At 40.0% G+C, this 144,179-nt stretch overlaps 2 protein-coding genes across 6 annotated transcripts; both read right to left on the reverse strand.

Annotated features, from left to right (window-relative positions):
- Positions 1–60,196: 60,196 nt before the first annotated feature.
- LOC110905213 (neurofilament heavy polypeptide-like) lies at positions 60,197–100,997 on the reverse strand. The gene is made up of 2 exons (XM_022151104.1): positions 100,758–100,997; positions 60,197–60,529 (listed from the first exon to the last, which is right to left on the reverse strand). The coding sequence occupies exons 1-2, from the start codon at positions 100,995–100,997 to the stop codon at positions 60,197–60,199; spliced, it is 573 nt and encodes a 190-aa protein (XP_022006796.1).
- A 37,307-nt stretch (positions 100,998–138,304) lies between these two features.
- Positions 138,305–140,605, reverse strand: LOC110905229. 5 transcript variants are annotated; one of them, XR_002572959.1, is made up of 4 exons: positions 140,048–140,605; positions 139,870–139,968; positions 138,907–138,987; positions 138,305–138,444 (listed from the first exon to the last, which is right to left on the reverse strand). XR_002572959.1 is itself a non-coding variant. In XM_022151111.1 (4 exons), exons 1-4 carry the CDS (start codon positions 140,304–140,306, stop codon positions 138,417–138,419), a joined length of 450 nt encoding a protein of 149 aa, XP_022006803.1. In that variant the 5' UTR covers positions 140,307–140,605; the 3' UTR covers positions 138,305–138,416. The 5 variants fall into 5 exon arrangements, 4 of the variants coding, with proteins under 4 accessions (XP_022006803.1, XP_035838626.1, XP_022006802.1 ...); XM_022151111.1 differs by having other exon boundaries at positions 139,870–139,951; XM_035982733.1 differs by lacking the exon at positions 138,907–138,987 and having other exon boundaries at positions 139,870–139,951.
- Between the last annotated feature and the right edge of the window lie 3,574 nt (positions 140,606–144,179).

The raw sequence follows: 144,179 nt of genomic DNA on the forward strand, positions 1-144,179 counted from the left end.
AATATAGTTGTCGTTAACTTGGCTTGAGACTAACAATGAGTCTGTGAACACTTCAAGCTTCTGAACTTTCATTTCGTTGGCCAGTCTTAAACCAGCGATCAATGCCTCGTATTCAGCCTCGTTATTGGTGGTCTGAAAATTAAAACGAAGGGCATATGTAAATTCTAACCCTTCAGGGTTGATTAGAACTAAACCGGCTCCTGACCCTTCAACGCTTGAAGCCCCATCAGTGAATAATTTCCAGGCTTCATGGTTGGAGGGTTCAGTGGTTGTGGTGTTTACTTCGTCAACTGTTTGGCTTGGGACTTCTACCAGGAAATCAGCCAGAACCTGAGCTTTAATGGCTTTTCGTGGGACATAGGTGATGTTGTGTTCACCTAGTTCCACTACCCATTTTGCTAGCCTTCCAGAGTTTTCAGGTTTTTCAAGCACATTCTTGACAGGTTGGTCAGTGACCACTTGTATAGGATGTGCTTGGAAGTACCTCCTAAGCCTTCTAGCTGTTTGAACCAGAGCTAGGGCAAGTTTTTCGAGGGGAGGGTATTTGGTTTCAGCTAATTTTAGAGTTTTGCTGAAAAAATAAACGGGTACCTGAGCCTTGTCTCTTTCAATGGTGAGGACTGCGCTGATGGCTTCGTCAGGAATTGAAAGGTACACCGATATTACCTCCCCGGTTTCTGGTGCTGCAATATCTGGTAGGGAGGCCAAGTGCTGCTTCATTTGATTGAAAGCTTCTTCAGCTTCATCAGTCCATTTGAAATCCTTCTTGTCTGAGCAGTTCTTGAGCGTTTTGTAGAAGGGCAGAGATCTTTCGGCCAATTTTGAGGTAAAACGCTTCAAGGCTGCAAGCTTCCCATTTAAGCTTTCAACCTCTTTCTTGGTTCTTGGTGGTTTAGCTTCGAGGACAGCTTTTACCTTGTTAGTGTTGGCCTTGATGCTTTGCTTTCCGACGATGTGACCCAAGAATTTTCCTTCCTCAAATCCAAACGAGCATTTCTCCGGATTGAGCTTCATGTTTACCTTTCTGAGGTTCTTGAAAGTTTCTTGAATATCGTCAAGCATTTGGTGTTCCGTCTTGCTTTTAATAACCAAGTCATCAACATATGCCTCCATGTTTTTGCCGATTTGGTTTTCGAAGGCCTTGTCGACGAGTCGTTGATAGGTGGCACCTGCATTTTTGAGGCCAAAAGGCATCTTTTGATAACAAAAGATACCTTTGTCTGTGTGAAAGGCTGTCTTTTCTTCATCCTCCTTCTTCATGAGGATTTGGTGATACCCTTTGTATGCATCAAGAAAGCATTTAAACGAATATCATATGAGGGAATCGACCTTGAGATCAATTTCCGGTAGCGGGTAACAATCTTTGGGACAAGCTTTGTTAAGATCTTTAAAATCTATGCACATTCTCCAAGAGTTGTCGGGTTTCTTGACCATAACCGGGTTTGCAACCCATGATTGGTACTTGACTTCTCGGAGAATGCCGGCCGACACAAGTTTTTCAACTTCTTGGCAAGCTGCCAGGCTTCTTTCGGGTGCCAGGCTTCTTTTCTTTTGGACCACCGGTTTGACATCCGGTGGTATTCTTAACTCGTGCTCGGCAATGTTCCGAGGGATCCCAGTCATATCTTCAGGACACCAAGCGAATACATCACTGTGATGTGTTAGCAGCTTTTCAAGGTATGAAAGGGTCTCCTGGGAAAGGTTTGGGTTGACCCTTATTCGTTGCTCAGGGTATTTAGGGTTTATGACCAACCCTTGCCTGTCTTCCTCACTGTTCGAGCTTTCACCCTCAATTATGTAAGCTTCCTGCGAGGGTTGAAGGGTTGCTATCCCCCTTTCAGTAGGGAATTTGACTGTGCCATGGCCAACAGACACTACCATGTAAAATGCACATTGTCCGGGCCTCCCTATGATTACGTCATAACTTGAGGGGATGTTGATAACCACAAAGGTTAATGATTGGGTTCTCTCTTTCGATCCTTCGCTGAAACGAACATCAAGGGTTAGCTGCCCCAGAGGCTTGAGGGGTATATCGGCGATACCTTTTATGGAGGCTCCGGAAGGTTGAAGCCTTGAACGTTCTTCATTGCTTAAACGGTTGAAGAACTTTTCGAACATGATTTCAGTGGCTGCCCCTGTATCTATGTATGCTTTACATGTTTGCAGTGTTCCCACTGTGGCTTCTACCACAAGGGGACTGGGAAGCGGGTTCTTCTTCGTAGGGGGGAAGCAAACACAGTGAAGCTCCCAAGCTTCCAACCGCTGCCTTTTGTGAGGAACCTTCTCATCAGAGTACACCATATTGACTTCCTTCCCTTTGCTTTCAGCCATCTTGTCTCGAACTCCTTTTACCAAATGGGCGAGTTCTCCTGACTTAACAGCCTCTTCAATTCTCCTTTTTAGTTGGAAGCAATCGTTGGTGTGGTGTCCCTTTTCTTCATGAAACTCGCAGAATTGTGTGGAGTTCTCATTTTTTCTGCTTTTGGGGAGAGGCCTGGGAGGTCTAAAGTTTTGTTGAACTTCTTCTGTTGCCAGGATTTCCTGAGGGGTCTTGGTGAGGGGAGTGAAACTTGTGCCTTTGTCTCTGCTTGGAAGGTTTCGACCTTCAGTCCTTCGTGAGTCTGAACCCTTTAGGCGCCTATCGTAGGAGTTGAAGTTTCCCCTTTTTCTAATCGGGCTATTGCTTCGCCAGCCGGACCCTCTTTTCCTTTGTTCCTTGATGTCTACAGCTTCCTCTCCCCGAATGTGAGCTTCGGCCCTTTCAAGGGCTTCTTCCAGGGTTTTGGGCAGATGTTGAAATCTCGTGTGAGGTACTTAGAGGTTATGGCATTCATAAAGCCAGCCACTCTCATTTTCTCATCTGCCCCTACATAGGTCAGACATTCCTTCTTATATCGTTCAATGAAGGCTCGAAGACTTTCATCATCACGTTGTTTTATCTGGAAGATTACTGTTGCGTCTTTGACATATCGCCTTTGCTGGGAGAAGTTTGCCAGAAAACCCCTGCTGAGATCATCAAAGCTTCGAATGCTTTGAGCAGGTAGGTCGTTGAACCAGATTCTGGCGGATCCAACAAGAGTCTGCATGAACATTAGGCAACATTCAGCGTTTGACCATTTTTCTATTCGAGCTGCACCGGTGAAGATCTGGAGATGGTCCTCGGGATCTTCAGTCCCATCATACGTCCTGATGTGGGTTGGCATCTTGATCTTTGATTGAAAATCATAATCGGCTATCTGCCTTGAGAAGCATGAGAGGTTGCTTGGCTTATAGGGTTTAGCCAAGTCCTCTTCAGGCCTTGTATCCACGTTGTTACTGTTGCCGTGATTCCCCTGAGTGGCTAGCACTTGATTAATGAAGTGTTGCCACGGGAAGTTGGCCATCATCTGGGACATCATATTGGGTATGAGGTTGAAGCCTTGAAGGCTTCCTGGACCACCCGAGCAGTTTATTCCAAGAGGGGTGCTAGTAACAGCACTTCGTGCTAAAGGAAGCACGGACAGATCTTGCTCCCATGTGGTTGTTAAAGAAGCTGGATAGCTTGTCACCGGGGACTGTAGGAGCTGTTCAAGCGTTAGCTCATGTCCCAGAGGAGTACCACTAGTAATTGGTTGGGAAGAGAGGATAGGATGTACCGTAGGATTTGTCATAGTGGACAGATAAGGGTGAGGGTTTGGAGGGTTGCTGGGACCAGCCTCACTTCTTGTGGTAAAAGGAGGTAGGGGTGGCCCGGGAGACAGCGTTGGCTCAGGTTCGTCATAATCTAAACGAATCCTTATACCCTTTTCCCTTTCTTTACTCACATGTTGGTTAAGAAGTGACCTTAACTTGAGGAAATTATTAGCGACCCCCTCGGGGGTAAGTTCAACATGCGCCGGGGTGTCAGATACACCGACATTGGGGGATGGAGCCCCGGATCTGGATGGGGTTGGGGTGTTGAAGGTCAGGAACTCGGGTGTGCTCCCCGGAGTCGAGAAAGGTGTTGTTATAGTCGTATGAGCTTGGCCACTACCCGGGGTGGAAGTGTTAGGGATCTGGTTCACTTCTCCCGGAGATCCACTTTCAGATATGGTGACTTTGAGTGAAGAGAGCTACACTACTAGGTCTTTTTGAGAAGAAATAGCGGCGTAGCCCCACGGTGGGCGCCAACTTGTTGATGCAACAAACACGAGACCAAAGATGGTAGCCGAGTTGGTTAGGCAAAGAGGTTGAAGGGTTCAACCTTGCCTAACGCAGGTCGCGGGGTCCCCCCACGTTTGCAAAACATGGAAGGAGGTTCACTAGTATGTCATTGTTGTTTGCTGAGAGTTCTTTCTCCGAGACGTGCTCGAATCCAGAAGTGAAAGCAAACAGAATGTGTGTGGTGGATGTGATAAGGAGTAACTTGAGAGTGAGCAAGTACTCCACGAATGACCAGAAATGAGGGAATCTCAACTGATCGAAGAATGTCTTTTGGGGTGAATGAGCTGTCTTCTTATAGGGGAAGACATCTCCTCAAATAGTATGTACAAGACTAGTAAAACCTGTTTGCAGTGGAGGGTTTCCCCTTTTGGGGTTGAAGGCTTTTGTCCCCTGGATAATAGCATGTATTGTGCAGACCTGCTTTGCTTTTGCGAGCGTGGGTTGGTGAAGCGAGCTCGGATGTGATTGATTACTGTTCCCTCCTCGCTTTTCTCATTTCACAGCTTTTTAACCATTGAACCGTTTAACCCTTTAAGCACTTACATGTTTAGTCACTTTATTTAGTCTTGGGCTACCCCCGTCATCACACACCATAAGAATAATAAAAATCAAACCAAAGCATAACAAAAACAATGACCATGCAAAACCAGAGTTGTAAACACAAAGCCCTAATGTGGATGAGATATAGTTCAATAGCTTTGATGAAGTGTTGTGCGAGTTTGGTTTAAGAGAGATAATAATAAAAGTGACTGGAGTGTAGATGGGTGATAAACAATTAATTTATGACTAAGGCTTAGGTAATTAACTTTTGAAAACATACGTTGAAAAAGGCAAATCATATTATGTAATTAGATTATCGGTAGTGGTTATGGGATTGGGTGTTTTTTTTTCCCTAATCCAAGCCCAAACACGCTTGACCACCGCTCCTTTGGGCGTTTTTTTCGAAAAAAAACTCAGAGCGTTTAATTTAAAACGCCAAAATTTTGAAAATTTTCATGTTTTGACCGTTGTAAATGGTCGTTAAATGGCAATAATTTTTTTTTTATTTTTAGTCCACTTTTTTTACCTACAATAAAAACCCCACTTTCAATTCCATTTTATAAACTTTTCCCTCTTCTCTTCACTACTTCTTCACATTTTATAAAAAAATATATCATGAATCTCTTCCGACCCCCTTTCGGTGTTTCTTCTAGACCCAGCAACCAAACTTCATATCGCCCGAACACCACCCAACCGCAATCGTCCTACAATTTCCAAGATAAGGACCCGAGTATAACGGCGTACACGCAATTATTAATCATGCCTATGTAATTCTTTTACGGTCCACATGGCTTTGCTTCCATGGGCGGTTCACATGTGGCTCAAGAAGAAACCGAGCCCGACATTGAAACTGTGCCGAAGACACAACCGGAGCCCGTAGCCGAGGTGTCTCAACGTGGTAGTCAGTCCCATAAAAAAGAGACTACCGTTTCACGCACGAAAAGAACCTACCAAGCTTGGTCGAAAGATGAGGAGTACGAAACGAACCTATCAAGCTTAGTCGAAAGATGAGGAGTACGCATTAGCACGGGTGTGGCTCGACATCTCAGAGGATCCCGAAGTTGGTAAGCGTTATTTACCTTTTTAAATAGTATGTATTTTTTAAATAGTATGTATTTTTAAATAGTTTGTATTATATTTTTTTATACTATATTTTTTTAAGATATAAGAATATATTTGTTTTTTTAGGCCAACTATCAAACTTTACCCATTTTTGGAATAAATTCATGAAATATTTTTTAATGCAATGGGTAGAGATGAGTATCGAGATAAAGATTCGATATCAAGCAATTGGACGGATATAAACCATAAATGTCATTCGTTCTAAGAAGTTTTCCAACGCATGAACGATAACTGGGATAGTAGTAAAAATGACGCGAATATATTAACAAGAGCGTTGGAGGAGTTCAACCAAACGAGAGGCGCTTTTACATACTTGAATTGTTGGGAGCTTCTATGCGGAAGTCCTAAATGGACTAACGTACCGAACATGACGTCTAGTAGTAGACGTAAAGCAAAATGGTCCAAAACGTCCTCCGCGGTTGATCCGGAAACACCCACTTCTGATGCTTGAAACGTCGACTTAAACATTAATGTGGACGACGAGGATGAGGAAGTGGAGTTGGCCCCACCGCCTGGTAGAAGAAGTGGGAAAAAATGGGGAAGGGCGGAGTCGTATTCGACGGGTTTAGAAATAAAGTAAGATTTCGAAGAGATGAACCGACGCCTACAAGATATACGAGACCTTGGTCATAGGCATTTGGAGACAATACAAGAAAAAAATGCCGAAATTTTTTTTGTCAAGCTACAAGAATCGAGGCAAATGGAGAAAGAAATAGATTTTTTGTCTAAATCGATCGATCATCTAGAAGGAGACGCGTTGATCCTAGCGCAAATGCGTCGACAACACTTTAGCATTTTGTCGGTTTTTTTAGTAATGTAATTTTTTTATTTAATGAAATATTATCAGTTTGAATTTTAAAAGGAAAACAAAAAAAATAATTCGATAATTATTGGATGGGGCATTATTGAGCATTATACCAGTACACATTTTACACTAATGCCCCATAATGTCCCATTGCGGACTGGGTTGCCATGTGTCGCATCATGCCCAAGGGAGGGGCATTAGTTTCAAACAACTGAGTGTGCTTTGCCCTGGTGTCACACCCCAACCGATGACGGAAACATCGGGGCACGACACTGAGCGCAACAGATTGTCCAGGAGAAATCCATAACAACTAAATTACCAGATATTTAAATATTATGTCCCATACCATACCATAACATACCAAAGTAAATAGTTATTACAGACCAAATATCTCAAGACAAATAACATGTTCCGACAACTCAGATGTAAATTGTTTTTGTTCATTTCTAGACTCCATCCTAGCTCAATTCCATCAAATAGCAAGCATGCATCATAAGCACCTGTCACATACGTTAAATTGAGGTCAATACACATAGTGTAAAGGTGAGCATACAAGTTTAATAATATAATAGAGTTCGAAATCGTTTACGCATAACCAACATGTAACATGTAACAAAGTGAAGGCTAGTAGGTTATCGACAGAGAAATATGCACAGACGTGACTATGAGTTGTAGAATGCGCAACACATATCCCCACTTGGACATATGAAGTAAAGCCCTTAACAACCCTTGTCCATGACAGGTGCTGAGTCCAAACTATAGTACTATCGTTGCTAAGGTGTCAGGCAACAATCACTATGTTAACATAACATACAAGCATTCATCGAATAACACGTAGCATGCAATAATGGTCAGCGTATAAATAGTATTTGTGTTGTGTGTCGATTGTGATTTAGAATAATTAACATATATAACACCCAAAAGTGCGTAAAGCAAAAAGGGTTCGAGTATACTCACAGATTGTGTTTAAGTAAATAAACACTCTCTTGGATTGAAGGGAGCGCTGAGAGATTAGCCTGAATCAGTTAATGATAGCATAAGCGATGAACAACGCGTACAACGGTGAAGAGTGGCTAAGTGTTGAGTGGCAATCCGATCGGATGGCAATCCGATCGGTTGGTCAATCGATCGGATGTCAATCCGTTCGGATGACCATTCGGTCGGATTAACATTCGTTTGAGAAGGATGTGTTTGTGTATGATGGCTTTGAAGTTTTCGTTGTAGCATTTTGAAAACAGAGAAGTATCTCTACCTTTCAGGTCGATCGATTGAACGGTCGTTCGATCGGATAGCGATCCGATCGACGAGACATTTCTAGTGAGACAAGTTCACAGCAGGATGGTCATCCAATCGGATGGTCTTCCGATCAGATAGCAATCCGTTAGAACTGATGACCTTTGAAAATTATGAAAATGTCTAAGTGTTGAAGTTCCAAATATCAATCAATCGGATGGTCGTTCGATCGGATGGCAATCCGATCGAATGACAATCCGTTCGACATTCAGTTTGTTTGAAATTTGAAAATGTTAAGTGTGGAAACTCCAGTGCAATCCGATCGGATTGAAGTTTGATCGGATGGCAATCCGATCGGACGGCCATCCGTTCCAATGAATCTGATCGTCTTGAACTTGATTATTTTGAAAGTTTGCGGTTTGATCGAGACGCTATGACAACGTGCTAAACAACGGGGACTCCATCAGACCCAGGTTACCCGATTGAACGGGAACCACCCCAATCCGATCAGTTAACTGTTCGTGATGGTTGTTCCTGTTTAATCCGAAATCGGTTGTCTCTTTGATAGAAACCAGTTCTCAGACCGTTGCTTCACTAAGAAATGAGTAGAAGTCCTGAATGAGCTCCGATTCTATCGGTTTTGAGTGCATTGAGTGTAAAAGAGTTGAAAGAAAGTTGGAAAAGTATCTTTCAATCCTTTTACCTTTGAAAATGTTTAGATCTATGCGAAAACAATGTTAAATCTTGTGGAAATCCTTCAGATCTGAGTTATTCTTGGTGGAATGAGGTCAATACTTGAAGTTCATAAGAACTCCATGAGGACATCATCCTAGAACACCTCAAATCCGCTGATTTCACGGTTAAAAGTTAAGATTCAAAGGTGAAAATGATGAAGAAGTGTGTGTAGATCATAGAAGTACAAGATTTAGGTTGAAAACTTACAAGAATCGCGAGAAATCGAGAGAAAAGTGGTCTGGAACGCTGGTCGAACGAGAGAGAGCTGTCACATCACTGTTGTGATGTGACAGGGGTATTTATAGGTTGCCAAAAGAGGAAAGTGAACAAGTTTCGGATAGGATCGCTTCGATCGGATAGCCATCCGATCGGATGGTCATCCGATCGGATGACCATTCGATCGAGTGGCCATTCGATCGAGTGGTCCGACGAGTTGAGTTTCGGCGTTCGTTTTGCGTTTCGAGCATTGTGATGTGTTTTTGAGCGAGTATCGATTAGGCGATGTGATAGATTAATAATAATCACACAAATACTATATCTAACATACAATCATCATAAATAACTTGCGTTTAACGTTTGCGATTAAGTTGCAATATTCAGAATCTATCAATCAAGTTGCGAATGCGATTGCGGTGCGATTAGCGAATAAGCGATAAAACATGCGATAAACATCGATTAAACCTCGATTATTAATAGATACTCCACATAATACAACTAAAGCGATTAATTAAAAAGATTCGATTAAAAGTCATTGACGTACAATCAATAGTTAAGCAAGGAGTGACAGATCGCAATTAGCAATCTTTTCTTCCTTTGACTTTGACTTTCGTAACACGGGGTGTTACAGCCTCCCCTACTTAAGGGAATTTTGTCCCGAAATTAGGCTTAAGCCGTAACAAATAACTGCGGGTACTTCGCCTTCATGTCACTTTCGAGTTCCCAGGTGAACTCTGCGCCGCGTTTGCCTTCCCAGCGAACCTTCACAATGGGAATGCGTGAGCACCTGAGCTTCTTGGTTTCTCGGTCCATGATCTCGACAGGCTTCTCCATGAAGTGTAATGTTTCGTCCACTTGTAGATCCTCAAGTGGAACTTGTAAATCTTGCTCGGCTAGGCACTTTCTGAGGTTCGATACATGGAAAGTTGGGTGGATGTTGCTAAGTTCCTCTGGTAGTTCGAGTCTGTAGGCCACTTTTCCGATCCTTTTCAGAATCTTAAAGGGTCTAACATATCGAGGCGCGAGCTTTCCTTTCTTGCCGAATCGGATCACACCTTTCCAGGTGATACCTTTAGGAGTACTCGCCAACGTCAAATTCAAGAGGCTTGCGGCGTCTATCGGCGTAACTTTTCTGAAGACTCCAAGCTTTCAGCAGATTGTTTTGAATCTGGAGAATCTTATCAGTCATTTCTTGTAGTAGCTCAGGACCGGTTAGTTGCGCATCTCCGATCTCATGCCACACAATCGGCGATCGACATTTTCTTCCGTATAATGCCTCAAATGGTGCCATTTGTATGCTAGAATGATAACTGTTATTGTACGAGAATTCGACCAAAGGTAAGTGCGCGTCCCAATTACCACGAATCATTCTTTCAGTCTGACCGTCGGTTTGGGGATGGAAAGCGGTACTTAGATTAAGCGTAGTATCGAGAGCAGATTGAAACGCTTCCCAAAGACGCGAGGTAAACCGACCATCGCGGTCAGAGATGATGTCACGAGGCGTCCCATATCGACAGATGATCTCGTCGGTGTAGATTCGGGCTGATTTTTCCACCTTAAAGTCTTCTCGTATCGGCAAGAAATGAGCAGATTTAGTCAAACGGTCAACGATAACCAAGATGCTATCGTGACCTGAGGTTGTACAGGGGAGTTTCGTTATAAAGTCCATGGCTATGCTTTCCCATTTCCACATCGGGATCTCAGGTTTCTCAAGCAAGCTAGAGGGTCTTTGTTGCTCGGCCTTGACTTTAAAGCAAGTCTGGCACTTTGAAACGTAGATTGCGATATCCTTCTTCATTCCAGGCCACCAGTACCTTAGACGAAGGTCATGATACATCTTGTCGGCGCCAGGATGAATGGAATATCGAGACTTTTCTGGGCTTCGTCCAGTAGAATTTGACTTAAGTTAGTGCGTTTGGGAATCCAAATGCGGTCCAAATAATGGAATATCCCATTCGATTTATTCACTAACTGTTCGCCATTATGGTGAATCCTTTCCTTCTTCAAGGTGTGTTCGGTAAAGCAAGCATGCTGAGCGTCACGGATAAGAGTCTCGAGATGGTGCTGGGCGTGAATATTACGAACGCTATGCAAATAGCTTCGTCTGCTGAGGGCGTCAGCAACGACATTTGCTTTGCCAGGATGATAACAGATCTCACAATCATAATCGTTGAGAAGTTCTACCCATCGGCGTTGGCGCATATTAAGTTCTTTTTGGCTGAGGATGTGTTGCAGGCTCTTATGATCTGTGAAGATCGTACAATTGGTACCATAAAGGTAGTGTCACCAAATTTTCAACGCAAAAACAACTGCGCCTAGCTCGAGGTCGTGGGTTGTATAGTTCTTCTCGTGAATCTTGAGCTGACGAGATGCGTAAGCGATAACCTTGTCTCGTTGCATGAGAACACAACCAATACCAAGGTTCGAGGCATCGCAATGGACAACGAAGTCATCATTTCCATCGGGCAAAGCGAGAACGGGAGCATTGCAGAGCATATGCTTGAGAGTTTGAAATTCAACGCAAAAACAACTGCGCCTAGCTCGAGGTGGTGGGTTGTATAGTTCTTCTCGTGAATCTTGAGCTGACGAGATGCGTAAGCGATAACCTTGTCTCGTTGCATGAGAACACAACCAAGACCAAGGTTCGAGGCATCGCAATAGACAACGAAGTCATCGTTTCCGTCGGGTAAAGCGAGAACGGGAGCATTGCAGAGCATATGCTTGAGAGTTTGAAAGGTAGTCTCTTGTTCGGTTCCCCAAACAAAAGGCTTGTCTTTATGCGTCAAAGAAGTAAGCGGGACAACGATTTTCGAGAAGTCAGCGATGAATCGACGGTAATAGCCCGCCAATCCGAGGAATGAACGAACATCGGATGGTGATTTTGGAGTAACCCAACTCTTAACAGCTTCGGTCTCCGCGGGGTCGACGTGAATACCTTGAATATTGATGTGACCGAGGAATTGAACCTCCTCTAGCCAGAATTCACACTTGGAGAACATGGCATACAGTCGATTCCCCTGGAGTAGCTCGAGAACCAAACGTAGGTGCTGCGCGTGTTCGGTTTTCGACTTCGAATAGATTAGGATATCATCGATGAACACGATGACGAAGCAATCAATAAATGGTTTGCACACACGGTTCATCAAATCCATGAAAACCGCAGGTGCATTGGTTAAACCAAAGGGCGTTACGACGAATTCATAATGGCCATAGCGGGTTCGGAATGTGGTTTTCGGTATATCATCCTCCTGAATGCGTAACTGGTGATAGCCTGAGCGTAAATCAATCTTCGAGAAACATGTAGCACCTTGCAGTTGATCAAACAAATCATCAATTCGGGGCAGGGGATAGCGATTCTTGATTGTCAGCTTATTCAACTCCCTATAGTCGATGCACATCCGGAACGACCCATCCTTCTTCTTGATGAAAAAGACTGGTGCGCCCCAAGGAGAGGTGCTAGGGCGAATGAAGCCTTTTTCAAGTAATTCCTGGAGTTGACTTGAGAGTTCGTGCATTTCGGACGGAGTGAGGCGATAAGGGGATTTAGCAACATGATTAGCTCCAGGAATGAGGTTAATACGAAAATCAATATCACGACTTGGGGGTAAGCTAGGTAAATCATCAGGAAAGACATTAGGGAAATCACGAACTACAGGCACCTTATCAATTGCCTTAACTTCCTTTTTCTTCGCTACTACAATGTGTGCTAAGAAAGCTTGGTATTTCTTGCGGAGATACTTGCTAGCCTGGACACACGACATGAGTTGGAGTTTCTTCGACGCGACTTCACCATAGACACACAGTAGATCACCATTCGCGAGCGAGAAACGAATCATCTTATCGAAACAGACAACTTCAGCATATTTTCACGAAGAAAATCCATGCCTACTAGGATATCGAAACTACCAAGCTGCATCGGAATGAGATCGATAGGAAAGATGTGATTGTTGAGTTCGAGAGTACAATCACGAAGAACAGAATTGACGGTGACGGTTCTTCTAGTGGCAACTTCAACATCGAACGTCGAGGGGAGATGGGCGCGCTTACTATTAAGGAGCTTTTCGAATTCTAGCGACACAAAACAGTTATCGGCTCCAGTATCAAATAAACACGAAGCATATATACCATTCACAAGGAACGTACCATTAACCACATTGTTATCTACTTGGCAGACGTTGATGTTGAAAGTACGTCCGCGGGCTGCTAGCTGCTGCTGCTGCTGCTGCTGCTGTTGCTGGGGCTGCTGCTGTTGTGGCTCTTGCTTCACCACTCGATTGGGGCACATGTTTTTGAAGTGGTTGGGATCACCACACCCAAAGCAAGCTCTAGCGTGGATCGCGAGTGCAGGAGCCACTTGTTGGCCTTGAGGAACAGGAAGTAGAGTTTGTTGGGCAGGAGCTTGACGTGGACCTGTACGGCAGTTGGCGGTGAAATGGTCGTACATATTGCAGTGCACACAGTATCTGCAAGCGATTCCCACTGGATGGTGATAAATACAAGTAGGGCAAGCCGGGTGAGGACCAGTGTATGCACGCTTAGCCAGCGGTGCATGGGTGACTGGTGCCGCTACTTGGCGGTGTTGAGGCTGCAGTTGACCTGGTACTTCTTGGAGTGGAGCGGCAGCTGTAACAGCACAATTCTTGCTGCTGTTGTTGTTGTTGTTGTTGTTGTTGTTCTTCCTCTTGCGGCGGGAGGACTTCAAAGATTGCGTTGCGGCGGCGGTTTCAGCGGTTGGAACAACAGTAACTTGATGGAGATTCTTGGAGTCTTTATCCCAGTAACCAGCCTTGACTCGCTTATCGTTGATCTCAACAACGAGTAAGAAGGTTTCCTCAATGGTTGTCGTCTTCGCAGCTTGAACGAAATCAGCCACGCAATCCGGAAGAGCACGGATATACTTCTTGATAGTGATCTCGGGGGTAGTAACTTGGCCTGGACAAATTATGCTTAGCTACTTAAAGCGAGCAGTTAAACCAGCGTTGTCGCCTTCTGATGAAACAATGGTTAACCGGGCAGGGTTAACTCACTGGTCTCGTCAAGAAGGGTTAATCCCTTCCTCTCAAGGATCGCTGGCTGGATCGCCTGCTGGTTGATCTCCTGCACAAGGAAAATAAACCATGACTCGTAACAAGGAGGATGGGGTGGGGGGTGCTCCTTGTTACCACTCTCCGGCGTGAGAATCAGTAGTCTGCTTGGGAAGCAAAGTATGATAGTAGTAATAGTGAGAGAGTTGTGAAGAGATACCTCAAACCTGGTTTGGGGTTGGTATTTATAGCCGAGGAGTGAAGGAGGAGGTGGACGGATAGACTGACGATATGCTGCACCTTTGCAGGTGTGTCAGACATGTCGGTTATGGAGGTGTAGCCACGTTATTCTGTCGCTTACGTAGACCTGACAGGAGACTGTCATTGGTGCTACTTGCTCTGTGGTGTCAGTCCCACTTGCTGAGTACACAGGATGCGGTGCGGGCCGCATCACTGCTTGCGGTAACACTTGATGTTCCCGCGTCTCATGCTTGTGATCAAGAAATACGCGAGATGCGGTGCCAAGCCGCATCGTCGTCTATGGTGACTGTTGCTGTTATCCAGCTCCCTTGTATTGATAGAAGTGTTCGCTGGATACGGTGCTAGGCCGCATCGCTGTGAATACTCCCGTTTTCATACACCGGATGCGGTGCCATGCCGCATCACTATACCGTTCTCATATTCCAGGTAAGTCCTCCTCCATCATTGGGCAGAGTGGATTCAACCGCTGTGTTCGCGCGTTCCCGCACGGACACAGGTAAGTTGTTAGCTAGTGGGGGTTTTGATAAGGGTAATGGTCACTCGCGGTCGTGCTGACACGAGATCTGGGACCATACCCCTTCAAGTCCCTCCAGTCTAGTGTTGCTGCCATATGCAAGTTGCATGTGGGAGGAGTACTGGACAATGGTGCCTAGAAGGTAGTTTGGGTGTCTGGAGAAGATTCTAGGCCATGTGGATGGTCTTTGTTCTTCGTAAATCAAGCTGGAGTTCGGGAAGAGTCACGTGACGTCTCTTCCGTACCGGTGAAAAAGTTTCGTCTGATGCGAAATTCTCAGCCTCGGGTTTGATATGGTAGCATAGGCTACCTGTGTTTGGTCTCATCAGGGTTGGGTGCCACCTGTTGGTGTGTCGAACCAACCTTTGAGATCTTACTGGAGGTGTCCACAAACTTCGAACCAACCTCTGAGATGGTGGTTGAAGATTTATACAAACTTCGAACCAACCTTTGAGGTGGTGAATGAAGAAGAGAGTGGTCGTCCGGAGTAATTGGACATGTAATGATGATCCCTTTTGTGGGGTGTTCATGTTCTTCCAATTAGCTCTCAAGTAACCGCACGTCCTTTGCGGTTACCTCGTTGCTTGGCATTCTTGGCCATGTTTGGCTGAACAATGTTTGATACTTGCGTCATTGTTGGCCGTGTTTGGTCGAACAATTTGAATATGGATAATAGTCAAATAAACATGGTCATAGGCATGGTTATACCCACCATTGTTTATTTTATCCGTCTTACAAGTAGGTTAACAAAGTCATAAGCAGAATTGTTACCGCTGTTCGGTCGCTTGTTGTTTGACGAGATCTCTTTATGTGAGTGGGAATCTCGTTCGCATCTGTTCTTTAGCCAATCCCCTTCACGCTCCAATGCCGAGGAGCTTTCCTTGAAGTAGCTTCGTTCATCTGTGTGATGACTTAGATGTGGCTCTTCCATAGCAACCATTTGCGGAGTATGGGTGTGTCCGCAGTGACTCATGAGTGTCTGCGGTTTTGTAACCTGTAACATTTGTGCTTGTAATCATTGTGAACAATTCAATTATCAATAAAACAATGTTATTTTATCCCAATGTTTGTTTGGTTGTGTTTTACATTTTTCATGTTTTGACTTTTGTTTAATTTCAAACTCTACATCGCTTTCTGGAGAATTATACGCAAACTAGTGCGTAAACGTACTCAGTTTAATGCGACAAATACTCCGTAACATCAACATATACTCAACATACCTTAAATAACCTTTACATAACTTAGAAATAAGTTTTGAAGGCTTTGGTATGGCAAAAACAAGTTAATTCGCTTACAGGGACTAAAATTGACAAACTGCGAAATTATGCCAATTTGAACTGTAACGAACATTTCGGAACATGTCCATAAGTTAAACATACCATAAATATCCTTTACATAGCTTAGAAATAGGCTTTGAGGGGTTTGGTATGCTAAAACAAACTTTTGGATCATTCAGGGACTAAAAGTGTCAAAAAGTGCACAAGTTTGCACTTTCGCGCATAACTTACGTTCTGAATACATCCGGACATCCAAAAATTTATGTAAGAATCCTTATATTATGCCTTAGTGTTTGGCATGAGAAAAATCCATTCGTCGCGTCATTTAGATCATGTTTCGCGCTTATGCGCATTCCGTCGTAATTAAGCGAACATCGCGATCGTACGGCCAAACAAACCAACATCCGGAACATTTTTGAGCATGTTTCATGTCCACAATGTTTAGGCATCATTTTAGGGCCTTAAAGTTGGCTTTACGGGCCTTAGAAGTGTCGGAAATGGCTTAAATACGCAACAGGGACCAAAACTGCCAAAACTGAAACTTGTTGTCTTACCAGCATCTCCAGGCGGCCCGCATTAGTTTTGTGCACATCCTGAAGCGGGCCGCATGGCACCTTCAGTAACAGAATTTTTGTTTTTTCTTGCAACTTGGCCTTTCAAACCCACCAAAGGGCAATGCCCTTTCACCCAATCAAGAGCCAAGGGCCATTTTCAGTCACCATAACAATTTGACAAGTGTACGCTTAAGATCGTGGCACGAAAATCAAGAAACGATCCTAACGGCTCCACTTTTCCTATAAATACCCCCCCTTGTTGCTAAAAACTCACACAATCTGATCAAAATGCTCTAAGTTGATGCCATTGCTTCATACCTGAGCTCTTTGATCTAGATAAGCATTCGGGGACCCTCCGTAAGTCTTCTTTCGTTCTTTTATTCGCTTTTCGAGTCCGAAAGTCAACGTTTTGTTGACTTTCTGCATTGACCAGCCTATGGTCAACACGAAGTTCTTGGAACTTCATAACGTGAGCGTGATCACGATGGTTATAGTCCGTAGTGACTATACCTACTGATTACCACGTTATCTAGGCTCAGTGACGAGTCGTAGTTTCGGCCAAAATGTGCATTCTTGCATATTTTGTAACCAAACTACTCGTGAGCATCAAAGCCGTTTGTTTTGATGCCAATCCTGTTTTCTAAACTTAGTTAAGCATGTTCTAACATGCTTAGCTCGTCACTTTTAGTTTAGTATTTATATAGGGTCGTAATGTAAGCGATCTAAACCATCGCTTATACTTTCGAACCCGACCCATTTGGTCGATAATTAGGATCCGACCAAACACATTAGGTGACCATAGCTATAACCTTCCGAGGTTATACCTTGTGGTCGCTATGTTAGGCGTTCCGAACGCGTTCTACGCGAACGACGCGTTAGGGTAGCATAAGCTACCTAAACGGGTCATGATGGGCCGTAAGCACTTAGGTTAAGTTTCATTTTAGTATGTATCTTTGTTAAACCATATTACACGAGTCTCCATACTCGTTTGGTTTACGAACCCGCATACTATCCGTTCCTCCGATTTTTGGTCCGGTATATTAACATAGCTACCTATTAGGTGCCATTTGATATCCCGTGATCTTTAGGATTATCTGGTTATTATACAAGAACTACAAAGCAATCTCAGGTGAGTACATAGAACCCCATCTTTTACATGTTTTCGAGGAGTCAATGTGAGTACATTGAACCCCTCTTTTACTGTTTTCTAAACTGTTTTGGGGTGAAACACATGTGCTTATCTGTTACATTCATGCTTTCCATGTTTTCACATCATATGCCTGCTATGTTGTTAGTACATTATAGTACACGATTTCATTACATTTCATGCTATGTATGCCCATTGTGTGCGTACTTAGTACATTGATTTACATTACATTCCTGTTGCATATGTTTACTCAGCATATGGACACATTGATTTACATGAACATTTCTGTTGCATATGTTTACTCAGCATATGGACACATTGATTTACATGAACATTTCTGTTGCATATGTTTACTCAGCATATGGACACATTGATTTACATGAACATTTCTGCTTCGTATGTTTACTTAGCATAATTAGTACAATTGTTTACATCACATGCCTTCATTTTGCTATGACATTTGGTTTGTTTAACATGGGACAATGCATTCATTAACATTGATCACACCGTTCGTTAGTAGGTAGTGGTACCATAGGAATTGACAACTCCCGTTCCTGAAATCCTGGGTTTGATAGGATTGTAAGGAATGACCGAATTCGATATACATAACTTAGATAAACCATTAATTTGTTTAAGGGTTTATCGCCACAGTCTCAAGGCTTGGATGTATGCATATTTCACAATACCGCATAAATGTTAATATCAATAGAGCATGCATTTTTCCACAGAACATAACGTTGATTTAAACCACGTTTTACTTCAACGACTTGTTTTGTGCATTTCACATATGGTTTAAGTTGATACATTTCGCTTACCGTACATGATACATTTTGGGATACACATTACATGATTTACATTGAACATAAACACGTTAACATTGACATACACATTTGGTGGTTTACATTGAACATAAACATTTGACATGGTTTACACAATAACACTTGACAATTGAGTTATACAAGAACAATCGTACATGGTGGATGGTTTGGGTAAATGGTTTGAGTAACGTGGAGTATGTAATATGATGCAAGCATGGTGGATACGCCGCTGGTACTTCCTATATATAAATGTTTGTATAATATTACATATCTTAGCGTTATCTAAATCATTTCAGTTTAGACATATAACATTTATACAAATAACATACTTTTCATAAAACATTGTCTTACAAAACAATTTATCTTATTCAACTCATTTTACTAGGTTATTCATTTAACCTTACGTTTATCTATACATATCATCTGATATTATCGTTTTTCAAATGGCATCAAAGCGAGACAAATTACAAGGTTCATGACTGACTGTTATTAGACATTTCTTTAAAACTCAAGTCATGAATCCCACTTTCACAAAACCTATGTATCTCACAGGCATTTTTATGCTGACGTACCTACTTTCACATGTGTTTTCAGGAGCTGTTCCATAAGATGTTGATCACGATACTAGGGCGGACCTGTGCCTTAGAGACTAAAAGTGAAGATAGAACTAGTATAACTATGTTTTGAATTCTGTACTTCCTTTTAAGACAATGTAACACTCGTGTTTGATAAATAAAAATGTAACTTTAATTTCCATGGTTGTATAACAATTAATTCTATCCACAACACTCCCCGACGTTTTCCGCCGCGGTTGCATGTTATACGCGGTCGGGGTGTGACAGAAGAGTTGGTATCAGAGCCATTGGTTATAGGGAATTTGGTTATTAGTAATGTTTTGACCTAGACTATAACTTTCTAGGACCCTAACACAAGTTATCTTGTGTTTAGATTTTAAAACATGCACATCACCTATCCTTAGGTGATAACCACAACGAGAATTTCGTTTCCGAATCCGCTTTGAAAATTAATCATCTGTTCTAGGATGATTGATTACTAGGTTTTGAACCCTCTGTTATAAGGTTTTGAACCCCTTTGGATTCTCAAAAATCTCGTCAAGGTTTTGGGGCTTTAATAATGTGAACACGTGCGAACTGGAAGGGTGAATGCCTGTACCCTGAGTTTTCTGTCTAAGGCTAGAGTGTTCGTACAAATCCACATAATCGGACCAGTCACTCTTACCTGGGAACTCTTGGGTGAGTGTTCACTTATAGGCGAACATGTCTTCGCGATACATTATTTTTGACCCATTTACTTTGACTAGACATTTCATGTCGCTTGTTTGCTTTGCGATGCATAACCGCCATCTTTGCTTTTGTTGATTTTGCTTCATCTCATTCTCTTCATCCAATCATCTCACTCGTTTCATTTCATGTTTTTCTCTTCTAGAATGCCTCCTCGACGCGACAACCAGATAGCTACTGCCGAGCTGGCAGAAATTATTACGCAGCAGATGGCTGCTCAATTTCCAAATCTCTTTGCTCAATGGAACCAGGCCAACAACAACAACAATGGTACATGCAAATACAAGGATTTTAACTCGGCTAAGCCACTCAAGTTTAGTGGTTCTGAGGGAGCAACTGGGCTTCTTCAGTGGTTCGAGAGCATCGAGAACACTTTCCGTCATGTGCAGTGTCCTGACAATCGCAAGGTCGAGTTTTCTTCGAGTGTGTTTCAGAAGAGGGCTCTTACGTGGTGGAACGGGGTTATGAGAGATCAAGGTGCAGAAGTTGCTCTAGCTCAGACATGGGCTGAACTGAGAGCTTTTATGATGAGGGAGTTTTGTCCTCGTCATGAACAACGAGCGTTGGAGAAAGAATTTGATGTTTTGAAGCAAGATAGTGGCGAGCACAGGGCTTATACTGATAGGTTTGAGGAGTTGAGTCTGCTTTGCCCGAATATGGTTACCCCACTCGATAAGGCTATCGAAAGGTACATCGACGGCCTGCCTGACTCGGTACAAGACATCCTTACTGGTAGCAACCCTACCACACTCCGTCAGGCGATCGAGTTAACAGCGACGTTGACTGAGTCGCAGATTCGAAAGAATAAATTACACAGGAAGGGTGACAAGGGCAAGAAGCAGTCGGCTGACAAGGAAGATAGCAAGAAAGGTCAAAACAAGAACGGAAAGGAGTCTGGTTCATCGAAAAGGGGAAAGAAGCGTAAGGCTTCCCAGAACTATGCTGTCACTGCCCAAGCTAACCAGGCAGCTCCCAACCAAGCCGCGCAGCCTCCAGCAAAGAAACCCTATTCAGGAAGTGCACCTTTGTGCAATCGATGCAACAGTCACCATCAGCCGCAATATCAGTGCCGTTTCTGTACCAATTGTGGGAAGTCAGTTCATCTTGCCGATGTTTGTCGGTTTGCTCAAAATCGCGCAGTTCAGAACCCTGCTCAACAAGTTGCTCAACAACAGGGTCAAGCTGCACGACCAAACTACCCACCAGGTGCTTGTTATAACTGTGGGGATCTGACCCACTACAGAAATCGGTGTCCAAGACTAGCCAACCAGAACCAGAATGCAAACCAAAATCAGGCTCAGGCTCGAGGTCGAGTCTTCAACATGAATGCACAAGAAGCACAAGCAGACAACGAAGTGGTGAACGGTACGTTCTTTATTAATAATCAGCCAGCATCTGTTCTTTTTGATTCGGGTGCCGACAAGAGTTTTGTGTCATTGTCTTTTGAGACAATGCTTCGCGTGTCTAGAACAAAACTAAGTAAACCTTTGACAGTAGAGGTTGCCAGTGGTGAACCCGTTGTTCTTAATTTTGTTCTACGCAACTGCCAGTTGAACCTTAACGACCATATTTTTCCTATTGACCTCACGCCAATGCAACTTGGAAGCTTCGATGTTATAGTGGGAATGGATTGGTTATCCAAGCAAGAAGATTGTTCGTGTACTGCTGTCGACAGGCGAGATCCTACAGGTTCGTGGTGAGAAGCCTGCTGGTGGTCTCAAACTCATGTCTTGTTTTAAAGCACGGAAGTATCTACGGAAGCAATATGTGGCTTTCTTAACACATGTTACAGCAGATAAAGGCAAGGGTAAGTCTATTTCAGATATTCCCGTCGTTCGGGATTATTCTGAAGTTTTCCCTGAAGAGTTACCTGGTCTACCTCCAACACGCCAAGTCGAGTTCCGTATTGATCTCGTACCTGGTGCAGATCCCATTGCCAGAGCTCCATACCGTCTTGCACCGTCTGAGATGCAAGAATTATCTAAACAGCTTCAGGAGCTCTCCGACAAAGGTTTTATCCGTCCTAGCTTTTCACCTTGGGGTGCTCCCGTTCTTTTTGTAAAAAAGAAGGATGGATCTTTTAGGATGTGTATCGATTATCGTGAGCTTAACAAACTCACCATCAAGAATCGATATCCCCTACCTCGCATTGATGATCTCTTCGATCAATTGCAAGGCGCTTCTTATTTTTCAAAGATTGATCTACGATCTGGATATCATCAGCTTCGTGTGCATGAAGAAGACATTCCCAAGACAGCGTTCCGTACTCGTTATGGGCATTATGAGTTCACAGTCATGCCATTCGGTTTGACTAATGCTCCTGCTGTTTTCATGGACTTGATGAATAGGGTCTGCAAGCCTTATTTAGATAAGTTCATCATCGTTTTTATTGATGACATCTTGATATATTCTAAGACGCGAGCCGACCATGAGCAACATCTCCGTCTCACTTTGGAACTCCTAAAGAAAGAGCAACTTTTCGCCAAATTCTCCAAGTGTGAATTTTGGCTTAAAGAGGTTCAATTCTTAGGACATATTGTCAACGAACAAGGTATTCATGTAGATCCCTCCAAGATCAGTGCGATTAAGGATTGGGATACGCCTACTACTCCTACTGAAGTTCGTTCTTTTCTTGGTCTAGCGGGTTATTACCGCCGCTTCATTGAAAATTTCTCGAAGATTGCAGTTCCTCTAACTGCTCTAACTCAGAAGAACAAACCCTTTGATTGGGGATTCAAACAAGAGGAAGCGTTTCTGACTTTGAAACAAAAGCTTTGCGACGCGCCTGTCCTAACATTGCCTGAGGGCAATGATGATTTCGTCGTTTATTGCGACGCATCTAAATTAGGTCTTGGCTGCGTCCTGATGCAAAGAAACAAAGTCATAGCATACGCATCAAGACAGTTGAAGATACATGAGAAGAACTACACCACTCATGATCTTGAGTTGGGTGCAGTTGTCTTCGCTCTTAAAATCTGGAGACACTATTTGTACGATACAAAATGTGTGGTTTTCACAGACCACAAAAGTCTTCAACATATCTTCAATCAGAAAGAGCTCAACATGAGGCAACGACGTTGGGTTGAACTTCTAAACGACTACGACTGCGAAATTCGCTACCATCCTGGTAAGGCGAATGTCGTAGCCGATGCATTGAGTCGCAAGGAACGTACTAAGCTTCATTGTGTACGTGTCCAATCTGTTATTCAAATCGATATCCAAGCCCATATTTCTCAGGCTCAACAAGCTTGTGTTTCACAAGGTTTGATGGATAAGGAATTTCCTTATCACATAACACCTTCTCTTGAACTGAAGGACAATGGATCGTATTACTTCATGGACCGTTTGTGGGTCCCAAGCCAAGATAATCTTCGTACCTTGCTTATGGATGAAGCCCATAAGTCTCGTTATTCTATTCATCCTGGCTCAGATAAGATGTATAAGGATCTTCGTATTCAGTATTGGTGGCCTGGTATGAAGAAAGACATTGCCTTATATGTATTAAAATGCCTTACTTGTCTTAAGGTTAAGGCTGAACATCAGCGTCCTTCTGGTTTATTGGAGCAACCAGAGATCCTAGTTTGGAAATGGGAAAACATTACCATGGATCTCATTACTAAACTTCCGCGCACAAAGAAAGGTCATGATGCCATATGGGTAGTTGTCGATCGTCTTACTAAATCAGCGCATTTCTTGCCAATCCGTGAGGATTTTTCGGATGACAAACTTGCTCAAATCTACGTGGATGAAATTGTAGCTCGACATGGTGTTCCTTTAACATCATTTCTGACAGAGATGCTCGTTTCACTTCTCATTTTTGGAGAACCATGCAATCTGCTATGGGGTCCCAACTTAATCTGAGCACAACTTATCATCCGCAAACGGATGGTCAATCTGAAAGAACAATCCAGACACTGGAGGATATGCTTAGAGCTTGTGTGATCGATTTTGGTGGTAGTTGGGATTCGCATCTTCCATTGATTGAATTCTCCTACAACAACAGTTATCACTCCAGCATTAACATGGCACCTTTCGAGGCTCTCTATGGTCGAAAATGTTGTTCACCAGTCTGCTGGAATGAGATCGGCGAGGCTCAACTTACTGGACCTGCCCTCATTTGAGAGACAATAGATAAGGTAAAGAATGTTCGTGATAACCTTCAGACAGCTAGAAGCCGTCAAAAGAGTTACGCGGACCTAAAACGCAAGCCCTTGGATTTTCAAGTCGGTGATCGTGTATTACTTAAGGTCTCACCTTGGAAAGGTGTGATCAGATTTGGAAAGAAAGGAAAACTTGCACCTAGATACGTTGGACCATTCAAGATCATCGAAAGAATCGGTAAGGTAGCCTACAGACTTGAGTTACCTCCTGAACTTGGAAATGTTCATCCAACCTTTCACGTGTCCAATCTCAAGAGGTGTTTAGCTGATGAGAACCTCCACATACCGCTTGACGAAATTCGTGTTGATAAAACTCTGAAATTTGTTGAGAAACCGGTAGAAATCATGGAACATGAAGTCAGGTGGCTTAAACGCAAGCGCATTCCTTTGGTCAAGGTTCGCTGGGAATCTAAACGTGGACCCGAGTTTACTTGGTAACGTGAAGATCAAATGAAGGCGAAATATCCGCATCTTTTTCCACGAGTTTCCTCTAAATAAATTTCGGGACGAAATTTCCACAAGTAGGGGAGACTGTAACATTTGTGCTTGTAATCATTGTGAACAGTTCAATTATCAATAAAACAATGTTATTTTATCCCAATGTTTGTTTGGTTGTGTTTTACATTTTTCATGTTTTGACTTTTGTTTAATTTCAAACTCTACATCGCTTTCTGGAGAATTATACGCAAACTAGTGCGTAAACGTACTCAGTTTAATGCGACAAATACTCCAGAACATCAACATATACTCAACATACCTTAAATAACCTTTACATAACTTAGAAATAAGTTTTGAAGGCTTTGGTATGGCAAAAACAAGTTAATTCGCTTACAGGGATTAAAATTGACAAACTGCGAAAGTATGCCAATTTGAACTGTAACGAACATTCCGGAACATGTCCATAAGTTAAACATACCATAAATATCCTTTACATAGCTTAGAAATAGGCTTTGAGGGGTTTGGTATGCTAAAACAAACTTTTGGATCATTCAGGGACTAAAAGTGTCAAAAAGTGCACAAGTTTGCACTCTCGCGCATAACTTACGTTCTGAATACATCCGGACATCCAAAAATTTATGTAAGCATCCTTATATTATGCCTTAGTGTTTGGCATGAGAAAAATCTATTCGTCGCGTCATTTAGATCATTTTTCGCGCTTATGCGCATTCCGTCGTAATTAAGCGAACATCGCGATCGTACGGCCAAACGAACCAACATCCGGAACATTTTTGAGCATGTTTCATGTCCACAATGTTTAGGCATCATTTTAGGGCCTTAAAGTTGGCTTTACGGGCCTTAGAAGTGTCGGAAATGGCTTAAATACGCAACAGGGACCAAAACTGCCAAAACTGAAACTTGTTGTCTGACCAGCACCTCCAGGCGGCCCGCATTAGTTTTGTGCACATCCTGAAGCGGGCCGCATGGCACCTTCAGTAACAAAATTTTTGTTTTTTCTTGCAACTTGGCCTTTCAAACCCACCAAAGGGCAATGCCCTTTCACCCAATCAAGAGCCAAGGGCCATTTTCAGTCACCATAACAATTTGACAAGTGTACGCTTAAGATCGTGGCACGAAAATCAAGAAACGATCCTAACGGCTCCACTTTTCCTATAAATACCCCCCCCCCTTGTTGCTAAAAACTCACACAATCTGACCAAAATGCTCTAAGTTGATGCCATTGCTTCATACCTGAGCTCTTTGATCTAGATTAGCATTCGGGGACCCTCCGTAAGTCTTCTTTCGTTCTTTTATACGCTTTTCGAGTCACTAAGAAAGTCAACGTTTTGTTGACTTTCTGCATTGACCAGTCTATGGTCAACACGAAGTTCTTGGAACTTCATAACGTGAGCGTGATCACGATGGTTATAGTCCGTAGTGACTATACCTACTGATTACCACGTTATCTAGGCTCAGTGACGAGTCGTAGTTTCGGCCAAAATGTGCATTCTTGCATATTTTGTAACCAAACTACTCGTGAGCATCAAAGCCGTTTGTTTTGATGCCAAACCTGTTTTCTAAACTTAGTTAAGCATGTTCTAACATGCTTAGCTCGTCACTTTTAGTTTAGTATTTATATAGGGTCGTAAGGTAAGCGATCTAAACCATCGCTTATACTTTCGAACCCGACCCATTTGGTCAATAATTAGGATCCAACCAAACACATTAGGTGACCATAGCTATAACCTTCCGAGGTTATACCTTGTGGTCGCTATGTTAGGCGTTCCGAACGCGTTCTACGCGAACGACGCGTTAAGGTAGCATAAGCTACCTAAACGGGTCGTGATGGGCCGTAAGCACTTAGGTTAAGTTTCATTTTAGTATGTAGGCTTTGTTAAACCATATTACACGAGTCTCCATACTCGTTTGGTTTACGAACCCGCATACTATCCGTTCCTCCGATTTTTGGTCCGGTATATTAACATAGCTACCTATTAGGTGCCATTTGATATCCCGTGATCTTTAGCATTATCTGGTTATTATACAAGAACTACAAAGCAATCTCAGGTGAGTACATAGAACCCCATCTTTTACATGTTTTCGAGGAGTCAATGTGAGTACATTGGACCCCTCTTTTACTGTTTTCTAAACTGTTTTGGGGTGAAACACATGTGCCTATCTGTTACATTCATGCTTTCCATGTTTTCACATCATATGCCTGCTATGTTGTTAGTACATTATAGTACACGATTTCATTATATTTCATGCTATGTATGCCCATTGTGTGCGTACTTAGTACATTGATTTACATTACATTCCTGTTGCATATGTTTACTCAGCATATGGACACATTGATTTACATGAACATTTCTGTTGCATATGTTTACTCAGCATATGGACACATTGATTTACATGAACATTTCTGTTTCATATGTTTACTCAGCATATGGACACATTGATTTACATGAACATTTCTGCTTCGTATGTTTACTTAGCATAATTAGTACAATTGTTTACATCACATGCCTTCATTTTGTTATGACATTTGGTTTGTTTAACATGGGACAATGCATTCATTAACATTGATCACACCGTTCGTTAGTAGGTAGTGGTACCATAGGAATTGACAACTCCCGTTCCTGAAATCCTGGGTTTGATAGGATTGTAAGGAATGACCGAATTCGATATACATAACTTAGATAAACCATTAATTTGTTTAAGGGTTTATCGCCACAGTCTCAAGGCTTGGATGTATGCATATTTCACAATACCGCATAAATGTTAATATCAATAGAGCATGCATTTTTCCACAGAACATAACGTTGATTTAAACCACGTTTTACTTCAACGACTTGTTTTGTGCATTTCACATATGGTTTAAGTTGATACATTTCGCTTACCGTACATGATACATTTTGGGATACACATTACATGATTTACATTGAACATAAACACGTTAACATTGACATACACATTTGGTGGTTTACATTGAACATAGACATTTGACATGGTTTACACAATAACACTTGACAATTGAGTTATACAAGAACAATCGTACATGGTGGATGGTTTGGGTAAATGGTTTGAGTAACGTGGAGTATGTAATATGATGCAAGCATGGTGGATACGCCGCTGGTACTTCCTATATATAAATGTTTGTATAATATTACATATCTTAGCGTTATCTAAATCATTTCAGTTTAGACATATAACATTTATACAAATAACATACTTTTCATAAAACATTGTCTTACAAAACAATTTATCTTATTCAACTCATTTTACTAGGTTATTCATTTAACCTTACGTTTATCTATACATATCATCTGATATTATCGTTTTTCAAATGGCATCAAAGCGAGACAAATTACAAGGTTCATGACTGACTGTTATTAGACATTTCTTTAAAACTCAAGTCATGAATCCCACTTTCACAAAACCTATGTATCTCACAGGCATTTTTATGCTGACGTACCTACTTTCACATGTGTTTTCAGGAGCTGTTCCATAAGATGTTGATCACGATACTAGGGCGGACCTGTGCCTTAGAGACTAAAAGTGAAGATAGAACTAGTATAACTATGTTTTGAATTCTGTACTTCCTTTTAAGACAATGTAACACTCGTGTTTGATAAGTAAAAATGTAACTTTAATTTCCATGGTTGTATAACAATTAATTCTGTCCACAACACTCCCCGACGTTTTCCGCCGCGGTTGCATGTTTTACGCGGTCGGGGTGTGACATAACCGCATACTCGCTTGAAACGAGTGTGTTGCTCGGATATGGCTCTTTAAGGATCAGGAGTCAGGGTTGCTGATGTGCGTTCACGTACATTCCCCTCCTTTTTGTTGAAGAAGCTTTTTACGCACCCTCTGTGGTTGTGAACCGGACAGGAGGGATTTGAAGCTTGAAGAGAATGAAGGCAATGCGGTTTACCTATTCCTGAGATGCGGTTCAGTCCATAGAACAACGCTGATTCTGAGCATTTGACATACCTGTACGGGCTCGTGTGTGTCATCTCCGCATATTCCACGTGTGCTCATGGGTATGTGCGGATATATTTTATACCCCCGTATATAATGTAGGGATATATATTTTTTGGCTATTTTGAGGGGTATGTAAAAAACGACATGCGGTATGGGTTATGGTGCGGTATACCAGAGAAACCGCATGCCGCATGCGGTATACCAGAGAAACCGGGATGCTGGCTTTAAAGCTGGTTACAACCGCTGCATCAGCCATATAAACATCTTGTCTAAAGGCGGGTATACCGATGAACGGACTGGGTTCAAGGATGTGAACACCGAAGCGCGTCTCGATGAGGCCCTTGCATCATTTTATGACATGTCTATCTCTTCTGTTAAGAAGCTTGATGAATGCTTAGAGGCGGAAGACTATGTAGACCGCTTGCGGATGTTATATGCTGATGCGGAAGAGTCAGAAGAGGAAAATACTGCTGGTGACGGCCAAGGTGGCGCGGGTACCAGTGGTACAAAATAGGACTAGGTTGGATTGCGTGCCCCGTTTTGTTTTCCTCTTTGTACATGTTAGAACTTTATGTAAATCCATTGTGCACCACGTGGGTGCATGAATTTTTTGAATATAAAGTTTAACTGTTGCTCAATTTGTACAAGTGTTTTTACTTCTTGCATGTTTGAACTTTTCTGAGTTAATGTTATTGTAAATAACAATAAGTCGAGTTTGCCATTTGCATATCTAGGTGGTATGCAAGTATGAAGAACTCTACCGGCTTTGAAGCGCGGTTGAGGATACTCTATACCTTTGTCGTATGAGTATTAGTCAATTCCAGTGTTTATCCCGTTAGGGTTTAGGAATTGTGGAGGTTTTGTAAAAACCGTAAGTGTGCATCCAGCCGGATAGACACTTTATGTTTTGCCTTTGCTGGCCTACTACAATATTTGTGTGTTATCACCACTTTGTGTGGGTATCCCGAATGAAGATTTTGCCAATCTGTTTTTGCAAATACCGCAAAGTGGAACACGCATTTGTAGTAGTAGTAGTAATAAACAATATTGAATTAAATTGTTCATTTATTTATTTACAAATGGCCTGCGGCCCGAAAGGTTACGTGGAAAATGTAAAAACATGGCTTACATGTAACAACGCTGAAGTTGTTGTGCATTCCATGTGCGTGCGATAGGTTCGCCCTCTAGTGTTTGTAATTTATACGCGCCTTTGCCCAAGACCTCTTTGATGAGGTAGGGTCCTTCCCACTTGGGGGCAAGTTTTCCTGGGCGTTCAGCGTTAGATGCTTCGTTGTCGCGGAGGACGTAGTCTCCTTGGTTGAAAGTACAAACGCGGACGCGTGAGTTGTAGTACTTTTCAAGTTTGGATTTGTACTTGGCCTCGTTGATGGCACCGTTTTCACGCCTTTCTTCCAAGAGGTCCAAGTCAATCTGGCGTTCCTCATTGTTGGATATTTTGTTGATAGCCACCATTCGAGGTGAAGGAAGACCAACTTCTGTGGGGATCACCGCTTCTGAGCCATAGACTAGGCTGAAGGGTGTCTCACCGTTGCTCGTCTTTGGGATTGTTCTGTGTGCCCATAAGATACTTGGGAGTTCATCGACCCAGCCACGCCTGGCTGTTCCCAACCTTGCTTTGATGCCTTCGACTAGACTTTTATTGATACTCTCCACTTGGCCATTCCCTTGCGGGTGTGCCACGGAGGAGAATATGTGTTCAATATGTAGTTCTTCTAGCCATTTTTGAAATTCGTCAGCAGCAAAGTTGGTGCCATTATCGGTAACGATGCACATTAGTAGACCGAAACTGCAGATGATGTGTTCCCAAATGAATTTCCATGTTATCATATCAGTGGTTGAGGCAAGTGGTTTTGCCTCTACCCATTTTGTGAAGTAATTGACCGCTACTATGATAAATTTGACTGCCCCTGGGGCGTCTGGGAAAGGTTCGACCACGTCGATTGCCCATTTTTGAAAGGGCCATGCGGTGGTGACCGGGATCAAGTTATTCTTGGGGCGCAAGGTCTTGGGGGCATGCCGCTGGCAATTAATACACTTACGCAATTCTTTGACGGCATCCAGGTGAATGCCAGGCCAGTAATACCCAACATTCATGATTTTAGCCACTACCATGCGTGGCCCTACGTGTATGCCACACATTCCCTCGTGTATCTCTCTGATGAGGTATGAGGCATCTTGGGGGTCGACGCAGCGTAGGAGTGGGCCCAGGTATGATTTACGGTATAGGATACCGTCTCCCATTTGATTATGGCACGCTTTGTATTGTAACTTACGTGCCTCTGACTTGCTTTCGGGAGTCACACCTGATTGCAAGTATGCAATGATTGGTGTCATCCAGGATGTTGTAACGTATTGGCGATGACATTGACTTGGCGCAGGGGTACCGAGGGATTCTGCAGAATTTCAATGCGTATCTCCTTTGCCAAGTGCTGGAAGCTGGTGGATGCAAGTTTTGACAGTGCATCCGCGGATTTATTTTCACTTCTGTTGATATGACGGATATTGAAGGAAGTGAATTTTGATTTTAGTTGCAAGGCTTGCTCGAGGTAGAGGATCATGATATCCCCTTTTGCGGTATAGTCACCGCGCACCTGCCCTGCAACTAATAAGGAGTCGACGTGTGCTTCCAGATGTTGTACGCCGAGCTTGACTGCTAGACGTAGCCCTGCCAATAGAGCCTCATACTCTGCCTCGTTATTTGTGCTTTTGAAATCAAGGCGGATTGCATAGGTAAGCTCTTGGCCATCGGGGCTGACGAGTCGCAGACCTGCGCCCGCACCTTCTTCGTTGGACGCACCATCGGTAAAAAGTGCCCATATTTCTGAAGAAGGTGGTGGTGATGCAGGGTTTTGTTCTTCCTCGCATTCTTGGATGCGATTTGCCGGTACCTCGACGACAAAATCTGCTAGGACCTGGCCCTTAATTGCGGGGCGCGGCTTGTAGTTTAGCGTGAGTGCACCCATCTCAATTGCCCATTTTGCTAACCTCCCAGAGATGTCAGGTTTGGATAGGATCAGGCCGATCCTGTAGTTGGTTAATACCGTGATGACATGATTTGCGAAGTAGCATCGCAACCGTCTTGATGCGTGTACTAGTGCTAGTACCAACTTTTCCATTATTGAATATCTTGTCTCTGGGTCGTTGAGCATCTTGCTGATGTAGTAGATGGGTGTTTGAACTCCCTCCCGCTCTACTATTAGTACCGCACCTACCGCATTGTCTGCTGCAGGTAGGTATAATATAAGTGGTTCACCTTTGCGTGGTGCGGTTAGAGTTGGGAGTTGTATCAAACACTCTTTCATTTCCCGGAAAGCATTTTCAGCCTCTGCGGTCCACTGGAAGTGTTCTTTCTTTAGACAGTGCCACAGGGTCTTGATGAAAGGATACGACTTAGTTGCATGGTTAGCTAAGAATCTGTTTAGTGCGGCTAGCCTGCTGGCTAGTCGTTGCATCTCTTTCATCGTTGAAGGCGATGGCATGCGCTCGATCGCCTGAACTTTCTATGGGTTTACCTTGAATCCATCTTTCGTTACGATGAATGCAAGGAACTTGCCTTCTTCCATTCCAAACGAGCATTTCCCTGGATTGAGCTTTATATTGACGCTTCGCAGAGTTTGGAATGTTCTTTCGATATCGGTGAGCATGGTATCCTCCTCCATGCTCATGACGACTAGGTCGTCCATGTAGATTTCAACACTTTAGCTGATTTGCCCGCGGAAAGTGTCGTTCATCAGTTTTTGATAGGTTGCGCCCGCGTTGCGCAATCCAAACGACATTTTTGTATAGCAGTAATTTCCCGTAGGGGTGCGGAATGCCGTTTTGTCTTCATCCTCGATTGCCATCTGTACCTGGTGGTAGCCTTTGTAACAATCAAGGAAGCACTTCCATCGAAACGGTGCGAGGTTATCGACCTTTTCGTCGATTTCCGGAAGTGCGTAACAATCCTTGGGACAGGCTTTGTTGAGGTCTTTATAATCGACGCACATGCGCCAGCCCCCGGATGGTTTCTCTACCATGACTGGAGGTATGAGGTAAAACCATAAAGTTCACCTCTTCTGTTCGTGTGTGCCTCCCGTTGGTGAGGCGCACAGGAAAAGTAATTTGGCCTAGGGGAAAGACAGTTTCCCCTGCGAACCCGGCCAACGGGTAATCCACTGCTTGCAACCGATCTTTGTCCTCCTGATCGAATTGGTTGAAGAATTGCTAATAAATGATATCAGAAGTACTGCCCGGGTCGATGAATAGACGCTCGGTGCAGTAATGAGCCAGTTGGCCTGTAATAACGACGGCGCGGCTGTCGCGCGGGCCGCCTCGGACTTTTGGAAAGACGACTTGCTCGTCTTTCCAGTCATTGTCCGGTCTTCTCGCCGCCTTGCGCGGCCTTTTTTTTGCCTCCGTTGATCATATGGGTTGAGGCCACATACATGGTCCTCTTCCCTGAGGAGGTGCCCTCGCCATGGGGGGTGATGCGTTTGGTGGCTTTTTGCCCACCGGGCAACAAGTGCTGCAGTTTCCCCTCTTTTAGGGCTCGCTCAATCTCCAGTCGGAGACTGATGCAGTTGTTTGTTGTGTGGCCCGAGTCCTTGTGATACTCACAGTAGAGAGTGAGATCTTGATTTTTCTTGGACTTCATTGGTTGGGCCGGTCGCAGGTACTGCGCGTCCGTAAGAAGGACTTCGCTTGGCGACCCAGTGATCTCGGCCCAGTTGCGGTCCCGAGATTCTTTCTTTGACGCCCGGTTATCCCGTTGGGCGTTAATTGTTGCCCTTGCGTCAAACTGGTTGGTACGCGGGAAATAGGGTTTGGAATCGCTGCCGCGATTCCCTGCGTCCCGGTTGCGCTTATTGTTGCGCTTGGGATCGTAGCGGGAGGTTTGACCTTCCGCATGGGGCTGTGCCTTTGCGAGGTGCGGTTTAAGGGACCGCTGAGTCTGGGCGTATGTCTTGACCGCAGTCATGACATCTTCCCATTTCTTCGGCAAGCCGTCTTTGCCGGAGATAGTCATAACCATCTGTTCATCTTTGACGGCTTTGATGAAGTGGTTACGTGCCATTTGGTCAGCCACGTCGCCTATCTCCAGGCATTCTTTATTGTATCGGACGACGAATGCTCCGAGAGATTCATCGTCCCTGCGCCAGATATTCATGACGTCCATTGAATCACGTTCGTGACGTCGCTGCTGGCTGAAATGTGCGAGGAATTTTGCATGTAATTCCTCAAATGAGGCCAGTGATCCTACTGGCAAAGAATCGAACCAAGCCCTGGCCAGACCCGTCAGGGTCTGGGGGAAAAAATGACACCAGGTGGGTTCGTCCCACCTGCCGTTGCACCCTGCGCCCATGAAAATGTTCATGTGATCGTCCGGGTCGGACGAACCGCTGTATTTCGCAATGTTGAATGGGAATTTTGTGGTGGTGACATGGGCGTGGGCGATTCTTGGGGCGAATTTAGAGTTTTCGGCCGCGGCTCTTGGCCTGTAGGGTTGGTTCTCGGGGCGCTTTGCAGCGTGGAGGTATGTATTCCGGTGACATGGGCGCGGGCGATTCTTTGTCATTCGTCGTTAATTCGATGGATGTTTAAGTATCGCACTTTGTCATTTATCGTGAGGGTTTAATCTCATGAATTGTCGTAAATGCTGTATTAGTTACTAACCCAGTTCGTGTGCATTGTTATTTAATTTAATTTAAACAGGCTAATCAGTAGATTAAACTCCGCCCGCATAAATCTGCAATGTGAGTCATTCACTTTTTATCAATTATGATTTACAAAACTCCAAACTATTTTCAAAGTTATAATTACAGGGATTAAGTCTTTGTAGTCTTCATTACAGCCGGTATGTGGGGTATTGTATTCATTACTTGTTAATCCATCACCATTGGACAACGAGATAGCCAAGGGGTGATATGACCATTGTCACAGACACCATTGGACAACGAGATAGCCAATGGGTGGTCGAGTGACAAATACCGTGGGTATATGGTTGACATGTAGAAACATTGTAATCGCTCTTAATACTGTAAATTATAACAAAAGTGTCGTTTTAAACAAAATGAATGATTCACTCAGTATTTCCTCGCTGACAAAACCTTTTTCAAACATGTTTCAGGTGATCTGTTGTGATCCAGGAAAAGTGCCGTGAAGCACTACAAGCTTAAGGAAGTGGCTCAATATAAATAAATAAAGAAACATGTTTTGTAAAATAAAGATTTCCCAGTGAAATCACTTTATTGTAAATTACAGGGTTTTATCCCTAAATTATGTAATAAAATAAACGAACATTTTTAGGATTAAAAGATCCTGTATTAAAGACTTCCGCTGTCGCCTAAATTAATTACCACGGGGTTCCTGTCCCGCGGCTCTGGACCGGGTCAAACCGGGGCTAGGGCCGTGACAGGAAAAGGTGGTATCAGAGCCACTGATTTAAGCAAATTAAGTATTCAGCAAAATACTTAATTCTACTGATTGCTATTCTGTGATTATGTGTTTTATTAACTGACTATTTGTTAGTTACAGTATGGGTAAACAAAGACTTTCGGCTATCTATCATAAATTAGATACTTCACCTAAAGAAAAAGGAACTTCCTCAAAATTCCCAGCAAATATGGATGAAGGAATATTTGTCCGTAAAGCACAGTTTGAATAACCACTATCTCCCAGTAAAAGAAGTTTGATTATTAGGAAAAGTCAGGAAAAAGGAAAGAAATCCCAACCAAAGAAAGTGAGGTTTAATCCGGAAGCCCAGGAAATAGGCAATAATCCACCTTGGGAAGACAAATTAGATGAAAAATGGGCAGATCTTTATATGTTAGCAACGGTAGCAGTAAATACCAACCTTTAAAACTATCAGGACCCTGAACCAGTATTAGCACCTATATTACCTACAAACCAGAAGCTCTAAAAGAAAGTTATTCCGTAAATAAATAAATTACGATAAACCCTAGTGTGTTTCAAATTTCAGTTGTCCTTTGTATTAAATTGATCATACGGTATGTAATAAAACTTGAATGTTTATTTATGTAACTTTATAAAATTTTAACTTAGCATTTTTGTGCATTTTGCATATATGCTAAACAGCATGAATGAGTTGTCTGAAGCCCTTCAGAATCTCAATCTCTATCCTGTACCAATAGAAGTTTCCAACGACTTCACTGGTTACATTGCTGATTTGGAGGAACCTATGGAATTTCAAGCTCCACCTCCGGAGAAAGCAAAGCCTAAGAAAAGAAGAAGATATGTAGGATGGAGGAAAGTGCGCAGGAGGAAACCAGCAACTAGGAAGATTCCTAAAATAGAAAATCCTATGGATAAAGGAAAAGGGATCGAGATCGAAGAGAGTTCTAGGCCAGCAGGGATAGAAATCAGGGAAAATTCTACGCAAATGGGAATAGAAATCGGGGAAAGTTCTAAGCAAACTGAAGACTTTCCATTTCAGGTGGAATTAGATCATCTACTAGCAAGCTGTGATGTCATTAGACCTATCACCAACAATCTCTACCCTTATCCTGCCGAAACCTAACTTCCAATGAATTTGGAACCAACTATTCCAGACCCTCTGATCCATACCTGACCTTTAGCAGAAATGGACGAGTGGTGGACTAACGACTGGCAGTTTCTAAAACTTATTAATAATCCTTATGACTTTTTCCCTCGGTTCGACCCAGAACCTATACCAAACCTACCGATGAGTAATGAGAACCTAGCCGAACTCCGCCATTTTGGCGAAGAGCTGATAGGTACAGGGAATAGGATCCGGGAAATGAGAGAACAAATCTCTTGGAAATACGATGAGAGGGAACGTCGCTACTAAATTGCCAGTTGACAAAGGAATAGTGGGGTTGGGAGGTTATGTTTGTATAATAACAGTAGTAATAAAAATATAACTCTGTAAAATAGTTCAGGAATAAAACCTTGTAAGATAAATAGTGTGTACGGATGCCTAATATAATCTATAAAAAAATGGAAGTCGAGAAATCGACAATTTTGACTATATATGTGTGTTGTAAAAGTTTGTGTGATTATGTGTAATTGATTTGTATATTTGATTATTGATTATTTGACACTAATAATTTACACCTATAATAATTACCAGATGGAAAACACTGGTAATGAACCAGTTAATGAAGTGAATCAATCTGAGCAAAATCAGGAAAATCAATTTATGACTAGGCAAGATATCGAGAATATCGTTGCTCAAGGGATAGCCAATGCTATTCCAGCAATTCTGGCTGCTGCCCAGAAGCCTGCTGAACCTCAACAAATCATTCCTGGTAAACGTACTCAAGAAGATAACTTCAGTAATAGCGTAAACGGAGGCTGCAATCATGATAATCAAAACAATGATCCACGGCAGGCCCCACTTCTTAAGAAAATGAAAGCTGCAACGCCTGGTTGCACTTACAAAGAATTTCTTGCTTGTAAACCCGCAGAATTTGCAGGCAATGAAGGGGCGACTGCGACACTGCGTTGGTTGGAGAAAACCAAAGTAGTACTTATGATAAGTAAATGTGCCGAAGAAGATAAGGTCATGTATGCGTCGCATCTTTTTAAAGAAGGGGCGCTAGAATGGTGGAATACGGTACTGCAAGCCAAAGGAAGAAATATGGCTTATGCCATGAATTGGGAAGAATTTAAGCAGTTAATGGAAAGAAAATTCTGTCCCGAGTATGAAAAGGAACAAATGGCAAATAAGTTCCCGAGCCATCGTATGGTGGGTGTAGATTGTCGAGGATATACTTCAATATTCATCGAATATGCGAGAGTGGTACCAACCCTGGCTTCGCCAGAACCGGTGCTTATTTCCCGTTATATTTGGGGGTTAATTGGCGAAATCCGTAATATCGTTAAAGCTGCGAGACCTCGCACTATAGACGATGCGGTAGAATTAGCTAACACCCTAACTGATGAACTGGTACGTACAAGAGAAGAAAACCGGAAGAAGGATTTGGCTCAGAAAATTACCCAAGGATTTCGTATGGGTAATAATAACAAGTTCAAGAAGAGGGGAATCGGGTAATCTTCCACTCCGCCTTTCTGCAGGAATTGCAGAAAGAAACATTTTGGAAAATGCAATGAAACCTGTAACTTCTGCAAAGCTATAGGACATCGTGAAGAAGAATGTAGAAAGAAAACCATAATCTGCTACAACTGTGGAGAAATTGGGCATTTCAGACCTGAATGCCCCAAACTAGTCAAACCAACAGATAACAAAGCTAAGACGGCCGACGGAACTACTAAAAAGAATACACGAGCATTCTAGCTGACCACTCAAGAAGCAGAACTCATCCCAGATGTGATAGCTGGTATGTTCTTAGTTCACGACGTGTTTGCAAAAGTATTATTCGACTCTGGTGCAAACCAAAGTTTTATTAATACTTCATTCTGCCAAGCTCTTAATTTACCGTTAACCACCCTTAGGCAAATTTTTACAGTCGAAACGGCAGATGGAAATTCTGTTAACATAGATAAAGTTTTGCGAAAAGGAAAGATAGAACTATTAGGACATAAATTTTCTGCAAACCTGTTACCTATGAAGTTAGCCGGATTCGATGCAGTGTTAGGAATGGATTGGTTAATAGCCAATCATGCTAGAATTCTCTGTGATAAAATTGTTGATGCATTTATTGTCTATCGCCTTCGTCAATCCGAGTCGTAGTGAAAAGCCGGAAGGAATCAAGCGCATAATGTCATATTTAGTTAGAAATGGCAAGGTGGCAAACTTGTAATTAGTGTGAACTTTCATTAAATAGCCTTGACCATATAAATAGGGGATTATGTCACTAGTTTATAAAGATTTTGATAGAAGATTAGGAGAAGACTTGGAGAGAAGACTTTCTAGAGAGAGAAAGTTGTGTATTTGTGATTCTTGTACTGTACACGTCAAATTTAGCAATGGAATCACGTTAAGTAGTACGTTATTGTGTGTTCGGTCACGTACGTTCACGGATTCCGCACGTGAAACGTTCGTTACACAATCGAACGGTCCCAAAACCGGTCCTACAATTGGTATCAGAGCTAGGAGCTCGATTGCAAGATCAAACACATCATTTTCGTACCAGATTTGAGCCGATTCAGATCCGATTTCTCCTATTTCTTCATCTTCTACCTACTTTTCACGTTTTTTCATCGTTTTTCATCAAATTGAACAGGTAAATACGGTCCGTTTCGTCTGATTTTTGGATATGTTGTGCGTATAGACCCGATCTACAACCCTACCAAGTTTCAGCTCGAAACTCAAAGCCGTTTTGGAGAAATCGCAGTTCTTCGGTCCGAAATTCGCGTCAAAATTCAGCTCTGGTTCGCTTTTTTGGTAAGAAGTGTGGATCGCTTTTTGGTATTGTGGTTGGATCGCTCATGTGACAAGATTTAGGATCGCTCATAGGGCTTATTTGGTTTTAGCTTGGTTCGCTCAAAATTACATGTATGAACCGCTTTTTTGGTAATACTGTGGTTCACTCAAAGGGTAAGAAAGTTGATTCGCTGATAAGTCACATCCAGGCTCGCTTTTAAGTCAATACTGTGGACCGCTCATAAATGTCACATGTTGGTTCGCGTATTAGTCATCTTCTTCACATAATGTTCTGATCATTACAGGTTGTTGTCTGCTGCATAAAAAGGAGACTACAAAACCCAATCAGCATCTTGTGCCGCCCCATGTACACCGCCAAACATTAAAGGCACTGTCCACTTTAATAGCGGCCCAATCCCACGTTTTTCTACACTGACCCATATATAGTTCCACCGCCCAAGTTTTTGACAGTTCATTAAAATCAAAAAGCACTGCCCAATCACCTTTATACTTCACCGCCCAAATTACCCAACCATTAAACCCACTTGCACCACCCAAGACCCAATAGTTATCCAAGCACCGACCCACTTAGATATCAGCCCAATTATTGATTAGTGTAGTGGACTGGAGGTGCCGCCATTTGAAGGTAAACACGTGTCGGGTTTGTTTTTGCGAAAAATGGCAAAGGTGTTTGATGAACAGGAGAACTATTATTTCGAAAGATTTAATGATTGGCATCACGGATTTCTAGATGAGGGTTATAGAAAAGTGAGCAAAGATGGATGGGCAAAAAGGTTTAAATATTTTGTGTGTCTGAAAGACGAAACGTTGGATGATCTTAAAGACCGATATAGTGTTTTACTGAATTATCTGAAAGATCATGAGATATATCCATCAGATGTTGAAAAATTGGAGAAATTTGCAGATGCATTACCGATTGAATGGGGTGAATGTTTGAAGAATTTAAGGGAGAACTCAAATTTTTCAAAACTACCTCTAAATCAATTCATCAGCAAACTTAAAGCTCATGAACTTGAAGTTAGAAAGAAAAAGAAAGATTTGATCAAGGTTTTGGAGTATAATGTGCTAGATCTAAGTTCAGATGTGATTGAAGAGATGCACAAAAGAGTTACTAAATGTATCAGGACAAAACATGTGCTGAAATACGATTTCAAACGAGGTTGTTATATTGATAATAATGGAAATCCTTTTGATTTCGTTAAAATGTTCTGTGCAGGTACATTTATAGCGACAGCAGAAGAAACTTCAAAAGCTGAAGATTCAGTGAAGAATGAAACAGTGTGCTCTAAGTGTGACAACTTTAAGACTGGCAATGACAAACTCGTGAAAGACATGGCAAGTTTGGCATCTGAAGTCAAAAAGTTGAAAGACGAGAAGCACGTTGCTGAAAATCAGATTCTTATTCTGAAAGAAAATTGTGAGAAGTTGAAAGCTGAAAATGACAAACTGTTGGTTGGTTTTAACAGTTTGACTTTGAAAAATCAAGAATTTGAAGGGCAAATGAAAATTCTTGAAGATGGGAGAAATGTGTTCAGTAAAAACAACATTGAAAAACAGAAAATGATAAATTCCCATCTTCAGAAGATTGTCGAACTTGAAAAAGAAGGTGAAAGCGCTCAAAAGAAAATCAAAGAGTTGGTAAAAGAGCTTGAAAACAAACAGAAATCTTCAGAAGATTTAGATTTCTGGATTAAGCTTGAAAACAAGAATCTGAAAGCGAATGAATCAAAATTTCAGGAACAGATAAAAGTTTTGATGAATGAAAAATCTGTTCTTGAAAATTTGAAGAATGATAATGAAAAAACTATCAAGTCTCATTTTGGGAGAATATCTCAACTTGAAAGTGAAGCTGAGAATTCAAGGAACAAAATTGAAGAACTTGAAAAGAAATTGATAGGTTTTGTGACTAAATCTGACAGTTTGAATTTTCCCTGTCCAAAACCAATCAATTCAGTTCCGATAAGTGAAAAGGCTACAAACTTTGACAAAGTCAAAGTCGAAGATTGTGATGAGAAAACTGATGAGGAAAATGAGAAATTTTATTCAGCAGATGAGTCTGAGACAGAGTCTGAGCTGAAATTAAGAAAAAGAAAACGATTTCAAAATTAAGAGGAAAATTTCAGAAAACTGTTTTGCACTCGACTGAAAAGGGAGAATGCTCTAAGCAAAAACCTGTGAAGAAGATTGTAGAACAGAAACAAAAATTTAAAAATGAAGAAAAAAACTCATCAGTACGATCATCCAATCAAAAGGAAAAATTACAAAAAGTAGAAAATGAAAATTCAAAAATTGTTGGTTGCAGGACAGACCACAGTACTTCAAAGCCAAATCCAACAATCAAGAGGAGAAAGGAATATCACCAAGCCAAATAGTGCTTTGATCTGAGCGTTTGGTATGAAGATGGTGATTGGTACGATAACAGAATGTGTTACAAATGTGGTTATCAAGGACACATTGCTGTTAACTGCCAGAGACAGAGATTTGAGACAAGAAGATGCTATAATTGTCAAATCAAAGGACACATTGCCAGAGATTGCCCAAGGAAATCAAGTGAAAGATTGAGGGTTAATTCTCAGAAAATGGCAAAGAAAATACCAGTCGTTGTCAAGCCCAAAGAATTGAAAGCTTCGGGTCAAAACGTTAAAGAACAGAAGGTCAAAGAATCTAAAGTTCAAGAAACAAAAGTGAAGCTTTCTCAGGGGCAGAAAGACCGACTGAGGAAAAAGAGAAAGAAAGCGAGAGAATATCTCGAAAAGATTTTGTCCTCGGGTTCACCCGACAGCTCGAAGAAGAGTTCTGATGAATCAACTTCCTCGGCTGCAAAGTCAAGCAAGATGAATTCTTCAGATACAAATCTGAGGACTAAAGAGGATAAGAAGAAGAAGAAAGTGAAGTTTTCACTTCCTGGCGATGAATCTGTTTCTTCAAAAACAAAGGAGCCACATGTCGGTGATGAATCTGACTCATTAAAGTCAGACAAGCCACATTCAGGCAATGATTCTGGTATGGTAAAACCAGAAGAGCCATGTGTTGAGGTAAAGGTCGAGAATTCTAATTTAACAATGGATGAGAAAAATTTTCCACCATTGTTGAATAAGAATTCAAAATCACCCAAGGCTGGTCAGGCTTGGGTGAAACTTTTCAAATAGAAAAACCTGACTTGCCGGAGTTCCCAGGTTGGTAAGCGTGGAACATGAATCGGCATCTTTTAAATCGGTGTTTGAAGGTTTTTGCAGGAATTGCCGGAGCTCCCAGGTTGGTAAGCGTGGAGCATGAATCGGCATCTTTCTTGACTTTTATTCGGTAACGTCAATCATGCAAACTGTAAAGAGGTTTGGTTGTGTTTGTGAATGTTTTACAAGTGGTACAGAGGATTCTGAACTGCATATGGTAAATCAAGGACATTAACTTGTACTTGGATTTTCCTACTTTTGTGTAGAAAACAAGATGATGAAGTAACCCCGTACCTAAACTGTTTGGTAAACAAACTAAGTTTTCCGGAAAAGCCATTTTGATTAAAACAAACTTAAGTGTTTTGAAATCACAATGGGAAAATAGTTTGTTGTGAGGGGGAGTTCTGATTGTTTATGCCAGGTGGATAGAGAATTGAAATGATTCTCATCAGGTTGTCAAGTTTGTACAGTTTGTTTCAAATTTTCCCAGAAAATCAAAATTGAAACATATTTTGATTTTAGGGGGAGAAAAATTTTAAAAAAAATTAGAAAATTTGAAAATGTCAAAAACATTAAAAATTTAAAAATGAGTTTTGTTGTGAAAAAGAGGAAATGATTGTAAATCAGTGGACTATCACAACATGCTAAAGAAATGTAATGTAAAATGTGATAAAGGGTCTCACTGATGATGTGACGATAGGTTTTTGTACATTTAGTAGATTTATTCGGGATATAAACCTAAAATTTCAAACTTATGAAATTCGTGGGGAACACTACTTGGATATATAGGTAACCCCTGAAATCTCGTTTGAAAGGTCTCGTATTCTGATATACTAGGTGTTTATACTCTATGATGTCTGGGGTATTATTCTGGGACTTCTGCTGAACGGTAGTTCTGACCTAGTCCTTGGCTAATACTTTTCGGAAAATGCTTGAAACATAGCATAAAGCCCTCAGCTGATTAGACAATAAAATTGATAATCATCTGTTGTAGCTGAAAAGATCCTCTAAAGGGGACACACTGCTAAGTCGAAGCTGATATCTCTCTGCTGAACGGAAGTTCTGACCTGAGATCCCTCAGTTCTCGCATCTTTCCCCTAATTTATGTACAGACATCATTGTAGTGTTCATACCTGTAAGACTGAATATTGGGATTCTGGATACGGGAGTATATTCAAGAGGTGGGACACATGAATTGAACTAAGTTCATAAAATACCTAAATAGTATCCTGAATAGATTGAAAATTGTATGAAAATTTAAGAGGACAATTATATCGTCAATCTACGTGAATCGTTTAGAACTTAAAACGATTAAAAGCTTAACGGTGCTTGTGTTATGTCTCAAAAACTGATATGATCCTCTTGCACAAACTCACAAAAATATGTTTGTTTTGCATTTAAATTTCTGTCTTTGCAATTATGTTTCATATTTTCAAAAATCCAAAAAGATTTTCGACAACTGATGGTGAAGAGCTGATTTTCAAAATCTCAAAGGCTAAACTTGATGAACATACAGGTTGGTTAAGACATTTGAAATGTTTAAAATGATTCATTAATTTTTTTTAATTTGAATCAGAAATTGGAATGTTTCAAATTTTGAAAGGTTTAAATGTGAAAATTCTCAAATGATTTGTTGATTCATTAAGTTGAATCACAACTTTATTTGTTTGTGATAGAGTGTTTGAGATATATGCAGATGATGCAGATGATGAGCTGAACAGAGAGAAGTCAGGAGATAATTTCTATGGTGGTAACAAATCCCAGATGTCTATCCTAGCAGGGTGATAGGGGAAGTCTGATGAAAGTTATAGCCAAAGAAAGAAAGATCCAGGCAGAATTTCTGAAGAAGACCAAGCTATATCCGAGAATGTCATGTTGAAGACTCTCACTGAAGATTCCGTCAACATTCAATCTGTTGATACGCAAAGCCAGGTGTCGATCCCAAAAGCACGGAAGCTTGACGCAAGGGGGAGCCTGAAGAATCTGAAGAAAGAGAACAACGGAAGCTGAAGACAGATCCACCGGGATTCTGTTTGAGCTAGAGTAGTTGAAGACTCTCACTAAAGATTCCGTCAACATCCAAGGGGGAGTTTGTTAGTGCAGTTGTCTGTCGACTACATCTTTGTTCGAGTTTTAGAGAGAGAGAAAGTCAAGTCGCTACGAGTTTCACTACGAGATTGACTACGGCAATATCCAAGGGGGAGATTGTTGATGCATTTATTGTCTATCGCCTTCGTCAATCCGAGTCGTAGTGAAAAGCCGGAAGGAATCAAGAGCATAATGTCATATTTAGTTAGAAATGGCAAGGTGGCAAACTTGTAATTAGTGTGAACTTTCATTAAATAGCCTTGACCATATAAATAGGGGATTATGTCACTAGTTTATAAAGATTTTGATAGAAGATTAGGAGAAGACTTGGAGAGAAGACTTTCTAGAGAGAGAAAGTAGAGAGAGAAAGTTGTGTATTTGTGATTCTTGTACTGTACACGTCAAATTTAGCAATGGAATCACGTTAAGTAGTACGTTATTGTGTGTTCGGTCACGTACGTTCACGGATTCCGCACGTGAAACGTTCGTTACGCAATCGAACGGTCTCAAAACCGGTCCTACAAAAATTCCGTAGAAATTCGTACCCCCACAGGAGAAGTAATTTTAATCACAGGAGATAAACCTCAAAAGCCACTGAAATTTATTTCAGTAATGAAGTTGGTCAGTTATTCAAGAAAACAAGGAATGGTGTATATGATTTCTGTAATCATTAACACTAAGAATAAGGAACTTCAGAAAATCCCAGTAGTCTCAGAATATCCTGAGGTATTCCCAGAAGAACTACCAGGATTACCACCTGATAGGGAAGTAGAATTTAGAATTCATCTAATTCCTGGAACTACACCAATAGCCAAAGCACCTTACCGGCTAGCACCTACTGATATGCTAGAATTGAAAAAGCAGTTAGATGAATTACTAAGCAAAGGATTTATACAACCTAGTTCATCCCCTTGGGGAGCACCAGTGTTGTTTGTGAAAAAGAAAGTTGGATCGATGAGAATGTGTATCGATTATAGGGAACTGAATAAGGTTACAATTAAGAATCGATACCCATTACCTAGGATTGACGATCTTTTTGATCAACTCCAGGGAGCTAGGTATTTTTCTAAGATAGACTTACGCTCCAGATACCATCAGTTGAAAGTACAAGAGGAAGACATACCTAAAACTGCTTTCAGAACTAGGTATGGTCATTATGAGTTTACAGTCATGCCCTTTGGACTAACAAATGCACCTGCAGCATTCATGGACATGATGAATCGGATTTGTAAACCGTACTTGGATAAATTCGTAATTGTCTTCATCGACGATATACTTATTTATTCCAAAAGTCAGGAAGAAGATTGTGAGCACCTGCATGCACTCTTAACTTTGTTAAGGAAGGAAAAGCTTTACGCCAAATTCTCGAAGTGTGAATTCTGGCTGCAAGAAGTGCAATTCTTAGGACATATGGTAAATCACGAAGGTATTCACGTAGATCCTTCTAAAATAGAAGCAATTACCAAATGGAAGGTTCTGGAAACAGCCTTGGAAATTAGAAGCTTTCTAGGCGTAGCTGGATACTATAGACGATTTATTAAGGATTTTTCTAAGATAGCTGTACCTTTGTCTAAACTGACTTGTAAAGCAGTTAAGTTTGAATGGGGACCTAGACAAGAAGAAGCTTTTAAGATATTAAAGCAAGGATTGACAAATGCTCCAATTGTAGCTTTGCCGGAAGGAACTGAAGATTTTGAAGTATACTGTGATGCTTCAAAATTAGGATTTGGATGTGTGTTGATGCAACGCAAAAGGGTAATAGTGTGTGCCTCCAAGCAATTGAAGAAGCACGAGGAAAATTATACGACTCATGATTTAGAATTAGGAGCTATAATTTTTTCCCTTAAGATTTGGAGACATTATCTGTATGGAAGTAAGTTTACTGTTTATACAGATCATAAAAGTTTAAGGTACATATTTGGGCAAAAAGAATTGAACATGAGGCAAAGAAGATGGATGGAAATCCTAAGTGATTACGACTGTGATATTCAATATCACGAAGGAAAAGCAAATGTAGTCGCAGATGCTCTAAGTCATAAGTATCCTGAAAAGCAAAAGCGAGTCCGTGCTCTTAGATTAAATCTGCAATTTGATTTAATGGAACAATTGAAGAAAGTTCAAGAAACAGCAATCGAAGACGATGCTGAAGGAATGAAAGGACGAATAAAAGAATTAGAGCAAGGAACTGATGGAATTTGGAGATTCCACAAGAAAAGAATTTGGGTACCTAAGCCAGGAGATTTAAGGAATAAGATTCTAGAAGAAGCCCATAAATCTAGGTATACCATGCACCCAGGTAACAATAAGATGTACCAAGATTTAAGAAATAATTTTTGGTGGATAGGAATGAAAAAGGATATAGCTGAATATGTATCCAAGTGTCTTACTTGTTCACAAGTAAAAGCAGAACATTAGAAACCTTTGGGACTACTACAACCGTTAGAGATGCCGGTATGGAAATCGGAACTCATAACAATGGATTTTGTTACTAAGTTACCTAAAACCAGAAAAGGTAATGATGCCATTTGGGTAATTGTGGATCGATTAACCAAATCAGCTCATTTTCTACCCATGAAAGAAATCTTTAGCATGGAAAGGTTAGCGAAGTTGTATGTAGACGAAGTAGTATCCTTACATGGAATTCCGCTCTCCATTGTATCGGATAGGGATAGTCGTTTCACTTTTCATTTCTGGACAAGTTTCCAGGAAGCAATGGGAACCATATTAAATTTAAGTACTGCATATCATCCTCAAACAGACGGACAAAGTGAAAGGACGATACAAACCCTGGAAGACATGCTCCGAGCATGTGTAATTGATTTTGGTGGTAATTGGGATAACCACTTACCCTTAATTGAATTCTCCTATAACAATCATTATCATTCAAGCATTGAAGCTGCCCCATTTGAAGCACTATATGGACGTAAGTGTAGAACTCCAGTTTGTTGGGCAGAAATAGGAGAAAGTCAATTATCAGGTCCTGAAATTGTGCAAGAAACCACCGACAAGATAACACAAATCAAGGAAAGACTGAAAACGGCTTGAGATCGTCAGAAAAGCTATGCAGACAATCGCCGCAAGCCGTTAGAGTTTCAAGTCAGAGACAAGGTACTTTTGAAAGTTTCTCCTTGGAAAGGAGTAGTACGATTCGGTAAGAAAGGAAAACTGAGTCCAAGGTACATAGGACCATTTCTAGTAATCCAACGAATAGGACCAGTTGCTTATCGTTTACTACTAGCAGAAGAATTAGCGGGAGTACATGATGTATTTCATGTATCCAACCTCAAGAAATGTCTATCGGACGAATCCCTGATAGTACCTCTTCAAGATATTGAGGTAAATGAAAAGCTGAAATTTGTAGAGAAACCACTACAGATATAAGATAGAAAGATTAAGTTTCTCAAGCACAAACGACTAGTATTAGTCAAAGTCAAGTGGGATTCAAAGAGAGGGCCTGAATACACTTGGGAGCTAGAATCAGAAATGAAGCGGAAATATCCTCATCTATTCCAGTAAATCTCGAGGACGAGATTTTTATTAAGGTGGGGAGGATGTAACAACTCTCACTAAAATTATTACTTAGTATGTTAATTGTCCAATTAGGAAACCCTAATTGAGAAACCCAAGTAATTATGCATAAACCCTAAAATTTTCAGAACAATCGGAATCAGGATCAGGGCCCCTAAAACTCAGGGGGGGGGGGGGGTAAACCCTAGCTGACGATTATCTTCATAATTTACTGTAGAAAGTAAATTTCGTCGAATTATGACTCACTAAGGCTATGTTGGACACGAACCTACCCTACCCTAAAACTTGACCCATCGCGCCACGCGAAGGAGACAAGTCTCCCTGTCGCGCCACGCGAGGAAGTCAATTTTCAAGTATAAATAGGGGGGTTGGCACTTGAATGTTGGTGTTAGTTCGACGTCCAAATTCCAAATATACGCTGAGATAGAGTCCAATTACTATAAACACACACGAATCACTAAACGCTGCCGCGATAAACAGGGTAATAATTGGATCGCTATTACGATTCAACGTCCGATCGATTGAAACTATCTAGCGAATGTTTAAGTGCTGCTCAGTTTGGGTTTATACTTTGTCATTCGTCATTAATTCGATGGATGTTTAAGTATCGCACTTTGTCATTTGTTGTGAGGGTTTAATCTCGTGAATTGTCGTAAATGTTGTATTAGTTACTAACCCAGTTCGTGTGCATTGTTATTTAATTTAGGTTAAACAGGCTAATCAGTAGATTAAACTCCGCCCGCATAAATCTGCAATGTGAGTCATTCTCTTTTTATCAATTATGCTTTACAAAACTCCAAACTTTTTTCAAAGTTATAATTATTGGGATTAAGTCTTTGTAGTCTTCATTACAGCCGGTATGTGTGGTTTTGTATACATTACTTGTCAATCCATCACCATTGGACAACGAGATAGCCAAGGGGTGATATGACCATAGTCACAGACACCATTGGACAACAAGATAGCCAATGGGTGGTCGAGTGACAAATACCGTGGGTATATGGTTGACATGTAGAAACATTGTAATCACTCTTAATACTGTAAATTATAACAAAAGTATCGTTTTAAACAAAATGAATGATTTACTCAGTATTTCCCCGCTGACAAAACCTTTTTCAAACATGTTTCAGGTGATCTGTTGTGATCCAGGAAAAGTGCCGTGAAGCACTACAAGCTTAAGGAAGTGGCTCAATATAAATAAATAAAGAAACATGTTTTGTAAAATATAGATTTCCCAGTGAAATCACTTTATTGTAAATTACAGGGTTTTATCCCTAAATTATGTAATAAAATAAACGGGCATTTTTAGCATTAAAAGATCATGTATTAAAGACTTCCGTTGTCGCCTAAATTAATTACCACGGGGTTCCTGTCCCGCGGCTCTGGACCGGGTCAAACCGGGGCTAGGGCCGTGAGACCTTCCTTTTGTTTGATGTTCCAAAACTCATCCGCCAACTTTTGAAGCTCGTGGGGAGGGCATAACTCTTTCATCCTGATGTCCTTCAACTCGTCCCACGTAAGCCCGTAAGCTGCATCATTTCCACGCTTGTTTCTCTCAGCAGTCCACCAGTCCAAAGCCCTGGACCGGAAAATGCCGGTGGCGTTAACAATGCGGAGATTACCAGGACAGTTGCTTTGGCGTAGGGTGACTTCAATAGAATCAAACCATTGAAACATGGTAGTAGGTCCATCTTCTCCGGTGAATTCTTTGGGTCCGCAAGCTTTGAACCGCTTGAAGCTAAAAGCAGACTTAGGAGCATAAGTCCTGGACTCTTCAGAAGACTTGCTAGCGTTTTCATTCAGCTCGCTAACAATTTGCGGGATAACTTTCGCCATCTGCTTAGCGACGAGGGCGGCGATACGTTTGTCATCATGATTGCGGTGAGCAGAACGGGAGTGAAACGATCCAAATGACGACATTGTCTGCAACAGACATCGCCATAGGACATAGACATAAATTTCGATTAGCCCTAGTGTAGACTCTCACTCAGCTCTAAACTACTACACATAAAGCTCAGGAATATGTTCAATCACGTAAGAACATAATTACATAGACACGTAACCACATAAGCACATAATTCACAGAAACCATGCGGCCCCACTATATTTTCCACGTATCCACCAACATATATAGCACGTATTCACCTATTATTCAAAGTTCGCGCGTTCGAGAATAGCCATTGCGAATAGCGAGTACACAGCGAGTAGCATATCATAAGCGAGTATCATAACAAGTGATTACCCACAAGTAGTAGCGATTTGTTAGCGAGTTGAGATAGATGTGCAGTGCGAGTTGTGTGTGTCGATCAAAGCGAAAAGGGAGAAGCGTATACATCACCAAAAATCGAAACACATAAACAGGTAAAATCACATAAAACACATAAAATTCCACATAAAAACGACAAATATCAGAGTCAGCAGTTGCGGGGTCAGAATCAGAACACATAAAATCTGCGATTGCGAGTTTGAAATCGAAAATAGATTGTCTAAGGATTAATAGACGTTGACTACCCAAAGTGATTCGACTATTCTCAGGGACTATAAGTATACGTTTTGGCCTAATAGAGTGTGCTCTATCACCGACACATGGTGAATGGCACGCATCCTTTCGGTTACTTACGCCACTCGAGTTGTTGGAATCCATCAAGACTTTGGTGAGAGTTTTGTAAAACCAAAATAGAGAGTGGAACGAGTCATCAAGGTTCGGGTTTCGCCCCTAACTTAGCGACTACATTCCTGTGTGTGTGATAGAATCACGAGATTTTGAGAGAAAAATCTGCGTCGAAATACGGATTTCACTACTGATTCAACGCAAATTCTCTTGTTTATAGTAAAATGCGGGTCGAACAAGCGATCTGATCAAGAGTTTGCAGTTTTCACACCTAATCTCGATCTAATCACTCGCTCATTTTCGAAAATAGTGTAGCGCGACTACCTTAGAAAAGGTAGTGTGATGGTATAGCATAACGGCGAGATGATCGAGTAATGCCAATACGCTCGTGCGGAACCCCTAACGGGTTTGCACAAGGCGATCTGTTGGTACTTAGACTATAGACTAGGTCGTTTCTAAGACATCGACCCGGACTAGGCCGAGTCTTGCCTAACTCCCTATAGTTATGGCTCTGATACCAATCTGTCACACCCCAACCGATGACGGAAACCTCTGGGCGCGACACTGAGCGAAACAGATTGTCCAGGATAAATCCATAACAACTAAATTACCAGATATTTAAATATTATGTCCCATACCATAACATACCAAAGTAAATAGTTATTACATACCAAATATCTCAAGACAAATAACATGTTCCGACAACTCAGTTTTAAATTGTTTTTGTTGGTTTCTAGACTCCATCCTAGCTCAATTCCATCAAATAGCAAGCAAGCATCCTAAGAACCTGTCACATACGTTAAAATAGAGGTCAATACACATAGTGTAAAGGTGAGCATACAAGTTTAATAATATAACAGAGTTCGAAATTGTTTATGCATAACCAGCATGTAACATGTAACAAAGTGAAGGCTAGTAGGTTATCGACAGAGAAATATGCACAGACATGGCTAGTAGGTTATCGACAGAGAAATATGCACACACATATCCCCACTAGGACATATGAAGTAAAGCCCTTAACAACCACTGTCCACGACAGGTGCTGAGTCCAAATTATAGTACTATCGTTGCTAAGGTGTCAGGCAACAATCACTATGTTAACATAACATACAAGCATTCATCAAATAACACGTAGCATGCAATAATCGTATAAATAGAGTTTGCGTTGTGTGTCGATTGTGATTTAGAATAAGTAACGTATGTAACACCCAAAAGTGCATAAAGCAAAAATGGTTCGAGTATACTCACAGTCTCTCTTGGATTGAAGGGATCGCTGAGAGATTAGCCTGAATCAGTTAACGATAGCATAAGAGATGAACGACACATAAAACGGTGAAGAGTGGCTAAGTGTCGAGTGGTAATCCGATCGGATGGCAATCCGATCGGTTGGTCATACGATCGGATGTCAATCCGTTCGGATGGTCATCCGATTAGATAGCCATTCAGTCGGATTGACATTCGTTTGAGAAGGATGTGTTTGTGTATGATGGCTTTGAAGTTTTCATTGTAGCATTTTGAAAACAGAGAAGTATCTCTACCTTTCAGGTCAATCGATCGAACGGTCGTTCAATCGGATAGCGATCTGATCGGCAAGACATTTCTAGTGAGAACAAGTTCACAGCAGGATGGTCATCCAATCGGATGGTCTTCCGATCGGATAGCAATCCGTTAGAACTGATGACCTTTGAAAATTATGAAAATGTCTAAGTGTTGAAGTTCCAAATGTCAATCGATCGGATGGTCATTCGGTCGGATGGCAATCCGATCGAACGATAATCCGTTCGACATTCAGTTTGTTTGAAATTTGAAAATGTTAAGTGTGGAAACTCAAGTGCTATCCGATCAGATTGCAGTTCGATCGGATGGAAATCCAATCGGACGACAATCCATCCCAACGAATCTGATAGTCCTGAACTTGATTGTTTTGAAAGTTTGCGGTTTGATCGAGACGGTATGACAACGTGCTAAACAACGGGGACTCCATCAGACCCAGGTTACCCGATTGAACGGGAACCACCCCAATCCGATTAGTTAACTGTTCGTGATGGTTGTTCCTGTTTAATCCGAAATCGGTTATCTCTTTGATAGAAACCAGTTCTCAGACCGGTGCTTCACTACGAAATGAGTAGATGTCCTGAATGAGCTCCGATTCTATCGGTTTTGAGTGCAATGAGTGTAAAAGAGTTGAAAAAAAGTTGGAATAGTATCTTTCAATCCTTTTACCGTTGAAAATGTTTAGATCTATGCGAAAACAATGTTAAATCTTGTGGAAATCCTTCAGATCTGAGTTATCCTTGGTGGAATGAGGTCAAAACTTGAAGTTCATAAGAACTCCATGATGACATCATCCTAGAACACCTCAAATCTGCTGATTTCACAGTTAAAAGTTAAGATTCAAAGGTGAAAATGATGAAGAAGTGTGTGTAGATCATAGAAGTACAAGATTTAAGTTGAAAACTTAGAAGAATCGTGAGAATTCGAGAGAAAAGTGGTCTGGAACGCTGGTCGAACGAGAGAGAGCTGTCACATCACTATTGTGATGTGACAGGGGGTATTTATAGCTTGCCAAAAGAGGAAAGTGCACAATTGTCAGATAGGATCACTTCGATCGGATAGCCATCCGATTGGATGGTCATCAGATCGGATGACCATTCGATCGACTGGTCCGGCGAGTTGAGTTTCGGCGTTCGTTTTGCGTTTTGAGCGTTGCGATGCGTTTTTGAGCGAGTATCGATTAGGCGATCTGATATATTAATAATAATCACACAAATACTATATCTAACATACAATCATCATAAATTACTTGCGTTTAGCGTTTGCGATTAAGTTGCGTTGCGATAGAGTTACGGTTGCGCTTCGATTATTCACCACCAAACATAAAGTAAACATGAACAAGTAACACATAAGTAACACACACACATAAAAAATATTCAGAATCTATCAATCAAGTTGCGAACACGATTGCGGTGCGATTAGCGAATAAGCGATAAAACATGCAATAAACATCGATTAAACCTCGATTATTAACAGATAATCCACATAATACAACTAAAGCAAATAAATAAAAAGATTCGATTACAAGTCACTGACGTACAATTAATAGTTAATCAAGGAGTGACAGATCGCAATTAGCAATCTTTTCTTCCTTTGACTTCGACTTTGACTTTCGTAACACGGGGTATTACACCTAGTCAGGTCGACACTGTTGACAAGGCCATCGCGAAGTACATTTAATGCCTTCCCCCCTTCGATGATGAACCTCGTCGAATCTGTCTCACCCAAGACTCTTGAAGATACATACTGTTTAGCCACCAACTCATCCACAACTGCGTTCTTCATGGAACCTTCGATAAGGGTTCATCAAAGAGTGCTCACCAAGGCACCACCGATACCTTCATTGTACCAGCACCAAGCAAGCCATCCTCAAAGAACAGCAAAAAAGGCAAGAAGCGGAAGGCTTCAAGCTAGAACTGTGCGGTAGTCACTCCACAAATCCCTCATCCACTCCAACAAGTTGCTTCAACCAACCTTGAGCCAACCATGAAAGCTTACACTGGGACTCATCACAAGTGTAATACATGTTTATACCATCATCCCTTCCACACACCTTGCCGCCTATTGCAATAGATTCAGTCATTTTGCCAACCAGTGCCGAAGTGGCCCAAAGCCACAACGTAATTAAACCCAAGCCATCACTGCAAACCAAACCCTACCCAAAACCAACCTCAGCCTCAAGCCAACACAGGCCGAGCAAGTTTCAAGTGTGGCGATCCCAATCATCTCACCAATGTCTGTCTTCAGCGCAACAACAACAACAACCAGCAGCAACAGCCTCAACAAGCGCGTGGTAGAGCCTTCTATAACACCACAACCGTAAGATACAACAAACCGCGGTGGTAACGTCGGGGAGTCACGTTACAGAAATTATTTCACAACATATGGTATATAAGGCTTTGTTTTATTGAATTAATAAATTACATTGTCTTGGAACAAAAATAAATAAAATACAACAATTGTCCTTAAGTTTTAAGGTAAACTAAGGCCCGAGTCCATCCTACGTGTAATACACGTTCAACATCATCACACATTAGCACCTGAAACATATGTGAAATTAACATCAGCATGGAAAGCCGGTGAGTAACATAGGTTTTGTGAGTCAAATTCATGGCTTTGTATTTATTATTGTAATACCTCGTCCGACTATGAGAGTCAATGAGTGAAAACCTTGTATCCAAACTTGTATTAAAATATTTGGTATTGCAATATGTTTAACCAACTATAAAAGTTGGTATGAGTTATAAACCTTGTAGCTATGAATCTTGACAAAAGAGTTTCTTTTGTTAACTGTATAAGAAAAACGATTTAAAAGAAATCTTTGTATGGTTTATATCTTTAATTGAAAATCGCTCGTGACTTGTCCAAAACCATTTGTCCTTGTTTATAGTGATTTGGATAATGCTACAATAGGTAACACAATAAGAGCATTTATATATAGGAAGTACCAGCGGCGTATCCACTAAGCACTTATCATATTGCACTCGCCTTGTTATCTAAATCACTTACTATGTATAAACCAATCGTCCGTGTCATAAACCAATCGTCCTTGTCATAAACCATTTGTCCGTGTTATAAACCAATCGTCTTTGTTTTAATTGTGTAAACTGTGGTCGTTTTGGTGAATAAATTCAAGCCTGTGTTGACTCGTCTCGACTAATAGACCACCAAAGGGTCTATTAAAATATTCGACTAACAAACCACCAACGGGTTTGTGAAAATACAGTTTCTGTTGTTCCTCAAACTTCCCCACAAACCCAGGGAAATCTGGTAATGGGATTGTCAGTCCGATTGTACCATAACATACTACTGGTCGGCTTGGCCAAAATTAATGAATGTCATTCGTGTCATGGATAACGCACCAACAAGTTTTCCACATTATTAAAAACATGTTGTTATATATAAACCATAAGCTTTGTTTTGAAAACTTGAAAATGATTTAGCACATATGAATCACCAAAACATTTGAAAAACATAGAAGAGGGGACTATGTACTCACTCGGATTGCGTATATATCTTGTGTAAACAAAGCTCAAGTGTTCAAGTGGTTCCTAATGTATCGGATAACTATATGTTAGTGTATTGAGACTTTAAACGGGAGATCGGATAGAATGAGGTTTATAACCAAACGAGTGAAGGATCTCGTGTAGTATGGTTCATAATACCTTACATTCTGATTGGAAAGGGTTCCTAAATGTTTTGACCCGTTACGACTTGTTAAAGTGGTTTAAGTCACGTTAACGGGTCGTAAGCGTAACTGTGGGTTCGGATGGTTAAATAAGTCCTATGAAGAATCTGGTATGTCAAAACAAGTTAATAATGTTGTGCGATCAGTTTAGATGTCAAAACAATGGTCTTATATGCTTAAAACTATTTTATGCGCCAAAAGGGCATTTTCGTAATTTAAAGGTACATATAATCGACTCGTCATATGACTAACCAAACGACATGACCATAAGGTATAACCTCAGAGGGTAATTTCCTATATTACTATGGTCATAAAAATGCGCTTGGTCGAATCCTAAGATTGACCAAACGGGTCAGATTCGAAAGTCAAAGCGGTAGTCAAACTGCTCGACTTTCGACTAAGGAAAATTATAAACTAGAAATGACTAGTTAGACATGTTAGAACATGTCTAATAATGTTATAAAACTGATTTGGGGTCAAAATTTAAGTTTTAATATCCGAAAACACTTTCGTCGTAAAATACACTTTTATACATTTTTTACTTTTATTTCGTAAAAGTTTGACTCGTCTTTTCGCCTACTAAACGTGGTGATCAGAAGGTGCAATCTCAAGGGATTAATACCTTTGTGATTACAATCACGTTGCAAAGTTCAATTTGAACTTTGACTTGACCAAAAAGGTTAGAACCGAAAGTCAAAAAAGTCATTTTGTTTAACTTTTGGCTCATAAATAGCCAAAATAATGAAATAGACTAGGAGAGAACACTTACTTGTGCTCTAGGAATGATAGAACTTCAGTAGCAGGCTTCCAATTGTTGGAAACAAGCTCCAAAAGAATAGAGGAAGAAGATAGAAATGAGCAAGTTGGAATGAACAAAGGACCTTGCTATTTATAGTGATCTTGAGCTCATCAATTCAAGCCAAGTGTCCCTCCAGGTGTTATGACATGCTTAGTGTCCTCCCAGGTGTCCAAACGAGAAGAAAAGTGGAAAATTTGTGAGCTTGGAGGCTAAGGAATGAGCAGGTTGCTGCTAAGTGGTTTCTGCTATGCTGGGTGTCCCTTACGGACCGTAAGGATGGGGTCTTACGGTCCGTAAGACCCTTAGAAGCACAAAAGTTTTCTTTGTTGGCAGTTTTGGCCCTAGACTTGTATTATCGCGTTTTTATCATTTTTAACCCATTTAACTTAATATTTAGGATATATAAAGGTGTTAAGGCATGTGTAACTTGGATTTTGTTCTTGAAATGTCGTGAATATCATTTCGCTCGATCGTACGATTACGTATTTCGTAAATAAAATATAACATTTTATTATACATGAAAATGATCGAAATCATACAATGTTTGAAAAATAGCAAATGTCAAAGTATCCCCTACTTTCAGAGATTTCGTCCCGAAATTTAATTTGAGGAAACATGTGAGAAAAGATGTGGGTATTTCGCTTTCATTTGATCCTCTCGTTCCCTGGTAAACTTTGGGCCACGTTTGGATTCCCAACGAACTTTAACAATTGGTATCCGTTTGTGCTTGAGTTTCTTGCTTCACGGTCCAATATCTCCATAGGTTTCTCGACAAAGTGCATAGTGTCATCAATGCAAATTTCGTCAAGAGGGATGTGGAGGTTTTCATCGGCTAAACACTTTTTCAAGTTGGACATGTGGAAAGTTGGGTGAACGTTCCCAAGTTCAGAAGGTAGATCAAGTTTGTAGGCCACCTTTCTTATCCTTTCAATGATCTTAAAAGGTCCCACATATCAAGGTGCAAGTTTTCCTTTCTTCACAAATCTAACCACACCTTTCCAAGGGGATACCTTGAGAAGGACGCGATCACCAACTTGGAATTCCAAAGGCTTGCGTCGTTTGTCAGCATAACTCTTTTGACGACTTCTAGCTGTCAAAAGGTTATCGCGGATCTTTTTTACTTTGTCTGTTGTGTCTAGAATAAGTTCAGGCCCGGTGAGTTTAGCTGCACCAACTTCATTCCAACAGACAGGTGAACGACATTTTCGACCATAGAGTGCCTCGAAACGAGCCATGTTAATGCTAGAGTGATAACTGTTGTTGTAGGAGAATTCGGTCAAAGGTAGATGCGAATCCCAGCTATAACCAAAGTCGATCACATAAGCTCTAAGCATATCCTCAAGTGTTTGGATTGTCTTTTCAGTTTTTCCATCCGTTTGAGGATGATATGCAATGTTCAAATTGAGTTTGGTTCCCATAGCTGATTGCATGGTCTTCCAAAAATGAGATGAGAAGCGAGCATCATGATCTGATATGATGTTCAAAGGAACACCATGACGAGATACAATCTCATCAAAATAGTTCTTAACAAGCTTGTCAGCAGATAAATCCTCACGAATCGGCAAAAAGTGTGCTGACTTTGTTAGACGATCAATGACTACCCAAATGGCATCATGACCTCTTGAAGCGCATGGTAGTTGAGTGATGAGATCCATAGCAATGTTCTCCCACTTCCATATTGCAATCCTTGGTTGTTCAAGCAAACCAGAAGGACGTTGATGTTCTGCCGTGACTTTAAGACAAGTTAGGCATTTGGACACGTACAAGGCTATGTCCGTCTTCATATCCGGCCACCAATACTGGGTACGAAGATCCATGTACATTTTGTCTGCTCCAAGATGAATAGAGTAACAAGTCTTATGTGCTTCGTCCAACAACAAGGTGCGGAGATTGTCTAGGTTTAGAACCCACAAATGGTTCAAGAAATAGAGTAGCTCATCATCTTTTGTTTTACGCTGAAGCACAAGATTATGTGGCAGTTCATTTTTCAACAAGCCTTAGTTTACACAAGTACATTGATCTTGGAAAATTCATGTTTGGATGTCAGATCGAAATCAAACACAATGAAGCTTGACATGTTCTTTACGACTAAGTGCATCGGCTACGACATTCGCCTTACAAGGATTGTAGCGAATCTCACAGTCGTATCGTTTAGAAGTTCGACCCAACGTCGTTGCCTCATTTTAGTTCCTTTTGATTTAGAATATGTTGGAGACTTTTGTGGTCTTTGAAAACTACACCATTTGTACCATAAAGTTAGTGCCTCCAAATTTTGAGAGCAAAAACTATAGCACCTAACTCAAGATCATGAGTTGTGTAGTTCTTTTCATGGATTTTCAATTATCTTAATGCATAGGCTATGACTTTGTCTCTTTGCATGAGAACACAGGTAAGGCCATAATGAAATCGTCGTTGCCATCGGGTAAGGATAGAATTGGAGCATCTCAAAGCTTTTGTTTCAAGGTTTGGAAAGCTTGTTCTTGTTTGGGTCCCCACTCAAAAGGTTTATTCTTTTGAGTCAAAGCAGTGAGGGGAACTTCAGTCTTGAAGAAGTTCGTGATGAAACGACGGTAATAGCCAGCGAGACCAAGAAATGAACGAACTTCTGTAGGAGTAGGAGACTCTAGTCCTTAATCGCACTGAGTTTAGAAGGATCGACATGTATACCTTGTTCGTTGACGATGTGACCCAAGAATTGAAATTCTTTAAGCCAAAATTCACACTTGAAGAATTTGGTATAAAGTTGTTCCTTCTTTAGAAGTTCCATCGTTAGACGAAGATGATGTCCGTGGTCAGCTCGGGATTTTGAATAAATCAAAATGTCGTCGATGAAAACAATGACGAACTTGTCTAAATGAGGTTTACAAACCCTATTCATTAAGTCCATGAAGACAGCAGGAGCATTAGTCAAGCTAAAAGGCATGATAGTGAACTCGTAATGATCGTATCGAATGCGAAAAGCAGTTTTAGGAATATCTTCCTCGAGTACATAAAGTTGATGAAATCCAAAATGGAGATCAATCTTTGAGAAACATGTAGCACCTTGTAGTTGATCAAAAAGATCATCAATACGAGGTAGGGGATATTGACTTTTAATCGTGAGTTTGTTGAGCTCACGATAATCGATGCTCATGCAGAAGGATCCGTCCTTTTTCACGAATAGGACAAGATCACCCCAAGGTGAAAAGCTCGGACGAATGAAAACTTTGTCCAACAGTTCTTGAAGATGTTTCGACAATTCTTGCATCTCAGACGGTGCAAGACGGTAAGGGGATTTGGCAATCGGGTTGGCACCAGGTACAAGTTCTATGCGAAACTCGACTTGGCTACTAGGGTAAGCCATGTAGTTCTTCAGGAAACACCTCAGGATAATATCAAACGATGGGGATGTCTTGAATGCTCTTACTCATGCCTTTCTCCTCTACGATATGTGCCAAAAAGGCTACATAATTCTTTCGTAGGTATTTTTGGGCTTGGGTACAAGTCATGAGTTTTAGACTACTAGATGGTTTCTCTCCGCGGACTTCAAAGATTTCACCAGACGACAGAGGCACACGAACGATCTTATCAAAACAGATCACTTTAGCATGGTGTTTGGTTAACCAGTCCATTCCTACTATGACGTCAAAACTCCCAAGTTGCATTGGCGTGAGGTTAATGGGAAAAAGATGGCTATTGAGGTTCAATTAGCTACAAACTTGAGTTTTGGTGATGGAGGACGCTTAGGTGGTGAAGGTGGATGTGTAGGAAACCATTGTGGTGTTGGAGGTGGTTGGGTTGTTGGTGGTGTGGTGAAAATGATCATGGCAAAGGTTTGACAAACATCTGCTGAAACAACTAGTGTCTCAGCAGCTGTTTGGCTAACATCTGCTAATACATTTGTTGTATCAGCATCTGTTGGGTGAGCTGGTGATGAGGGTGTTGAAGCTTTCTTTTGTGGTGGTTGTTATGGAGAAGGTTTAGCTTTAGGTTTAGCAGAGGATACAGTTTTTGTAGGAGTAGCAGTGGTTTTAGGAGGGATGGCAATTGGTTTTCTGACTTTTCTAGTAGACTTTCTTCTTTTTGAAGTACCAATATCTTCCTTTTTTCCTCTGCTCTGCCTGTTCTTGCTTTATCAAATTTGAAGGGCTTTGCTTTCCTTTGTATCTTGCTTATTATGTTTTTCCAAAACAATTTCTTCAGCCATCTTATTAAGGGTCTCATCAATCCCTTTTTCTTTTCTGGCCTCTAATGTTTTAACAGAAGTTTTTGGTTGAGCAGACTCTGACTTTTGTTGCACCTTTGGTTTTGGTTTTGCTTTTGAATCAGGCTGCAATCTTCTCAGTGAATATTTTTCCCTCTTTTTGGCATCATCATCATCATCTTGAATGATTGTTGTAGGGGCTGAGCCAGTAATTTTGACCAGATGTTCCTTAATGGCCTTAATGTCTGCTTGTGTATCTTGTACCTAGCATCAACCATATTTCTTATAAGTTCTATATGAGTGTTGTGGTTGATTTCAACCAAATTCCTTTGAGCTTGAAGGATGGGTTGCACAGAATTCCACAACTCAATGGCAATTTGCTGAGTGCTAGGTTAACATTTAGAAAGCTCCATCATCTTCTTCATCATTTCTTTCTTGTCAGCAACAGATGTTTCCATTGAAGTCATTCTATCTGTCAATTCTTTATATCTTAATTCATCACCTAATTTAATAGGATCATCTGAATTCCTACCTATGGTAGTTGTATTTGTTCTGATAATAGGAGAAGACTCCAAATCATCATAAAGCCCCTTTTTTCTTGGTTCTGGGGACTTCCCACTGGAACAGAAGTTATAGTTGTAGCCCAACAGTGGTTTCCTTCAAGGGAATCTTAAGTATGTAACCACTGTAACCGATTAATTCAACAGTTTTAGTGGCTGCTCCACTTGAACTACCACCAAGAGTTTCGTGAAACTCAAGGGGTGTAACCTACTCAAATGTTTGTGGGATAGCAGATTGAAGTTGTTCAGACATAGTCATTTGTTGAGGTATACTCTCATTAATGTGTGAGTGAGGGGGTTGTTTTGAGTATGAATTCCAATTGCTTCAAACATAAGTATTATTGTTGGTGGGGAGAGGGTTGTGGTGTAGAAAGCGACATTGCCCTGGGAGAGGGGCTTTTAAGCATATTTTCAAATAAAAGGTCTGTTTCATGATGTGGTGTCCCTGTGCTTACAACATGATCCTTTTGTGAGGATTCATGATGTAACACCCCGTGTTTTCAAAAGTCAAAGTCAAAGTCAAAATTGACTTCTTTGACTGTAATTAGTCTATTTTCATGTTTTACTTTAGTTGTATTATGTGGAGTAAGTGATATCATTCAAAGTAATCGAATGTCTAATCAACGCGAACTGCTTAACGACCTTGAATAGCAGGAAGTAAAAATGCGATAAAGTCAATTAACCAGTAATCAAGCTAATCAAATCATCATCGAACTCGAAACTCGAATTTTGCGACCTTGGTGTTATTATACATGTGTGTGTGCCTTATGTGTTACTTGTGCGTGTTTACTTTATGTTATGTGTGTGGTGATCAATCGAATCGAATCGAAACTCGAAACTCAATCGAACTCAATCAAAATCGAAGTATGATAATTAGTGGAGAAGGGATATTGCAAGATATAGACGCTTGTATGTAGATATAGTAGTTAGGATTAAAAGTAATTTGAATAGGAAACTCTATCGCATTCGTATCATCTTCAATCGGAATCGAAACATTAGAAATCGTCGCACCAAACGCTCGAAACAGGCTATTGATCGATCAGGCTTCCAGCCGATCGAACAGCCTAGCCGATCGGACGGACTGTCCGATCGAACAGGCTGTCCGATCGGGGTGCCTGGCCGATCGGCCAGCCCTTTCCTCTTTGGGAAGCCTATAAATAGCCCTGTCATTGTCACTCTTTCCACTTTTGGAAACTCTCTGACCGACCAGCTCGTGTTCTTCACTATTTCTCAGATTTCTCTCAATCCCGGTAAGATTTCATCCTAAATCTTGTACTTTCTTGATCTATGCACACTCCTACACCTTTCTATCTTTCAAATCTTGATTTCTAACCGTGAAATCATCAAGATCTAAGTGTTCTAGGATGATGTCATCATGGTGTTCTTGAAGAACTTCATGTTTTGGCTTCAATCCACCAAGAATCACTTGGATCAAGCCGATTTCCACATAAACAAACACGGATCTATCATAGATCTGAACATTTACACGGTGCGAAGGATTGAATGAAGGATTTTCCAACTTTCTTTCAACCCTTTTACACTCAATGCCTTCAAACCGGTAGAAACGAAGCTTGAGCCAACTCAGTGATCGTTCTAATAGTTGTGTGGTTCAAGATTCGGATTCTATCTACGAGGTTCGCCGATTTCGGGTTAAACTTTAAGCCCCGTTCCAAACCGTTCACCGGCCGGACTTGGGTGATTCCTGTCCAAGCGGGGGAAACAAGTAAGAACAAAGGTTCCATGGTTCAGCTCGTTGTGAAAATACCTCGATATAACGTCAAACAAGCAGAACAACCAAGTGTTAGACGAACAGGCCGACCAGGTCAGGATGCTGACCGAACGGACATGTTGTTTGAACGAACAACCCAACCGATCAGACATGCTAGCCGAACGACCCGGCCAGCCGATCGGCTAGCATATGGCCCCACACTTTAACAATTTCATGAAGTCTAGTATTGAACGAAGTGCTGTTCGATCGAACATGCTGTTCGATTTGAATTACTCTTCGGATCATGAGATACTATGCTTCAACACTTAATCGATTTCCAGATCGTTCGACGTATTGGAATGCCACCCGATCGAACATGCTGTCCGATCAGGTGACATCCTAATGAGAACTTATTACTGAAGTACCTAACCGATCGGTTAAGCCGACTGATCGAACGACCTGTTCGATCGATCGACCTGAAAGGTAAGGATACTTCAATGATTTCAAATACTGCAACAAAAACTTCAAAAGTTTAAACCATCATACACAAGCACATCCTACTCAAAGGAAGAAATAATCCACTCGAACAGCCCAACCGATCGAGCCTACCGGCCGACCGAACAGGCTGTCCGAATGGATTGTCAAACCGAATAGAACTTACAAACTGTCACACCCCGACCACGTATAACAACAAAACGTGGCGGAAACGTCGGGGAGTGTTGTAACAGAATCATTGTTTCATAACACATGGAAATTGAAATGTTGTTTTATTGATTAAAAGAAATTACAATGTCTTAACAACAAATAAGCATAACATAATTAACTAGTCTTGCGTCTTTTAATGTCACTAAGGCCCAAGTCCGCCTATGTGTATCTTGATCAATCCTATGCATCATCTTCTGAAACACATGTGAAAATATGTACGTCAGCATAAAAATGCCAGCGAGTACATAGGTTTTATTGATTTAGGATTCATGAGTTATAAGTTTAGAAAAAGTTGTTTAAACAAAAGTCAGTCATGATCCTTGTAAAATGTTTTGTTTCATAAATCATTTGAAAAACTATGATAGATATGTATATTTAAAAGAATAATGTAAGGTTAAATGAACAACCAAGTAAAATGAGTTTGTATAAAACAAACTGTTTTGAAAAACAAGTCTTGTGAAAAATATGTTATTTGTGTAAAATGTATAAGTCCAAATTGAATGAATTAAATAACGCTACGACATGTAATATAATACAAGCACTTATATATAGGAAGTACCAGCGGCGTATCCACCATGCTTGTATCACATTACACACGTCTCGTTACTTAAATCACTTACCCAAACAAACCACCAATGTAAATTGCCCATGTCTAAACCAATTGTCAAATGTCTTTGTGAAAACCATGTCAAAATGTTTATGTCAAAATGTAGTCTATGAAATGTGTATACCAACATCAAAATGTCTATGTCAAATGTCAATCAAGTAATGTGTAAACATAATGTCATGTATGGCAAGTGAAATATATGTCAACTAAACCATAGGTAAAAATGCACAAACAATGTACTAAGTATGCAACAAATGGACATACATAACATGTGATGTAGAGTGTACTAAGTATGATGAACATACATAGCATGAAAAGGTAATGTAAAGCAATGTACTAAGTATGCACACAATGGGCATACATAGCAAAAACATAATGAAATCATGTACTAATAGTGTACTAGTGAACATAGCAAGTATATGATATGAAAACATGAAAACACGAAAGTGACAAGTAGGCACATGTGTTTCACCCCAAAATGTTTGAAAAACAGTAAAAGAGGGGACTATGTACTCACTTGAGGATGCTTAGAAGTCTTGAACAACAACCAAGCAAAGCTAGAGGGATCACGGAATCAAACGGCACCCTATATAGATAACTACATAAATAACCGGACCTAATCGGGAGATTGGATAGTATGAGGTTTCGTAAACCAAATGAGTATTGGAACTCATATGATATGGTTTAACAAGGCCCACATACTAAAATGAAACCTAACCTAAGTGCTTACGACCCATTACCACCCGTTTAGGTAGCTTATAATACTTTAACGCGTCGTTCGCGTAAAACGCGTTCGGAACGCCTAACTAGTCCTACGACAAGTAATATATGCCTTAACATGTCTAATATTATTTTCTAATCAGTTTAGATGTCAAAATTTAGGTTACATATGCTTAAAATGAATTTATGCGTAAAAAGGGTATTTTGGTGATTTTCCTAAGGCATATAAACTACCTATCACACGATTAATTAAACCTAGGTGACCATAAGATATAACCTCGGAAGGTTATTCCCTATGCTACTATGGTCACTAAACATGTTTGGTCGGATCCTAATGATCGACCAAACGGGTCGTGTTCGAAAGTCTAAGCGGGTGTTTAGTCCGCTTGACTTACGACTCTACACAAGACTAAACTAAAAAGTGACGAGTTACACATGCTAGAACATGTTTAGTTAAGTTAGAAAACAGGTTTGGTATCAAAACAAACGGTTTTGATACCCTAGAGTAGTTTGGTTACAAAATACGCGAGAAAACGCATTTTGGCCGAAACTACGACTCGTCACTGAGCCTAGATAACGTGGTAATCAGTAGGTATAGTCACCAGGGACTATAACCATCGTGATTACGCTCACGTTATGAAGTTCAAACGAACTTCGCATTGACCATAAACTGGTCAAAGCAGAAAGTCAAATGCAGTTTGACTTTAACGATAAAAACGAATGAAAAGAACGAAAGAATACCCACAGAAGGTTCCCGCAAGCTCTTGATCCGATTTACCCTCAGGTATGAAGTGTTCACTCAAACTTAGAGGGCCAAAATCAGATCAAGTGTGCTTTGGGAGTGGAATAGGTTGGGTATTTATAGGGAAACTAGAGCCGTTAGGATCGTTTATCGGGAAACGAGCTTTAATCTTGGCCCTCCACTTGGGCAAATGGTTTTGCAATACAAGGGGTAGACAAAAACCATCAAAATCCAGCCCATAGTATTGAAAATGTTACATAAAAACCCATGAAAAACAAGCTGGTTGCTGAAAATTGCTTTGCTGAAAAATGGGCACTTTCGCGCCATTTTTTGGCAAAAGTTTCATTTTTGGCAGAACATGTCCCTGCATGCTATAAAGTTGATTTTTGACATGTTTAAGCCCCGTTAACCTTATTTCAAGGCTCTAAATGAAGTTAAAGTATAGGGAACTCAAAACATGCTCAAAAATATTCCGGATGTCGGTTCGTTTGGTCGTACGATCGCGATGTTCGCTTAATTACGACGGAATACGCATAAGTGCGAAAAACGATTCAAATTGCGCGATGAATGGATTTTTCTCATTCCAAACACTAAAATAAAATATTTTAATGCTTACATAAATTTTTGGATGTCCGGATGTATTCAGGATGTAAGTTATGCGCGAAAATGCAAACCTATGCACTTTTTGACGCTTTTAGTCTCTGAATGAGCATAAAGTTTATTTTAGCACACCGAACCCCTCAAAGCCTATTTCTAAGCTATGTAAAGGATATTTAGGGTGTGTTTAACTTATTCCGGAGGGTCTGTTACAGTACGAATTGACATACTTTCGCAGTTTGTCGAATTTAGTCCCTGTAAGCGAATAAACTTGATTTCGGCATACCAAACCATCCAAAAGTTATTTCTAAGTTATGTAAGGGTTATTTAAGGTATGTTAAGCCTATGTCACTATTCCAGAGTGTTTGTTGCATTAAACTAGTTATATTTACGCACCAGATCGTGTATAACCTTCAAGAAAGCGATTTAAAGCTCAAAATCGAACAAGAATTAATATGTGCAAACGATACACATATTTATACAAATCCCAAGTATGAAACGCAATATTTCATTGATTTGGTATTTGTTTGATGGTTGAAGTGACACAAGTGTCACAGTCTCCCCTACTTCAGGAAATTTCGTCTCGAAATTTATTTAGAGGAAACTTGTGAGGGCTTGAAACTTGAAGTTGAAAAGACCAAACGAGTAATCCTGTGGTGATTTAACTAGACTTCAATAGAGTCCCTTTAACTAGGTCACCAAAGGATCTTTTTAACTAGATCAACGAACAATCTCTTGAACTAGACCACCCGAGGGCCTCTTTAACTATATCAACACATGATATCTTTAACTAGATTGCCGAACCAATCTCTTTAACTAGATCAACAAATGATCTCTTTAATTAGACCACCAGAGGGCCTCTTTAACTATATCAACACATGATATCTTTAACTAGATTGCCGAACCAATCTCTTTAACTAGATCAATGAATGATCTCTTTAACTAGATCAATGAATGATCTCTTTAACTAGATCAATGAATGATCTCTTTAACTAGACCACCAGAGGGCCACTTTAACTATATCAACGCATGATATCTTTAACTAGATTGTCGAACTAATCTCTTTAACTAGATCAACGAATGATCTCTTTAACTAGACCACCAGAGGGCCTCTTTAACTATATCAACGCATGATATCTTTAACTAAACTACCCAAGAGGAATCTTTAACTACATCAACACATGATGTCTTTAAACTTTGGAATAGTACTTTACAATCCAAGGGTTTTAACTATAACGTTGAAGCCCATTAAGGATTTAAGGTAGTACCTTTAGATATCCTACTATGAATCCCTTATACGAAGATATGGAAGATTCTACGAGGATTTGGATAACAAAAATTTGGATCACAAAAACATAAAAGGGAGAACATAAGCACATAATCACATAATTGATTAATTTGACTTTTAAGTTGTTATCTTTGGACACGGATACTTAAAGCACACCAGGAATCAAATCCGTGGATTTCATTTGACACTTTAATCATTTTCAAGAATCTATCTATGAAGATAGAAAAATCTTAATAGGAATTCGGCTTTGTCCTTATTGAATTGTAATGTACGTATTGCATCATACAAAGAATTCAATTAAGGACTACGATGAATGATATCCATCCACAAGGATCTAATTATGAGGATAGAAAGATCCTACATGGATTTTGGAGTTTGTGTAACGAGAGGTGTTTCGACACCTTTCACTAGGCGTGCTTACGTCGATACACAAGGTAGAAAGTTCATGAGGTTGAGGCACTAGATATGCCAAGGCGACATATGAAGAAGAAATTGAAGATTGAGCAACAGCAGGATTTGTAACAGCTTTGCTTTAGATTGCAAAGTGGCACATGTTAACCAAATGTCCCCATCGTCCACCGTGGGTACATTTGAAACAGGGTATTTGATTCGGATGATGACGATGGCATTGATTGCACCAATGAGCAGTTCCCTTATACGGCTTTATCCCTGAGGCGAGTCATGGTGATAGCTAAATCAACGGTCCTCTGGAGTACGACGCCTATTTGCTGGGTAGTTGCAGCACTTGGTTCGTGTCACACCCCGGCCGCGGTAAAACAACGAAAGCCACGGCGGAAACGCCGGGGAGGTGAGTAGCGACAGAATTATTGTTTCAACAACCATGGCCAATAAAGTTTTGTATTATTACAATTAAAGTTACATTGTCTTTGAGTTCAACTAAAACTACATAGTAACTGTCTTTTAAGTCACTAAGGCCTGAGTCCGCCTAAATGTAGCACAAACACCCTAATGCATTAGCACCTGAAACACATGTAAAAATAGGTACGTCAGCATAAAAATGCCTGTGAGATACATAGGTTTTGTTTATGCAGATTCATGACTTGTTTTTGAAAGAAGTGTTTAAGTAAAATGATGTCATGAATCTTGTAAAATGTTTTTCTTTGTAAAACCATGTGAAAATCAATGAAAATCAAATGATGATGAAATGATATTTCATGGTTAAATGAATAACCAAGTGAAAATGAATTTGGATAAAATGTGTACTTTGTAAAACATTGTCTTGTTCTTGTATAAAATGTTTCATATCTTGCCCAAGTGATTTATATAACGCAACAATGTATAATACAATAAAAGCACTTATATATAGGAAGTACCAGCGGCGTATCCACCATGCTTTTATCATATAACACATAGCCCCGTTACATAAGTCACTTATCATTAACCAACCAAAATGTCTTGTTCCATGTCAAAATGTGTATGTGTAAACCGTGTACAATGTCATGTGTATCATGTATAACCAATGAAATGCATAGCAAGAAGGAAATCATCTACTTAACTATGTAATGCTGTCTAATGTGAAAACAAATGTCATGTATGGTGAATAACTAGAAGTTACTCAACCCCATAGAAAATGTACAAAACATGTTTTTGAATAAACCTAAGTTTAAATCAAATATTATGCTTTGCAGAAAAACAATGCTTTATGATTACAAACATTTATGCAGTAATGTTAATCGCATACATTCAAGCCTTGCGACTGTGGCGACAAACCTTTAAACAAATTAAAGGTTCATCTAAAGTTATGTAGTCGGATATTCCCAACTTCCAAACAAACCTAGGAAGTCGGAAACGGGAGTTGTCAATTCCTATGGTACCATTACATAAGTCCGAGCGGCGTGATCAATGTTAATGAATGTATTATTGTCCCGATTTAACATACCAAATGTCATAACCAATGTAGCATGTGAAAACCATGTACTAGGAATGCTAAGTAAACATGCCTAGTAGAAATGTTCATGTAAAACAATGTGCTAGCATGTTAAGTAAACATACATAGCAGAAATGTCATGTAAAACAATGTGTTCCATGTGCTAAGTAAACATATGCAACAAATGTGTAACAAATCAATGTGCTAGCATGCTTGACATACGTAGCAAAACACAATTGATAGCATGTACTATAAGTGTACTAGGTGAAACTAGCATGTTTATGTCATAAAAGCATGAAATGCACGAAAGTAACACGTATGTACATGTGTATCACCCCAAAATATTTGAAAACGGTAAAAGAGGGGAACTATGTACTCACTTGGGATTGCTAATTAGTCTTGTGAATAAGACCAATTTAAGCTCCAAGTATCACAGAATCAACCGGCACCTAGTATAGGTAACTATGTTAATAAATCGGCTCTTAAATCGGGAGATAGGATAGAATGAGGTTCTATAAATCAAATGAGTAATTGAACTCATATGGTATTATTTAATAGGCCCTACATTCTGATTGGAAAGCCTACCTAAGTGCTTTTGACCCGTTTTGACCCATTACGGTGACATAAGTCACTATAATGCGTCGTTAGCGTAAAACTATGCCCGGATGGTTAACTATGTGCTATGCCAAGTCTTACATGCCCAATTATCCCTAAATATGTTGCTAAATCAGATTACATGTCAAAATTATGTTCACATAGTCAAAATACGGATTTATGCTTCAAAAGGGCATTTTGGTCATTTCCTATGGGCATACAAGCTAACAAGCATATGACAAACCAATCCTATGTGATCATAAGGTATAACCTCAGAGGTTATTCCCTATGTAAATATGATCACTAAGTGTGCTTGGTCGGATCCTAAAGATCGACCAAACGGGTCGGGTTCGGAAGTGTAAGCGGTTGTTTAGACCGCTTAACTTACGACCCTAAACAAGCACAAACTAATAGTGTCGAGTTAGACATGTCAAAACATGTCTAACCTACTGATGTGGTATCAAAACAAAGTGTTTTGATACCCTAAAGTAGTTCCGAGGCAAAATGTGTGCTAAAACGCATTTTGACCGAAACTTTGACTCGACACTACAACTAGCTAACGTGGTAATCAGCGGCTATAATCACGAAGGATTATAACTATCGTGATTACAATCACGTTTCAAAGTTCAATTGAACTTTGACTTGACTAATTGATGGTCAAAACCGAAAGTCAAACTGTTGGCCAAACGTTTGACTTTCTGCACTACATAAGGAAAAAGCCATAAAAAGAATGAAAGAATGCTCACTAAGGGTCCTTGCTATCTTTTCTACAAGAAGATAAAGTCCCAAATGCTTGAGAGAGAGCTCCAAAGCAGATGTGAAGAGAGAAAAGAAGGAATGAGCAAAGAAATGAGTGAAAGGCCTTGCTATTTATAGTTGAAGCAAGATCATGAGATCATTCCATGTGTTTTTATTGGTCATTAAGCATGAAATCCAAGCCTTACACTTGTTACAAGCAGAAGAGAAGTCTTGGAGAAGAGATAACTTGCTCCCCAAAACATAAAAATTGCAAACAAGGGCCTGATTTTACAAAACAGCAGCTAATTTCATGTTTCTGGTCGCTGGGCATGCTTTACGGTCCGCAAGGGGACCCTTACGGTCCTTATGGACCTTGCTGCAGATCAGCAAGTTTCCCAAAATGACAGATTTGGCCCCTGAGCTTGTTTCAACGTGTATTGGCACTTCTAACACCCGTCAAGCCCATTTTTAAGCTTCATAATGAAGTTAAAGCATAGGGAACATGAAACATGCTCAAAAATATGCCGGATGTTGGTTCGTTTGGCCGTATGGTTGCGTTGTTCGGCTAATTACGACGAAAATCGTAACAAGCGCGAAAATGATCCAAATTGCGAAACGAATGAAATTTTTGCATGCCGATCACTAAAATAAAAATATTTTAGTGTGTACAAAAATTTTGGATGTCCAGAAGTGGTCAGAACGTAAGATATGCGCGAAATGCAAACCTACGCCGTTTTTGACACTTTTAGTCCCTGTAAGATCATGTAAGCATGTTTTCGCACACCGAACCTATCAAAGCTTATTTCTAAGCCATGTTTAGGTTATATATGGTATGTTTAACTTATGATCAAGTTCCAGACTGTACGTTGTCTTACGAAACAGCAGACTTTTGCAAGTTGATGCAAATAGTCCCTGAGAGTGAATAAACTTGTTTTTGCCATACCAAAGCCTTTAAAACTTATTTCTAAGTTATATAAAGGTCATTTAAGGTTTGTTAAGTTTATGATGATGTTCCGGAGTGTTTGTCGCATTTTACTGATCGTGTTATCAGTTCGCGTATAACTTTTCAGAAAGCGATATAGAGTTCAAAATCGATCAAAAATCAACATGGGCACAAAACCAAACATAAATGACAAACATTGGAATCAAAACACACTGTTTTATTAATATTTTATTGTTCAGAGTTTGTAAAATGATATCACAAGCACAGATGTCACAGTCTCCCCTACTTCAGGAAATTTCGTCCCGAAATTTATTTAGAGGAAACTTGTGAGAATAGATGCGGATATTTCGCTTTCATCTGATCTTCACGTTCCCAAGTAAATTCTGGGCCACGTTTAGATTCCCAGCGAACTTTGACCAATTTAATCCGTTTGCCCTTCAACTGCTTAAATGAACGGTCCACTATCTCCACAGGTTTCTCAACGAAGTGCATCGTGTTATCAACACGAATTTCATCAAGTGGTATATGGAGATTCTCATCAGCTAAACACTTTCTGAGATTGGACACGTGGAATGTTGGATGAACATTTCCAAGTTCAGGAGGTAGCTCTAATCTGTAGGCTACTTTTCCGACTCTTTCAACGATCTTGAATGGTCCAACATAGCGTGGTACAAGTTTTCCTTTCTTCCCAAATCTAATCACACCTTTCCAAGGGGATACCTTGAGTAGGACGTGATCACCAACTTGGAATTCCAAGGGCTTGCGTCGTCGATCCGCGTAACATTTCTGACGGCTTCTAGCTGTCTGAAGGTTTTCACGAATCTTCTTGACCTTATCTGTAGTCTCTAGAATGAGTTCAGGTCCAGTAAGCTGAGCTTCACCTATCTCATTCCAGCAGACCGGTGAACGACATTTTCAACCGTATAAAGCTTCGAAAGGAGCCATATTGATGCTAGAGTGATAACTATTGTTGTAGAAGAATTCGATCAATGGTAGATGCGAATCCCAACTACCACCAAAATCAATCACACAAGCTCTAAGCATATCCTCCAGTGTCTGGATTGTTCTTTCAGATTGACCATCTGTCTGCGGATGGTACGCTGAGCTCAAATGAAGTTGAGTACCCATGGCAGATTGCATGGTTCTCCAAAAACGAGACGAGAATCGAGCATCTCGGTCAGATATAATGTTCAAAGGAACACCATGTCGAGATACAATCTCATCAACATAGATTTTGGCCAACTTGTCAGCAGATAAATCCTCACGGATCGGTAAGAAATGTGCTGACTTTGTTAAACGATCAACAAAAACCCAAATGGCGTCATGACCTTTCTTAGTGCGCGGTAACTTGGTAATGAGATCCATAGAAATGTTTTCCCATTTCCAAACCGGAATCTCTGGTTGCTCCAAAAGTCAAGAGGGATGTTGGCGTTCTGCCTTAACCTTGAGACAAGTAAGGCATTTGGAAACATATAAGGCAATGTCTCTCTTCATACCCGGCCACCAGTACTGGGTTCGAAGATCCTTATACATTTTGTCTGCACCAGGATGAATTGAATAACGAGACTTGTGAGCTTCATCCATAAGCAAGGTGCGAAGATTGTCTATGCTTGGGACCCACAAACGTCCCATGTAGTAGAAAATCCCAAAATCTCTTAGTTCAAGCTCAGGATTTGTATGACACGGTAATTCTTTACCCATCAAGTCTTGTGCAACACAAGTATGTTGAGCCTGAATTATGCGAGATTGAATATCAGATCGAACCTGAACACAGTGAAGCTTGACACGTTCCTTACGACTCAATGCGTCAGCCACGACATTCGCCTTACCAGGATGGTAGCGAATTTCGCAATCGTAGTCGTTTAGAAGTTCAACCCAACGTCGTTGCCTCATGTTTAGTTCTTTCTGATTGAAGATGTGCTGAAGACTCTTGTGGTCAGTAAACACTACACACTTTGTACCATAAAGGTAGTGTCTCCAGATTTTGAGAGCAAAGACTACTGCACCTAACTCAAGATCATGAGTTGTGTAGTTCTTCTCGTGCACTTTCAGCTGTCTTGATGCATAGGCTATAACTTTGTTTCTTTGCATAAGAACACAGCCTAGGCCTAAGTTGGATGCATCATAGTACACGACAAAGTCGTCGTTACCCTCGGGCAAAGATAGAATAGGTGCATCACAAAGTTTCTGTTTCAAGGTCTGGAAAGCTTCTTCCTATTTGGATCCCCACTCAAAAGGTTTACCTTTCTGAGTTAAAGCAGTGAGAGGAACCGCAATCTTGGAGAAGTTTTCAATGAAACGGCGGTAATAACCCGCCAGACCAAGAAATGAACGAACCTCGGTAGGAGTAGTAGGTGTATCCCAATCCTTAATCGCACTGATTTTGGCGGGATCTACATGAATACCTTGTTCGTTGACGATGTGCCCTAAAAATTGAACTTCCTTAAGCCAGAATTCGCACTTGGAGAATTTGGCGAAAAGTTGTTCTTTCTTTAGAAGCTCCATTGTAAGACGAAGATGTTGCTCATGATCAGCTCGAGTCTTAGAATAGATCAAGATATCATCAATAAAGACGATGATGAACTTGTCCAAGTAAGGCTTGCAAACCCTATTCATCAAGTCCATGAAAACAGCAGGAGCATTTGTTAAACCGAAGGGCATAACAGTGAACTCATAATGACCGTAACGCGTACGAAAAGCTGTCTTGGAAATATCTTCTTCAAGAACTCGAAGTTGATGATACCCAGAACGTAGATCAATCTTCGAAAAGCAAGTAGCACCCTGTAGCTGATCAAAGAGATCATCAATGCGAGGTAAGGGATATCGATTCTTGATGGTAAGCTTGTTCAGCTCACGATAATCGATACACATCCTAAAAGATCCATCTTTCTTTTTCACAAATAGGACAGGAGCGCCCCAAGGGGAAAAGCTTGGACGGATGAATCCTTTGTCAGATAGCTCCTGAAGCTGCTTAGATAACTCTTGCATCTCAGACGGTGCAAGACGATAAGGTGACTTAGCAATGGGATTTGCGCCAGGTACAAGATCGATGCGAAACTCAACTTGGCGCACAGGGGGTAAACCAGGTAATTCTTCAGGAAATACCTCTGGATAATCCCGAACAACAGGGATATCTTGGATTGTCTTACCCTTGCCTTTATCCTCTACGACATGTGCTAAGAAAGCAACGTATTTCTTGCGTAGATATTTGTGGGCTTGGGTACAAGACATGAGTTTAACGGGTTTCTCCCCATGAACTTCTAAGATCTCACCGGTCGAAAGCGGTATACGGACCAACTTCTCAAAACATACCACCTCAGCATGGTACTTCGATAACCAATCCATTCCTACTATAACATCGAAGCTCCCGAGTTGCATCGGTGTGAGATCGATAGGGAAAAGATGGTTATTGAGATTCAACTGGCAATTTCGAAGAACAGAGTCGAGTACAACGGGTTCACCATTAGCTACTTCTACTGTCAAGGGCTTTCCTAGTTTCGTTCTAGTCATCGCAAGCAAAGGCTCAAATGCTAAGGACACAAAACTCTTATCGGCACCCGAATCAAATAGAACAGAAGCAGGATGGTTGTTAACAAGGAACGTACCGTTCACCACTTCGTTATCTGCGCGAGCCTCATTGGCATTCAGATTGAAAGCTCTACCACGAGCCGGTGCCTGATTTGCGTTTGCCAACCTCGGGCAATTGTTCCTGTAGTGGTTCAGATCCCCACAGTTGAAACATGAACCAGGCGGAAAGTTAGGTCGTGCAGGATTCTGAGCAGGGTTTTGTGCATGGTTTTGAGCAGGCTGATTCTGATTAGGAGCAAAACGGCAGGTGTTGGCAAGATGACCAGACTTGCCACAATTCGTGCAGATACGGCATTGCATATGTGGCTAGTGGTGGCTGTTACATCTATTGCACAGGGGTGCATTACCAGCATACTGCCTCTTGGCAGCAGGTTGTGCAACCTGATTCTGCGTTGCCTGATTAGGAGCAGCCTGATTTGTCTGAGCGGTAACAGCAAAGTTCTTGGAAGCCTTACGCTTCCTCGATTTCTTAGAAGACTCAGCAGCCTTCTTGCCCTTGTTATCCTTGGTACTATCAGACTATTTCTACTTTTTGTCACCTTTTCTGTGGAGCTTACCCTTCTTGATCTGCGATTCAGTAAGGGTAGCAGCTAGCTCAATGGCCTGTCGGACGGTAGTAGGGTAACTGCCAGTGACAATATCCTGAACAGGATCTGGCAAACCGTCTATGTACTTCTCAATAGCCTTATCCAAAAGCGTGACCATTGTTGGACAGAGCAAGCTTAACTCCTCATATCTGTCAGTGTAAGCCCGGTGTTCACCACTGACTTGCTTCAGATCTTTGAACTCATCTTCGAGTGCCCTCTGCTCGTGTCGAGGACAGATTTCTCTCATCATGAGAGTCCTGAGTTCCTCCCAAGTCTGACCCAAAGCAACATCAGCACCTCAGTCTCTCATTACCCCATTCCACCAGGTAAGGGCCCTCTTTTGAAACACACTCGAAGCAAACTCGACCTTACGGTTGTTCGAACACTGAACATGGCGAAATGTGCTCTCAAGACTCTCAAACCACTGGAGAAGCCCTGTTGCTCCTTCAGTACCACTAAACTTGAGCGGTTTAGCCGAGTTAAACTGTTTAAAGTTGCACGGAGTAGGTGCATTAACATTGTTATTGGTGGCTTGGTTTATTTGAGTTATGAGACCAGGTAGCATAGCAGCCATCTGCTGTGCTATAATAGTTGCCAGTTCGGCATCAGGTTGAGGAACATTACGTCGAGGAGGCATTCTAAAAGAGGAAACATGAGAGAAAACGAGTGAGATGATGTGATGAAAATGAGATGACAATAAAATCGACAAAAAGCAAGGAAGGTGGTCATTTGCTTGTTACCACAAAGCAAACAAACAACACATAGTGACAAATCAAAGTAAATGAGTCATAATAATGTATCGCGAAGACATGCTTGCCTATAAGTGAACACTCACCCCAAGAGTTCCCAGGTAAGAGTGACTGGTCCGATACTGCGGATTTGTACGAACACTCTAGCCTTAGACAGAAAACTCAGGGTACAGGCATTCACTCTTGCAGTTTGCACGTGTTCACATTATTTAGACCCAAAACTTTGACGAGATTTTGAAAAATTGGAAGGCACAAGGCCAAAAAGAAATCATCTAAGGATAGATGATTGATCTCAAAATCATTTTGGAAATTGTGTTCAAGTTTTGGTAATCACCTAAGGATAGGTGACGTGTAATGTTTTAAAATCTAAACACAAGTAAACTTGTGTTAGGGTTCTAGAAAGTTATAGTCTAGGTCAAAGCATTGCTAATAACCTAATTCCCTATAACCATTGGCTCTGATACCAACTCTTCTGTCACACCCCGGCCGCGGTAAAACAACGAAAGCCACGGCGGAAACGCCGGGGAGGTGAGTAGCGACAGAATTATTGTTTCAACAACCATGGCCAATAAAGTTTTGTATTATTACAATTAAAGTTACATTGTCTTTGAGTTCAACTAAAACTACATAATATGTCAAAATGTGTTATTACAATTAAAGTTACATTGTCTTTGTAAAACCATGTGAAAATCAATGAAAATCAAATGATGATGAAATGATATTTCATGGTTAAATGAATAACCAAGTGAAAATGAATTTGGATAAAATGTGTACTTTGTAAAACATTGTCTTGTTCTTGTATAAAATGTTTCATGTCTTGCCCAAGTGATTTATATAACGCAACAATGTATAATACAATAAAAGCACTTATATATAGGAAGTACCAGCGGCGTATCCACCATCCTTTTATCATATAACACAGAGCCCCGTTACATAAGTCACTTATCAATAACCAACCAAAATGTCTTGTTCCATGTCAAAATGTGTATGTTTAAACCGTGTACAATGTCATGTGTATCATGTATAACCAATGAAATGCATAGCAAGTAGGAAATCATCTACTTAACTATGTAATGCTGTCTAATGTGAAAACAAATGTCATGTATGGTGAATAACTAGAAGTTACTCAACCCCATAGAAAATGTACAAAACATGTTTTTGAATAAACCTAAGTTTAAATCAAATATTATGCTTTGCAGAAAAACAATGCTTTATGATTACAAACATTTATTCAGTAATGTTAATCGTATACATTCAAGCCTTGCGACTGTGGCGACAAACCTTTAAACAAATTAAAGGTTCATCTAAAGTTATGTAGTCGGATTCTGTCATTCCCAACTTCCAAACAAACCTAGGAAGTCGGAAACGGGAGTTGTCAATTCCTATGGTACCATTACATAAGTCCGAGTGGCGTGATCAATGTTAATGAATGTATTATTGTCCCGATTTAACATACCAAATGTCATAACCAATGTAGCATGTGAAAACCATGTACTAGGAATGCTAAGTAAACATGCCTAGTAGAAATGTTCATGTAAAACAATGTGCTAGCATGTTAAGTAAACATACATAGCAGAAATGTCATGTAAAACAATGTGTTCCATATGCTAAGTAAACATATGCAACAAATATGTAACAAATCAATGTGCTAGCATGCTTGACATACGTAGCAAAACACAATTGAAAGCATGTACTATAAGTGTACTAGGTGAAACTAGCATGTTTATGTCATAAAAGCATGAAATGCACGAAAGTAACACGTATGTACATGTGTATCACCCCAAAATATTTGAAAACGGTAAAAGAGGGGAACTATGTACTCACTTGGGATTGCTAATTAGTCTTGTGAATAAGACCAATTTAAGCTCCAAGTATCACAGAATCAACCGGCACCTAGTATAGGTAACTATGTTAATAAATCGGCTCCTAAATCGGGAGATAGGATAGAATGAGGTTCTATAAATCAAATGAGTAATTGAACTCATATGGTATGATTTAATAGGCCCTACATTCTGATTGGAAAGCCTACCTAAGTGCTTTTGACCCGTTTTGACCCATTACGGTGACATAAGTCACTATAATGCGTCGTTAGCGTAAAACTATGCCCGGATGGTTAACTATGTGCTATGCCAAGTCTTACATGCCCAATTATCCCTAAATATGTTGCTAGATCAGATTACATGTCAAAATTATGTTCACATAGTCAAAATACGGATTTATGCTTCAAAAGGGCATTTTGGTCATTTCCTATGGGCATACAAGCTAACAAGCATATAACTAACCAATCCTATGTGATCATAAGGTATAACCTCAGAGGTTATTCCCTATGTAACTATGATCACTAAATGTGCTTGGTCGGATCCTAAAGATCGACCAAACGGGTCGGGTTCGGAAGTGTAAGCGGTTGTTTAGACCGCTTAACTTACGACCCTAAACAAGCACAAACTAATAGTGTCGAGTTAGACATGTCAAAACATGTCTAACCTACTGATGTGGTATCAAAACAAAGTGTTTTGATACCCTAAAGTAGTTCCGAGGCAAAATGCGTGCTAAAAGGCATTTTGACCGAAACTTTGACTCGACACTACAACTAGCTAACGTGGTAATCAGCGGCTATAATCACGAAGGATTATAACTATCGTGATTACAATCACGTTTCAAAGTTCAATTGAACTTTGACTTGACCAATTGATGGTCAAAACCGAAAGTCAAACTGTTGGCCAAACGTTTGACTTTCTGCACTACATAAGGAAAAAGCCATAAAAAGAATGAAAGAATGCTCACTAAGGGTCCTTGCTATCTTTTCTACAAGAAGACAAAGTCCCAAATGCTTGAGAGAGAGCTCCAAAGCAGATGTGAAGAGAGAAAAGAAGGAATGAGCAAAGAAATGAGTGAAAGGCCTTGCTATTTATAGTTGAAGCAAGATCATGAGATCATTCCATGTGTTTTTCTTGGTCATTAAGCATGAAATCCAAGCCTTACACTTGTTACAAGCAGAAGAGAAGCCTTGGAGAAGAGATAACTTGCTCCCCAAAACATAAAAATTGCAAACAAGGGCCTGATTTTACAAAACAGCAGCTAATTTCATGTTTCTGGTCACTGGGCATGCTTTACGGTCCGCAAGGGGACCCTTACGGTCCGTAAGGACCTTGCTGCAGATCAGCAAGTTTCCCAAAATGACAGATTTGGCCCCTGAGCTTGTTTCAACGCGTATTGGCACTTCTAACACCCGTCAAGCCCATTTTTAAGCTTCATAATGAAGTTAAAGCATAGGGAACATGAAACATACTCAAAAATATGCCGGATGTTGGTTTGTTTGGCCGTATGGTTGCGTTGTTCGGCTAATTACGACGGAAATCGTAACGAGCGCGAAAATGATCCAAATTGCGAAACGAATGAAATTTTTGCATGCCGATCACTAAAATAAAAATATTTTAGTGTGTAAAAAAATTTTGGATGTCCAGAAGTGGTCAGAACGTAAGATATGCGCGAAAATGCAAAACTTACGCCGTTTTTGACGCTTTTAGTCCCTGTAAGATCATGTAAGCATGTTTTCGCACACCGAACCTATCAAAGCTTATTTCTAAGCCATGTTTAGGTTATATATGGTATGTTTAACTTATGATCAAGTTCCAGACTGTATGTTGTCATACGTAACGACAGACCTTTGCAAGTTGACGCAAATAGTCCCTGAGAGTGAATAAACTTGTTTTTGCCATACCAAAGCCTTTAAAACTTATTTCTAAGTTATGTAAAGGTCATTTAAGGTATGTTAAGTTTATGATGATGTTCCGGAGTGTTTATCGCGTTTTACTGATCGTGTTAACGCATCAGTTCGCGTATAACTTTCCAGAAAGCGATATAGAGTTCAAAATCGATGAAAAATCAACATGGCACAAAACCAAACATAAATGACAAACATTGGAATCAAAACACACTGTTTTATTAATATTGTATTGTTCAGAGTTTGTAAAATGATATCACAAGCACAGATGTCACAGTTCGGACATTTGAGTGTTGTTGCGATAAAGAGGCATCTTGAAGACAATGGAAGGCATATGAGGAAACAAGCGAAAGATAGTCAAAAGGAAATGACAACGCATGAAGGTTGTGACCATTTGTTTGTTACCAAAGGCAAACAAATGAGACGGTGACTAATCATAGTAAGCGGGTCAATATAATGTATCGTGAAGACATGCTCGCCTATAAGTGGACACTCACCCCAAGAGTTCCCAGGTAAGAGTGACTGGTCTGATACTGCGGATTTGTACGAACACTCTAGCCTTAGATAGAAGACCCAGGGTACAGGCACCCACCCTTCCAGTTTGCACGTGTTCACATTAATGAGACCTAAACTTTGACGAGATCTTGAAAACTTTGAAGGTTCAAGACCTTATAATAAATCATCCTAGAACAGATGATTAGTTTTCAAAGCAGATTCAAAATTTATGTTCTTGTTGTGGTTGTCACCTAAGGATTAGTGACGGTATTGTTTTAAGATCTAAACACAAGATAACTTGTGTTAGGGTCCTACGAAGGTTATAGACTAGGTCAAAGCATTACTAATAACCTAATTCATAACCATGAGCTCTGATACCAACTTTTCTGTCACACCCCGACCAGGTAAAACAACAAAACGTGGCGGAAACGTCGGGGAGTGTTGTAACAGAATCATTGTTTCATAACACATGGAAATTGAAATGTTGTTTTATTGATTAAAAGAAATTACAATGTATTAACAACAAATAAGCATAACATAATTAATTAGTCTTGCGTCTTTTAATGTCACTAAGGCCCAAGTCCGCCTATGTGTATCTTGATCAATCCTATGCATCATCTCCTGAAACACATGTGAAAATAGGTACGTCAGCATAAAAATGTCGGCGAGTACATAGGTTTTATTGATTTAGGATTCATGACTTATAAGTTTAGAAAAAAGTTGTTTAAACAATAGTCAGTCATGATCCTTGTAAAATGTTTTGTTTCATAAATCATTTGAAAAGCGATGATAGATATGTATATTTAAACGAATAATGTAAGGTTAAATGAATAACCAAGTAAAATGAGTTTGTATAAAACAAACTGGTTTGAAAAACAAGCCTTGTGAAAAATATGTTATTTGTGTAAAATGTATAAGTCCAAATTGAATGAATTAAATAACGCTACGACATGTAATATAATACAAGCACTTATATATAGGAAGTACCAGCGGCGTATCCACCATGCTTGTATCACATTACACACGTCTCGTTACATAAATCACTTACCCAAACAAACCACCAATGTAAATTGCCCATGTCTAAACCAATTGTCAAATGTCTTTGTGAAAACCATGTCAAAATGTTTATGTCAAAATGTAGTCTATGAAATGTGTATACCAATATCAAAATGTCTATGTCAAATGTCAATCAAGTAATGTGTAAACATAATGTCATGTATGGCAAGTGAAATATATGTCAACTAAACCATAGGTAAAAATGCACAAACAATGTACTAAGTATGCGACAAATGGACATACATAGCATGTGATGTAAAGTGTACTAAGTATGATGAACATACATAGCATGAAAAGGTAATGTAAAGCAATGTACTAAGTATGCACACAATGGGCATACATAGCAAAAACATAATGAAATCATGTACTAATAGTGTACTAGTGAACATAGCAAGTATATGATATGAAAACATGAAAACACGAAAGTAACAAGTAGGCACATGTGTTTCACCCCCAAAATGTTTGAAAAACAGTAAAAGAGGGGACTATGTACTCACTTGAGGGTGCTTAGAAGTCTTGAACAACAACCAAGCAAAGCTAGAGGGATCACGGAATCAAACGGCACCCTATATAGATAACTACATAAATAACCGGACCTAATCGGAAGATTGGATAGTATGATATTTCGTAAACCAAATGAGTATTGGAACTCATATGATATGGTTTAACAAGGCCCACATACTAAAATGAAACCTAACCTAAGTGCTTACGACCCATTACGACCCGTTTAGGTAGCTTATGCTACTTTAACGCGTCGCTAGCGTAAAACGCGTTCGGAACGCCTAACTAGTCCTATGACAAGTAATATATGCTTTAACATGTCTAATATTATTGTCTAATCAGTTTAGATGTCAAAATTTAGGTTACATATGCTTAAAATGAATTTATGCGTAAAAAAGGTATTTTGCTAATTTTCCTAAGGCATATAAACTACATATCATACGATTAATTAAACCTAGGTGACCATAAGGTATAACCTCGGAAGGTTATTCCCTACGCTACTATGGTCACTAAACATGTTTGGTCGGATCCTAATGATCGACCAAACAGGTCGTGTTCGAAAGTCTAAGCGGGTGTTTAGTCCGCTTGACTTACGACTCTACACAAGCACTAAACTAAAAAGTGACAAGCTAAACATGCTAGAACATGTTTAGTTAAGTTAGAAAACAGGTTTGGTATCAAAACAAACGGTTTTGATACCCTAGAGTAGTTTGGTTACAAAATACGCGAGAAAACGCATTTTGGCCGAAACTACGACTCGTCACTGAGCCTAGATAACGTGGTAATCAGTAGGTATAGTCACTAGGGACTATAACCATCGTGATTACGCTCACGTAATGAAGTTCAAACGAACTTCGCATTGACCATAAACTGGTCAAAGCAGAAAGTCAAATGCAGTTTGACTTTAAAGATAAAAACGGATGAAAAGAACGAAAGAATACTCACAGAAGGTCCCCGCAAGCTCTTGATCCGATTTACCCTCAGGTATGAAGTGTTCACTCAAACTTAGAGGGCCAAAATCAGATCAAGTGTGCTTTGGGAGTGGAATGGGGTTGGGTATTTACAGGGAAACTAGAGCCGTTAAGATCGTTTATCGGGAAACGAGCTTTTATCTTGGCCCTCCACTTGGGCAAATGGTTTTGCAATACAAGGGGTAGACAAAAACCATCAAAATCCAGCCCATAGTATTGAAAATGTTACATAAAAACCCCTGAAAAACGAGCTGGTTGCTGAAAATTGCTTTGCTGAAAAATAGGCACTTTCGCGCCATGCGAGAGGAGCACATGGTGCTTTCGCGTGGCATGGGGGAGCCTGTTTTTGGCAAAAGTTTAATTTTTGGTAGAACAGGTCCCTGCATGCTATAAAGTTGATTTTTGACATGTTTAAGCCCCGTTAACCTTATTTCAAGGCTCTAAATGAAGTTAAACTATAGATAACTCAAAGCATGCTCAAAAATATTCCGGATGTCGCTTCATTTGGTCGTACGATCGCGATGTTCGCTTAATTACGACGGAATGCGCATAAGTGCGAAAAACGATCCAAATTGCGCGATGAATGGATTTTTCTCATGCCAAACACTAAAATAAAATATTTTAATGGTTACATAAATTTTTGGATGTCCGGATGTATTCAGGATGTAAGTTATGCGCGAAAATGCAAACTTATGCACTTTTTGACGCTTTTAGTCCCTAAGTGAGCATAAAGTTTATTTTAGCACACCGAACCCCTCAAAGCCTATTTCTAAGCTATTTAAAGGATATTTAGGGTGTGTGTGACAACTCGACCTTTCGGTTTTAAATGCACGTTGACTTTGACCCTTGACTTTGACTGTTTGACTTGTTGACCTGTAACTGTACATGTTATGTTTAATGAAACGTGATACGATTGTGCACTTATGCGATTTGTTGTTGTTGTATATATATATAACATGGATTGATATAAAACACTTAGACTTATTCACCATCAAACCAACTCGACGAATCACAGTTGTGATGCGCCAATAATGACTCGACGAAACACAAGTGTGTTTCGCCAAACCTAACCTCGACGAAATAGATTAGATTCGCCGAGCCCGGATTCGCCAAAGCCCAACTTTGGCCCAAACCTTTACGCGTGATGATATATTAATTAGGTTATGTACGGGGGAGCGGTTAATAAAAAGAAAAACTCTAAAAACCCTAGAGCCTCCTCATCCATACGACGGCAACTTTGTGACTGCGAAACCCTCAAGAACCATCGTGGTTAGTGCCTATTATTATTATCCGATTATGTGTTAGAACGATTATTTGAATAATATTCCTGCATGTCGGCTACTGTGTTTTCTTTTGGTCCAATAACATCTCGTAATTGTCATTGATATTAGTTGTCGTTGGTGCTGATTTTTGGTTGTTGGCAATTATCGGCGGCAAATGTTACCGATATTATTTTTACACTGACTTGTCATTCTTGCATTGTTATATGAATTAAAAATTTAAGGGGATGTATGATTGTCAAACCCACTAACCTATTTGGTCCAATAAAATCTTGAGATGATAAATAATGGTCGGCCTCTGTGCATTGAACTACATGAAATTATGGAGAAATTCACACAAAATGACGGCTAGTAAAGTACCTAGGCTACAAGATCATTTGTCAGTTGGTTGCAAAGGGGTCATGTGGCTTTGGGCGGCCAAGGGCTCCTATTGGTGGGATAGGGCGGCTAAAAAGGGTGTATTGGTTACTTTATTGGCCCAATAAGGCTAGGGAACCGAATTGGGTGGGTGTCGGCTAACCTTTCACGTGAGCACCTCTAAGTCATTTGACTTATATAATTTTCGGTCCTATAGCATTTGGCGGTGGTTGCTTATGTCGGCCACTTGAGTCTTGTGTCATGATTATTTAGTAACACAGTTTTGGCTTTGACGAAACAAAAGGGTGATTCGCCAAAGGGGATCTTGACGAAACAGAAAGTGTTTCGCCAAGGATGTTTTACGAAAGAGAAAATGTGATTCGCCAAGGATGTTAACGAAATAGAAATTTGATTAGTCAAAGGGTTGTTGACGAAACACAAATGTGTTTCGTTAACCTGTGTTTCGCCAAAAATCCTTGTTTCGCCAACTTAGTTATTTTTGCACAGTAACATGATTTAACCCTGTTAAAAGTTAACGGGATTATTTAACTGCCGTTAAGTGTTGTACATAACTTATGTGATAACGACTACATGCTGGTACTTGTATGATTACCTATACGTGCTCAACTTGGATATAAACTGATTGTGTATACGTGCATACTCTAGGACGTGACTGATTTATTTGAGCACATACTTAGCATACCGAGCAAACCCAAGGTGAGTTCACACCTTTACTAAGGCATGGGATTCCCAAGGGCTTGGGAATGGGATTGAAGGAATAAGATTGAATAGATTCGTACTGACACTAATACTAGACTACCAAACCACTGTCCTCGGTTGTGCAGGACACACACTTATGCTATTCACTGTCCTCGGTTGTGCAGGACACATACTTACAATCTACGTAGACTTATACTTACTACTATCCTCGGTTGTGAAGGATACGCACGTAAAACCTACGCGCATTTATACTTACTACTATCCTCGGTTGTGAAGGATACACACGTAAAACCTACGTGTACTTATACTTACTCCTATCCTCGGTTGTGAAGGATACTTATGGTCACGAGTAGTCTAGTGGTTATTCAACATGGGAAGCCCCCACCAATAGAACGTGCTAACGGCCCAGTAGAGCCACCTGTTACATACGAACTTACTATTACGCATTTACTTTCTGTGAACTCGCTCAACTAGTTGTTGATCCTCTGTTACATGCCTTGCAGGTCGTTAGGTATATGGAGCTTGCACATGGAGGAACGGGTCGTTGTGGGCTTGGATCGTGATTATCTTATTAAACACTTATGACATTTCGTACTTAATTATGTTGGGTTTTGATTATACGCTTCCGCTAAACAATGATATCTTAATTATGTTTGGAAACACCTTTCATGGGAATTTGGTTTGGTTTATATTGCAATTACTTTTGCTTTATACAATGTTCTATATGATTGGTGGCTGGATCCTGGTCAGTCACGCTCCCAAGCGGTGATACTCCGCAGGTGGATTTTGGGGGTGTGACAGATTGGTATCAGAGCCATTGGTTATAGAGAACTTGGTTTTAATATGGGAAAACGTTTTTATTAAAACCAGACTATAACCAGAACAGTGCTCTCAACGATCCACAACGACGCTTCGCTCCACGTGCAAGACTCAACATCCTAGGTAATAAGGTTTATGTTTATTGCCTACATGCTAGAATTTGCATAGAACTTTGCTCGTAGTATGCTTACATTACTTTGCTCACTACTTGTTATTGCTTAAGAACACCTATGTGCTTACACTCTTCTGTCATCGCACTATTCGCGAACCTCTCTCACCTATGTTGCTTTTGATGTGAAGATCAATGGCCGGACGTATTAACATGACTCAAGCCCAGCTAGAGGCTCTCGTTCAAGCTCAAGTTGCTGCGGCACTTGCAGCTGCTCAAGCAGGTAGTATACCCTGCAGTATAGACACACACTAGGATCTTTAGATCCTACATTAATTCTCATATTTAACTTTGTCCTATTCGTACACAATAGGTCAACACGCGCAGCAGCCTGTCTGCACTTTCAAGAACTTCATGGATTGTCGCCCTAGCACGTTCAGTGGCACTGAAGGAGCGGTTGGACTCCTCCACTGGTTTGAAAAGCTCGAGTCCGTGTTCGAGATGTGGGAATGCCCTGAGGCTCGCAGGGTTAAGTATGCCACTGGTACTTTGGAAGGGATCGCGTTGACTTGGTGGAACGCGCAGGTGCAGATCCTAGGGTTGGCAGCTGCTAACGCCACCCCTTGGAATGACTTCAAGGAACTGATCAAAAGGGAATACTGCACTCGGGAAGACATTCACAAGCTGGAGGATGAGTTTTATCATTTGAAGATGACTGGGTCAGAAATCGAGGCTTATACCAAGAGGTCGAACGAGTTGGCTGTGCTGTGTCCAACCATGGTGGACCCTCCATACAAGCGTATTGAGTTGTATCTTAAGGGTTTGGCGCCAGAAATCCAGAGCCACGTAACATCGGCTAATCTTGACAACATTCAGGCTATTCAGCCCCTCGCTCACCGCATCACAGATCAGGCAGTGGATCAGAACAGACTGCCAAAGCGTATCAGCGCTACTGCTACCGCTACTGCTTCTACTACACTTGCTACTCCCAGTGAAAGCAAGAGAAAATGGGATGGGGATTCTAGCAAGGGGTCAGTTTCAGTGCAGTCTCAAGCTCAGCAACGAAAGACAGACAGTTACCAGAGTCCCAGTCAGCACTCCTCAGGCAGCCACAGACAGGGAGGATATCGAGGAAACCTCCCGAAGTGTAACACCTGCAACAAGCACCACAGTGGCCAGTGTAATAAGGGTCGCTGTCAAAGATGCCTCAAGATGGGCCACGAGGCCAAAGATTGTAGAAGCCCTCGACCTGCGAACCAGAATCAGCAGCAGCCCCAAGCACAGCAGAATCAGCAGCAGGGCAACAAGGGGTGTTTTCATTGCGGAGCAGAGGGTCACTTCAAAAGGCACTGCCCTCAGCTGAATAGGAACCAGAACAACAACAACAACCATAACAACAATCAGGGAAATGGCAACAACAACAACAACGGAGGGAACAACAATGGCAATGAAGCAAGGGGCCGTGTGTTTGTGTTGGGGCAGGGTGATGCCAGAAATGATCCCAACGTCGTTATGGGTAAGTTTCTTCTCGACGATATCTATGTTACTGTCTTATTTGATTCGGGTGCTGATACATGTTATATGTCCCTGAAAATGAGTAAATTGTTAAAACGTACACCAACACCCCTAAACGCCAAGCACGTCGTAGAACTAGCCAATGGTAAAAGTGTAGAAGTCGCGCATGTAGTCAAGGGTTGTAATATTGTTCTAGCGGGTCAGACCTTCTCGATTGATCTTATACCCATAGTTTTGGGTAGTTTCGACGTCGTCATCGGTATGGATTGGTTATCCCAACATCACGCAGAGATTTTATGCAAGGAAAAGGTCATTCGTATTCCTCGCCCTAGTCAGGAACCTCTCGAAGTTCAAGGCGACAAGAGTGGTGCCGTGGTTGGCATCATCTCCTTCCTAAAGGCGCAGAAATGTTTACGTAAGGGGCACACAGCCATTTTGGCTCTTGTTACTGATGCATCAGCAAAGGAAAAGAAGCTGGAAGATATTCCAGTTGTACGTGACTTCCCTCAGGTGTTTCCTGAAGATTTACCTGGTTTACCGCCTCATCGCCAAGTCGAGTTTCAGATTGAGTTAGCTCCTGGAGCAGCACCAATAGCCCGCGCACCGTATCGTTTAGCTCCAACCGAACTGGAAGAACTGTCTAAACAGCTACAAGAGCTCTTGGAAAAGGGCTTCATTCGTCCAAGCTCATCGCCTTGGGGAGCTCCAGTGTTATTTGTGAAAAAGAAAGACGGTACGTTCAGAATGTGCATCGACTACCGTGAACTCAATAAGGTGACGGTGAAGAACCGTTATCCTCTTCCGCGCATTGACGACTTATTCGACCAGTTGCAAGGGTCGTGTTATTACTCCAAGATAGACTTGAGGTCAGGTTATCATCAGCTGACAGTCCGGGATGAGGACGTCTCCAAGACGGCATTCAGAACTCGCTACGGTCACTACGAGTTTCTAGTCATGCCATTCGGGCTTACGAACGCGCATGCAGTTTTCATGGATCTTATGAACAGGGTGTGCAAACCATATCTTGACAAGTTCGTCATTGTTTTCATCGACGACATTCTGATCTACTCCAAGAGTCAGGAGGAGCACGAGCAGCACTTACGTCTTATCTTGGAACTTCTTCGAAAGGAACAACTGTACGCGAAGTTTTCTAAATGCGACTTCTGGCTTCGTGAAGTCCACTTTCTAGGCCATGTGGTGAACAGGGATGGGATTCATGTCGATCCATCCAAGATAGATTCGATCAGGAACTGGCCTGCACCGCGCACACCGACGGAAATACGCCAATTCTTGGGTTTGGCGGGGTATTACAGACGGTTCATTAAAGACTTTTCGAAGATCGCGCAGCCGCTTACTATGTTGACTCAGAAAGGTGTTACCTACCGTTGGGGAGATTCCCAGGATTCGGCTTTCCAGTAGTTAAAGGATAGGCTTTGCAGTGCACCTATTCTCTCATTGCCAGAGGGCACCGACGATTTCGTGGTCTATTGTGACGCATCGATACAGGGGCTTGGTTGTGTATTAATGCAGCATGATAAAGTCATTGCCTACGCTTCGCGGCAACTCAAGATTCATGAACGAAACTACACGACGCACGATTTAGAGCTGGGAGCTGTTGTTTTCGCGCTTAAGATATGGCGACACTACCTGTACGGTACCAGGTGCACGATTTACACCGATCATAGGAGTCTCGAGCATATCCTTAAGCAAAAGGATTTGAACATGTGTCAACGGAGATGGGTTGAACTACTGAACGACTACGAATGCGCCATCAAGTATCATCCAGGCAAGGCCAATGTTGTGGCCGACGCCCTCAGTCGAAAGGACACCCTACCTAAGCGCGTGCGAGCGCTACAGCTTACTATTCAGTCCAATCTTCCTGCACAGATACGAGCTGCTCAGTTAGAAGCTTTAAAACCCGAGAATGTCATGGCTGAAGCCTTACGCGGCTCAAGGCAACGCATGGAACAAAAGGAAGACGGCGCCTACTATGTAACGGGGCGTATTTGGGTCCCACTTTATGGCGGTCTACGAGAGCTTGTGATGGACGAAGCGCACAAGTCTCGCTACTCGGTACACCCAGGGGCAGATAAAATGTACCACGACATCAAAACAACATACTGGTGGCCAAGTATGAAAGCCCACATCGCCACCTATGTTGGCAAGTGCTTGACCTGTGCAAGGGTCAAAGTGGAATATCAGAAACCAGCAGGCCTACTTCAACAACCCAGAATACCACAATGGAAATGGGAAGAAATTTCCATGGATTTCGTTACGGGCTTACCTAGATCTCAGCGTGGGAACGATACGATATGGGTGATCGTGGATCGACTCACCAAGTCTGCACACTTCCTAGCTATAAAGGAAACGGATAAGTTCTCCACTCTCACAGACATCTATCTTAAAGAAGTTGTTTCAAGGCACGGGGTGCCTATCTCCATCATTTCGGATCGCGATGCACGATTCACGTCAGAGCTATGGCAAGCGATGCACAAATCCTTCGGCTCACGATTAGACATGAGCACAGCATATCATCCTCAGACGGATGGGCAGTCTGAGCGAACGATCCAAACTCTAGAAGACATGCTCCGAGCATGTGTTATCGATTTCGGCAACGGCTGGGAAAAGCACCTCCCTTTGGTGGAGTTCTCATACAATAACAGTTATCACACCAGCATCCAAGCCGCTCCATTCGAGGCATTGTACGGGCGTAAATGCCGGTCACCTCTCTGTTGGGCAGAGGTGGGGGATAGTCAGATTACGGGTCCAGAGATTGTAGTGGACGCCACAGAAAAGATTGCACAGATACGACAACGCATGGCGGCAGCACGCGACCGTCAGAAAGCATACGCGGATAAGCGTAAGAAACCGTTGGAATTTCAGGTCGGGGACCGGGTTTTACTTAAAGTCTCACCCTGGAAGGGTGTAGTACGTTTTGGCAAACGGGGTAAACTAAATCCACGATATGTCGGACCATTCGAGATTATAGAAAGAATAGGCCCAGTAGCCAACCTACCAGCTGAACTCGGGGCAGTTCACAATGTCTTTCACGTGTCGAATCTAAAGAAATGCCTGTCAGATGAGACCCTTATCATTCCTTTCAAAGAACTCACTATCGACGAGCGGTTGCAGTTCGTCGAGGAACCTGTTGAAATTACGGACCGGGATGTGAAGGTCCTCAAACACAAGAGAATCCCTCTTGTTCGAGTTCGTTGGAACTCCCGACGTGGCCCAGAGTACACCTGGGAACGCGAAGATCAAATGAAAGAAAAGTATCCCCAGTTATTCGGAACCAATACAACCACTGCTGAGGCTGAAGCTACTACCACGGAATTTCGGGACGAAATTCCAGATCAACGGGGGGAGGATGTGACACCCCAGGAAAACCAGTGAACGATGCAACCTATCTAGCTTCCTCAGTAGGTACGTACCAAATTTCGGGACGAAATTTCTTTTAAGTTGGGGATAATGTGACAACTCGACCTTTCGGTTTTAAATGCACGTTGACTTTGACCCTTGACTTTGACTGTTTGACTTGTTGACCTGTAACTGTACATGTTATGTTTAATGAAACGTGATACGATTGTGCACTTATGCGATTTGTTGTTGTTGTATATATATATATAACATGGATTGATATAAAACACTTAGACTTATTCACCATCAAACCAACTCGACGAATCACAGTTGTGATGCGCCAATAATGACTCGACGAAACACAAGTGTGTTTCGCCAAACCTAACCTCGACGAAATAGATTAGATTCGCCGAGCCCGGATTCGCCAAAGCCCAACTTTGGCCCAAACCTTTACGCGTGATGATATATTAATTAGGTTATGTACGGGGGAGCGGTTAATAAAAAGAAAAACTCTAAAAACCCTAGAGCCTCCTCATCCATACGACGGCAACTTTGTGACTGCGAAACCCTCAAGAACCATCGTGGTTAGTGCCTATTATTATTATCCGATTATGTGTTAGAACGATTATTTGAATAATATTCCTGCATGTCGGCTACTGTGTTTTCTTTTGGTCCAATAACATCTCGTAATTGTCATTGATATTAGTTGTCGTTGGTGCTGATTTTTGGTTGTTGGCAATTATCGGCGGCAAATGTTACCGATATTATTTTTACACTGACTTGTCATTCTTGCATTGTTATATGAATTAAAAATTTAAGGGGATGTATGATTGTCAAACCCACTAACCTATTTGGTCCAATAAAATCTTGAGATGATAAATAATGGTCGGCCTCTGTGCATTGAACTACATGAAATTATGGAGAAATTCACACAAAATGACGGCTAGTAAAGTACCTAGGCTACAAGATCATTTGTCAGTAGGTTGCAAAGGGGTCATGTGGCTTTGGGCGGCCAAGGGCTCCTATTGGTGGGATAGGGCGGCTAAAAAGGGTGTATTGGTTACTTTATTGGCCCAATAAGGCTAGGGAACCGAATTGGGTGGGTGTCGGCTAACCTTTCACGTGAGCACCTCTAAGTCATTTGACTTATATAATTTTCGGTCCTATAGCATTTGGCGGTGGTTGCTTATGTCGGCCACTTGAGTCTTGTGTCATGATTATTTAGTAACACAGTTTTGGCTTTGACGAAACAAAAGGGTGATTCGCCAAAGGGGATCTTGACGAAACAGAAAGTGTTTCGCCAAGGATGTTTTACGAAAGAGAAAATGTGATTCGCCAAGGATGTTAACGAAATAGAAATTTGATTAGTCAAAGGGTTGTTGACGAAACACAATGTGTTTCGTCAACCTGTGTTTCGCCAAAAATCCTTGTTTCGCCAACTTAGTTATTTTTGCACAGTAATATGATTTAACCCTGTTAAAAGTTAACGGGATTATTTAACTGCCGTTAAGTGTTGTACATAACTTATGTGATAACGACTACATGCTGGTACTTGTATGATTACCTATACGTGCTCAACTTGGATATAAACTGATTGTGTATACGTGCATACTCTAGGACGTGACTGATTTATTTGAGCACATACTTAGCATACCGAGCAAACCCAAGGTGAGTTCACACCCTTACTAAGGCATGGGATTCCCAAGGGCTTGGGAATGGGATTGAAGGAATAAGATTGAATAGATTCGTACTGACACTAATACTAGACTACCAAACCACTGTCCTCGGTTGTGCAGGACACACACTTATGCTATTCACTGTCCTCGGTTGTGCAGGACACATACTTACAATCTACGTAGACTTATACTTACTACTATCCTCGGTTGTGAAGGATACGCACGTAAAACCTACGCGCATTTATACTTACTACTATCCTCGGTTGTGAAGGATACACACGTAAAACCTACGTGTACTTATACTTACTCCTATCCTCGGTTGTGAAGGATACTTATGGTCACGAGTAGTCTAGTGGTTATTCAACATGGGAAGCCCCCACCAATAGAACGTGCTAACGGCCCAGTAGAGCCACCTGTTACATACGAACTTACTATTACGCATTTACTTTCTGTGAACTCGCTCAACTAGTTGTTGATCCTCTGTTACATGCCTTGCAGGTCGTTAGGTATATGGAGCTTGCACATGGAGGAACGGGTCGTTGTGGGCTTGGATCGTGATTATCTTATTAAACACTTATGACATTTCGTACTTAATTATGTTGGGTTTTGATTATACGCTTCCGCTAAACAATGATATCTTTATTATGTTTGGAAACACCTTTCATGGGGATTTGGTTTGGTTTATATTGCAATTACTTTTGCTTTATACAATGTTCTATATGATTGGTGGCTGGATCCTGGTCAGTCACGCTCCCAAGCGGTGATACTCCGCAGGTGGATTTTGGGGGTGTGACAGTGTGCTTAACTTATGATCATGTTCCGGAGGGCCTGTTACAGTACGAATTGACATACTTTCGCAGTTTGTCGAATTTAGTCCCTGTAAGCGAATAAACTTGATTTCGGCACACCAAACCACCCAAAACTTATTTCTAAGTTATGTAAGGGTTATTTAAGGTATGTTAAGCCTATGTCACTGTTCCGTAGTGTTTGTTGCATTAAACTGGTTATATTTACGCACCAGATCGCGTATAACCTTCCAGCAAGGGATTTAAAGCCCGAAATCGAACAAGAATTAATATGTGCAAACGATACACATATTTATACAAATCCCAAGTATGAAACACAATATTTCATTGATTTGGTATTTGTTTGATGGTTGAAGTGACACAGGGTCACTACCACTACTACCCCACTGCAAGCCGTACCGGCTCAGCAGCAGTTGCACCACCAACCAGCAACGACTACTCAAGCACCGCCAGCAAAGCGTGCGTACACAGGTCCCCACCCGCTCTGCCCGACATGCTCATATCACCATCCGGTGGGTCTCGCCTGTCGTTTCTGCGCTCATTGTAATCTCTACGGTCACTTCACCGCGAATTGTCGCTATGGTCCCCGCAACACCGCAGCTCTTGCCGTCGCTCATCAAGCTCTACTCCCAGCCCCACAAGGCCAACTAGCAGCTTAAGCGCCCACGATCAATGCTCGAGTCTGCTTCACGTGTGGTGATCCTAACCACTTTGCAGACATGTGCCCGAACCGGGTTGTGAAGCAAGAGCCCCAGCAGCAACAGCGGCAGCAGCCTCAGCAGCAGCAGCAAGCAGCCCGTGCCCGAACCTTCAACATCAATGCTCACCAAGCTCAGGCTGACAACAACGTGGTTAATGGTACGTTCCTTGTGAATGGTATTTATGCATCGTGTTTGTTTGATACTGGAGCCGATAACTGCTTTGTGTCGTTTGAATTCGAGAAGCTTCTTAGTCGTAAGCGCTCTTATCTCCCCTCGTCATTCAAAGTCGAAGTCGCTACTGGAAGAACTGTCGCTGTTAACTCTGTTCTCCGTGATTGTACTCTCGAGCTCAACAATCACATCTTCCCAATCGACCTTATTCCGATGCAACTCGGAAGCTTCGACGTCATAGTAGGCATGGACTTTCTTCGCGAAAACCATGCTGAAGTTGTGTGCTTTGATAAAATGATTCGATTTTCGCTCGCGAATGGTGATCTGCTATGCGTGTATGGTGAAACAGCTTCGAAAGGTCTCAAGCTCATGTCATGTGTCCAAGCTAGCAAGTATCTCCGCAAGGAATACAGAGCTTTCTTGGCTAACATTGTAGTAGCGGAGAAGGAAAAGAAAAAGAAGGCCGAAGTCAAGGACGTCCCAGTGGTCCGTGAATTTCCTCAGGTATTCCCTGATGATCTTCCTGGACTACCGCCAAGTCGTGATATCGACTTTCGTATTGACCTCATTCCTGGAGCTAACCCTGTTGCCAAAGCCCCTTATCGACTCGCTCCATCCGAAATGCGGGAACTCTCGAACCAACTCCAGGAATTGCTTGAAAAAGGCTTTATTCGCCCGAGCACTTCTCCTTGGGGTGCACCGGTCCTTTTCGTTAAAAAGAAGGTTGGGTCGTTCAGGATGTGCATCGACTATCGGGAGTTGAATAAGTTAACCATCAAGAACCGATACCCTCTACCTCGGATCAATGACTTATTTGATCAGCTGCAAGGTGCTACGTGTTTCTCGAAGATCGATCTACGTTCAGGCTATCATCAATTGCGGATTCAAGAGGAAGATATACCTAAAACCGCTTTTCGCACTCGATACGACCACTATGAGTTCGTTGTTATACCTTTTGGTTTAACCAACGCACCCGCGGTTTTCATGGATCTGATGAATCGCGTGTGTAAGCCATTTCTAGACCGCTTCGTCATCGTATTCATCGACGATGTCTTGATCTATTCCAAGTCGAAAGCCGAATACGCGCAACATCTACGTTTGGTTTTCGAGCTACTCCAGGGAAATCAACTCTATGCCAAGTTCTCCAAGTGCGAATTCTAGCTAGAGGAGGTTCAATTTCTGGGTCACATTGTAAATAGCCAAGGTATTCATGTCGATCCCGCGAAGATTGAAGCAGTTAAGAGTTGGATTACGCCTAAGAACCCGTCTGAGGTCCGTTCTTTTCTCAGACTAGCGGGCTATTATCGGCCATTATCGAAGGATTCTCTAAAATCGTTGTGCCGCTTACCGCTCTTACCCATAAAGACAAGTCTTTTGTTTGGGGAACCGAACAAGAGTCCGCTTTCCAAACCCTCAAGCATATGCTTTGCAATGCTCCTGTTCTCACCTTGCCCGACGGAAACAACGATTTCATTGTCTATTGTGATGCTTCCAGCCTTGGCCTTGGTTGCGTTCTCATGCAACGGGATAAGATTATAGCTTACGCATCTCATCAGCTCAAAATCCACGAGAAGAACTACACAACCCATGACCTCGAGCTAGGCGCGGTTGTCTTTGCATTGAAGATTTGGCGACACTACCTGTATGGTACCAAGTGTACGATCTTCACTGATCACAGGAGTTTACAACACATCTTTAATCAAAGGGAACTTAATATGCGTCAACGCCGATGGGTAGAACTTCTTAACGATTACGACTGTGAGATTCGTTATCACCCAGGCAAAGCAAATGTTGTTGCCGACGCGCTCAACAGACGGAGTTATTTGCTCAGTATTCGCAATACCCAGGCCCAACACGATCTCGGAACCCTCATCCGCGAAGCCCAACATGCTTGCTTTAACGAGCGCACTTTGAAGAAAGAGAGGATCTATCACGATGGAGCTCAGCTAGTAAGCAAATCGAATGGGATCTTCTATTATCTAGACCGAATTTGGATCCCTAAGCGGACCGATTTGCGAAAGATTCTAATGAATGAAACCCATAAATCCCGATATTCTATTCATCCTGGTGCCGATAAAATGTATCAGGACCTTCGCTACAAGTACTGGTGGCCGGGCATGAAACGGGATATCGCTCTCTATGTTGGAAGTTGTCTGACTTGTGCAAGAGTTAAGGCTGAACACCAAAGACCTTCTGGCTTACTCGAACAACCGCCGATTCCTATATGGAAGTGGGAGAGTATAGCTATAGATTTCATAACCAAACTTCCGCCCACGCCATCAGGTCACAACAGCATTCGGGTCATAGTTGATCGTCTGACCAAATCAGCCCACTTCTTGCCAATACGGGAAGACTACAAGGTAGAACGATTAGCCCGAATCTACACCGACGAGATCATTTGTAATCATGGTATGCCTCGCGACATCATTTCTGACCGTGATGCTCGGTTTACCTCGCGATTGTGGGAAACGTTTCAAGCAGCTCTTGGTACGCCGCTTAACTTAAGTACCGCATTCCATCCTCAAACCGACTGACAGACTGAGAGAACGATCCATACTCTTGAAGACATGCTCCGTGCGTGTGTCATAGACTTCAGTGGTAATTAGAATAAATACCTGTCACTAGTCGAATTCTCGTACAACAACAGTTATCATGCCAGCATCCAAATGTCACCATTCAAGGCTTTATATGGAAGAAGATGTCGATCGCCGATTGTATGGCACGAGATCAGTCATTCGCAACTAACCGGTCCCGAGTTACTACAAGAAACGACTGACAAAGTCCTCCAAATTCGAGACAACTTGTTGAAATCTCGAAGTAGACAGAAAAGTTATGCCGATAGAAGACGCAAGCCCCTTGAATTTGACGTTGGCGACTAAGTACTCCTAAGGGTATCACCTTGGAAGGGCGTGGTCAGATTCGGCAAGAAAGGGAAACTAGTGCCTCGATATGTTGGACCTTTTAAGATTCTGGAAAGGATCGGAAAAGTCTCCTACAGACTCGAACTACCGGAGGAACTTAGTAACGTCCACCCGACTTTCCACGTGTCAAACCTCCGAAAATTCCAAGCTGAGCATGACTTAATTATACCTCTCGACGATCTTCAAGTAAACGAAACGCGACACTTCGTGGAAAAGCCTGTCGAAATCATGGATCACCAAACCAAGCAACTCAGACGCTTGCGCATCCCTTTCGTGAAAGTCCGATAGGAAGGCAAACGAGGCGCAGAGTTCACTTGGGAACTCGAAAGCGACATGAAGGCCAAGTACCCGCAGCTGTTTAAATGAAGATCTAAAGTGAGAAATTGGTAAAGTAATTCACGGTGCTCTGCAGCTCTCAGCCTAATTTCGGGACGAAATTCCCTAAACAAGGGGAGGCTGTAACACCCCGTGTTTTCAAAAGTCAAAGTCAAAGTCAAGATTAACTTCTTTGACTGTAATTAGTCTATTTTCATGTTTTACTTTAGTTGTATTATGTGGAGTGAGTGATATTAATCAAAGTAATCGAATGTCTAATCAACGCGAACCGCGTAACGACCTTGAATAGCAGGAAGTAACAATGCGATAAAGTCAATTTAACCAGTAATCAAGCTAATCAAATCATCATCAAACTCGAAACTCGAATTATGCGACCTTGGTGTTATTATACATGTGCGTGCCTTATGTGTTACTTGTGTGTGTTTACTTTATGTTATGTGTGTGGTGATCAATCGAATCGAAGCGAAACTCGAAACTCAATTGAACTTAATCGAAATCGAAGTATGATAATTAGTGGAGAATGGATAGTGCAAGATATAGACGCTTGTATGTAGATATAGTAGTTGGGATTAAAAGTAATTTGAATAGGAAACTCTATCGTATTCGTATCATCTTCAATCGAAATCGAAACATCAGAAATCGTCGCACCAAACGCTCAAAACAGGCTGTTGATCGATCAGACTTCTAGCCGATCGAACAACCTAGCCGATCGGACGGACTGTCCGATCGAACAGGCTGTCCAATCGGGGTGCCTGGCCGATCGGCCAGCCCTTTCCTCTTTGGGAAGCCTATAAATAGCCCTGTCATTGTCACTCTTTTCACTTTTGGAAACTCTTTGACCGACTAGCTCGTGTTCTTCACTATTTCTCAGATTTCTCTCAATCCCGGTAAGATTTCATCCTAAATCTTGTACTTTCTTGATCTATGCACACTCCTACACCTTTCTATCTTTCAAATCTTGATTTCTAACCGTGAAATCATCAAGATCTAAGTGTTCTAGGATGATGTCATCATGGTGTTCTTGAAGAACTTCATGTTTTGGCTTCAATCCACCAAGAATCACTTGGATCTAGCCGATTTCCACATAAACGAACATGGATCTATCATAGATCTGAACATTTACACGGTGCGAAGGATTGAATGAAGGATTTTCCAACTATCTTTCAACCCTTTTACACTCAACGCCTTCAAACCGGTAGAAACGAAGCTTAAGCCAACTCACTGATCGTTCTAATAGTTGTGTGGTTCAAGATTTGGATTCTATCTACGAGGTTCACCAATTTCGGGTTAAACTTTAAGCCCCGTTCCAAACCGTTCATCGGCCGGACTTAGGTGATTCCTGTTCGAGCGGGGGAAACAAGTAAGAACAAAGGTTCCATGGTTCAGCTCCTTGTCAAAATACCTCGATATAACGTTAAACAAACAGAACAGCCAAGTGTTAGACGAACAGGCCGACCAGGTCAGGATGCTGACCGAACGGACAGGCTGTTCGAACGAACAGCCCAACCGATCGGATATGCCAGCCGAACGACCAGACCAGCCTATCAGCTAGCATATGGCCCCACACTTTAACAATTTCATGAAGTCTAGTATTGAATGAAATGTTGTTCGATCGAACATGTTGTTCGATTTGAATTACTCTTCGGATCATGAGATACTATGCTTCAACACTTAATCGATTTCTAGATCGTTCGATGTATTGGAATGCCACCCGATCGAACATGCTGTCCGATCAGGTGACATCCTACTGAGAACTTATTACTGAAGTACCTAACCGATCAGTTAAGCCGACCGATCGAACGACCCGTTCGATCGATTGACCTGAAAGGTAAGGATACTTCAATGATTTCAAATACTGCAACAAAAACTTCAAAAGTTCAAACCATTATACACAAGCACATCCTACTCAAAGGAAGAAACAATCCACTCGAACAGCCCAACCAATCGAGCCTACCGGCCGACCGAACAGGCCGTCCGATCGAACCTACCGTCCGATCAAACAGGCTGTTCGACCCATCAACACTTGTTTCCATGTTACGCGACACTCATCGTTATGCTATCGAACTATTCAGGCTAACCCTACTCTCAAGCGCTCCCTTCAATCCATCAATCGTTGTGAGTATACTCGAACCCTTTTTGCTTTAGCACTTTTGGGTGTTACATACGTTACTTATCTAAATCACAATCGAACACACTACTCAATTACTTTAACGCTAACCGTTTTGCATGTATTACGTGACTAAATGAATGCTTGTTGTTATGTTTACACGTGGAATGTTGTCTACCTGCCTTAACGACGTAGTATTATAGTTTGGACTCAGCACCCGTTCACACGGGGGTTGTTAAGGACAATTACTTGCATGGATTACGGTGGTAATCATGTATTGCGAACTGTCTCGGACAGTCAACCCGCAGTCATTGGTATCGATAGATCCATGTCGATAATTAACATGCTTCGTTTTCCTCTGTGTACGTGCTGGTTATGCGTAAACTATTTCGAACTCTATATACTATATCGAACTTGTATGCTCACCTTTACATTATATGTATTGACTTTATTTTAACGTATGTGACAGGTGTTTAAGATGCTTAGCTGCTAGGAAGGCGAAGCTAGAAAGTTGTCTGTAGTTCTTGCAGGACGAGTCTCTAGACATAGACAAACAATATTTATATTTTATTTGAATCTGAGTTGTCGGAACATAATACTTGTCTGGTTGTTATCTGTAATAATTTGTTTTATTATTTGGGATACGGTATGGGACGTATCATTTAAACTAAATAGTAATGATAGTTGTTGTGGAAACTTCTGGGCAATCTGTTTCGCTCAGTGCCATGCCCCGATGATTCCGCCATCGGTTGGGGTGTGACACATGAGGGGTTTGGATGGGTTGAGATCTTTCCAACTACTGTGAGGAATTAGCAGTAGTGGTTTCAAGTGACATTTGTGTTGTCACTGGGTTAACCTCTGGGATCTCATCTTCTAGAGGACCCGCTTTATTTTGTTTGGTTTTGGTGGGTTTTTTGGATGTGGCAGGTTTCTTTTTGGATTTGGCTAGTGTAGGTTTCACAACACCGGCCGTGGTGTCATGATCAACAGGAGCAGTAGGTTCAGCAACAGAGGTTTGAGCAGCAGATCTGGACTCATCTAAAATAGGATCATCCTCCTTTGCTAGTGTTTTGGAAACCATTGACTCTTTGTCCATAAGGCGAGTAAAAGTTTCACGAGTAAGACTATTTATTTGGAAAGCTACACCTTGTTGAAAATCTTTTTGAGAAACATGTTTTTGTAGGTAATAACTTAATAGTCTTGAGTACATTAAAAAATATTATTAGCCCCTTTTTGAACATTTTCACGTTTGTGACCAAGTCAGAAAACAGTGCTTGGGAATAGTTGAAATCAGATTTTGTTAATATTGCATATCCCAAGTACTGGATTTTTAAAGGTATTTCATTAAAAGCAGTGGTCTTGGCAGAAAGACAAACGAGTAAGGTATGGAAAAATAATTTCATTTCAGCAGGGAATTTTGGTTTAAAAATGGTGACCCCTGTTAATTGACCATCATACCCTCTCTCAATGAATTCTGTATGAAGTTCTTGATTTTCAAAAGAGGTCTTACCTGCCTGATCATTCAATCCAAACGTTGTTGATATGGAAGATGGGGAAATTTGAACAAGGGTTCCCCCGAATTTGTAAGTGATAGCATAGGGCACTTTCTTTTGTGATTCTATTTCAGCATTGGCCCAAAAATCTCGGAGTGTGTCTGGATAGATTGGAGCATTGGCAGTAAGAATTGCTTTGTATTTTGATGACGTGAGAACGTCAATTATTGAGTGAAAGGAAGTATTTTTGTTTGTTTTCTCAAAAATGGGAAGATAGTTGTGGGGATGTTTGATTGTTAGAGCCATGATCGGAGAAGAAATTAGAGTGGGGTCTGAATTTTGAAGAAGAAGATGGAAACCGCTTTTGTGAATTTTGAATTCGAGACAACAGTAAAGCTCTGTTTAGGGATAAAACAGGGTTTTTATAAAGTGAAAAAGTGAATGCTGTCGTGGTAGCAGTTACAAAGAGCTGATGGATAACATCGGTCCATGTGGCCACCTTTGTTGGGATAATGGATGACAGTTGTTCGGAAACCACTGTTGGGCAACAATAGTGGCTGATTTTAGTCTGTCAGTGGATAGACATCACTGGTTGAGACAAACAGCTGTTTGATCAACAGTGGTCATAAGCAGTGGTAAAAGGAAAACAGAGGATACCTTTCAGTAGTGGATGAATTGTTAGCCAAACAGAGGTTTGAAAAACGGTGGTTATGGACAGACTTTTAAGGATTTATGAAAATTTTTCAATCAAAGCTATTTTAAGGATGAATTTTTTATTTTCTGAAAACATTTTAATGCCTTCTATTTATGTAAAACAAAGTTTTGCCTTTCCATCCATGTTTAGCATGCCACTTCTAGAGATCAAGCTTTCAAAGGTAGATGTGTCTAAAGCTTTTGTGAACACATCTACCAGCTGATCCTTAGTTGGAACATAATGCAGAGAAATCAAACCTTTTTCATAGCTATCCCTCACAAAGTGATGTCTCATGTCAATGTGTTTGGTGGTTGAATAGGAGACTGGATTTTTAATGATGTTTTCAGCTGCTTCACTATCTAACATTAGAGGAGTCTTTAGAGCAGTTACACCAAAATCCAGTAGTTGATTTTGAAACAACAAAAGTTGGGCTGTACAGCTTGCAGCAACAATGTATTCAGCTTTAGCAGTGGATGTGGAAACAACTGCTTGCTTTTTGCTTTGCCAACATACTAAGCAACTGCCTAGATGTAGTTAGGTACAATAGAGACCCAATCATGATTCTATACAATGTTTGATCAACCAAGTCATCTTTTTTATCTATAGTGACCAGCTTTGTAGTTTCCATAGATGTACTGCATGGTTTACATTCATTCATCTTTGTTAAAAGTTCCTTTACATATTTGCTTTGATGAATGAATGTTTCATTTTGCAGCTGTTTAACTTGGAGACCAAGAAAGCACTGAAGTTCACCCATGGCACTCATCTCAAACTCAGCTGTCATGAGTTTTCAAAATTCCTCACACATGGAGGTACATGTGGGTCCAAAGATGATGTCATCAACATAAATGTGGACAATCATCAAATCTTTTCCTTCCCATTTTAAAAACAGTGTTTTGTTATTTACCTCTTGTAAACCTATGGAAATAAGAAAAGTGGAAAGAGTTTCATACCAGGCTCTAGGTGTTTATTTTATGCCATACAGAGCTCTGTTGAGCTTGTTGACATGATCAGGATAAATGGCATCTTCAAAACCAGGAGGTTGGCACACATATACCTCTTCCTGAATCTTACCATACAGGAATGAACATTTGATATCCATTTGGTACACCTTGATGTTGTGGTTGACAGCAAAGGATGGGAACAATCTGATGGCTTCAAGTCTTGCTATAGGAGCAAATGTTTCATCATAATCTATGTCTTCTTCTTGTCTAAAACCTTGAACCAAAATCCTGGCTTTGTTTTTGACAATAATGCCCCTTTCATCAGTTTTGGTTTTAAAGACCCATTTTGTGCCAATTGGACATACATCCTTTGGCAATGGTACAAGTTCCCATACTTGTTGTCTCTTGAACTGCTGGAGCTCTTCTTGCATGGCTTCTACCCAACTATTGTCTTTCAGTCCCTCTTGGTACTTGTTAGGTTGAATGAGTGATAGAAAGCCAGCAAAAAGATAGATTTTTTAGGATTGACTTCTTGTGAGAACCCCTTCGCTGATGTTGCCAATAACTTGATCTGGCGGATGAGATTTAAGGAAGATTAGATCCCCCTTGTATGGAACAATGGCATTGAGAGGTGAAGGCTGCAGATGTGAATCATCTGAGCTAACATCTGTTGGCAATTTTGAAGAACCAACATCTGTTGGAGATGGAGGTAGAGGAATATGAGGAATGGATGTGAAACTGTGTTGACTTTTATCCACATTTGATGGACTTTTGTCAATAGAGGTTGGACTTGATGAAGTGGTAGAGGTTTGATCAATAACTGTTGTTGTAGTATTGGCAGAGTTTTGGCAGTTGTTTTGAACATCTGCTTCTTTGGTGATGGAAGTGACTTTGTATTGTGGAATCACAATGTCAATTGCATGATCTTGAGGGAAAGATTGTGGTGTACCTGCAGGGTTAGTCTTGACAGACACATCTTCAAATGTAAATTTATCAGGTCAAATAGTTCAGTAGGATTTGCTGAGATTTTTAACGAAGAAAGTTCATTGAACTTTACATTCAAGGTCTCTTCCACACACCTAGTCCTTGTGTTAAACATTTGTAGGCCTTGGCAGTTGTTGAGTATCCCAGAAATAACCACAATCTACTTTGGCTGCAAATTCTGAAATGAGTCTTTTAAGCTTAGAATAAAGCATGGGTAACCAAAGATTTTCAAGTATGAGATCAGTGGTTTGATCTTGAACAGAGTTTCATAGGAAATCTTTTGATGCCCGAGGTTGATTAAAACTGTGTTCTGGACATAGCAAGCAGTGTTTACAGCCTCTACCCAAAAGGTTAAGGGTAAACCTGAGTCTGCAAGCATTGTTCTGGCAGCTTCAATCATTGTTCTGTTTTTCCTTTCAACCACCCCATTTTGTTATGGTGTTCTTGGAATAATGTACTGCCTTACAATTCCTTTTGACACACAGAATGCTTCCAACTCCTTGTTTCTAAACTCTGTTCCATTGTTACTGCTAAAGATTTTTACTGGCCAATCAAATTGCTTTTCAACTTGTTTCATAAAGTACTGCAAAATACCTGCAGTCTCATCTTGGGAGTGCAAAAAGTAAGTCCATGTAAACCTTGAAAAATCATCAACAATAACAAGACAATATCTTTTCCTTTTTAAACTCATGATTTTACAGGGCCAATATAACAACCCTCCTAAATTTTCCGACACCCTAAAAATATTTAAAATATCCCAATACGTCCTAAAATACACCCCGTATACGAAATCAGGCCCCAAATACCTTTATTTTTATTAAAATTAATTAAAAACAAAATTTAATGGATCGTCGCGGGGCGCGCCAGATACCCCAAGTTCCGTCGCGGGCCGCGAGCGCCTGGCTACGAGGCAAAGCTCGGTGCCGACACGTGGCACAACCGTGTCAAGTCTAGTATCCGAGTCAGCCAAGCTAGGGCCTACCCTTGTCACACCCCCAAAATCCACCCGCGGAGTACCACCGCTTGGAGGCGTGACATGACCAGGATCAAGCCATCAATCATATCAAACATAGCATTTAATAATAATAGTAGATACGACTGATGTCCAAAACCAAACGTTGTATATGTAGCGGAAGCATTAAATGTAAAACCCAAAACATAAGTATCAATGTGTGAATGTAAAAGCGTTTAATAAGCATTCACGTGTTCTTGTCCACAACGACCCGCTTCTCCTCTGGTGCAAGCTCCAAGTATACCTAAGGTCCTGCAAGGCATGCAGCAAATAATCAACAAACTAGTTGAGCGAGTTCACAGAAAGTAAGTTCATAACATAGTGCATAAGTTTAGCTAGTGGGGGCTTCCCATACTAGTGTGTACTAAAGGCGGGGGCTTCCCAAACCTTGTGTTTATATTGCCGGTGGGGGCTTCCCACGTTTATCCTTACTAATGAGGGCTTCTCATTAGTGGTACTTACTAGACTAACATCCAACCATGTGTTCTTCTTTACCGAGAACAGGAATACGTACTAGGTCACGTAGGCTTTACGTGACGTGCCCTTCCCCGAGGACAGTGGTACGTGTGGGGGCTACGTAGGTTTTACGCAGCGTGTCCTTCCGACCCGGAAGACAGTAGAAGGTATTGGGTTACGTAGGCTTTACGTAACGTGTCCTCCCGACCCGGGAGACAAATGGCAATATACTGGGTTACGTAGGCTTTACGTAACGTGTCCTGACTATCCTGAGGACGATGGTCTATAGTCTAGTGTTTGGGTAAGTACGAGTAATCATTCCATATCCAACATATCCAACCCAATTCCCAACCCGGGAATCCCATGCCTTGGCTGTGTGAACTCACCTTGGTTTGCTCGGCAGATACACAAAGAGTACAGGTAAGCTAGTAAATGGTCAACCACGTCCTATCATGGTTATAATACAAGTCAGGTTTGACTAAGGTAATACACGTGTGCATCACATATGTTAACACGTTACTATCACGTATGCATGTAAACAAGTAAGAGCATAGCATTAACATTCATGTGCGATCCAATGTCTAAGCCCGAAAGTCAATCAACCCAAATATCATTCAACCAATTCATATAACGGCCCAATCTAAACAGTCCAGATTCTCAATCGGCCCTAATAGTAAACGCATACAAGTCCACAAATCCAATCATTGGGCCCAACTGATTGAGCCCGTGACAGTGAAGGCCCAAACAGTGTACGTGCATTAACTAGTCTCGAGTCGCAACCGGCGATCTCGAGTCGCAACCGGGGATTACGAGTCGCAACAGCTGGTTACGAGTCGCAATGGTGATCTCGGCTCATCATGGTCTGGTTACGAGTCGCGATATGACTCGCAACCGTGGTTGCGGTTCGTGCTGTTGCTGGTGTGAGGTTTCGAGTCGCAATTGGTGATACCGAGTCGCAACCGTGTGTGTGTAACTGGTTTCCACAATTCTAGTCAATTAAACTCCGTGATTTCAGCTAACACCTTGGACAGTTTCGCAATTCCGATCAATCAACAGTTAATTCAGATTTCATGCATATTCATAACAATCCAAGAACATCGAACCAGCAAATAAATCAGTAATTGTGCATATGAACCATATCTTATAACATTCAATTAGATTAATCCTTGAAATATAACTACCCCGTAGCCTATCAATTCTAATACCCGAAACAATATATGATAGCCGATTACTAGATCATGCATTCAAGAAACTTATAAACATTTATCAAAACCTTATCAACAAACCACGACCCGAATCACAGCACATAACCATGGATTAATCAACATCATACAATTCCGATTTCGTGACTATAAAACCGATTAACAAGAGTATTATCATCACACATCATCAACAACTATCCGAATGAACATGAAATCATGTATAAACAACATGCTACCTAACAATACAAACCACAATCACACTAACCGGATTGGAGAAGGAACAAGGATGATCCAAGTAGGGAAAGATCTTTGCCGTCGGGTCCTAAGCAAGCCGAGAGAGAGATAGAGAGCAAGTAGGGTTTCTTGTTGTGATAGTGTTTTGTAACAAAATGAGAGGAACAAGTCCCTAAGGGTGTTTGTTTGCGTGAAAAGGGAGTGGGCCGAGCCCAACTCGGTTATCTAATGGGGTCCGATTTCAAAGTGTGGCCCAAATGGGCTTGTGTGACCGGTTAGCCTTATGCGATCGGGTTTTAGTGTGTGGTTTGGGCTCGTGCAACACATAACATACATACACACATAATGCACATAAACATAACATACCAAGTATTCATTCAATTAATAACGTTCTCGTAAACACGTATCGTTACAGAAAGTAAGTCTAAGGTTCGAGTTGTCACATTATCCCCAACTAATTGGAAATTTCGTCCCGAAATTTGGTATGCACTCACTGAGGAAGCTAGGTAAACTGTATTGTTCACTGATTTTCCTGGGTTGTCACAACCCTAGCTGGCATCGCAGGCCGCGAAGCCCTCCCTGGTTTTCGTCGCGGGGCGCGACAGGGTCGGCGAACAGCCCTATATAAGAAGGCCCTCAGCCTTCAGTTTACGTCGCTCATTTCCCACAATTCTCTCTTAATTTCTATATAGTATAAGCTATACTCGGGCATTATACCCTACTAATTAGCGAAGCCCTGCCTCGTTGTAAGTATCATAACCCCCGATTACGTATTAGATACGCTGCCCGATTGATCCAGGGTTCCGTAACGGCTGTCGAGGTTCTGCCCGACGTAGTCGTTGGAATGCCGTCTCGGGGAGGGTATTACTAATGTAAATATTGTGTTATTATTATACTAACGCATGTGAATTGTGTAATTAATAGATAATCACTAGGAAATCCTAAAGGAAAACCCTAAGACAGCAATATGAGTAATCCTCCTTTTTGCAAACTGTTTTTACAAAACCTCAAATGTTTGATATTATATTAAACAGTGATTGAGTATTTGTATTCTACAATTATCGTCGGTATGTTGGGGTTTTGTATACAAAATTTGTTACTACATTGTGAGTAGTAACATGACCACAAGTCGGGTTGACAGTACCGTGGGTGGTAATTAAAGTAGATGGAAACAAATGTAATTGCGCGACCGCCCTCAATACTGTAAAACGGTTTTACCTGTCGTGATTGAACTGGGATTCACTCACCAGTATTTCCCACTGACAAAATGTTTTTTAAACGCGTTTCAGGTAACAAAATGTGAAAGCCAAATAGAAGCCAGCTGGACAGCACTGAAGGCTTGAAAAAGTGGCTATAAAGTTACCTAAAATAAAGAGATGTTTTATTTAAATAAAATAGGATTTATCCCTATAAAAATGTGTGTACTTGAAACTTGGGATTTTCCCGTGTGTTTAATATTATAAAAGTGTGGTATTTTACTCAAATAAAATATTTCCTAACTACGGTCCTGATGTAAATTCCGCTGCTAAATTGATAAACACCGATACCACTGAAACTGGCCACGGCCGCCCGTTCCCAGGTAATTAGGGGACGGGGGTTGCGACAGAAGGTGGTATCAGAGCTAAGCCACTGATTCAGCCACAAAAGTGTTCCGCTGACACCAAGATATTATTCAAAATGTTAGGAAATTTTCTACGGAACTACGTACATATCTGTATTTTATTGTTGTGTGTTATTTGACTATTTGTTAGTTTACAGTATGAGCGACCAAGGACCTTCAGATGCTTACCGTTAGTTGTCCAGCTCACCTAGGGACGAAGGCACCTCTTCACAGTCTACCCTCTCAAGGTATTCAGCTGACAATGAAGATGGGATATTCGTGTTCAAGGCCCAATCTGAAGAACCATTCCATCCTAAGAAAAGAGGATGGTTTCAGCAGAGGAGCGCATGAACGTAGGAAAAGGATGAAAAATTTACAACAACAGTGTGCTTTAGCAGCCGTTAAGAGAGAAACAGATGCTCATACGCAAGATATGCTCAATAGGAGTCTAGCAAACTTTCATATTTTAGCAACTACAGCTGCAGACCCTAATTTAGAGCAACTCATAGCACCCCAACCATTACCACTGTTTCCAACACAACCAATGGAAATTGAAGTCATCTCAGAAAATCAAATCCCAATGCCTGATTTTGACCCCACTGAGATACCTAGAGTACCAGCACCCAGTCCCTTAGACCCAGACTACGACCCGTGGTTTGACGACCATAGGGATTACCAACAACGCTACCTAATACCAGAGGAACCCATGCCAAACCTATCAGCTTACCCAGACTTGGACCCTTGTTCGGATTGAACCCTACTAAAGGAACAGATAATGAAAGCCAAAACCGGTTCACAACAGAGGATTATTCATAAGGATTATCTAGCATCTGATAGACTTCAAAGTACTGCTCAATAGAACAACTGCTACTAAAGAACTGATGAAGTTTAAAGGCTGAAGCTCAATCCACTGACGGAATCCAAGCACTGCTGAAGAGTTAAAGCACTGCCCATTCAAGGTCTGATCACCCTTTTAAGAAAGCACTGATGCTCAATCATCAGTGGTTAATTACAATAGTGGAATGAAGAATCAGTGTTTATACATCAGTGTTTAGAATGTAATTAGTTTCTGTATGGTCAGTTGTTATAGAACAGTAGATAAAGTTTGTTAGTTTGTTAGATGTCGCTTTCATGGTGACGTCAGCTAAGATGCTTCAGTGGTTTGGTTTGCCTATAAATGTAACAGTACCCTGTACTGTTACATTTGATTGACTGAGTGGGTTCTTCTCCTCTAGTCCAATCCTTTCATCTTGTGCAATCAACCTTGGAGCATCAGGCTGAGGGGGAGTTTAGTTTGCAAGCATGCTCTGTAAATCTTTTGTTTTATATTGTAATCATTCGACTCAATGAAAAGCATGTGTTTATCAAAACTATCTTCTTCCTGAATTGTGCTTACAAAGTTTGTGTCCATTTCCGCTGCACATAAAGTCTAAGTTATGCAAACACGCATAAATATGAGCGCCTCAGATTTTAACAATTGGTATCAGAGCTTGGACAGTCAAATTCGATCTAACAGTCAATTTGACATAACAGTTCAGCTCAAACAATTCATTGATACTAAGGTTGATTGTAATTTTTGAAAAACAGAGTAACGAGAAATCATGCTCAAAGTGATTATTCAAAAACTCTGTAAAACAACCAAGATGTCATAAGACACACAAACTTCACATAAATAAGTGAAATCATGCATAAAACACCTATAGTGCTCAGATCTGAAAATATGTCTGAGAACTATGGTACAATTATTTCCTTTACAAAATTGATATCAAGTGTTAATATGAAGTTTGTGTTGTTTCCATCATGTTTGATACTAAAGTATGAACCTCTGGTAAACAAAACCTAGTTTCGTAAAAACACTAGTGTTTTTGTTAACATGAAAAGGAGGGAAATTAAAACTTTAGTTATTGAATCCTATGTGTTGAAACAACTGGTTGAGAATCCTGTTAAAAAGGATCAAATCAACTCTGATTAAGAGCACATCGAGAAAATCAGATGTAAAACAGACTAAATCATATGTAATGTGAGATTTGACAAAAGCATATGCAAAAATGTCTAAGTCTCTCCAAACATTGCTGTAAAATGATTCTGGTCTGAGTACATCTCCAATAAAAACCTCCCAGTAAGTATTTTAGTATTTATAAATGGGAAGGGTAAAAAGGGAAGAAGAAAAATAACAAAACTCAAAAAGTGTATTTATCTCAAAAACTTTTGATGTCAAAAGAAAGGAGTATAAATATAAAACACTTAAGAGTCCAAAGTAGGATAAACAATGGTCATCAAGCAATTATGTGCATTCATTGATTCAGGGAAGTTCAGGGACAATAGTATCACCAATGATGAAATTGATAAGAGGACTAGACAAATATTTCAGAATCCTCACATGTCTCCACTTTTTTGCAATCGATTAACAAGGAAATGGTTACACAAAATAGTCATTTCAAATCATTGACCATTTTCCTAAAACTTGAGAATGATGTGACTATGAGTTTTAATTGGCAAATATACCAGAACTCTTTTTTGATGTTGTTTTCAGAATAACCTTTAATTAATTTTTCCTGTAAAGGTTCTTCTCAATAAGACAGGATATATTATTCTTCATTTTTTTAATAATATATTTTGTACTTTTACTTGTTTTTGATAGTAAAAGTATCATTCTCCTGTCAGGATATAGAAGCTCTATTTTTTTTGGTGATAATATCCTTAAAAACAGATCAAAAGGAAAAGGTACTAGTGCCAAGATCATATCAACCTCAAGTTTGTTTTATCACAGATCAAAAATTGATTGCTAAAAGATAAACCACTGAGATACTCATGTTCTAATTCACATAATTAGACACAAAATGAGTAGCCTTAGTAAAAAGGTCTTCATCATCTGGGATACTAAACCACTGTCAGGTATTTATAAAAGCTTCAAAACTTGTAATAAACATGTGGCAAAACCTCGAACACAAATTCCTGAAAAACTGCTGACAAATTAAACTTAATAATTTGCATCTAAAATGTATTTTGTTAAGTATAGCATTTCTGCAGATGTTCAACAGATGATGGATATGATATTGTGTTTACACAAGACAAAATCAATCCCCTTACCTGAACAAGCAGATGCTTAAAAATTTTGTCAAAAAGGTTCAATCAAAGTTGTACTAACAGTTGCTGATGTAATAGTCTTTCAAAACCTCTCCATTTCCCTACCACTATTGTGCTCAAACATCTGCTTCCTAAATACTGTCCACTGCTAAAGGTCAACCCCTGTTCTATCATTTTCCTGATAAGCACTGTTGTTTAAAATCAGTGTTATATCCACTGATGTACTATCCACTGATAGTAAAAATCACCCACTGTTTCATTTGTTACCGTTGTAACTACTGATGGTTGCTTCATCAGTGGCTCTCAAAACAACTATCCTCCATTACTCTTCCTTTTATCAGGGCTTGGCACGTGGTAAGTTTTTAGCCGTCAGATCATTGTAACCGCTGTCAAATCAGCATTTACTTTTTCCCTGAATAAAACCCTGATCAAAACCCCAAACAGGGTTTTACACTGTCGAATTGAATTCCAAAATTCTCTTCTCAAAGCAGTTTCCAACCTTCCATCTCAAATCATTCTTCATTCTTCTTCAAAAATGACGAAATCAAAATCAAAATCATCCTCATCTTCCAAAAAGGTCTCTCAAAAGCCGCTAAACCCATTGAAATCCCATACAAATCCCCTCACAACTACTTGGGTTTACTCATAAAACCCACTACCACCAACACCTTTGATTCCATCATCGACACCTTATCTGCATCAAAGTACAAAACTTTACTAATAGCAGATGCTCCCATTTACCAACAAACCCAGAGAGAGTTCTGGAAAAATGATACCCTTGAGAAACAAGGAGACATCGTCATAGCCATCAACTCCTCTATACAGGGTAAAGCGATTCAAATTACTCCACAATCAATCTCAGAAGTCTTTAAGCTTGATGATCAGAAAGGTAAAACCTCTTTCTCTAAAAGCGAGTTGAAAACTGATTTTTTGGGAAGGGAGTATGCAGAACAACCAAAAAGAGATACCTTACAAAAATGTTATTTCCCTTCTGCACCTAGGTTTTTATTTCACACTCTTTTGATGTGTGTTTCAAATAAAACAACTGCGTTTAACGAAATACCATTAAAGATTCAATGCCTGGGATATGTTATTTATACAATGAAGATTTTAACTATTCTCGGGAGATCTTTAATGACTTGGTAAAAAATGTTGACAGCAAATCATTTTTGCTCTTTCCAAGGTTTCTAAGCTACTATTTTAAACAAAAAATTGGAAACGAAAATGAAAATTTGCTAAAACAAGGTGTTTATTTTCGAATAAATGGTTTAACACCTGAAACATTCTCTAGAATGTTAGCACCAACAAAAACAAAAGCAGAGGTGCCTGAGCAGAATTTAGCAGCTACCACTGCTCCTCAGACATCTGCTGTTGAGCCCACTGCTCCAGGTGATCATAGCGGCACAAACACTGCTTTGAAACCCACACCTGACATTACCAAAAAGACCAAAAAGAAATCTTACAAAAAGCCCTCCAAACCCAAATCAAAGGCATCTCTGGAAGATGAGATCCCAGAGCCACTGCCAGTGACAACACAAATGTCACCAATAACCACTGCTGCTACTTCCTCACAGCAGATGGAAGAAAGATCTCCACCATTGCCTCAAACTCCTCCTGCATCCTCATAAAAGGATCAGGTTGTAAACACAGGGACCCCACAATATGAAGCTCTGGATTTAATTGGATCCATCTTCCTAAGTCCTAATCCCAAGGATATGTCTCTTTTAACACTGTTATTGTAACACCTCGAAAATTCATGTCCAATAACGTATTGACACGTGTCATAAGCTTTGAACGTGTGAAAGGATACTTTAGAGGGACGAAAGTTGACAAACAAGGAACCTACATGCGTAAAAAGATTCAGAATGTGAACAATGGGTAAATATACTCTAAAATAGCCCTACAAGATGCTTATACCTTCAAACGAATAAATCATGATTCATACGGAGCTAAAAATGAAAGAAAGTGAGGAATTACAAACTACAAGGGTTAAATGTGTCAACATTTGAAAAGTATACCTCTGAGTGACCTTTTAGTAAACCCAAAGTTTTGTAATGATTAATTATACTCACGAGAATGTGTGATAAAAATTTCACAAAGTTTCATTATCGTATGAGAAAGTTATGATAAAATTCGTATGCGAGGGGTTAAAAGCGTCAACATTGAATTTTAAGACCTTATGGGTGATCTCAAAGTTAGTCAAGGACTTAACAAAGTTTGTATAAGTCTTAAAGCCCTTAGAAATCAAGTTAGAGGGCTGAAAATGCAAAATTGGGACTTAAAACCACGTAACAAAGGACCAGGGACCAAAAATGCAAAGTTTGAAACTTGTTTGGCTGGTTACCCACTTGCTAGCGTAGCGCGAGCACCTACCCCTTTTGTCGTAGCGCTACGCGAGGACCTTAGCTGGGCAGAAATCATGTACACCTGCAAGTTCAGCAGGTTAAACCGAGTTAGAAGCCTTGTATTCAATCCTATGGACTTGTTTGATGGTTTTTCAAGCTTAGGGACACTTGTAAATGATCAAGGAACATATATAGGCTTTGGTGGATTGATCTTGTGAGTTCTAAAGTCCTATATAAGAGTATGCTTGTTGCAACATTTGACACCCACTTGAAACTCTCACAACTTCAATTCTGAGGATTTCTGGAGCTCAAGTCCCCTTCTTAGTGATCATTAATCGTGCTTAGGACCTTTGTAAGTGTCCTTAACCTTCTTTAATTCAGTTTTGCTTAGTGTATTAGCATTTAGTCAAACCGTCGTAATTATGGTTTGACTTCGTCATTAATCTTAATTGCTCCAGTCAAATTTCATTTTGAAAGTACCTATGAGTTGGTAATTATGTGGGCATTAAACCCTTAAAAGGTCACCCTCTGATTCCCACTCTAATTAGGTCAATTGTTGAGTCAAACTTGATTATAAAAAGTCAACAGAAAGCTAAATTTCAAATAAATGCATAATTAGCAATGTAGAAGCTATGCAACCTGTTTTGACATTAATATAACTTGGTAATTAATGTAAGAACATGTCTAAACATGTTCAACTCGACAATTTTCAGTTTAGGCTCGGTTCGGGACCGAAAGTCGCATAGTTTGACTTATGCTTTGACTTTCAGTTCTGACCCATTTGAGCATGATTTAGGAATGCCTTAGAGCCTTAATAGGACCAAGTTACCTATAAGTATAACCCTCTGAGATTATACAACTTGGTTCATTAGTTATCCGATTCATATGCATGATTCCGTTAAATGCTTAAATGTTGACTATTATGCCCATATGACCTTAAATCATGAATTTTGAAAATGTAAAAGAGTAGAAATCTTAGGTACTGATTTATAAACTCGTACCTAGAATTTGACATCAGTTTGAGGTCTAGATTAAGAGTTACGCTCAATAGCGTAATTAGAAAGCTTTTTAGTAATTAAATGGCGTAATTAGCATATAGCCTATCTAAACCCAATTTTTGATACCAAACTTTTTACCCACTGATATAAAATAATTTTTTGGGATTTTTGGAGATTTTTATTTATTTTTAGGCTGATCAAACCTAGAGTTCTAAGCTTATTTCGGTAATTGTCGGTTTTACCCCTTTTAAGCTATAAAATGAGTTTTACCAAACCTTTTGATACCAAACCTTTTTCTACTGATCTAATATGATAAATAGAATATTTTAAACCTTCTGGAATAGTAAAAATATCAGCTTTCCTTTAAGAACCCGGAAATAGCTCAAAATCGCCATTTTAAACGTTTTTAAGCGTTTTAAACGCATAGTATGTATTAAAACCATATTAGATATATAAGACTTGATACCTACTGATGTTTTAAGTAAATTTCTATACTTTATCAGTAAGTAAAATTTTTGAAGTCAGATTTCCAGTTTTGACCTTTAAACCTTAGGTGAAATTACCAAAATGCCCTTAAGATGTATAGTTTTGTTTTTAGTGATAAATGTCACATATAAGTTATACCCTACTGATATAACTTAGTAAATTAAGTATTTTCACTAATTACATCAGACCCGAAACTCAGAATTATATTTAAACTCTTTTACAACCTTTTAAATGACAAAAATACCCTTTCGAGGCGTAATTTGAGTTTAAAATCATTTTGGGCATAATGGAAGACATCCTACTGATGTCACAACATATTTGAAGCATATTAACTTATGGAACATGTTCATGACTCTTATGGTTACCGGTTACACATGTTTTTCGTTCGGATCGGTCTATGTAACTAGTTTGCATATATTAGCCGAAACGGGTCAAACCATATCGTTTTTGTCTCAAAATCCAGAATGTGTTTAAGTTACCCATATTAAACAAGCATACAAGCTTGTCGGGTCAAAACCACATTCTAAACCGGTCTTCGCTTTATCATGCGTTATGGACCGTGCCTTCCTTTTGAAAACTAACCGGTCTAAGTCTAAACTTAAATAAAGACCCGTTAGGATTTTAATAGGTTATTAAAAACCTTCGTTCCAGATTAGGAGCCCAGTAAAAGCTACAAGCACTTGCTGTATTTGATTTATACATTGCTCAGGTAAATACTCTTAACTTATTTTCCCTATACGGGCTTGGGATACGGCACTATAAAAGTACCGCTTGGTCGGGTGTATGTAGTCATTTAAATCGTATTGTGATTGATTTATTTACATAACCTGTTTGATATGTATTATTTGGTGTACGACCCTTGGGGTTAAATGACCATGTCCCGGATATCCTTGGCATCATTCAAAGAAATGGCCATGACCTAAGCACGGGGAGTAGGCGTACACCTGATAGATGCATTATGTAAAAACCGGTATCCCACTATAAGGAATCGACCTTGTGGGCATTATACCTGTGGCGTGTCAGTTAACTTAAGTCCGGCCTTGCAACCGGCCCTAATGGACGACAAATGAGTAAAACTGTATACAAGATTATTTTGAGTAATTGTCCCAAGTTATAAAATATTTTTGCCGAAGTGCATTTAAATCAATTTTCAAACTCTTTTCAAAATGAGTCAGTTAAGTTGTATTTACCAGTGCAAACTGACGTATTTTCCAAAAAGGCTAAGTGCAGGTACTAAACGAAATAGGCTGGCTACTCCAGGCATCATTACTCAAGTCTCGCAAGCTTTAGATGTCAAAGTCTGTTGAACAGTTCTCCTTTTTATTTGATCCGCCGGTGGATCTGTTTCGACTGTTTGTGATACTTAAACATTACAATTTATTCAGTTGAAATAAATCTATATCTTTTGCTTCCGCTGTGCATTTATATGTTGTGTTGTTTGACTATGATGATATCAATTACGTCACGATACTCCCCACCGGTGACACGTGGAAAATAGGGGTGTGACACTTATCTTCACCCCTCACATCATCAGAATCCATAATACCTTTGTTGCAAGCAGTTGATATAGCTCAGACACAAACCAGTTCCTCTCAATCACCTATCACTGAGAGTAGACTCCCACAAGTGACTAGGTCTGATGCTTATACCTCTGTTATCCCAGCAACAACTAAGGAGGTTACACTACATGAGTTACAAATAACTCCTGTCAGTAATTCAAGTGCAGCAGCAACTACAAATGTTGGATCAACAGATCTACAATTGGCCAGTTGTTTCATAAATAAGACTCCCTTGAAGGCAATTCCTACAATAGCACCTATGATAACCACCAGTGAGTATGTATTACCCTCTGGTATCCTCAAAAGGTTATTAAGTGTTGAAGGAAGAAGACCCCAGTACCAAGAACAAGGGGCATCAATGAATGATTTTTGGGACTCTGTCCCTAAGTCACACATTGGTATAACCACTGCTGGTGGGGAATCAGATGAACCCATTAATTTGGGAGATGATTCACAATATCAGGAATTGACGGGCAGAATTGAAAATCTTGAAACATCAGTTGCTGAAATAAGGATATGGTGCAACAACTGCTAAAAGCTCAAAAAGCACAATCCACTGCTGTTCCAGCTCAAGCACCTTCACAACCTGTACCTGCTGCAAATGAGCTATGGAATGTATTTCAAACCCTGCTTGAAAAACAAAAACAAATGGCTTATCAGCAGCATGCAATACATGTACAAATGCTGACAAACGTGGTGGAGTTAAGATTTAAAGATACTTAAGCAGATATCAAAGCTATCAAGGCTCATATACATAGCACCACTGGAAAGGTTCCTTCCATTGTCCTCTTCATGAATAACCCCTTTCCAGATAATGCCAAAAAGGGGGAGAAAATCAAGTGGAAGAAGAAGGGAATTGAGGATGGTGTTTATATTGAACCAGAAAAAGATAGCCAGACTAAAGCTGCTATATCAACAATCACCACTTCAACACACACCACTTCACCACACACCATCAAAACCACTGTTCTACCATTATCATCATCTATTATCACATCACCACCACCAAAACCAAACTCACCATCATTACCTCCTGCTATAAAGCAGAAGACAACAGATGTTACAACATCTGTTGTAATGACACTTTCTACCACTCAAATCACTACCATTTCAACTCAAACCACTTCACCACAAACCATCAAAACCACTGTTCTACCATCATCATCATCTATTATCACATCACCACCACCAAAACCAAACTCACCATCATTACCTCCTGCCATAAAGCAGAAGACAACAGATGTTACAACATATGTTGTAATGACACTTTCCACCACTCAAATCACTACCATTTCAACACCTACTCAAAAGCAGAAGACACCTACTGACACATCAGTAGTTGTAATGACAACAGAGGTTGAAACACCAGTTGTTTCAACAACTGTTTGCCAAACATCCACCACTGCTCTCTCCACACAACCCATTCTCACATCACAAACAAAACCTCCTTCACCCAAAAATCTTTACACAAGGAAAAAGGAAATTTCAGAAGAATGCTGATGATATACCAGCACCTATTCCTTTATCCTCTACACCTTACAATGTCATCAATCTACAACACCCACTCAAATATCTTCCACTAGAATTGAATCTGTTGCTGAGAAATATCCACTGGAATTGGAGGCTGTAAAGGATGAAATGAAACAATTTTATACAATAGATGATCCTTGAGAAAGAAGATTTCCTTCTCTCATTGGCTTCAGGAATCCATTAAACATAAGTGAGTATCTAAAACTCAAAGTGTCACACCCTGACCACGTATAACATGCAACCGCGGCGGAAACGTCGGGGAGTGTTGGGACAGAATTAATTGTTTCACAACTATGGCATACAAAGTTATATTTTATTTATCAACAAACGTGTTACATTGTCTTTAAACAGGAAATAAAGAGTTTATAACATAATTAAACTAGGTCTATCTTCGTTTTATGTCTCTAAGGCACAGGTCTGCCCTAGTATCACAATCATCATCCTAAGCGACAGCTCCTGAAAACACATGTGAAAATAGGTACGTCAGCATAAAAATGCCTGTGAGATACATAGGTTTTGTGAAAATAGAATTCATGACTTATGTTTGTGAAAATGTTTAGTCATGAACCTTGTAATTTGCTTTATCTTGTAAATCACTTGAAAAACGATAAGATCAGATGATATGTATAATTAAATGTAAGGTTAAATGGATAACCATGTAAAAATGAGTTTGTATAAGATAAGTTGTTTGTAAAAATAATGTCTTGTGAAGAATATGTTATTTGTGTAGAACGTAATATGTCTAAACTGAAATGATTTAGATAACACTACGATATGTAATATTATACAAACACTTATGTATAGGAAGTACCAGCGGCGTATCCACCATGTTTGTATCATATTACATACGCCACGTTACTCAAACCATTTACCCAAACCAACCACCAAAGTATATCGTTCATGTATAAATCAATTGTCAAGTATTATTGTGTAAACCATATCAAAATGTTCATGTTTAATGTAAACCACCAAATGTGTATATCAACGTCAAATTGTTTATGTTTAATGTAAATCATATAATGTGTATCCAAAATATCATGTATGGCATGTGAAATGTATCAACTAGGCCATAGGTAAAAATGCACAAAAACAGGGTATTGAATTAAACATAGTTTAAGTCAAAGTTATGTTTTGTGGAACAATTGCATGCTATACTGATACAAACATCTATGCGGTATTGTGAAAATGCATACATTCAAGCCTTTGTGACTGTAGTGATAGACCTTTAAACAAATTAAAGGTCTATATGTGTTATGTTTATCGTATTCGGTCATTCCTTCCAATCCAAACAAACCCGAGATTTCAGGAATGGGAGTTGTCAAGTCCTATGGTACCATTACCTACTAACGGGCGGCATGATCGGTGTTAATGAATGTACATTGTATAATTTAAACAAACCAAATATCATACCAAAATGTAGGCATATGATGAATAATTGTACTAAGTACGCACACAATGGGCATACATAGCATAAAATGTAGTGTAAAATGATGTACTAAGTACGCACACAATGGGCATACATAGCATAAAAGTCATGTAAATCAATGTGCTAGCATGCTTAGTCAACATACATAGCAGAAAATGTAATGTAAAACAATGTGCTTAATATGCCAAGTAAACATATGTAGCAAAATAATGTAATGTAAATCAATGTGCTAGCATGCCAAGTTAACATACATAGCAAAACAATGTAACGAAATCATGTACTATCAGTGTACTAAAGAACATAGCAAGTATATGATGTGAAAACAGGAAAGCATGAAAGTAACAAGTAGGCACATGTGTTTCACCCCAAAACAGTTTGGAAAACAGTAAAAGAGGGGTGCAATGTACTCACCTGAGATTGCTTTGAAGTTCTTGTGTAATATTCACAGAATGCTAGAGATCACGGAGTATCAAACGGCACCTAATAGGTAGCTATATTAATATACCGGACCAAAACCGGAGGATCGGATAGTATGCGGGTTTGTAACCCAAACGAGTATGGAGACTCGTGTAATATGGTTTAACAAAGCCTACTTACTAAAATGAAACCTAACCTAAGTGCTTACGACCCATTACGACCCGTTTAGGTAGCTTATGCTACCTTAATGCGTCGTTCATGTAAAACGCGTTTGGAATGCCTAACATCGTGACCATAAGGTATAACCTCGGAAGGTTATTCCCTATACAACTATGGTCACCTAATGTGTTTGGTCGGATCCTAATGATCGACCAAATGGGTCGGGTTTGAAAGTATAAGCGATTGTTTAGATCGCTTAACTTACGACCCTATATAAGCACTATACTAAAAGTGACGAGCTAAGCATGTTAAAACATGCTTAACTAAGTTTAGAAAACAGGTTTGGTATCAAAACAAACGGTTTTGATACCCACGAGTAGTTTTGTAACGCCCTGCTTTTTCATACTTTCCATAATTAGAAAGCTCGCCTTGTAATGCTATTTTTGGAAATCTTGTATTATTGTAGTCGTCTTTTCGTTGTAAAATCCGAGACTTGGATCATAAATAAAATTCGTATTTCTTTAAATTCACCATCTACATATTCATACATGTTCATACGTTGGAATTCATTGTACATCGAATCCTTATTTGTAATTCATACTTATACGATACTTATTCACGATGCATGTCCATGCTTGTCCTCAAATTGTTGATACCTAAAAACCCCTAATAATATGCTTATTTATACAACGGTTAATCATCTAATATGTGACATATACTTGTCACTTACAAACATGTTACATACTTGTACATTACACTTTTTACCTAGTTAAATCATGTTTTATTTCATATATCACCTTGTTATAAGTTAGGGGAAACATTGTTGCATATTATTACACAACTTAATTAACAAAATTACTCATTATAATGTTTTAAAAAAAATAAAAAAATAAAGAAATATGGCAGCCCCAATTCAGCAAAATTCAGCCCCATATAGTTGGGTTTTGTGGGCTAGTTTCAAGGTGTAACCCCTTCTAAACACTTCCAAAGCCCAACCCATTGAAACCCTAATCCTCCCCCTATAAATACCACTTATAACCAGCCTCCCTACCACTTTTGCAACACTAAAAACTCTCAAAACTTCCTCCAAACCGTAGCTGAAAGCAAAGGTTCGAGCAGATTGACACCCTTCACGAAAATGAGCATAACTCACTCATTTCTTAACGAAATCACTTGATTCTTTTTCCTACTTACTTGGATAATCATGGGGTTTGATTCCTAGACTTCTCCTTGGAGAAATCAGACCTGGAAATGCCCTGAAATCGTCCATAAACTTTCTGTTTGTTTTTATGTTCATCAAAAACTTGTTTAAACCTATGTAACTTGTGTTCAACACATCTCATACCTATGTCCTAATGCTTACAACTTATCCCATGGTTGGTTAAGCTTAAAAACAAGGTTGAGACATTTAAAATCAGAGGATTAAACCTCATAAACTTGGTGTTTTGTTTAGGGTTTCAACCCACAAATCATGTCAAACATAGCCTTTGATACATGAGTGATTACGGAACAACTTGGGTTGTCCCAAACCTACAATCCTCACGTGATTTGATGATTTCTACTAGTTAGTTTACTTTACATACTTGTAATGACCTTAGTTCATGACCCTCCTTGGTTGTTTTTACATCAAGTGTAGTGGTGAACATCAAAGGGGTACCTAAATGGAAGTCTTGTCTTCCTACCCCATCCATGACACATACGACTCAACTTGAGGTACCTAAATGAAGATGTAATCTTCTACCTCTTACTTGAATACTTGAACATTTGGACTTAATAATATGTGTATATTATACAACCTAAATACTATCTATGTACACTCGAACCTTTGATGTTGAAATCATATTCATTTGTCAAAGTAGTAGGATAATCATCTAAGGACCTAAACCTTGCTATGATTCTTATGAGTGTTCAACTCATGAAATCATTATAACCCTCGTGGTTACCCAGTGTCATGCAAGTGTATTATGGGAAGATGAGTATTTTGATATAATATTTTATAACGTTTTCATGTCACTTAAATTCCGAATCTTCCGAATTCCCCAAACTCATACGCTTTGTTTCCTTGTGTAGAGAAACAAGGTGCTCCAACTAGCTAATTCAACCACCAACTTGCTCTCGGATTCTCAAGTCACAACTTGTAAACCGTGAGTATACTCGTATTTCCCCCTTTTTTACTTTTACCACTTTTGGGGTATAACATGTTTACTTATCAAAAACTTACACATGAACATTTTGCTTAAACACATGAACATTCCTATAACATGCTTGTATACGTGATGGCTTGATACTTTAAACTTGGGTGAAACTTATGTGTTGAATTTATCATTAACTTCGTACAAGCCAAACCGTGACATATGTAGCGCTATAGGATTAACGACCCGCCCTTTATCATCGGTAATGTCATGAGCATATTGCGTTTCCTTGGTTTGATATGTTAGACACATGCCATGTTTAAACGTTTATCTTGAATCACATGCTTGCTATGAGGAATTGTTTAAAACTTATCTTTTACTATGTATGTATCAAACTTGTATACTCGCCTTTGCTTTTGCATTGAATTATTTTAAACATGTTACAGGTTGATGAGGATGATGCTAAGAAAAGAAGTAGTGTTGATGCCTAGATACACATATAGACGTTAGGGTTTAATATGTTGTATCAATTTTTGTTATGTTGTCATGTTATTTTGTTAGACTTGTTGTATTTGAATTTCTTGTAATGTTGACAATTCATCTTATGAAATGAAATCGGATTATTTAAATACTTGTCACAATTATTAGCGTTATGATGTCTCGAGCAATCTTCACACTTCGTCTCATCCCGATGTTTCCGCCATGGGTTGGGGTGTGACAAGTTTGGTTACAAAATACGCAAGAATGCGCATTTTGGCCGAAACTACGACTCGTCACTGAGCCTTGATAACGTGGTAATCAGTAGGTATAGTCACTACGGACTATAACCATCATGATCACGCTCACGTTATGAAGTTCCAACGAACTTCGTGTTGACCATAAGCTGGTCAACGTAGAAAATCAAACAAAGTTTGACTTTAGCACTAGAAAGCGATTAAAAGAACGAAAGAATACTTACGAAGGGTCCCCGAAAGCTAAACTTGATCCAGGAGCTCAGGTATGAAGCAATGGCATCAACTTAGAGCTCTTTGATCAGTTTTGTGGGTTTTAACACAAATGGGGGGGGTATTTATAGGAAAAGCAAAACCGTTAGGATCGTTTCTTGAAAAACGTGATCGAATCTCGTGCGTACACTTGTTGGAAAGTTGTGGTAACTAAAAATGGCCCCTAATGAGCTGAAAGGGCAAGTGTGATTGTGTGGATGAGGTTTAATCAGCTGAAATCTGCTGACTAATTGATCTTATCTGTTCTGGGAGCTTGACGCGGCCCGCGTCAGGATACACACAAAACTCAGGCGGGCCGCCTGGCCTTGTCTGATCAGCACAAACTTTCAGAAATGACAGTTTTAGTCCCTGTTGCATATTTAAGCCATTTTTAACACTTCTAAGGCCCGTAAAGCCAACTTTAAGGCCCTAAAATGATGCCTAAACATTGTGGACATGAAACATGCTCAAAAATATTCCGGATGTCAGTTTGTTTGGTCGTACGAACACGATGTTCGCTTAATTACGACGGAATGCGCATAAGTGCGAAAAATGATCCAAATGACGCGACGAATGGATTTTTGACAAGCCAAACATTAAAACATAATATTATAATGTTTACATAAATTTTTGGATGTCCGGATGTATTCAGAACGTAAGTTATGCGCGAAAGTGCAAACTTATGCACTTTTTGACACTTTTAGTCCCTGAATGACCCAAAAGTTTATTTTAGCACACCGAACCTCTCAAAGCCTATTTCTAAGCTATGTAAAGGATATTTAAGGTGTGTTTAACTTATGGTCATGTTCCGGAATGTTTGTTACAGTTCAAATTGACATACTTTCGCAGTTTGTCAAGTTTAGTCCCTGTAAGCGAATTAACTTGTTTTTGCCATACCAAAGCCTTCAAAACTTATTTCTAAGTTATGTAAAGGTTATTTAAGGTATGTTAAGTATATGTTGATGTTCTGGAGTATTTTTTGCATTAAACTGAGTACGTTTACGCACCAGTTGGCGTATAATTCTCCAGAAAGCGATGTAGAGTTTAAAATCGAACAAAAGTCAAAACATGAAAAATGTAAAACACAACCAAACAAACATTGGGATCAAATAACATTGTTTTATTGATAATTGAACTGTTCACAATGATTTCGGGCACAAATGTTACAGTCTCCCTTACTTGTGGAAATTTCATCCCGAAATTTATTTAGAGGAAACTCGTGGAAAAAGATGCGGATACTTCGCCTTCATTTGATCTTTGCGTTCCCAAGTAAACTCGGGTCCACGTTTAGATTCCCAGCGAACCTTGACCAAAGGAATGCGCTTGCGTTTAAGCCACTTGACTTCAACGTTCCATGATTTCTACCGGTTTCTCAACAAATTTCAGTGTTTGATCAACACGAATTTCGTCAAGAGGTATGTGGAGGTTCTCATCAGCTAAACACCTCTTGAGATTGGACACGTGAAAGGTTGGATGAACATTTCCAAGTTCAGGAGGTAACTCAAGTCTGTAGGCTACCTTACCGATTCTTTCGACGATCTTGAATGGTCCAACGTATCTAGGTGCAAGTTTTCCTTTCTTTGCGAATCTGATCACACCTTTCCAAGGTGAGACCTTAAGTAATACACGATCACCGACTTGAAAATCCAAGGGCTTGCGTTTTAGGTCCGCGTAACTCTTTTGACGGCTTCTAGCTGTCTGAAGGTTATCATGAATTTTCTTAACCTTATCTTATCTGTTGTCTCTAAAATGAGGGCAGGTCCAGTAAGCTGAGCCTCGCCGATCTCATTCCAGCAGACTGGTGAACGACATTTTCGACCATAGAGAGCCTCGAAAGGAGCCATGTTGATGCTGGAGTGATAACTGTTGTTGTAGGAGAATTCAATCAATGGAAGATGTGAATCCCAACTACCACCAAAATCGATCACACAAGCTCTAAGCATATCCTCCAGTGTCTGGATTGTTCTTTCAGACTGACCATCCGTTTGTGGATGATAAGCTGGGCTCAGATTAAGTTGGGACCCCATAGCAGATTGCATGGTTCTCCAGAAATGAGAAGTAAAACGAGCATCCCTGTCAGAAATGATGTTCAAAGGAACACCATGTCGAGCTACAATTTCATCCACGTAGATTTGAGTAAGTTTGTCAGCCGAAAAATCCTCACGGATTGGCAAGAAATGCGCTGATTTAGTAAGACGATCAACAACTACCCATATGGCATCGTGACCTTTCTTTGTGCGCGGGAGTTTAGTAATGAGATCCATAGTAATGTTTTCCCATTTCCAAACTGGGATCTCTGGTTGCTCCAATAATCCGGAAGGACGCTAATGTTCAGCCTTAACCTTAAGACATGTAAGGCATTTTGATACATATAAGGCAATGTATTTCTTCATACCAGGCCACCAATACTGAATACGAAGATCCTTATACATCTTATCTGAGCCAGGATGAATAGAATAACGAGACTTATGGGCTTCATCCATAAGCAAGGTACGAAGATTATCTTGTCTTGGGACCTACAAACGGTCCATGAAGTAATACGATCCATTGTCCTTCAATTCTAGATCAGGCGTTATGTGGTAGGGAAATTCCTTATCCATCAAACCTTGTGAAACACAAGATTGTTGAGCCTGAGAAATACGTGCTTGGATATCGGATTGAGCTTGGATAACAGATTGGATACGAACACAATGAAGCTTAGTACGTTCCTTGCGACTCAAAGCATCGGCTACTACGTTCGCCTTACCAGGATGGTAGCGAATTTCGCAGTCATAGTCGTTTAGAAGCTCCACCCAACGTCGTTGCCTCATGTTGAGTTCTTTCTGACTGAAGATGTGTTGAAGACTTTTGTGGTCAGTGAAAACCACACATTTTGTGAAAGGTTGAAAGGTTTTGTGACTTCTGCACCATATGTATGTCCAGAATCGATCAATGTTGTTCCAATAAGTGACGATGTCACAAACTATGACAAAGTCGTAGTTGAAGATTGAGATGAGAAATCTGATGATGAAAATGAAAAAAATTAAAAAACAAAAATTGTTTTTGAAATTAAAAGAAAAATTTCAGAAAACTGTTCTACAATCGACTGAAAAGGGAGAATGCTCTAAGCAAAAACCTTTGAAGAAGAAAGTGGAACAAAAACAAAAGGGTAAAAATTTGAAAAATGTTCAAAAAGAGAATACCAGCTCATCAGATAAATTATTCAATCAAAATAAAAAATTACAAAAAGTAAAAAATGATAATTCAAAAATTGTTGGCAATAAGTGGTGCAGGTCAGACCACAGTGCTCAAAAGTCAAATCCAGCAATCAACAGGAAAAAGGATTATCACCATGCCAAACAGTGCTTTGATTTGAGCATTTGGACTGAAAATGGTGATTGGTACGATAACAGAGTGTGTTACCGATGTGGTTATCAAGGACACATTGCTGTTAACTGCCAAAGTTGGAATTATGAGACGAGAAGATGCTTTAGCTGCAACTTCATAGGTCATATTGCCAGAGATTGCCCAAGGAGATCGAATGACAGATTGAGGGCTAATTCTCAAAAATTGGCAAAGATTCCAGTCAGTGTCAAGCCCCATGAACAGAAGGTTCTAAAACCTAAAGTTCAAGAACAGACAATTCAAGAAAAGAAAGTTAAACTTTCACAGGGGCAGAAAGACAGACTGCGAAAGAAAAGGAAGAAAGCACGAGAGTATCTCGAAAGGATTTTGTCCTCAGGTTCATCCGTTGGTAAGAATAAGAGTTCTGATGAATCGACTTCCTCGATTACAAAGCCAAGCAAGACGAATTCATCAGATACAAATCTGAGGACGAACGAAGAAAAGAAGAAGAAGATAATGGTCGGCGATGAATCTGATGTGTCAAAGTCAGACAAGCCACCTTCTGGCGATAAATCTGACTCATCAAAGTCACACAAGCCACATTCAGGCAATGAATCTGGTGTGGTAAAGCCAGAAGAGCCATGTGTTGAGGTAAAAGTCGAGAATTCTGGTTTAACAGTGGATGATGCAAACTTTCCACCATTGTTGAACAAGAATTCGAAATCACCCAAGGACCGTCAGGCCTGGGTGAATCTGTTTAAATAGAAAACCTGACTTGCCGGAGTTCCCAGGTTGGTAAGTGTGGAAAGGTATCGGCATCTTTCTTGAGAAATTCACAGGTTGGTAACTGTGATATTTCGAATTACAAAAGACTAATCAAGGACATTAAGTTGTACTTGATTTATCTTTTCGACAAGTGATTAAAGGAAAACAAAGTGATGAAGTAAACCCCTAACCTACAAATGGTTTGTGAAAATCAACAAAACTAATTTTCTGGAAAAACCATTTTGATTAAAACAAACTTAAGTGTTTTGAAATCATAATGGGAAAATAGTTTGTTGTCAGGGGGAGTTCTGATTGTTTACGCCAAGTGAATGGCAAATTGAAGCGATTTGATATCAGTTTGTCACGTTTCTTGTACAGTTTGTTTTCAAATTTTCCCAGAAAATCAAAATTGAAACATATTTTGATTTTAGGGGGAGAAAAATTTTTAAAAAATAGAAAATTTGAAGCAATTGTGATTTTGACGGTGTCAAAACCGATCCTACAATTGAAACAAATTAGAAAGTTTGTCACTGTGATTGTGCATTTTATTTTGCAAAGATTTAAACTTGTCTTTTTTCTTTATTTCGTTTAAGCATTGGAGATCCTCTGCGTATACGTGAGTATCGACCTGGATGTTATTGCCTAAACATTCTGCTTTATTTTCTTTGGTGTTTCGTTTAAGCTTTGGACCTCCTCTGCGTATACGAAAGTATCGACCTGGTGGTTAAAGCCTAAACAACTTCAACTTGTTTTTATTTCTTATTTTGTTTAAACATTGGACTTTCTCTGCGTATACGGAAGTATCGACCTGATTGTTAATGTTTAAACATTTTGCGTTGTTTTCGCACATATCACAGTTGATGAAAGTTTAAAGGCATTACTTGAGTTAGTGTATTGCATGATGAGGGGATATGCTGAGATCGTGGGGTCCATAAGAATTTAGTGCAAAATTAATATACCTTAATGTATCGATAAGCAATTTCGAAAGTTTTTAGATTGAGTTTAAGTGGACAACAATATCGTCAATCTATGTGAATCGTTTAGAACTTAAAATGTCTAAAAGCTTAACGGTGCTTGTGATGTGTCTCAAAAACTGATATGATCCTCTTTCGCAAACTCACAAAAATAGTGTTTGTACATATTTTATTTCTGCGTTTAAATTTTGTTTTTGCACTTATGTTTCATATTATTGAAAAAAATCCAAAAAGATTTTCGACAACTGATGTTGAAAAGCTGATATTCAAAATCTCAAAGGCTAAGAATAAACCCAACAAAGGCATATATGGCAAGGAGGCCATTATTTTGGATGTACTTAAAAGTACTTCGTCTCTGGGAAGTCCAGAGACTTCAATAGTAAAAAGGGACCATCGATTACAGGAAATTTTTGAGGAAGTAGAAACCATTAGGTGTATCAGTGGTTACGCTGAAAGGAACACTGTGAGGTATGCATCACAGCCATTCGATGGTAATACCCTTAATTAATGAGGATATTAATGAAGTCCACAAGAAAGATTCTCTTGTACACTATGGGATGGACCAAGTGTTAAGAACCTTAGTAGAAAGACCTATTATCCGTTTCACGAAGTGGAAAAAGATGGAATAAGAATTTTCTGACTCTCACCACAAAAGTTTAGACTGTCGATAGTATGTCACAGATTTTAATTCATTGGCTGAGATAGTACCCTATTCCAATTACCCAAATCCTAAGCTTAATGCAATAGTTATTGGTGGTTAGCACCGGCAATAAGAGGGCACATTAAGGTTCAAAGCCTGCTTATTATAAATCCATTATGGATCTACCTCAGCTGCTCATGTTATATAGATTAAGAAATATCCAGTCAAGCTAAGACTGCCCTGATATTGTTAAAGATTTTGTAGCTAAGTTTAAAGGAATTAAGATTGGAGGCGTTAAACCCTCCTGATGAATGATTAGAGGCAGTTCGCATTAATAATGATATTAGATAAACCCCCCTATTGTGATTTTAGTACTAAGATTTTCGTTTGGTTTCGGGTACTGATAAGTTTCTCACAAAACCATAAGCTTAGCAAACTTTTAGAAAATATCCCATAGGAACCCCAGATATTAAGTGTAAGGTAAAACTTACAAGCGAAATCATAAGAACCATTTTTCTGTTCCCATCGGAAACCTTTAGCCGTAAATTTTTTAAGTATCTTCTCTATAGAGGAAGTGCGTCGGCATATGCAGTTGATATCTCTTGATCTCTATCGATTAAGAATACCATATGGTATGACAAAAAGCGCCATATGAGGGTTGGTGTATCTTAATAAGTTCCATAGATTGCTCCCATGCCTGATCAACATGGAGGTTTAATGTATGGAACCCCAAAGATATTCCAATAATCATATGATACTAAAAGTCAACTAATGGTATTCAAAGAAGATATCCAGAATGGAATTGTCCAAGTAAATGTTCCCGATTAAGAAATTCGTGGACTTGTAACCTAAATGTGTCACTTATTTGACACAAGCATTGATGGATGAACTGGAGCCTGAGATATGGAAAATCTCTATAACCTTCTCGTATCTGATTATCTTCTCCTAAGATTACCCCGTTTACCTCCTTAGAGGCAGGTAGAGTTAAGGTCAGCATCCCGCTTAGGGCTGCATTATTGCGAAATCTCCAAGACGGCTAGTACCATCATTGAATGAATCGAAACCCTGATTAAGTAAGTTTTAAAATAGAGGATTCATATAGCCTAACTCAATATTCTGAGGATTCGATATAGTTAATTAAGAAAGACGGTTCATTTTGCTTATGCATTGATTACCGCAACCCTAATTAGGCAACAATTAAGAATTTTCATCAGCCGCCCAGGATCGTCGATTTATTCGACTGACTTAAAGGATTAGCTATCCCTTAAGGTTAGCTTTAAGCAGTGATTGGAATAACCATCTCACCTTAAGATTAGCTTTTCTATAATAGTTGTTATATAAGTATTAAGGCTGCTCCTTGGGAGACCTTGTATAGATAAGATGTTAAACATCTATTGTTAAGACAGAAAATTGGTAAGTCCAATTATTAGGATCTGAAAGTTGCCTTGGAAACAACGAATAAGATCGTGCGAATCCATAATCATTTATAAGTTGCCAATATTCGGCAGAGAATCAAGGATTCATGGAAATAGCAAACCTCCTAAGTTCTTATTAAGAAATAAAGTCCAACAAAAGATATCACCCTGGAAAGGTGTGCCAATCTGTTAATTGTTAGGCTAGCTAAGCTCTGAATATATGAAATCATTCGAAGGAATCGAATGTATCAAGATCAAATAGCTTATAAGCTAAAACCTATTTAAGGAGCTTGGCGGATCTCGCGATACGTTACACATTAAGGATTTAAGGATGTGTTTCACCAATAAGTCAAGAAGCATTAACTCATATGATAGGCAGATCTATGATATGATGAGAAACCTGTATCGATTAAGGACCGGCAGGTTAAGAATGCTCGAAAGGGATACACATACCTAATATAGAGGTCAACTTGGGAGCTTGGAAGGACTCCAGGCATGCTAAGAAAGTTAAGTCCGTCATGCGACAAAATAAACTTCCAGCATTTTAGCAAATCTCGAGGTCGAGATTTCTTTTAAGGGGGTGAGGATGTAACACCTCGTAAAATCACGTCCAATGAGGTATTGACACGTGTAATAAACCCTGATGAAGTCAAACAGTGAAATTTAGGGACTAAATTTTTCAAAAAATCGAAAACTTGATTTTGAAAGGACTGGAAGTGTTAGCATACCTAAAATAAGTTTCTAAGTAACCTCTCACGATGGTGATATTCACAAATGTGCCACTTGATGATAAAGTGTAGCCGTTTGCGTAATTAATTGAAAGTTTGCGCAATGAAGGGTTAAAAGCGTCAACATGTTAATTCTTACCTCTGAGTGACCTTTTAACCAACCAGGAGCTTCATGATATTTAATCATACTCTCGGGAATGCCAAGTAATGGCCAACTAAGGTTTTTATGCCTATAAGTAAAGTTACGCGCAACTTTGCAAGTTAGAGAGACTAAAAGCGTCAATATGTTTAATTATACCTCTGAATGGCCTTTTAGCGAACCCGAAGCATCATGATGTTTAATAATACTATTAAGGATGCCTAATATGGATTAGATGAGGCTTCAATGCAATTAAATGATGAGATGCGCAAGTTTGCGCAATAGAGGGGCCTAAAGCGTCAACTTTTGAATCTACGCCATTCGGTGACCATTTAAGTGAACGAGAGCATAGTAATATTTAAGTATATGCTTGGGAATGATTAATATGGGCCATGGAAGGCTTAGATGTCATTAAACGGCATTTCGCGCTACTTTGCGCAATTAAGGGACTAATTACGTCAAACTGCAAAAGGAGTTCGAATCGTACGGTAACGGACCTTCCGGAATACGTTCATAAGTTAAACATACCATATTTATCCTTTATATAGCTTAGGTATAGGATAAGAGGTGTTTGGTGCACAAAAATAAACTTTTATGTCTTGCAGGGACTAAAAGTGTCAAAAAGTGCACAAGTTTGCACTTTTGCGCATATCTTGCATTCTAAATATATCCCCAGACACCCAAAAATTTATGTAAGCACTAAAATATTTTATTTTAGTGTGTGGCATGATAAAATTCCATTCGTCGCGTAATTTGGTTCGATTTTAGCGTCTGTCCGTGTTTCGTCGTAATTAGCCGAACAACGGGACCGTACGACCAAACGAACCGACATCCGGCATATTTTTGAGCATGTTTCATGTTCCCTATGCTTAGGCATCATTGTAGAGCCTTAAAAATGGTTTAACGGGTCTTGGATGTGTCGGAAATGGCATTTGGAGGTGCAGGGGCCAAAACTGTCAACTAATGAAAGTGGCCATGTGCAGACTGGTCCTTACGGACCGTATGCTATGGACCTTACGGTCCGTAAAGCCCCTCCAGATCAGCAGAAAGCTGTTTCCAGCTGTTCCAGCTGTTTGTGAGTGTGCAAATGGTTTTCTAAGCAATCTATGGGCTCCCATGGTATTGTAAATCAGTGGGTAAGAGGTGTACGATCCAGATCAAAGCTCGTTTATCGATGAACGATCCTAACGGTTCTCGAAAACCTATATATACCCCCCTTGTTTTAGAATTCACTTGCACCTTCCTTCAATTCTGAATTCTCTGCTTTCTTTGAGGGTCTTGAGCTTCTTGAGAACCTCTTCCAAGTCCTTTGGACTTTTGTAAGTGATTCCTTTCATGCTTAGTTATTTGTTTAGCGTTTAAACCAAAAAGTCAAGCGTTATCGATAAACGCTTTGACTTTTAAATGGTTAAGCTATGGTTCCCATCGAGCATGGCTACGTGACCGTAATTAGGTAGGTAATTAACCCTCAAAAGGGCGCCTCCTAATTACCACGTTTACTTAGTTTAATTGTCGGGTCAAATGAAAGTCAAACGGGTTATTTCTAAATGAAATGCATAACTATTAAATTAAAGTCATAAAATCAGTTTTGCCACTTTAACAACTTGGTAAATATTAGTTGAACATGTCTAAGCATGTTCAATCCGACAATTCTAAGTATAGGCCAGTTCGGAGCCGAAAAAGTCGTGAAAGTTGACTTTTGCTTTGACTTTCAGTTCTGACCCGAATTAGACTTATTTAGATATGCCTTAGGATTCCTTTAGGATCATGTTATAGGTTAGTGTAACCCTATGAGGTTATACAACCTGAATCCTTAGTTATCCTATTCATTTGCAAGTTTCCGTTATATGCCGAATTGTTGACCGTTATGCCCTTTTGACGTTAAAACGATATTTTTGAAATTGTGAGAGGATAGAAACCTTCACTACTGAATTATAAAGTTGTCCATAAAATTTGACATCAGTTTGAGGTCTAGATTAGGAGTTATGCTCAATAGCGTAATTAGAATCTTCTTTAGTAATTAAATAGCGTAAAATTGCATATAGCCTATCTAAACCCAAATTTTTACACAAAACTTTGTACCTACTGTATTAAAATAATATTTTGGGATTTTTGGAAATTTTTATTTAATTTTAGGCTGAGCATAACTTAGTGTTCTAACCTTAATTCGGCTAATGCCGGTTTTGCCCTTTTGGGCTATAAAATGAGTTTTATAAATCCGATTGACCCCAAACCTTTTTCTACTGATCTAATATGTTAAATAAATTATTTTGAGCCTTCCGGAATCTTAAAAATATCAGCTTTCTATATAAAACCCGGAAATGGCTCCAAATCGCTTTTTTAAGCGTTTTTAACACATAAGTATGTGCTAGAACCTATTTAAGCATATGAGGTTGAAACCTACTGATGTATTCAGTAAAATTTTATATTTTAAACAGTAGGAGAATATCTTAAGATTAGAATTCCAGTTTTGACCTTTAAGCATATGTGAAATTACCAAAACGCCCATGCGGTGTCTAGAATGATTAAGATTGATAAATTTTCACATAGGTTTAATACCCTACTGTTATAACTTAGTAAAATAAGTATATTTACTGATTTAATCAGACCTGCAACTCAGGTTATTATTTAAACCCTCTTACACTTTTAAAATGACCAAAATGCCCTTATGAGGCATAAATTGGGTTTAAAACCATTTGGGGCATAATGGAAGGTATCATTCTGATATCACAACATGTTTAAGGCATATTAACTTAGGAAACTTGTATATGACTCTTATGGTTGCTCGTTACGCACTTTATGCGTTCGGATCGGCGTAGGTAACTAGTTTACCCATTATAGCCGAAACGGGTCAAACCATATCCTTTCGATCTCAAAATCCAGAATGTGATTAAGTTACCCATATTAAACAAGTATGCAAGCTTGTTGGGTTAAAACCACATTCTAAAACGGTCTTCGCCTTATCGTGCGTTTAAACCGTAATCTTCATTTAAGAACTAACCGGTCTAGGCTTAGGCCAAATTAAAGGACCCGTTAGGATTCTAATAAGTTATTAAAAACCTTCGTTCCAGATTTAGGAGCCCAGTAAAAGCTATCTGTACTTGCTTGGTGGTATACGGCTGGGATAAATTGTATAAGTTTGCTCAGGTAAATACTTTTAACTTATTTTCCCTTATATGGGCTTGGGGGTACGGTATATAAAATACCGCTTGGTCGGGCAATTGACCCTAACTCATTAGTATTTGGGTATTATCAATGTGACCCGTTTGAAAACTAGTTTTGTTTGTTTTACGCCTTTGGGAGTTTAATGATCATGTCCCGGATATCCTTGGCATCATTTTAAGAAATGGCCACGACCTTGACACCCGGGTGTAGGCGTACACCCGGTAATGTGTCCATATTTATTAAGGTATAAACGTTGGCTTCCCGCCGCGGATTTATACTGAGTGGTGTGTCAATTAACCTTAAACCCGGCACGACCCGGGCGACTGAACGCATAACGAACATGTAATTCTTTTACAAGTTTAACTATGATTAATTATTCCCAAGTTATAAAATGTTTTGTGCCTTGTGCATTCAAATCAATTTTTAAAATGTTTTCAAAATGAGTCAGTTAAATTGTATCTACCAGTGAAAACTGACATATTTTCCCAAAAAGACTAAGTGCAGGTACTATGCGTAATAGGCTGGTTTCTCCTAGCATCAAATAGAAGTCTCGCAAGCTTAGATGCCTAAAGTCTATGAACAATGTTTCATTTATCTTTGATCCGCCTGTGGATCTTTTATCTTCCGTTTGTAATACTTGGATATTACTTCATATCGGATTGTAATATATTTTTGCTTTCGCTGTGCATTTTAAATTGTGTTGTTTGACTATGATGATATCAGCTACGTCACGATACTCCCCACCGGGCCCACCGGTGACACGTGGAAAAATTGGGGTGTGACAGAAGATAATCCTCAAATGTTTAGATGAATCATTAATTTGGATCACAATATTGTGTGTTATATGTTTGAGAATTTTGAGTGAATTCTTTTAGAGTCAAAATTATTTTGTCTTACGAGAGGTTGAGATGTGTAGGTTTCTGATTTTGTTGCTACGAAAAGCCAGGCGTCGATCCTAAAAGCACAGAAGCTTGACGAAAGGGGGAGCCTGAAGAAAGAGACTACCGAAAGGGGGAGCAACGGAAGCTCGAAGACAGATCCACGGGGATTCTGTTCGAAAAAGAGAAAGACAAGACGCTACGAGATTGACTGCGGCAATATCCAAGGGGGAGATTGTTAGTGCATTAATGTCTATCGCCTTCGTTAATCCGAGCCGTAGCGAGAAACCGAAGAAATAAAGCTTTTATTGTAATATTTAGATAGTTTTAGCAAGGTGGCATCTTGGTAATTAATGAGAAATCTCATTAATTCCAAGGCCTATAAATAGGAGCTTTAGGTTTAAAGTTAAAGACTTTTGCTCATTTGTGATTTAGGAGATTCAAGTCTAGAGAGAGAAAGTTCTCTCTACATGATTCTTGTATCGTACACGTCATATCTTTCAATAGATTCACGATTCTAGTACGTTATTGTGTGTTCAGTCACGCACGTTCACGGATTCCGCACGTCGAATGTTCGTTACGCAATCGAACGGTGTCAAAACCGGTCCTACAGAACTATCAAAAGCTCAGAGTGCTGATCAGGTTGAAAACTCTGAACCAGGAAATGTATTGAGTACTGATCAACAATCTCTCACAAGGCCACAATCCCCTAACACATCTCTGAATAAACCTCTCCCAAGAAACCCATTGAATTCAAAAGTACTAAAATGGATATCTGATCAAAAGACTCATGTATTGACCCTGATCAGATCCAATAGAGAAGTGAAGCACATATCAATGGATCAAGCACTAGGCCTGGGTGTTGAAGATCTACAAGATCTCCTTGAGCTTACACTGTGTAGGTATGAGGGTGATACAAGTTCTCAGGATTTTGAGCTTAAATTTAAAGATCAAGTTAGGGAACTTCTGATGAGAAATAAAAATCCAGAATAATGAAGGGTTTTGGCATTATCTGTTCCAGGGGAGATTGTTGGGATTGAACCCTACTAAAGGAACAGATAATGAAAGCCAAAACCGGTTCACAACAGAGGATTATTCATAAGCAGCTGTTTACATTAAGCTTTCCCCTTGACAGTGGTTATCTAGCATCTGATAGACTTCAAAGTACTACTCAATAGAACAACTGCTACTAAAGAACTGATGAAGTTTAAAGGCTGAAGCTCAATCTACTGACAGAATCCAAGCACTGCTGAAGAGTTAAAGCACTACCCATTCAAGGTCTGATCACCCTTTGAAGAAAGCACTGATGCTCAATCATCAGTGGTTGATTACAACAGTGGAATGAAGAATTAGTGTTTATACATCAGTGTTTAGACTGTAATTAGTGTCTGTATGGTCAGTTGTTATAGAACAGTAGATAAAGTTTGTTAGTTTGTTAGATGTCGCTTTCATGGTGACGTCAGCTAAGATGCTTCAGTGGTTTGGTTTGCCTATAAATGTAACAGTACCCTGTACTGTTACATTTGATTGACTGAGTGGGTTCTTCTCCTCTAGTCCAATCCTTTCATCTTGTGCAATCAACCTTGGAGCATCAGGCTGAGATGGAGTTTAGTTTGTAAGCATGCTCTGTAAATCTTTTGTTTTGTATTGTAATCATTCGACTCAATGAAAAGCATGTGTTTATCAAAACTATCTTCTTCCTAAATTGTGCTTACAAAGTTGGTGTCCATTTCCGCTGCACTTAAAGTCTAAGTTATGCAAACAAGCACAATTATGAGCGCTTCAGATTTTAACAATCCTCTAGATCCCTACTATGATAATACATCAGGGAAATTCTAGAGAATCCTTACCCTTACCAAGAACCCATGCCCCAGTTCCCAAACCCAGTACCAGCTCCTGCACCCCCAATGAGTGCAGAAAATGTGCAAGAACTCCGAACCTTTGGTGAGGAGATTTTAGAAGGTAATGAGAGGATGAGGCAGATAGGAGAACGACTCGTCTGGAAGTATGACAAGCGTAATATGGAGTTCTGGATGTACCCATACCAATGATAGTAGTAATAATAATAATAATAATAATAATAATAATAATAATAATAATAATAATAATAATAATAATATATATAATATGTGTGTATGTTTGACAAAAAAAATCTAGATAATAGCTATGGATGCATAATAGTATTGTAATTTTAAATTCCAGTTCCAGTTTGTATTAGATGCATAATATATAAAAAAGAGTAAAAGTCGCAATGTTCGACGGTTTTGATCTATATGTGTGTTGTGTGATTGTTTGCATTAAATATTATCTTGTGATATTAATAATTGGCAAATGTTTAAAATTCAGATGGACAACGAAGTGACCAGGAAAAACAGAATAACAATAACCAGAATAATGATAACCCGAACAACAATAATAATGGAAACCAAGTGGATAACAGTGTCATCCAACACATAGTGGCATAAGGGATAATAGATGCGATGCCATATATTATCAAAACAGTTAAGGAAGCAGATAATAAAAGTAACAATGGTAGTAAGCGACCTACTGAATGTCACACCCCAACCGATGGCGTAAACATCGGGATGAGACGAACAAATCGCTCAAAAGCATCATAACACTATTGTGGCAATATAGTTTAATTCAAATTTCATACATGACTAAATACAAATACAATGTTTCAAATAAAGAGAAATTGCAACAAACGTTGTTTATTATTAAAATGGGTATCTAGTCCATCTTAACTTCATTTCTTCATTACTTCGTCTATCAACCTGCAACATGTATTAAAATAACATCAACAAAAAATGTTGGCGAGTATACAAGTTTGATACATAGCATAAAGTAGAATAAAAAGCTTAGGTACTCATATCCAACATGAACAACATCATACAAGTTACTAATATGCTGAAACAGTGTCACTATATGTCAAACCCACGTTTCCAACGCAAACACCCCAAGACTCACTCAAGGGCGATGCGTACTCCTATAGCATAGGAGTTTAATAAGTATAAGAAGTCTAACAAGTCTCACAAGTTTCACAAGTTTAGCCAGGTTAATGAGCATATAGACACGAAAAGTTTACATGACATACGAGATTAACAAGCATCAAATTATTTCATGTTTAAAAATGGATAGAGTGTACATATAACAAGTTTCAAGCATTGCGTGTTTTTGTATAGAATACATGTTGCACCCAAAAGTGATAAAATAAAAATGGGATCAAGTATACTCACATTGGTTTCGTTGCGATTTCTTGTAAGTAACGCACGAGTAAGATTGGAACAACCCAAGAGAAACGAGCAAACACGACTAACCTAGATATTTAGAATTAACACATAACGACTCGTTGTTAGTTATTGGTTAAAATAAGATTCCCACGATTTATAGTTTACGATTTAGTTGTTTAGATATTAAAATTTATCTCATATTTAAGTATTTAGTGTTATTAAATGACTGTACAAATTTGTTAACTATTTAAGTTATTATAAAATTTAGGGTGTCCGGGGCACCTTAGGTGACCCCTTTAGGTGACTCCATTCACCTATTAGGTGAGCATTGCCAACACTTAGGTGAGTTAGAGAGAGAGTAGAGAGAGAGGGTGAAATAGGTGGGGAGTTGCCGAGAGAGGGGAGGAGAGAGGGAGAAGAGAGGGAGATCTTGACCAATCAATGTTTTTTTTCTTTTTTTTTTTTTTAAAAAAAAACCAATTCACCTAAGAGGGGAGTGCCGCCATCAAAAAGGGGTATTAGGGGAGTGTTAAAGGGGAGTTGACGTGGCATTTTATGGTTGGTTATGTGTAAGAGGGGGGACTCACCTAAGAGGTGAGCACCCCTTACACCCTTAATGGTATAATTGAGAAGGAAAGATAAATTACAAAAAAAACGCTTATAAAAAAAGGAATTAAAAGATGCGGCGGTTTCATAGGAGACCGGGATCGAACCCGTGTCCTCCTACATCTTAACAACGATAAACAAACTGGGTTGCTGATGATGTTTATGACGAAATGTATTTTTAATTAAACTTAAACGTTGTTTCTGCTTCTTCACTGTTAGTTTATATATATGATCAAATAGTTACAGTGCCTTCTTAAAAAAAACCACCACTTTTCTGTTTACTGTTAAGAATCATTGGAAGCTTTCATTGTGTTCATAAAAAAAGAAATATACAAAACAAGTTGGTCGAGTATGGAGGTATACCGAAGAGGAATCACGATACCAAACCAGTCCCCGTCGTGATCTCCGTCGGCTCCGGTGAGTTCCACGTGATCCGGGCGGCGTTCTGTTCTTTTCAACGATCTTGAAAGATTAAAACATTGCAAATGTAACACTTCAATAGTGGAATAACGAGATGACAATTGCTTCAAGAAGGGTATACCGAACGATGGAATGGTTTCCGTTTCGAGCTTCGAGTGTCTCCGGTCGTCGGTTTCGGTTACTCCGGTGACGTGTATCTTCTCCGGCACGATCTCCTTATCTTCAACGTGTTCTCGGTCTCCGGCAAGACCTCCAACTTCGGCGATGTGCAAGTATGGCTTTGTGTTTCGTGAGAAAAGATGAGATCGATGGGTGTGCGGATGTCGTTTAAATAGAGTTTCATATGTCTCGCAAAGTTTGGAAAGGATTTGATTGGTCATAAAGATGGAAACACAGTTCCAATTCAATCATCGGGAGATCAGGGAGAGGAAGAAAAGGAAACGCGTAAATGGAAAAGGAAGGATTAATGGCATGTTTGGCTAAGCTTTTCAAAACAACTTATTGGCTTATTGACTTATCAAAAAGCCGATAAGTTGTTTTTGTGTTTGGCTAAGCCAAAAGTCCTTTTAAAAATGGCTTTTTGCAAAGAAGGAAAAGGAGGTTTCAAGAAGTCACAATATTGTGACTTTTTGGCCAGCTTTTAACTTTTCAAACTACAAATTACAAATATACCCCTTCTTTACCCACTTATATCTAAAGAATGTCCATTTTAGTCATTTTACATCAATAAGCTAATCCAAACACTTTTTTTTTTAAAACTCCTTTTAAAAAGTCTTTTTCCCAAAAAGTTATTTTCCAAAAGTCCTTTTTAACTATAATAAGCTTAGCCAAACATGCCCTAAGAAAGGAAACATGCAAGGTTGTACACGTTGAACGTTTTGACTACAAAAGTGCTAAAGGAAACGAAATTATCGCGAGTTAATACGAAATTGATTAATAGATTTATGTCAAAAGGAGCTGTAGTGGAGTGGTTTGTGACTTGTTTGTTGTCTGCGCAGACCCAAGTTCGATTCCCGCGGTCTACGTTTCTTTTCTTCTTTTTTTTTTATATCACTTATAAAACCTTTCACTTTAGTCCCTTGACTTTTAAAGATTTAACTAACTGGATTAACTTGGTTAATAGTTTAGTTTAACCTAATAAAAACTCATCTCTAACTAACTTGGTTATATATAAATCTTTAAATTAATTTAATTAATTAATTAAAGAATCACTTAATTAACTAGTTTAAATAGAAAAGATTAAACTTTGTAATCGTAAATTTAATTAATTTTAATTAAATGAATAAAGTTATAAATGGATCAAATTAACAATAAATAAAAAAAATCTTTCAATGATTAAAACTTCGAGTTTCAAGGGTTAGGATCCGAATTTTAAAACGAGTTGGGTTTTGAGAAATCCATTTTGACAAATGTTACAGTCTCCCCTATTTTCGGAGATTTCGTCCTCGAAATCTAAGAGGAAGACTTCTAAAGAGCGTAAAGTGGATGAGACTTGATCATAGAGTTTTGTTTAAGGAAATTGTTTTCATGTATGCGTCACATAGCATATAGTTTCACATAGCACATAAAAGGTTCAAATAGTTTCACGTAGCATATAAAAGATTCAATTAGTTTCATATAGCATAATCATAGATTTCACGTAGTGTAACATGTAAAATGAAAGCATCGTAAATTTTATTTGTTCGCGAGAGAATATTATTATTTGCTTTGTATTGCGAAGATAGTGCGATTCGTGTCTCCAACATTGAAATGAAAGTAACGTTCAAATATAAAGTTTCATTGAGATCGAACAAGAGTTTGTAACTACCTCCGAAGTAAGGAAATCACCCCTAGCTCATTGGTGAAGTTGAAAAGTGAGTGGATCTAATCGTCAAGGTAAGGAACTCACTCCTATCTTGATGAATAGCTTCCATTTTTGGGAATATGAGTATTAGCATAAAATTTAGAACAACCCACATGACATACTTAGTTAACTAGATTAACGTATCACTGGCATGTGAATAAACAGGTCAACCCATCGTGTACCGCAATTGAATGACTTAACATGACCTCTCGTTCACGGGTGGTGCGCTACTCCTATAGCACTACGCATAGTGCTATACATGTTAAGATGTGGGTTAAAAGGCAAGTTCATCACATAAGAATAACCCAGTGACACGAATCCAGTATAACATATTAGCATGCAAGATTGAAATTATATATCGTACAATTGTAAAACACATTAAAATTGAGATAGCATAAAAGAGATTTAACATAAAAATTTGATTGTCATGGAACGTAACATACGACTATTCCAGAGTAAATCGAAGTCCTTTTCTAATTAAGGAAACGTGCTTTGGCCTAATAGACAAATACTCTCATCGAGGAGCGACTAACGATGTTTGTCCGTCCAGTTACTACACGTCCTTAATCGATTGGGAACATCGAAACTTTGGCGAGATTGAAAATTAAGGAGTGAGACTAGTTAACAAGATGCGAGTTTCACCTCTAACTTGATAACATCGTACCCTAACGTGGTTGGTACTTATCAAAAGATAAGGGTCCATTAGAGTATGAAATGGAAACTCCCTTCAAGATTTGGATATCACTCCTAACTTGAGGGTAGATTTCGTGCAAAATTCAAAGTATAGCTGAATGAAAGTCATCACCAAATGTGGGAATCACCCATATTTTGATGAATTGTTTTGATTGTCTTCAAAGCCTCCAAGCAATGTTTTAAAAACCGGTTCAAACCGGCCGGTTGTACCGGTTGAACCATCCGATAAAACCGGTTAAACCTCCCGGTACACCCGGTTGAACCGCCCGATACACCCGGTTAAACCGTTTTTGAGCCAAATCCGGTACGATATAAAAACCGGATTTTAAAACATTGCCTCCAAGTGTGTAGTGTGTTAGCCTTGGGAAAGGCATGTATGTTAAAAGACCAAAGAGATTAGAGAGAAATAAATAAGATTGAAGGGAAGTTGTTTTAAACAACACATAAGGATATATCCCCTAAACTATAGACTAGGTAAAAGCATTCTTACTTTTCCTAATTCCCTATAGTTATGGCTCTGATACCAATCTGGTATCAGAGTATTCCTACTAGAGACTAGGTAAAAGTATAGCAATTTTCCTAATTCCCAATAGTTATGGCTCTGATACCAATCTGTCACACCCCAACCGATGGCGGAAACATCGGGATGAGACGAACAAATCGCTCAAAAGCATCATAACACTATTGTGGCAATATAGTTTAATTCAAATTTCATAAATGACTAAATTCAAATACAATGTTTCAATACAGAGAAATTGCAACAAACGTTGTTTATTATTAAAATGGGTATCTAGTCCATCCTAACTTGATTTCTTCGTTACTTCGTCTATCAACCTGCAACATGTATTAAAATAACATCAACAAAAAATGTTGGCAAGTATACAAGTTTGATATATAGCATAAAGTAGAATAAAAAGCTTAGGTACTCATATCCAACATGAATAACATCATGCAAGTTACTAATATGTTGAAACAGTGTCACTATATATCAAACCCACGTTTCCAACGCAAACACCCCAAGACTCACTCAAGGGCGATGCGTACTCCTATAGCATAGGAGTTTAATAAGTATAAGAAGTCTCACAAGTTTCACAAGTCTCACAAGTTTAGCCAGGTTAATGAGCATTTAGACACGAAAAGTTTACATGACATACGAGATTAACAAGAATCAAATTGTTTCATGTTTAAAAATGGATAGAGTGTGCATATAACAAGTTTCAAGAGTTGCGTGTTTTTGTATAGAATACATGTTGCACCGAAAAGTGATAAAATAAAAATGGGATCAAATATACTCACATTGGTTGCGTTGCGATTTCTTGTAAGTAACGCACGAGTAAGATTGGAACAACCCAAGAGAAACGAGCAAACGCGACTAACCTAGATATTTAGAATAACACATAGCGACTCGTTATTAGTTATTGGCTAAAGTAAGATTCCCACGATTTATAGTTTACGATTTAGTTGTTTAGATATTAAAATTTATCTCATATTTAGGTACTAGTACGGTGCCCGCGCGATGCGGCGGGAGCGACACTTTGCATTGCGGTACTCGTTTCTGATAGTTTTCGTCATGGTATAGTAGGGTGCCCGCACAATACGACCGTGACAATTTAGAACATGTTACTTGTTTTCTGTTAGTTTATCGATCATTCCAATAGGCATTTGAGGTTAAAATGGCCAAGCAAATAGAGCAAATTGATTTTTTAGGCCTATGTAT

This window comes from Helianthus annuus, chromosome 14 (assembly GCF_002127325.2).
Source record: "Helianthus annuus cultivar XRQ/B chromosome 14, HanXRQr2.0-SUNRISE, whole genome shotgun sequence".
NCBI lineage: Eukaryota > Viridiplantae > Streptophyta > Magnoliopsida > Asterales > Asteraceae > Helianthus > Helianthus annuus.

Bases quoted from the DNA above. Each gene is read 5' to 3' on its own strand.
- LOC110905213 (XM_022151104.1), bottom strand. From the start codon at position 100,997: ATGGACAAAGAGTCAATGGTTTCCAAAACACTAGCAAAGGAGGATGAT. The intron at 60,530-100,757 runs GTTAACCCAGTG...GGTTGATGCTAG, and splicing joins TAGAAGATGAGATCCCAGAG to GTACAAGATACACAAGCAGA.
- LOC110905229 (XM_022151110.1), bottom strand. From the start codon at position 140,306: ATGACCAATCAAATCCTTTCCAAACTTTGCGAGACATATGAAACTCTA. The intron at 138,988-139,869 runs GTATACCTCCAT...CTAAATATCTAG, and splicing joins GGTATCGTGATTCCTCTTCG to GTTAGTCGTGTTTGCTCGTT. The intron at 138,445-138,906 runs GTGAGTATACTT...TACATGTTGCAG, and splicing joins GAAATCGCAACGAAACCAAT to GTTGATAGACGAAGTAATGA.